Raw genomic sequence first — 144,179 nt, forward strand, 5'->3', positions numbered from 1 at the left:
TCAACAAAAGAAAATGTAAAATGAACCACGGGAGATTTAAAAGAGGGACAAATATATAAAGATATATTTCCATCTCTCTTCACCTTACACTTAATTTTTTTCAAATATAAAAAACAAATTGCATTACAGTTAAACCCGGAATTTTGATAACTATTTTGATACAAAAACATATTTTATAAAGAATTCTTGGTTAAAACGAATTAGTATTTAATCCCATGAATAATATGTTATACATTTATCCTTTTTTATATCGAACTTAAAAAAATATGCGTTGAAATCAAATAAACGGGTTTTACTGTACATGCAAGTCAAAAAATTTGTTTGTGGTGTTGATAGTGTATTGGAAAGTGTTTTATAATGAAAGAACATTAAGGAATAATTAAAAAACAAATCCAGTACACTTTTAATTAGAATCTAAGCAAATATTTAATAAAATAATTGTTTTCTTTTTAATCTTATTTTTTTGCAATTCTTCTTCACATACAATTTCTTCGATGTTTACATTTTTTGCTATTTTTTTTCAAACGAGCGATGAAAACAATCATACAGCTCATCTCACACACTCATCGATTTTTTAATACATTTTATTTTTTCTTTTGCTCTAAAATTTTACCTAATGGCGGAACTCAAAAATGGTAAAAAAAAATGTAAACAAAACCATACGGTTCGAATTTACTTTTTGACAGCTGTCAATGGTTTCTTATCTGGTTATCTGTGGTCTATTGGTAAAGATATTAAATGCAGGAAGTGTAATACAAACGAATCTGTGATAAAATTGGAAATGTGTGCAATATTATTATTATTGATATTTAAGAAACTATACATTATTTAAAATAAGTAATTGTGACAGTCGTCCTAATATTGTGTTTAGTGCGTTTTTTTTTGCGTTTTTATAGTATTTTTATACCCTCGACAAAAATATGTTTTGTGTACATTCAAATCATTCCACCAAATTTTTTACTGATCGGACCATTATTGATCATAGCTCCCATATAAGGCCCACTTCCGAAAATCATTTAAAAGCTCATATTTTATTGTCAAATAAAGCTATCTTGATATAATTCGACACAAATATGTTTAGTCTAACTATGAATCACTCTACGAAATTTTTTCCCGATAGGCCTATAATTGGTCATAGCTCCCATATAAAGTCCACTTCCGAAAATCACTTAAACGAATATATTTCATTGAATTATAAAGCTGTCGGGATAAAATTCGACACAAGTATGTTTTGTATACATACAAATCGTTCTACAAATTTTTTTACGGATCGGTCCATTATTGGTCTTAGCTCCCATATAAGTCCCACTTCCGAAAATCACTTAAAAACACATATTTCATTGTCAAATAAAGCTATAGTGATAAAATTCGACATAAATATATTTTTTCTAAATATGAATTACTCTACTAAATTTTTTCCGGATAGGCCCATAATTGGTCATAAGGTCCACTTCCGAAAATCACTTAAACGCATATATTTCTTTGAATTCTAAAGCTATTGGGATAAAATTCGACAAAATATGTTTCGTATACCTTTGAATGTACACATTCCACCAAATTTTTTACGGATCGGTCCATTATTGGTCATAGCTCCCATATAAGGCCCACTTCCGAAAATCACTTAATAGCACATATTTTATTGTCAAATAAAGCTATCTTGACAAAATTCGACACAAATATGTTTTGTCTTTATATGAGTCACTCTACGAAATTTTTTCCGCTAATATTTCAATAAATTCTAAAACTATAAGGATAAAATTCGACTTGAATATATCTTAAAAATAATGGACCGATCCGGTCCATTATATATAAGTCCCACTTCCGAAAATCACTTAAACATATTTAATTGTCAAATAAAGTTATCTTGATAAAATTCGAAACAAATATGTTTTGTCTTTATATGAATCACTCTACGAAGTTTTTTCGGTATAGGATCCCATAGAGGGTCCACTTACGAAAATCAGTTAAACGCATATATTTCTTTGAATAATAAAGCTATCGGGATAAATTACGATTTGAATATGTTTTGTGAGCATATAAATCATTCTACCAATTTTTTTCCGGATTGGTCCATATATGGTAATAGATCCTATATAAGGTTCACTTCAAAAAAATCACTTAAACGCACATATTTTATTATCAAATAAAGATAACTTGATAAAATTCGACACAAATATGTCTTGTGTAAGGTCATAGCTCCTATACATATAAAGTCTACTTCCGAAAATCACCTAAACGCACATATTTCATTAATTAATAAATCTATTGTAGTAAAATTCGACTTAATTTTTTTTGGCATATAAATCATTGAACGAAATGTTTTCCTTATCGATCGATAATTGGTCACGACTCCCATATAAGGACTATTTCCGAAAATTACTCAAATGCACATTGACAATCAAAGTTATCGGGATAAAATTCAACATAAATGTGTATTTCGTATATATAAATCATTTCCGGATCGGTCCATAGGTTGTCTTAGCTACCATCTAAGGTATACTTCTGAAAATCACTTAATACCACCTAATTCGTAATTAAATGATTATGTATATCCGGATAATGTTCAAAATGAGTATGTTCTGGGTACAGATAAATCATTATATTAAAATGTTTTCAAACTGGCCTATTAATATACATTTTTCTCGACCTAAAATTCGTTTGACATATGCATAAATGTTATTACCGTCAATACGGAAATTATTTGCCAAGTCATCTAAAAATTAGATTATTAAATTAAATGGGTTTTAATAAAAAGTAGCTTGCTGGTGGAGGGTATTTAAGTTCGGCATAGCCGAATATAGCAATCTAACTTGTTTTAGTTTTAAGTTTAATTTTAAATTTAAATCTTTCTAAAATTTAGCAAATTAATAAAAGTTATTTAATTGAAATTGAAATGGTTTTCTTTTTTATGATGACGATAGCCACGGGCTTCACCTTCTTCAACCGCCAAGAAAAATCAAAGGACCAACATTTTCTTTTTTAGGGACCGAGAAACCTCGGTAAGCAATATGGTTCCCTTTAATTTAATATAGTTTTAGCCATTGCCCTTCCATTGTTTCTTTTTTATATATACGGCAGAATCTACTCAAAATCTAGTAAAAATAGAAATGCAACTCTGTTTTTTGCCAATAGTACTAAAAAATACGGAACAAAACAAATAAAAGATGGATATAAACTAATTTTCAAGAAAATTTTCTACTAAACGGAAAACATGAATGAAAATTGTTTTGAAGGTTAAATTTAACTTAATATTTAAATGTCGAATTCTGTACAATAAGTAGAATACTAATAAATATTTTATATTTTTCACTATTTTTTTGCTGTTGTACAAAATTTGTGAAAATATTTTTTTGTTTTTAATTTCATTCTGCTGTATTTGTTTTAAAAATGAAATCTAGCCAATGTCAAAAAAGTGAAGTGTAAACGATCTAGATTTTGAGCAAGATTTTAAATATAATCTACTGCGAAACATCAACTATACGTTGTCATCACCACCAGCCCCCTCTCCTGACCCCTTCCTGGAAGCAATGAGCATCTCAATAAACAATGGAGATATTGAGTTAGAAATCATCAATGTATATATTCCGCCTGTTAACAGCATTAGTTAGTTATAATTACAGCATTTCCAATCTTCTGCAAGGAGATAACAGAATAATACTTGGTGATTTTAATGCTCATCACGAGAGTTGGTATTCACAGCTACCAAACGATCCACGCGGTAATTCTATTTTTGACCAGATAACAAGGAGAATTCCTTGTTATCACCTGTAGCAAAAATTTTAGAATCACTACTTTTACCAACCCTTAAAGAGCATATCTCTATCGCCAATTACCACTCGATGTTGATAAACGACATCAGTAATTAAATACTCCCCAAACGCTGGATAGCTAACTATCTCTGTGGATGACATGAGTTTGTTGAGTTTAGAGGTCAAAAATCAAAATCCCGCAAAAAAGGATTACTGTCACATTTACTCTTCAATATTTATCTTACCAGGCTTCTTGAACCCCCCACTGCTGTCTCTTTGGTGTCGTATGCTGATGATTGCACCGTTATTACATACTTTTTTCAGGAACTTAGGTTGTCTGTTTCTAAATCGTCGGCATCACCTCATCCTCGACCAAAGAAGTAAGGACGGCGCTAAACATCTCCGTCGAAGGACGTATTATTATCGTATTATTATCGTATAAAAAGTCTAAAATCAGCTTTTGTTTGATTTTGAAATTGTTTGGTGAGAAGAGGTATATAAAATACAGCTAAAAAATATCATTGAAATCGTTTTGTGCGAAAAAGAGGGAAATATTTTTTGCTCGTGACGGGTATACCCTGTGACTCTTTGACAGCAAATATTTTGGATTCATCGGGCAACAATCCCTTTGAGGTACATCTGTGACCTAAACACGTTACATCTGGTCTAAAGAAATTGCATTTGTATGGATTGATTTTCAAATTTAATTTCAGTTGATGTTTGTTACATCCATCGGAGCGAGACGGCTACCAACGCTCTGATGGCTAAAATTAACACAGGTAAGTAACATATAGCTTTAATCCAGGAACTTTGGTTTCTGGATTAAATCACGTAAATTTTCAACTTTTCTACGCTGATAGAGGGTATCGACCGAGAACATGTATCTTATGTCACAAGAACTTATGTTTTCTCCTCTCAACAGGATTATCCACATCGGATGCAACGGTGCTGAAGCAAGGTCGTGGCAACATATACCTTGCATCTGTTTACCTGCCTTTCGATTCTCCGACACTACCACCAACGTCGGAGCTGATGAAACTGGTTGAAGAGGCACAAAGGCAAAATAAGAAAGTTGTAATAGGTTGTGATGCAAACTCCCACCATGTAGCTTGGGGTAGTACAAACACCAATCGCAGGGGACAAGTCCTTATGGATTTCCTTAATACTAAAGACTTGATCACATCGAACTTAGGTAATAAAGCTACCTTTGTCAATAGAATCAGAGAAGAAGTACTAGACATAACTATATGTTCAGAAGAGCTCATAACCGAAATTCAGGATTGGAGAGTTTCGGACGAGCACTCCTTTTCTGACCATAGGTACATAAGATTCAAAATACTAAGACCACCACCAAAGCCGATAAAGTTTCGGAATAAGTCTAAAACTAATTGGACAATGTTCGGTTCCTTACTAAAGAACCGTTTATGTCAGAACACTTTTCAATGTCGAAATAAAGAGGACATAGACGCCAAAGTAGAAATACTCGCAAGTGCCTTGGTTGAATCGTTTGAGGACAGCTGCCCTCTGCGAGAGCGGAATCTGCACAGGAGAAACCCTGGGTAACCGGGGAGATCCGGAACTTTGGTAAGACTCTTCGCAAACTATTTAACCGGGCACGGCGTAAAAAGACCGCAGTATACTGGGATGGGTATCGTAGTAAACTTGGTGAATATAATAAAATTGTTCGTAAAGCCAAACGAGACTCCTGGAAACTGTGAAGAGGTAGACAGCGTAAATGACGTATCGAAGATAAAAAATTCCTATCCAAAACTCATGTCCAACCGGCACTCTTACAGATGGAGGCGGGACTGGTTTCCGTACATCTGTCTCAGATATTCACTGCATGCTTGAAACTCACATATACCCCCATTAAATGGCAGGATGCAAGGGTAATATTTATACCTAAACCATGGAAACCTAGCTATTCGACACCTAAGTCTTATCAACCAATAAGTCTTACGCCCTTCCTACTTAAAACCTTGGAACGGATAGTTGATAGTATGGTTAAAAGCAGTATACCCGACAAAGACCTAAAATTTAATCAGCATGCTTATGTAAGGGGACGATCGGTGGAAACCGCTTTAAATGAAGTTGTCCACTACATAGGTGCATCCTTTGATAGCAAACTGTATACACTGGCGGTATGCATTGACATCGAAGGCGCCTTCAATAACGTGCACACCGATACTCTTATCTAATCCCTAGACCAGTTTTATGTTGACGAGGTGCTCCATAACTGTATCAACCACATGCTAAGGAACAGACGGATAAGCTGCGAGATGTACGATATAACTATCAGGAAAAAGGTATTTCGCGGTATACCACCCTAACCGAGAAAGGACTTAGACCTGTCTGCTATATAGACGATGTCGTAATACTTTTAAAGGGAAAGGATCCAAATTACTTGTGTAGAAGAGCTGAGGAGGCTCTGAATACGGCCTTGAGCTAGGCTCAACCGAGAGGCCTAAATGTGAACCCGGCAAAAACGGAAATCTGTATTTTCTTTGAAACGCTGATCGGTGATAGAATGTCTTGATCAAGCGGAACATTAGAGCAAATACCATTAGGAATCCGTTGTTACACGGATAGCTCTAAATTGGGGGACAAAGTGGGGTTGGGTTTCTATATTGAAGACCCAGAAACAGAAATATACCACCGTTTACCAAATCATAACACAAGCTTCCAGGCAGAAGTACGAGCAATAACGGAATACGTAAATTGGATTAGAATAAATATGGCGCCCACAGCGCTTAATATATTTACCGACAGGCAGAAGGCAATTAGGGCGATATCAGGCGATAGAACTAAATCTAAGACCGTATTGGATTGTAAGAAAGCTTTAACTGAATACTCTCCCAGAGGTATCTTCGGATTTGATGTAGTATACATCCTCCTAGGTAGATAGGTAGGTAGGTTGATAGGAGGATGTATACTACATCAAATCCGAAGAAATACATCTAGGCCACTATCGGACCTGTTGTGCGCTCCTTATCATAAAAAAACTGAAAGAATTATTTTTCAGTGTTCAGAAACTCAGTTTCCTGTCGTTTTAGATCTTGTATAACCTATGCACACATTTAATTTTCGCTCTACGGCAATTTCATGTGTCTTATCTTTGGTTATGCCCTCTATAACTAACGAACATTTAATAGCATCGGCTAACTCTTCCACGTTTTTTACAAAACGTCTAGGAATGAATTTAGTGTCAAGGGGTTTCCAGAATAATTCTCACGTATAATGGTGGAACACTTTGTTATAAATTTAGTTTTTTTTTTCAATCGAAGCCATATCGAATTTTCCCGTATCTTTAGTAGCTTTATCTTGTATGTATGACAATTATAATTTGTGGTTCAATATTAGTTTCAGAGTCGGAATTGCTTTCGCTTATTTCATTATCGGTTATGGATTCTGTCAAAATATCTCTCTTCACTATTTCAAATAAATCTACACCAAATAGTATGAAATGAAAAAGGCGTACTTAGTTTTTTGTCCCTCCTGTAAAATTTTTTAAAATTGCTGTTACGCCCTTTTGCATTTCTGGTGACGATTTGTATTTTGCAATTTAATTTACAAAAACATTGAAATAATAATATTCTGCAGCGTAATATTTTATCATATAAATGTTTTTGTAAAGTATCTTGTACTTGATAAATGTTTGGTTTCGTGTATGTTCAAATATTATTATAGGATGTAATTAAAAGGTTTATATATTCTTCAATTTGCGTTAATAGAAATCGGTCGTTTTTGCAAAACAATAAAATTTTTTTACTAATTCATTAAAGAAAGTAATTTGAAATTCACTTGAAGACATTTACCCACTATAAATACTTTCGTATACTATGATTCCAATTAAATTAATAAAAATATATTTCTTATTTTCGTTTTAATGTAAAATTAAACTAATGTAAGCATTTTTTTACTTTCATTTTATGAAAAAGTGTATACGTGTGAATGTAAATAATGTATACTGTGTGTAATTTTGTGTAGGTGATTATATATAATTGATATTACAGTAAATACGTAAATACGCTAGTTGAGTTGATGGTTGATTATCGACTAACTTTATTGATCTTATTATTCTTTATCATAAGTTCTTTTAATCATTGATGCATTCATAATTAAAGTGAGTTATATAGTTCTAGTTTTCAAATAAAAGTAAATAAGACTAAGTAGGTAAGGAATGTATATAATACTAATAAGTAAGTACGTATGTAAGTGTAAGTAGTTTAGTTATAAAATACTAAATAATAATAAATAGATTTATAAGCAGTGATACACGGTTGTCAGATCTTACAACGTTGTCAGTAAAATGTGCAGAGAATGTCTAACAATCGTGTGAACTTACAATTTTTTCTTTTGCAACGTTGTTAGAAAAAGCATTCTGAAAATGTTGCAAGACAAAATTTGTAAGTTGACACTGTTGTTAGATATTTTCTAGAAAAAACAAACATGGAAAATAAAAAGAAAAAAATTACGGTACAGGGCTTAAATAACCCAGTACCGGCGGCAAGCGCTGATCTACTCGCGAGTCACGTGTCGTCGTCATCAATCGTGAGCAAAAGACTACTACGGAGGTGGGTACCTTGGCCTCCGTGGCGGACAATGCGTCAAGTGTACAGCATGCCATTGGCAAAAACATAGGGGGAAGAGAAGGATGTTCTCGGAGAGAGCACTAAGCTACCTCAGCCTTTAAATATAGGTGAGGACTCCGACTCTAAATCCTCAGATGATAACAACAACACCATTATAGCAAATCCCAAAAAGGATAAAGTAGAGCAAATGGTGAAACAGGTGAGGGATAGTATAGCTAAACTACCTATTACTAAGAAAAGACTTTCTGGAGCACAGAGGAGGAAGTTGAAAAAGATGCTTCAGGAAATCATAGTTAGTCAATCCCACGACACTCCAAAGGAAACATCGGACTCACTCACAAGATCTGAGGGCAAAGAGGATCAGGTCTCCATAGGAGTTGACAACTGAGAATAAACCTTAGAAGGAAAAGAGCTCCCCGTCTTCTAATACACAGTCGAAGACAAACCGTACTTCACTCAAAGGACCCTAAAGTCAGAATCCTGCGAGTGAAGGGATCTGATCTCCCGAGGAGTTAACAAGTGAGAATAAACCTAAGAAGAAAAAGAGCTCCCCGTCTTCTTCACAATTGAAGCCAAACCATACTTCACTCAAGTCAGAATCCTGCTAGTAAGGGTGACAACGCCAAGCCAGATATTCCGAGGGTATCTCAAAAGAAGCCCTGAAAAAAGAGGAAGGATATAGTGGCCACCATCTTACAACAAAGTTGCCAGAATAAGACACCGGGACGATCTCTGCTATGCAGTTAACGATGCCAGTAACCCGACAGGAAAAATTCCAATAGACCAATAGAGTAAGATAAAAGACCTACGGTTGTATTCATAAAAAGTTAATTTAGGTTTATTAAACATTATTAAGCAAAATCCACGAAAATTTTATTCATAAACGTCAAATAGCTTAAAATACCTTCAATAAACCAATGACAAATAGAAAAAATGTATTGTACGCTCGACCCTACTTTAAGCCAACAATAAGTTGAATTCTTACAAATTTTGTCTCTGATTAAGCTTTTTTCATTAATTTTAGGTTGAAGACGAAAACTAATCATGTTTTATTCTGAAATGAAATCTAAAAATTGTAATTTTAACTTTTACAAGTTTGTAAATAAAATTCCAGATAAATTTTAAAAATTTCTATTTTGATGAAAAAACTAAAATCTAGGCATTATTGGATTAATAGATGAATATTTGACAGTATTCCAGTTGGTCAATACTATTTTTGGCAATTTGGAAATGCCCGCCTGTCAATCAAATCATGGCCACAATCATTTTATTTGTCTTTTTCATAGTTTATTCGCTAAATATAAAGCCATGAAGTAATTAAGAGTGTAAATTATATTGATTAGTGTTCTATCAATGTAAAATATCTTCTCCGGCAATAAAATGTAGTCTTTTATCAAAGAAATTTATCAGTATTTGCAAAAATTTATTAAAAATTGCTATAAAAATAAGTAAAAATAACAAAATGTGCATAGTGATGTTTATTTTGTCACAAAATATTCGTTATTCGAATACTTTTATATTATAATTAAAAATATATATGTTATATTCATTCATCTGAACTAAATATATATTTATTGTAGCCATGTATATATTTATTTTTCTTCAAAGTTCGTTCTTATTTTCAAAAATGTGTTATAACCAAAAATATAAAATTAAGAAAACCGACACAACGAATATTTTATCCTAATTGTTCGCAACACTAACACAGAAAATGACAGCCAAATTGTACAGTGCTGCCAAGTTAAACAATAAACAGCACAATAGTTAATGTAGATTTATTATTTGTTTATGATTACCACAATTTTATTAATGGCTTTTAAGTCTAAAGTGTACTTTAACTATTGTGTGATTTAAATCTAAAATAAGCATTTTTTATGAATCAGTTGTAATTCAGGTCTGAGTTGGGGAACAACTCTCGCGTCATCGTTTTTATTTCTTAAGGACGGTCAGGCTTGTGCTTGTTGCTGGGCTTTCGACAGAATTACTTCTCACCCCGCACTAATTTAATGCACTACTTCGTATAACTGTTCTAAGTTATGCGTTGTCTTCATTAAACGCGTGCTTTCGTTTTACCTCAGAGTGAGGTTATGTATTTAACTGGTGGAGACCATAAAATACTCACGATATAACCTGGTGGAGACCATTTAAACTCAAATATTTACTGGTGGAGACCATTAAAACTCTAAAACTTTTTTCTGGTGGAGACCATTAATACTTTTGATGAAATTAAGTCCGGATGCTCCAACTTCCTATATGAAGGTATAGGTCGGTTGGTGGGGTTTTCTCTGGACAAACGTGTGATAACCTGGCAATATGAGTGCTTAATGTACCGCCATCCTAATTAAAACCCGAAAAAAAAAAAAAAAATTTTTTATGAATACAACTGCTAGTCAACAATAAGATAGTAGCGTGATGTTGATGAGGTTTTGGTGCCCTTAAAGTAGTCCACTGTCTACATAAAAGGATGGGAGAGTAAATTGGCTAATGAACGAATACTGGAAATTCTTGGTGGTCAAAATGCCGTGGAAAAATAGGATGTGTTTTACAGAAATGAAGAACCTGAGGGAACTTTATTTGTAATAGGTATCGAACAGAACTCTATGGATAGTCTTGCCAAGAATTAAGTTTGGGCTTACTTCGCCTCTAAAGCTGTCATATTCAAAATGGAAAGGTGCCGATTGGAAGGGCTGTTACAACAAGCCTCGAAAAGGACACTTAAAAACCTAAAATCACAGCATCAGTAGCCACTACTGATAACGTTGAGGAGTAAAGTCCTAAAAGCGAGGAAGTTACCACTAACTCGCCAAAAGAATGTGCAGCAGCCCTTTCCAAATTTGGGAAGGCGCCGATTGAAAGGGCTGTCTAAACCGGCCTCGACAAGGACACTAAACACCTAAGACTGTACCCAATGCATCATTAGCAAGTACTGGCAACTTTGAGGAGTCACATCCTAAAAGCGAGGAGGAAATCACTGCTATTCCTGTGCCTGATAAGGAGACCACAGTGAGATCAATAGAACCCTCTGCATTAATAGCCACTTCAGGCTACCCAGAGAGTCAAATCCAATGAGCGAGGAGGTGATCACTGGGGATGCCAATCGGGACTATCTTTTACAAATTCCGGAATTCGGGATTTTAAAAATTGCAATCCCGGGATATTTCGGGATCCCGGGATTTCGGGATTACAGAAATTTAGTTATTTTATACATGAAAACCTTAAATCTTCATGTTTGTGAAGAAAATTAAATCTTGTGGAAATTAATTGACAGAAGATAAATTTAAATTAAAGCAATCCAATTAATTCCAATTCTTTTAGAATATCATAATTTCAGAAATTTGGTAACTACATACATACTTCCTAAATAAAACTAATTATCACGTTCAATCCTTCGAATATCAATTTAGATCATAAGTGAACCTTTTCTTTGGAAAATGTTATCTACATTCAGAACAATTTAATTTACCTTTACCGTTATTACTCAGATTTGTAGAAAGCTTGAAATGCAAAACCTTCTAGATATCATTTAAAAAATAAATTTTATATTTGACTGTGCCGAAATAAAATAAATATTCCAGTATGTGATGGAATTCGAACGATTTGAAATCAATCGATTTGAAAAGATATGATGAATTTTCTTGCAAAATACTACGCAGACAACAAAATACTTTCCATTTAAGAGAATCAATTTAAAAAAATTTGATAATTTGTGTAGAAAGCCGCAGAAATTAAATATATATCACAATTTTTGTATTATTTTTGTAGATTCAAATCGATTCGATTTTAAAAATGAATTTCATCAAATAGCTGATAGAAATGTATTGATATTTTCAGATGATTTTCAGATAAGGTCCTTTTAGGATTTCTTGTATTAATTTTGATCCAAATTTGCGGCGTAAATAAAATGAGTCTACTATAGACAAAGAATGTGTATACTTTTTAGGTCTACGACGAATAAATTTGTTTGTACTATATATGGAATCATACCACTTTAAAAAAATAAAAGGTTCAAAATGTACAAAATCAGCTGAATTTTGTTCTGCATAAGTCAAAAATAATCTAAGATCGTAATTTTCAAGCGAATTGAATGGAATTATGGCTCAAAAAAGAATTTAAAAAAATGTTTGTAACAAATCCCGGGATTCATTTTGAATAATCTCGGGATTCAGGATATCCTAATCCCGAAAAAATCCCGGAATTTAAATTGCAAATCTCGGGATTCGGAATTTTCCAATCCCGAAAAATCCCGCGATTTTCGGGATCGGCATTGGCATTCCAAGCGATCACTAAATCTCTTGAAGACGGTTTAATGTATGACCATGATTGAGGTTATCCAAATTAACCTCCATCGGAGCAAGACGGCTACCAATGCTCTGATGGCTAAAATTAACACAGATAAGATAAATATAGCTTTAATCCCGGAACATTTGATGATTCGCAACAAGGTTTGAGGATTAAGTCATGTAAATTACCAACTTTTCTACGCTGATACGGGGTCTCGACCGAGAACATGTATCTTATGTCACAACAACTTATGTTTTCTCATGTTTTCTCGTCTAAAACTAATTGGAGGATATAGACTAAAAAAAGGATATATACGACAAAGTAGAAACGTTCACAAGTGCCCTGGTTGAATCGTTCGAGGACAGCTGCCCTCTGCGAGAACGGAGATCTGCTCACGAGAATCCTTGGGTAACAGGGGAGATACGGAACCTTGGGAATACTCTTCGCAAACTATTTAACCGGGCACGGCGAAAAAAATCGCAGCATACTGGGATGAGTATCGTAGTAAACTTGGTGAATATAAGAAAATTGTTCGAAAATAAAAACGACACTCCTGGAAACTTTTCTGTGAACAGGTAGACAACGTCATTTACTCTCGAAGATAAAAGAATTCCTATACAAAACTCATGTCCAACCGAAACCTATGATCGATGACACTTGCAGGAAGCTGGAGGATATGGAGGAGACAATGAAACTCCTAATGGACTCCCACCCGGTATATCGAATAACATAGAAGAACCGATATTGGAGGAAGGGGAGGCTAACACGGAAATTGTAATTACATCTGATATAGTTAAAGGGGCAATCAAGAGCTTTGCTGCTTATAAAGCTGCAAATGGAAGCGAGACTGGTTTCCGTACATCTGTCTTAGATATTCACTGCATGCTTGAAATTGGCATATATCCCCATTAAATGGCAGAATGCAAGGGTAATATTTATACCCAAACCAAGGAAACCTAGCTATGCGACACCTAAATCCTATCGACCGATAAGTCTTACGTCCTTCCTACTTAAAACCTTGAAACGGATAGTCGATAAAGCAGTATACCAGACAAAGACCTTAAATTTAAGCAGCATGCTTATGTATATATGAAAACCGTTTCGAGAGCAACCGCTTCGATAGCAAACTGTATACACTGGCGGTATGCATTGACATCGAAAGCGCCTTCAATAAAGTGTATACTGATACTCTTATCCAATCCCTAGATCAGTTTTATGTTGACCGGGTGCTCCGTAACTAGATCAACTACATGCTAAGGAACAGATGGATATGATGCGATATAACTATCATTTATGCTCCCTCAGACGGACCTTCCACGCAGTGAAGGCGTACGTGGACTGGGCAACTATCTTACAACAGCGATTTAGCCTAACGCTGAGGGGAGCTATTAACAGCTAATTTATTTATTCACTTAGTAGCCATTCAGGCCCTCGGCACTGCTTTCAACCACCTTGACTTTAAAAGTGCGTTACCCCAATAGTAAAGCTCCTATCAACTAAGATTGAACCTGCAATGGGTAATAACGTAACATATTTTTCATGACAGTAGACTGACAATCTATTAATACTTACTTTGTATGTGTGGCACTTTGCCTACTTGAAATATAAAAACAAAAAATAGCTCATGTTATTTCAATTAGATCTCTCTTAAATCTCTTGAGTTATGAATTTATTTTTCGGAATTAAAAAAAAAAATAATATGGACAATTTATATTAAATTTATTTCGTTTCTTATTAATAGGTTAATATAAAAAATGTATCCGTTTGCTTAATTGTTATGTCTTATTACAATAATAATTTGTTTGATATAGACTGACATAGAAAAGCCTTTTGTCTACCCCTCAAAATAGAATGTTTTCTGTTATCATATATATTCACCGAACTATGTAGTATGTTTGGCCTAGTAAGGATTTAAAATATTATTTTATATAAAATCATTTATTACAAAATAACACGAATTTTAGTATAAAATCGAATACATTAATCTACGTACATCTGTATATGGAGTTTATTGATGATTGTTTTTGGTATATTTATGTTCTTGGTGGTTTAATTAGTTTACTAATGGGTGGTGTCAACTTACAAAACCCCGCCGCGTCAAAAACAGGGAGTAGTTCACGTACACGACCAGGAATACTTCCATCTAACATTCTAAAATAAATATATTATTAATTTTATACATATATTTAATTTTTAAAACAAAATAAAATATATGTACATACCTTCTCTTATATTCTATTTTAGCCCCTTTCAATGAAATATTTGTCTCCGTTGGGAAAAAAGTAGCATCGTAAAAATTAAGGCCATTTTGTAATAGTATATTATACTCATCAAGTGAAGCAAGTGTTACGCGTATAACAGCAGGAGGCAATTCTTTCTTTTCGACGCGATCAGTTTTATCAGTTCCATCTGACTTTGGAGCGGGTGATGCTTGAAAAAAAATTTTACAATTGCAAACAGAATATACATATAAATATATGTACATATGATTTGTTGTTTTTAGTATATCTATACATAAAATTCTAACGTTACTGTCTGACCGACTCACTGATTGATTCATCATCCCACAGCCTAAATGCCTGAAGCTTAAAACTTGAAATTCGGACAGGAGGTTGTAATCCTGACAAATTGATCTACTAAGACGGGATTTTTGGAAATTCGAATTATTAACGTCTGTCCAGTTAGCAACGAAAGATAGCAACGGTAGAGAAAATTTTGGGAATTAAGTGGCAACACCACAGGGGAAAAATAAATTGCTTAGCTAATAAAAAATACCATGGAAAACTCAATGGAAAGAGATGGGAAACACAAAATGGAATCGAGACTATATATAGTCTTGGAACTATAGTTCCTTGTAAAATTAGATTCCTCTAAAAATCGTTGCTGGTGAACTGTAATCGTTGCTGGTGAACTGTATAGGATCTAGCGAGTGTCGCGCCAAAAACCCCTTGGAATATCGTAGGAGACATGGTAAGGATTGAAAAAATCCTTCCGTGCAAAAAATCGGTAGAGCAGATCCTTGGAAAATTGGCTTCCTCCAAAATGGTCAGTAAAATCGTTGCTGGTGAACTGTATAGGATCTAGCCAGTGTCGCGCCAAAAACTCTTTGGAATATGGTAGGAGACATGGTAAGGATTGAAAAAATCCTTCCGTGCAAAAAATCGGTAGAGCAGATCCTTGGAAAATTGGCTTCCTCCAAAATGGTCAGTAAAATCGTTGCTGGTAAACTATATAGGATCTAGCGAGTGTCGCGCCAAAAACTCCTTGGATTATGGTAGGAGACATGGTAAGAATTGAAAAAATCCTTCCGTGCAAAAAATCGGTAGAGCAGACCCTTGGAAAATTGGCTTCTTCCAAAATGGTCAGTAAAATCGTTGCTGGTGAACTGTATAGGATCTAGCGAGTGTCGCGCCAAAAACTCCTTGTATTATGGTAGGAGACATGGTAAGGATTGAAAAAATCCTTCCGTGCAAAAAATCGGAAGAGCAGATCCTTGGAAAATTGGCTTCCTCCAAAATGGTCAGTAAAATCGTTGCTGGTAAACTATATAGGATCTAGCGAGTGTCGCGCCAAAAAACTCCTTGGATTATGGTAGGAGACATGGTAAGGATTGAAAAAATCCTTCCGTGCAAAAAATCGGTAGAGCAGATCCTTGGAAAATTGGCTTCCTCCAAAATGGTCAGTAAAATCGTTGCTGGTAAACTATATAGGATCTAGCGAGTGTCGCGCCAAAAACTCCTTGGATTATGGTAGGAGATATGGTAAGGATTGAAAAAATCCTTCCGTGCAAAAAATCGGTAGAGCAGATCCTTGGAAAATTGGCTTCCTCCAAAATGGTCAGTAAAATCGTTGCTGGTAAACTGTATAGGATCTAGCGAGTGTCGCGCCAAAAACTCTTTGGAATATGGTAGGAGACATGGTAAGGATTGAAAAAATCCTTCCGTGCAAAAAATCGGTAGAGCAGATCCTTGGAAAATTGGCTTCCTCCAAAATGGTCAGTAAAATCGTTGCTGGTGAACTGTATAGGATCTAGCGAGTGTCGCGCCAAAAACTCTTTGGAATATGGTAGGAGACATGGTAAGGATTGAAAAAATCCTTCCGTGCAAAAAATCGGTAGAGCAGATCCTTGGAAAATTGGCTTCCTCCAAAATGGTCAGTAAAATCGTTGCTGGTAAACTATATAGGATCTAGCGAGTGTCGCGCAAAAACTCCTTGGATTATGGTAGGAGACATGGTAAGGATTGAAAAAATCCTTCCGTGCAAAAAATCGGTAGAGCAGATCCTTGGAAAATTGGCTTCTTCCAAAATGGTCAGTAAAATCGTTGCTGGTGAACTGTATAGGATCTAGCGAGTGTCGCGCCAAAAACTCCTTGGATTATGGTAGGAGACATGGTAAGGATTGAAAAAATCCTTCCGTGCAAAAAATCGGTAGAGCAGATCCTTGGAAAATTGGCTTCCTCCAAAATGGTCAGTAAAATCGTTGCTGGTAAACTATATAGGATCTAGCGAGTGTCGCGCCAAAAACTCCTTGGATTATGGTAGGAGACATGGTAAGGATTGAAAAAATCCTTCCGTGCAAAAAATCGGTAGAGCAGATCCTTGGAAAATTGGCTTCTTCCAAAATGGTCAGTAAAATCGTTGCTGGTAAACTATATAGGATCTAGCGAGTGTCGCGCCAAAAACTCCTTGGATTATGGTAGGAGACATGGTAAGGATTGAAAAAATCCTTCCGTGCAAAAAATCGGTAGAGCAGATCCTTGGGAAATTGGCTTCTTCCAAAATGGTCAGTAAAATCGTTGCTGGTGAACTGTATAGGATCTAGCGAGTATCGCGCCAAAAACTCTTTGGAATATGGTAGGAGACATGGTAAGGATTGAAAAAATCCTTCCGTGCAAAAAATCGGTAGAGCAGATCCTTGGAAAATTGGCTTCCTCCAAAATGGTCAGTAAAATCGTTGCTGGTAAACTATATAGGATCTAGCGAGTGTCGCGCCAAAAACTCCTTGGATTATGGTAGGAGACATGGTAAGGATTGAAAAAATCCTTCCGTGCAAAAAATCGGTAGAGCAGACCCTTGGAAAATTGGCTTCTTCCAAAATGGTCAGTAAAATCGTTGCTGGTGAACTGTATAGGATCTAGCGAGTGTCGCGCCAAAAACTCCTTGGATTATGGTAGGAGACATGGTAAGGATTGAAAAAATCCTTCCGTGCAAAAAATCGGAAGAGCAGATCCTTGGAAAATTGGCTTCCTCCAAAATGGTCAGTAAAATCGTTGCTGGTAAACTATATAGGATCTAGCGAGTGTCGCGCCAAAAAACTCCTTGGATTATGGTAGGAGACATGGTAAGGATTGAAAAAATCCTTCCGTGCAAAAAATCGGTAGAGCAGATCCTTGGAAAATTGGCTTCCTCCAAAATGGTCAGTAAAATCGTTGCTGGTAAACTATATAGGATCTAGCGAGTGTCGCGCCAAAAACTCCTTGGATTATGGTAGGAGACATGGTAAGGATTGAAAAAATCCTTCCGTGCAAAAAATCGGTAGAGCAGATCCTTGGAAAATTGGCTTCCTCCAAAATGGTCAGTAAAATCGTTGCTGGTGAACTGTATAGGATCTAGCGAGTGTCGCGCCAAAAACTCTTTGGAATATGGTAGGAGACATGGTAAGGATTGAAAAAATCCTTCCGTGCAAAAAATCGGTAGAGCAGATCCTTGGAAAATTGGCTTCCTCCAAAATGGTCAGTAAAATCGTTGCTGGTAAACTATATAGGATCTAGCGAGTGTCGCGCAAAAACTCCTTGGATTATGGTAGGAGACATGGTAAGGATTGAAAAAATCCTTCCGTGCAAAAAATCGGTAGAGCAGATCCTTGGAAAATTGGCTTCCTCCAAAATGGTCAGTAAAATCGTTGCTGGTAAACTATATAGGATCTAGCGAGTGTCGCGCCAAAAACTCCTTGGATTATGGTAGGAGACATGGTAAGGATTGAAAAAATCCTTCCGTGCAAAAAATCGGTAGAGCAGATCCTTGGAAAATTGGCTTCCTCCAAAATGGTCAGTAAAATCGTTGCTGGTAAACTGTATAGGATCTAGCGAGTGTCGCGCCAAAAACTCTTTGGAATATGGTAGGAGACACGGTAAGGATTGAAAAAATCCTTCCGTGCAAAAAATCGGTAGAGCAGATCCTTGTAAAATTGGCTTCCTCCAAAATGGTCAGTAAAATCGTTGCTGGTAAACTATATAGGATCTAGCGAGTGTCGCACCAAAAACTCCTTGGATTATGGTAGGAGACATGGTAAGGATTGAAAAAATCCTTCCGTGCAAAAAATCGGTAGAGTAGATCCTTGGAAAATTGGCTTCCTCCAAAATGGTCAGTAAAATCGTTGCTGGTAAACTATATAGGATCTAGCGAGTGTCGCGCCAAAAACTCCTTGGATTATGGTAGGAGACATGGTAAGGATTGAAAAAATCCTTCCGTGCAAAAAATCGGTAGAGCAGATCCTTGGAAAATTGGCTTCCTCCAAAATGGTCAGTAAAATCGTTGCTGGTAAACTATATAGGATCTAGCGAGTGTCGCGCCAAAAACTCCTTGGATTATGGTAGGAGACATGGTAAGAATTGAAAAAATCCTTCCGTGCAAAAAATCGGTAGAGCAGACCCTTGGAAAATTGGCTTCTTCCAAAATGGTCAGTAAAATCGTTGCTGGTGAACTGTATAGGATCTAGCGAGTGTCGCGCCAAAAACTCCTTGGATTATGGTAGGAGACATGGTAAGGATTGAAAAAATCCTTCCGTGCAAAAAATCGGAAGAGCAGATCCTTGGAAAATTGGCTTCCTCCAAAATGGTCAGTAAAATCGTTGCTGGTAAACTATATAGGATCTAGCGAGTGTCGCGCCAAAAACTCCTTTGAATATGGTAGGAGACATGGTAAGGAATGAAAAAATCCTTCCGTGCAAAAAATCGGTAGAGCAGATATTTGGAAAATTGGCTTCCTCCAAAATGGTCAGTAAAATCGTTGCTGGTAAATTATATAGGATCTAGCGAGTGTCGCGCCAAAAACTCCTTGGAATATGGTAGGAGACATGGTAAGGATTGAAAAAATCCTTCCGTGCAAAAAATCGGTAGAGCAGATCCTTGGAAAATTGGCTTCCTCCAAAATGGTCAGTAAAATCGTTGCTGGTAAACTATATAGGATCTAGCGAGTGTCGCGCCAAAAACTCCTTGGATTATGGTAGGAGACATGGTAAGAATTGAAAAAATCCTTCCGTGCAAAAAATCGGTAGAGCAGACCCTTGGAAAATTGGCTTCTTCCAAAATGGTCAGTAAAATCGTTGCTGGTGAACTGTATAGGATCTAGCGAGTGTCGCGCCAAAAACTCCTTGGATTATGGTAGGAGACATGGTAAGGATTGAAAAAATCCTTCCGTGCAAAAAATCGGAAGAGCAGATCCTTGGAAAATTGGCTTCCTCCAAAATGGTCAGTAAAATCGTTGCTGGTAAACTATATAGGATCTAGCGAGTGTCGCGCCAAAAAACTCCTTGGATTATGGTAGGAGACATGGTAAGGATTGAAAAAATCCTTCCGTGCAAAAAATCGGTAGAGCAGTTCCTTGGAAAATTGGCTTCCTCCAAAATGGTCAGTAAAATCGTTGCTGGTAAACTATATAGGATCTAGCGAGTGTCGCGCCAAAAACTCCTTGGATTATGGTAGGAGACATGGTAAGGATTGAAAAAATCCTTCCGTGCAAAAAATCGGTAGAGCAGATCCTTGGAAAATTGGCTTCCTCCAAAATGGTCAGTAAAATCGTTGCTGGTAAACTGTATAGGATCTAGCGAGTGTCGCGCCAAAAACTCTTTGGAATATGGTAGGAGACATGGTAAGGATTGAAAAAATCCTTCCGTGCAAAAAATCGGTAGAGCAGATCCTTGGAAAATTGGCTTCCTCCAAAATGGTCAGTAAAATCGTTGCTGGTGAACTGTATAGGATCTAGCGAGTGTCGCGCCAAAAACTCTTTGGAATATGGTAGGAGACATGGTAAGGATTGAAAAAATCCTTCCGTGCAAAAAATCGGTAGAGCAGATCCTTGGAAAATTGGCTTCCTCCAAAATGGTCAGTAAAATCGTTGCTGGTAAACTATATAGGATCTAGCGAGTGTCGCGCAAAAACTCCTTGGATTATGGTAGGAGACATGGTAAGGATTGAAAAAATCCTTCCGTGCAAAAAATCGGTAGAGCAGATCCTTGGAAAATTGGCTTCTTCCAAAATGGTCAGTAAAATCGTTGCTGGTGAACTGTATAGGATCTAGCGAGTGTCGCGCCAAAAACTCCTTGGATTATGGTAGGAGACATGGTAAGGATTGAAAAAATCCTTCCGTGCAAAAAATCGGTAGAGCAGATCCTTGGAAAATTGGCTTCCTCCAAAATGGTCAGTAAAATCGTTGCTGGTAAACTATATAGGATCTAGCGAGTGTCGCGCCAAAAACTCCTTGGATTATGGTAGGAGACATGGTAAGGATTGAAAAAATCCTTCCGTGCAAAAAATCGGTAGAGCAGATCCTTGGAAAATTGGCTTCTTCCAAAATGGTCAGTAAAATCGTTGCTGGTAAACTATATAGGATCTAGCGAGTGTCGCGCCAAAAACTCCTTGGATTATGGTAGGAGACATGGTAAGGATTGAAAAAATCCTTCCGTGCAAAAAATCGGTAGAGCAGATCCTTGGGAAATTGGCTTCTTCCAAAATGGTCAGTAAAATCGTTGCTGGTGAACTGTATAGGATCTAGCGAGTATCGCGCCAAAAACTCTTTGGAATATGGTAGGAGACATGGTAAGGATTGAAAAAATCCTTCCGTGCAAAAAATCGGTAGAGCAGATCCTTGGAAAATTGGCTTCCTCCAAAATGGTCAGTAAAATCGTTGCTGGTAAACTATATAGGATCTAGCGAGTGTCGCGCCAAAAACTCCTTGGATTATGGTAGGAGACATGGTAAGGATTGAAAAAATCCTTCCGTGCAAAAAATCGGTAGAGCAGATCCTTGGAAAATTGGCTTCCTCCAAAATGGTCAGTAAAATCGTTGCTGGTAAACTGTATAGGATCTAGCGAGTGTCGCGCCAAAAACTCTTTGGAATATGGTAGGAGACACGGTAAGGATTGAAAAAATCCTTCCGTGCAAAAAATCGGTAGAGCAGATCCTTGTAAAATTGGCTTCCTCCAAAATGGTCAGTAAAATCGTTGCTGGTAAACTATATAGGATCTAGCGAGTGTCGCGCCAAAAACTCCTTGGATTATGGTAGGAGACATGGTAAGGATTGAAAAAATCCTTCCGTGCAAAAAATCGGTAGAGTAGATCCTTGGAAAATTGGCTTCCTCCAAAATGGTCAGTAAAATCGTTGCTGGTAAACTATATAGGATCTAGCGAGTGTCGCGCCAAAAACTCCTTGGATTATGGTAGGAGACATGGTAAGGATTGAAAAAATCCTTCCGTGCAAAAAATCGGTAGAGCAGATCCTTGGAAAATTGGCTTCCTCCAAAATGGTCAGTAAAATCGTTGCTGGTAAACTATATAGGATCTAGCGAGTGTCGCGCCAAAAACTCCTTGGATTATGGTAGGAGACATGGTAAGGATTGAAAAAAATCCTTCCGTGCAAAAAATCGGTAGAGCAGATCCTTGGAAAATTGGCTTCTTCCAAAATGGTCAGTAAAATCGTTGCTGGTGAACTGTATAGGATCTAGCGAGTGTCGCGCCAAAAACTCTTTGGAATATGGTAGGAGACATGGTAAGGATTGAAAAAATCCTTCCGTGCAAAAAATCGGTAGAGCAGATCCTTGGAAAATTGGCTTCTTCCAAAATGGTCAGTAAAATCGTTGCTGGTAAACTATATAGGATCTAGCGAGTGTCGCGCCAAAAACTCCTTGGAATATGGTAGGAGACATGGTAAGGATTGAAAAAATCCTTCCGTGCAAAAAATCGGTAGAGCAGATCCTTGGAAAATTGGCTTCTTCCAAAATGGTCAGTAAAATCGTTGCTGGTGAACTGTATAGGATCTAGCGAGTGTCACTCCAAAAACTCCTTGGAATATGGTAGGAGACATGGTAAGGATTGAAAAAATCCTTCCGTGCAAAAATCGGTAGAGCAGATCCTTGGAAAATTGGCTTCCTCCAAAATGGTCAGTAAAATCGTTGCTGGTAAACTGTATAGGATCTAGCGAGTGTCGCGCCAAAAACTCCTTGGAATATGGTAGGAGACATGGTAAGGAATGAAAAAATCCTTCCGTGCAAAAAATCGGTAGAGCAGATATTTGGAAAATTGGCTTCCTCCAAAATGGTCAGTAAAATCGTTGCTGGTAAATTATATAGGGTCTAGCGAGTGTCGCGCCAAAAACTCCTTGGAATATGGTAGGAGACATGGTAAGGATTGAAAAAATCCTTCCGTGCAAAAAATCGGTAGAGCAGATCCTTGGAAAATTGGCTTCCTCCAAAATGGTCAGTAAAATCGTTGCTGGTAAACTGTATAGGATCTAGCGAGTGTCGCGCCAAAAACTCCTTGGAATATGGTAGGAGACATGGTAAGGATTAAAAAAATCCTTCCGTGCAAAAAATCGGTAGAGCAGATCCTTGGAAAATTGGCTTCCTCCAAAATGGTCAGTAAAATCGTTGCTAGTAAACTATATAGGATCTAGCGAGTGTCGCGCCAAAAACTCCTTGGAATATGGTAGGAGACATGGTAAGGATTGAAAAAATCCTTCCGTGCAAAAAATCGGTAGAGCAGATCCTTGGAAAATTAGCTTCCTCCAAAATGGTCAGTAAAATCGTTGCTGGTAAACTATATAGGATCTAGCGAGTGTCGCGCCAAAAACTCCTTGGAATATGATAGGAGACATTGTTAGGTAAATCCTTCCTAGAAAAAAATCGGTAGAGCAGATCCTTGGAAAATTGGCTTCCTCCAAAATGGTCAGTAAAATTGTTGCTGGTAAATTATACAGGTTCTAAGAAGTGTCGCGCAAAATACTCCTTGGAATATGGATTAAAAGTATTAAGGATTAAAAAATCCTTCCGTGCAATATATCTACCGACTAGATACTTGGGAAGGTGGAAAGTCGATAAGTTAAAATTGTAAAAGTCAAAGAGTCGACTTTTCATGCACATACTGCAAAACGTCGAAAGTCGATGTTTTATTTTATTTATGGAAGCTGCAGCGTCGTATTTTTTAGTATAAGTAAAGAAAAAAACAGAGTTGCATTACTAAAAGTAATTAGATTTTGAGTAGATTTTGCCGAAATCTACTTACGAAGTATATTTTGTTTGCTAAGGGAAATCTAGTTAAAATCAAATAGATTTGGTTCGAAATCTCATAAATGCTAGATTTCATAGTGGTGTAATTGGGCTATTACACTTATATTTTTTGACATTAAAGAAGGTTTAATCTTCACCTTCGTGAGAAGAATATATATAAGTTTGTCATTCCGTTTGTAAATTCCGAAATATAACTCTCCGACCCTATAAAGTATATATATTCTGAATCCTTATAGATAGCGGAGTCGATTAAGCCATGTCCGTCTGTCTGTCTGTCTGTTGAAATCAGTTTTCTGAAGACCCCACATATCTTCTGGATACAAATCTTCAATAATTCTATCAGACATGCAACAACGGAGATATAAGTAAAAACCCGAGACAACCTCTGAAAATTTCTAAAAAAGAAAATTTGTTCATGCTTTGATAAATAAGCAACAACACTGCTTATTCATTGCGTTGTGTATTTTGTTTTTTTGATTATTTCGTTTCGTATGTTTGAATGGCTGTGTGTTTCATTGCCATGTGTATGTTGTGTTTGTTTCTTGGTATATTCAGTTTCGTATGTTTGGATGGCTGTGTGTTTCATTGCCTTGTGTAAATTGTTTTTGTTTCTTGGTGTATTCGTATGTTTGGATGGCTGTTGGTTTCATTGCGTTGTGTATTTTGTGTTGTTTTTCTGTGTACTTCGTTTCGTATGTTTGGATGTCTGTTGGTTTTACTGCCTTGTGTGTTTATTTCGTTTTGCGTTGTTGATATTGTCGGGAAAATTAAATAAATTTAAATTTTATAAAATTGATATTTTTTAAATACACTATGGTGAAGGGTATACAAAATTCGGCACAGCCGAATATAGCACTCTTACTTGTTTTTTCATGCTTTGATAAATAAGCAACAACAACAACACTGCTTATTCATTGCGTTGTGTATTTTGTTTTTTTTTTTTTTTTTTTGAGTATTTCGTTCCGTCTGTTTGGATGTCTGTGTGTTTCATTGCCTTGTGTATATTGTTTTTGTTTTCTTGGTGTATTCAGTTTCGTATGTTTGGATGTCTGTTTGTTTCATTGCCTTGTATATATTGTTTTTGTTTTCTTGGTGTATTCAGTTTCGTATGTTTGGATGTCTGTTTGTTTTACTGCCTTGTGTATGTTGTTTTTTTGTGTTTATTTCGTTTAGCGTTGTTGTTGTTCATTTTGTTTTGCTATTGCTATAATAATGATATAGTCGGAAAAATAAAATTAAATAAAATGTTATAAAATTTATATTTTTTAAATACACTATGGTGAAGGGTATATAAGATTCAGCACAGCCGAATATAACACTCTTACTTGTTTTTTCTAATATTTTGTTTGACAAATTAGAAAAAAATATGAGGTACATTTCATTTATATTAAATAATTGCATTAACATTTTTTTAAGTCAACTTTTCATTAATGTTTTCCTATTATTAAATTTTGTCGATATTTGATATTTGTCTTTTTTCTTGTAAAGCGTCGTATTTTTTAAGAATTATTTAGAATAAACAGAGCTCTACTAAAAACCACTAGATTTGCTCAAAACACATAGATTTGTCGAATATTGACATGGGGGGTAATGTGGATTTAGGCAAAACTAGTTGAAATCATGTAGATTTGCCATACGTTTCTGACATATCCAAATCTACTTAATACTCTATTTATAGCGAAATCTAGTACTTATGAGATTTCGAGCAAACCTAGTTGATTTTAACTAGATTTCCCATTCAAAACAAAATCTTCTTCATTAGTAGATTTTGGCAAATCTAGTAAAAATAAAAATGCAACTCTGTTTTTTCCTAAATAATACTAAAAAAATACACAAGAAAAAAGAGAAAAACAAAACAAACAAGAAAAATCAAAATGTCGACAAAATTTTAATAAATTGGAAAACATGAATGAAAAGATAATTTAAAATAGAAGGTAATGTCTATTTAAATATCTATTTTTTATTCTAAATGAAATTCAAGTAAATTTTCCATATTTCCTTCTAATTTTTCATATTAAACACAATTTGGAGAAATATTAGAAAAAATTAAATCTTCCTAAATGTCAAAAATACGAAGTGTAAACAGTAAAGATTTGAAGAAAGATTTCGATGTAGTGTAAATGGGGTATGATCTACTAGATTTCATTTATATGCAACTCTGTGTTGTGTCTCGGATAAAGAAATACAATTATAGGCTATCCATTTAAATTGAATGTTTTTGTCGAAAAATTACATTTATTTTCGAAATAAAAAAATAAAAAATTATAAATTTTAAATTGGTGTCATTTAAGAAATAATTCTATATACTATTCAGTGGAAACACCTTGAAGGCAAATCTAGTAGATTTCTATCCAGTGGAAACATAGCATTAGACTTCAATCCAAATCTAGATTTTTCCATAAAAAAATTTAGTTCGAAATTTTATCTGGTAGTTTTTAGTAGGCAAAAATCAAAATATCGACAAAATTTAATAATAGGAAAACATTAATGAAAAGTTGATTTAAAAACAAGTAAGAGTGCTATATTCGGCTGTGCCGAATCTTATATACCCTTCACCACAGTGTATTTAAAAAATATCAATTCTATAAAATTTTAATTTATTTCATTTTCCCGTTAATATCATTATTATAGCAATAGCAAAACGAACAACAATGCTAAACGAAATAAACACACAAAAAAACAAATACACATGGCAGTAAAACCAACAGACATCCAAACATACGAAACGAAATACACAAAAAACAAAACAAAATACACAAGGCAATTAAACCAACAGACATCCAAATATACGAAACTGAATACACCAAAAAAAAACAAAACCAATATACACAAGGCAATGAAACATACGAAACGAAATACTCAAAAAAAAGCAAAAACAAAATACATGAAACCAACTGACATCCAAACATACGAAACTGAATGCACCAAGAAACAAAAACAATATACACAAGGCAATGAAACACACAGCCATCCAAACATATGAAACGAAATACTCAATGAATAAGCAGTGTTGTTGTTCCTTATATTAATACATGAAAAAAATTGTCTTTTTTATGAAATTTTCAGAGGTTGTCTCGGATTTTTGCTCATATCTCCGGTATTTATGGACCGACTTTGCTGATTTTAAATAGCGATCTTCCCGAAAGCATGTCTAACAGAATTATTGAAGATTCGGATCTCGCCGATATCTGGGGTCCTCTAAAAACTGATTTCAACAAACATACAGACAGAGAGACGGACAGACAGACAGACAGAGATGGCTTAAGCGACTTCGCTATCTATAAGGATCCAGAATATATACTTTATAGGGTCGGAAAATTATATTATAGAAATTACAAACGGAATGACAAACTTATATATACCCTTCTCACGAAGGTGAAGGGTATAAAAAAGTTAATGCAATTATTTAATATAAGTGAAAATATATCTCATTTTTTTTTTTCAAATTTTTTATGTCAAACAAAATATGGAGAAATATTAGGAAAAATTTAACTTTTTTTAAAGTCAAAAAATATTAAGTGTAATAGCCCATTTACACCACTATGAAATCTAGTACTTATGAGATTTCGAGACAAATCTGTTTGATTTTAACTAGATTTCCCATACCAAACAAAATATACTTCGTAAGTAGATTTCGTTGGTTGCAACTCTGTTTTTTCGTAATACTAAAAAATACGACGCTGCAACTTCCATAATTAAAATAAAACATCGACTTTCGTCGTTTTGCAATATGTGCATGAAAAGTCGACTCTTCGACTTTTACAATTTTCACTTATCGACTTTCCACCTTCCCAAGTATCTAGTCGGTAGATATATTGCACGGAAGGATTTTTTAATCCTTAATACTTTTAATCCATATTCCAAGGAGTATTTTGCGCGACACATCTTAGAACCTGTATAATTTACCAGCAACAATTTTACTGACCTTTTTGGAGGAATCTAATTTTCCAAGGATCTGCTCTACCGATTTTCTGCACAGAAGGATTTTTTCAATCCTTACCATGTCTCCTACCATAATCCAAGGAGTTTTTGGCGCGACACTCGCTAGATCCTATATAGTTTACCAGCAACGATTTTACTGACCATTTTGGAGGAAGCCAATTTTTCAAGGATCTGCTCTACCGATTTTTTGCACGAAAGGATTTTTTCAATCCTTACCATGTCTCCTACCATAATCCAAGGAGTTTTTGGCGCGACACTCGCTAGATCCTATACAGTTCACCAGCAACGATTTTACTGACCATTTTGAAAGAAGCCAATTTTCCAAGGATCTGCTCTACCGATTTTTTGCACGGAAGGATTTTTTCAATCCTTACCATGTCTCCTACCATAATCCAAGGAGTTTTTGGCGCGACACTCGCTAGATCCTATATAGTTTACCAGCAACGATTTTACTGACCATTTTGGAGGAAGCCAATTTTCCAAGGATCTGCTCTACCGATTTTTTGCACGGAAGGATTTTTTCAATCCTTACCATGTCTCCTACCATAATCCAAGGAGTTTTTGGCGCGACACTCGCTAGATCCTATACAGTTCACCAGCAACGATTTTACTGACCATTTTGGAGGAAGCCAATTTTCCAAGGATCTGCTCTACCGATCCTTACCATGTCTCCTACCATATTCCAAAGAGTTTTTGGCGCGACACTCGCTAGATCCTATACAGTTCACCAGCAACGATTTTACTGACCATTTTGGAAGAAGCCAATTTTCCAAGGATCTGCTCTACCGATTTTTTGCACGGAAGGATTTTTTCAATCCTTACCATGTCTCCTACCATAATCCAAGGAGTTTTTGGCGCGACACTCGCTAGATCCTATATAGTTTACCAGCAACGATTTTACTGACCATTTTGGAGGAAGCCAATTTTCCAAGGATCTGCTCTACCGATTTTTTGCACGGAAGGATTTTTTCAATCCTTACCATGTCTCCTACCATAATCCAAGGAGTTTTTGGCGCGACACTCGCTAGATCCTATACAGTTCACCAGCAACGATTTTACTGACCATTTTGGAGGAAGCCAATTTTCCAAGGATCTGCTCTACCGATTTTTTGCACGGAAGGATTTTTTCAATCCTTACCATGTCTCCTACCATATTCCAAGGAGTTTTTGGCGCGACACTCGCTAGATCCTATACAGTTCACCAGCAACGATTTTTAGAGGAATCTAATTTTACAAGGAACTATAGTTCCAAGACTATATATAGCCTCGATTCCATTTTGTGTTTCCCATCTCTTTCCATTGAGTTTTCCATGGTATTTTTTATTAGCTAAGCAATTTATTTTTCCCCTGTGGTGTTGCCACTTAATTCCCAAAATTTTCTCTGCCGTTGCTATGTTTCGTTGCTAACTGGACGGACGTGAATTATTAGGGGGTAAAAAAAAGGGTAAAATCGATGAAGCTTCAAAAAAGTCTCTCATAGCTGTTTTACATGGAGACTTTTTTAATTGTGTGCACGGAAGCGTGACGAGTTCCACTTCTTTTAGATGAAAACTTTTTTGTCTTCTACTTACAAACTCGCCACGCTTGCGTGTCCACCCCTCAAAAAATCTTATGTAAAACCCCTATTATAAGTGTAGAAACACAACAAAGTCGGCACCAGCGTTCCAATACCCATTAGTTGCCGTTGAATGACACGCTGTTGAGATAAAATTAATTTTATTTTCTCGGCTTTCATTGTTCTCTCACAACTCAACACTTTTGTAAAAATAAATATCTTTTGTAAATATTATCGAACATATCAATTCAAAATATGTATTAACTAGGGATGCCAATCGATACTGCTTTTTAGAAATCCCGGGATTCGGGATTTTTAAATAAATCCCGGAATCCCGATATCGGGATCTCGGGATTTTCGGGATTTCTAAATCCCGAAAAATATAAAAAAATCAAAAAATCTTAATAATTTACCGACAAAAATAAAATTTTCTATTTCATATTAATTCAAAGTACATACTTAGAATAAAAATCTTTCCATCCCAGAATAAAAACCTACTTCTGAGAAAAAGCTTCTTATATCTTATAAATATAAAATAATACCCATGATATCCAAATTTACAATGGTTTCCAAATTTACAATTTGATGAAACCTAATATTTAAATAGTATGTGTAATGGGGATCCATACGAGGTTATATAAAGGACCTGTACTGCACCTATATCTCCTCCACCTTATATCCCGTGTTCACTAACCCAAATAAGGGAATTATCTTCTCTTGACAGGTTGACTTCTATCAAAGTATATTAATAAAGTAGCGACATCTCTTGTTGTACAACAACATCTACAACAACCACATGTATTTTGTTTTTGGAATAATTTAAGATTGTGTCAAAACAAAATTTCCTTGAACAACAATGTGAACAATACATAAATAAAAAATATTACTTTTAAGTTAAAAATATTAACGATTTAATTATATTATTATATATTATACAATTTATTACACTTTTAAACTACTTTAAAACCACTTTTAATTAACTTTTTCAACTTTTCACAAATTTTAACAAATAGCAAAACACTATTTAAAAATGGCGACGTAAACAATGTTAACAATTTTCAAAACAAACTTTGACAATTTGCTTCATTTATCTAGTTTAAAAAAAATAGTCAGCTGTTCAAGTGATGCTACTTTATTAATTTACTTTGACTTCTATTATAGATTATAATACACCCATTAGATATCCGATAGTATCAATGCCTATTTATTGCCCTTTTTATACCCTTAGTGGGGGTGGTATATTGGGTTTCTCCGGAGTACTGCTTTTGTTTTATACTGTCCTTAAATACCCAGATGAAATTTGAAATGATCGGGCTTTTGATCCGAGCCCTTATACAAAGCACAGCTTTAAAAAAGAATTTATTGTCCACAATTCGCTTACAAAGAGAAGTTCCGCAATGAAATTCAGCATAAATACATTTTATTTAACCGTAAATTCGTCCTCCAAATTTTATGAGGATCGACTCATATGAAGATTTCCCCCAAGCATATTTCAGAAAAAATAGTTTTTTAACAATAAACTGCTAAAATATATCGGAGGCGAGGTATAAATTTATTATGAAAACTAAATTACATTTTACTCTCATAACTAGTGTATGGGGTTACATGGTCGGCCTTGTCCGCCTATAATTTCGTACTTGTTATTTTTATATATCCGATAGCATCTATGCCTATTTAGTATAGAAATGAAATTTGATATAAGTAAATCCCTGACGAGCCAAAACCTTTCTACCAAATTTTATGTGGATCGGTTCATAATTGACCCTACCCCATATAAGGTCCCGTTCAAAAAATTACTTTAACGCTCATTACTGGCTTAAAAATACGAGTATAGCGATGAAATTATCATAAGTAAGTCCCTGACTAGCCGAAACCTCTCTACCAAATTTTATGTGGATCGGTCCATAATTGACAATACCCCCCATATAAGATCCCCTTGAGAAAATGACTTTAACGCTAATTACTGTCTTAAAAATACGAGTATAGCAATGAAATTCGACACACACAAGTTCCATGCGAGCCAAAATCTCTCTATCAAATTTTATGTGGATCGGGCCATAATTGACCCCACCCCCCATATAACGTCCCTTTCAAAAAACGTCCTTAACTCTCATTACTTTCTTATTATTATTAATACTTGAATACGAGTAAAGCAATGAAATTTGACATAAGTAAGTCTCTTACAAGCAAAATCATCTCTAGCAAATTGTATGTGGATCGATCCATAATTGACCCTACCCCCACATAAGGTCCCCTCCAGATAAATACTTTAACGCTCATTACTGGCATACAAGTACGAGTGTAGAGATGAAATTTACCATAAGTAAGTTTCTTACTCGCCAAAAGCTAAGAAACTTTTATAGGAACGTATAAATCTTCCTACCGGAAAGTGTCGGGAACTGATATTCGATGTAAACATGTTTTATATGAACCAAAATTGGTTTAAAAAATTATGAAAAATTTTATAAAAACGGTCAATAATTCACCCTACCTCTCATATAAGGTCCTATCAGTAAATTTGATGATGTTTATAAGAAAGCATTTCTTTTACGGCATACGGTTTGATGGTGGGTATATTAGATTCGGCATAGCCGAATATAGCACTCTTACTTGTTTCTTTTTTTTTTTTTGATATTTCAGCTTGTAAGTTAGTAGAGTCATCTTAAGTCCAAAAACTGTTAAAATTCTCTTATTTAGTACTTTATAATTTATAAAATAGCGGAAAAATACTTAAAAATTCGGGATTTTAAAATCCCGAAATTTTCCGGGATTTCATTTTTTAAAATCCCGGTTTTCTGTACTTTCAAATCCCAAAAATCCCGGGATTTTCGGGAATTCCCGTTTGGCATCCCTAGTATTAACAAGTGTCAGAAGAAGCAAAAAATTATAAAAATGTATAAAAAATAATAAACAATAACAATGCCGTCGTCTTGCAGTCGTTATTATATTTGTATTTTCATAAATAACGGCGCCTTGGCGACACATCAAATTGGCTCTTTCAAGCGGTAAATTTTTTGATTGTGTTACACTAAACAATATTTAATACATAGAATGTGCGCCTCATACAAGATAAATTTTCAATAGCGGGTCTTGATACATAAAGAATACGTGTAAATCATAACAACCCAATTTGCACGATGTTTTTTTCATGTTTTCTCAGACGTCTGTTTTCGTGTTTGTCGATGATTGGAGGTAAGCGGGGTAGAGAAGAATGGTGGATAAGAAAACAGAAATGATTTGGATTTTTTTCATGTGTTCAAAATTAGGATATAATACCCCGTTTACACGAATCAATAATTCGTCATTCAACCCCCAATTACGAACTGAATTACATGATTCGCTGCGAATTACACAAGCTGTTCGTAATTAAGACTTAATAACAAGATTTTTAATTATATTTTTCTACAAAATTCATCTAAAATTAAATTAATTAACAAAAATAATGTATTTAAAAAAATCGGTGCAAGGACACATCTACCCCCGATAGTACCTTATGCGTAAATATAAAATAGCAAAAGTAAATAAAATTTTACAGTTTGAAAATAAACAAATAAGAAGTCTATAATCGACTTTGCCGAATCTTATATACCCTTCATCATAGTGTGTTAAGAAAAATATTAATTTTATAAAATTTTAATTTATTAAATTTTTCCCGACTCTACCAATACTTTAGCAATAACAAAACAAAAATACAACAACGCCAAACGAACAAAATACGCAAAAGAATAAAACCAACACATATCCAAACATACGTTTTTTTCCAATAAGCAATGTTGTTATAATTGTCCGATGCTAGAAAATACGATCACATCAACGAACGCTTTTAGGCTTGCCAGACGTACTGTTTTCAGCAGTACGCGTACTTATTTTTAGTAATTGTACTTTTAACTGCATAACGCCTAAAGAAGTACGCAAATGTACTTCTTTTTAGTATTTGTACTTTTTTTGTACTTCTTTTTTGAATTTTACCATCATTTTATAGATGTAATCATGACCATATACAAATATTCTATAGAATCGCTATTTAAGGACTTCAGAGATACATATTGAAAGTGGATTTACTAAGCTCAGAAAGGCAAATTCAACTATAAGAGGTTTCGATGCATTTGTCATGCATAAAATAGTGCGTTTATTCAAAATGTTTTAAAGTTGTTAAATTTTTTAAATTTGTTAAATTTTTTCTCCATAAAAAGATATCAAACATATGTTCACAACAAATGGTTGATATTTGAAAATGTAAACAAACCAAACGAAACTAAAATTTAGGGAATTTTACACTTTTTAAAGAAAATATATAAATTAATAGCACACTAATATTAAAAAAAATGATTTGTAATTGGATTAATTTTATTGTCATAAATTAGTTTTATATAAGTTTTTTTGTGAAAAATCATAGCAACCAATGTCAATATAGCGTTTTTAGAACAATTTAATTTAATTTTTTTGAAAATAAACAATTGTACTTTTTTATTCAAGTGTACTGCTTTTTTAACTACGATGTACGTTTTTTGTTGATTTCAAATCTGGCAAGCCTAAATGTTTTAAACATTAAAGTTAAATAAACAAAATTTATATAACAAACTTTCACGACAAAACCATGAATTACGTTCAATATAATATTATCAGATATACAAATTACATTTAGGGCGGGTTTTACAGCTCTCGCAATGAAAAAAGTACACTTAAGTTTTAAAATTTATATGAAATTTTTAAAACTTAAGTAAACTTTAGAACCCGACTCTTACCCACGGAGATTAAGATAATGGGACTGTTTCGAACCATAAATGTGAGAAATATCTCTCTATACCATCTTTGTGATACAAAAATATATCAGATCGAAATTGCTTCTAGTCCATAGTTATTTCCTATAGTTTTTAATTTATTTCTTTGAAATCCCGATAAATTTTAATATAAAATTGTTATTGTATTATTTAAAATTTGTAGTGAAAGAATTGTTTTAAACGTTAAAAGTAATATGAACGCTTTTGATTGAAATACAATTGTCTTTAAAAATAAGATTCAATCAAAAATTGTATTAGTTCCACAACTAGTTCTAGAACGCATGAGTATAGCCTGTAATCGTTCTACTTTGGCGTTAAGACCAATGATTTTTGTTCGAAATTGTCACCTATGGAAATGCTTTTGAGGAAGCGTTATGGAGTCGTTACTCATTCTTTAGAACTGTTCTGGAACTAGTTCTTTAATCAATGATTTCTGTTTGAATTTTTCAACCTCGGAACTAGTTCTAAGGAAGCTTAGGAGAACGTATACTCTAAGTTAATCTAAAAACAGTTATTTTTCAGCGAATTAGCAGCAATTTTGAGAATATGTATAACTAGTGTCAGAGAACTAATTCCTTAAAATTCTTTAGAAGTATTTTAGAACCAAAACAATCTTCCGAAGAACGGGTTCCAGAAGTAATGTCGACATCATTAGTTCCAAGGTTGTTGTTTAAGAATGTGAAGTGGTTCTATTTGCACTCGTTCTAGAACTAGTGGTTTTTAGAACAAGTTGTAAAATTTTTCCTGGGATATTTCTTTTTTGAACATATTCATAGAATGTATAAAATAAATTAAATTGTATTCTTTAAAAATTAAATATAATTTTGACCATGTTCTAATGATACAGAAATGGTCGAAACTTATATATACTTATGATATACTCAGATCCATAAGTTTGAAATTCTGGAATAAAATGTCAATAATTTTTTTGAAATTTATTTCTTAAAAAACGTTTTATAAATAATCCTAAAAGTTTGGTAAAAACAAAAGGAACGGGTAAAAAGTGGGTTAAGAAAGTCGTACATTTTGTATGATTATTATTGTTTGTAGAGTTCATTGTTATGCACCTCAAAATCAATACTCATTTTCAATATTTTGCAAGGATAGTGATTAATTAAAACCTCTTTATTTTACCACCACAACCACCAGAAATATATATTTCAATCCATGAGCAAACAAAAAATTTTAAATTTTTTAACTAGTGTTATTCAAATGTATTAACATGGTAAACCGCAAAAAGTTTTGAATAATAATAATATAGGAAAATTGTTGTTTCGAACAAAATGTCCGTTCGAAATTTGGAAGACTATGTATGTCATGAAGAAGAAGCGAAATATGTACATAGCTCTAACCAAAGAATATAAAGAAGTTGGACTGCGACATTGTTTTACAACAATAACACTTCCCTCTCTTTACAGACGAGTTCTGTGTAAATTCAACACACTTGTGAGAACTCAATTCTCTCACAATGCTTCAAAACTTTGTTGCGAAAATACCGGGATAATAGGACTTGAAAGACATTTTTTCACAAACACATAACGTTTTTCTATTTTTTTTCACAATTTTATCGCATTTAAAAACCCGAAATGTTTTTATTTTTCACAAACTAAAAAAAAAATTAATTTTTTTGACAATTAATTTTTGTGTGTTGAAATTAAAATTGATGAAACAAAGTTGTAAATTTTTGTATTGGAAATGAAAAAATTATTTAAAATAAAATTATTTTTTTCCAAAAAAGAGATTTAAAGTCCGTAAAATATATTTGCTAACTATTTACTGATCAGATGTAAGCAAAATAAATTGAAAATCTGCTAAAGTAGAAAATTAAATGTAATATATATTTCCTAAAATTTTTAAGTACGATTTTACGCAACTATGTATGTTTGGAATCAGTGGTGAAAGTGGTTGGAGCTCCAATACTTATACAAAAATTCTACTAATACATTCTTAGAGTTAGGTACCGAATGACAACTCCTTTAAGTACCAACTGACAAGCCCCAATTTCTTTATATTCTTTGGCTCTAACATTATTCCGGTATAATTTCATTGGATGTGATGAAATCTAATTAATTGTCAAAATGTATTAAAACATTTTCAATCATCTACATATTATGAAATCTTTTTTTTTATTTTATTTTCGTTTTCAAAAGGCATATGAAGAAAAATAAAAGAAAACAAGTAAGAGTTAATTCGGCTGTGGCGATTCTTATATACCCTTCACCATGATGTGTTAAAAAAGTAGTTAGTAACTACAATTATTACAAAAAATCAGAAAGTCCCCTTCTATAGGTTCTCACCTAATCCGGGCCCATGTTTCTACGTTCAATATTATAGAAAATTCAAAAAGTACCTTTTGTAGAATTAAATAGTATCAAAAACTCCCCTTTTATGTTTCCTCACTTAATCTGCGTTCTACATGCTAAAATTTCATGTTTCTAGGTACAATATTTTAGAAGATTCAAAAAGTACCTTTTATAGAACGAAAAAATACCAAAAAGTCCTCTTTAATGTGTTCTCACTTAATCCGGGCTCTACATACTTAATTTCATGTGTCTAGGTTCAATATTAAAGAAAAATCAAAAAATTCCTTTTGTAGAACGAAAAAGTACCAAAAAGTCCCCAAAAGAACCTATATCTTACCTAATCAAGGCCCTACATGCTAAATGTCATGTTTCTAGGTCAATATTATAGAAAATTCAAAAAGTACCTTTTGTAGAACGATAAAGTACTAAAAAGTCCCCTTTATAGGTTCTCATTTAATCCGGGCTCTACAAACTTAATTTCATGTTTATAGCCAATAACAACACACTGCTTCATTCATAATGGTTGTTCTTGCTTTGCTTTTTATAAACAAGTAATACAATAACAAAATTTACCATATGGTTATGTGTTTTGTTTTTGTTTATTTATTATTTTTGTCTGTGCATGAACGAAAAATCTAAATTTTTGATGAAATTTTCAGAGGTAGTCTCAGATTTAACCTTATCATCCTTATTTATGGACCGAATTATCTGATTTCAAATAGCGTTCTATTCGACCGTATGTCCGATAGAATTATTGAAGATTCGGATCTCGCAGATATCTGGGGTCTTCTGGAAACTGATTTCAACATACATACGGACATCGACTCCGCTATTTATAAGGATCCATAATGTATATACTTTATAGGGTCGGAAAATTATATTATAGAAATTTCAATACAATCCAATACGGTCTTAGATTTAAATTTATCGCCTGATATCGTCCTAATTGCCTTCTGGCTGTCGGTAAATGTGATAACCTCTGTTGGCGCCATATTTATTCGAATCCAATTTACGCATTCCGTAATTTCTTCTTCTGCCTGGAAGCTAGTATTGTGTCTGGTATGCGATCGGGCTCGTCCGATGATTGTGTATAGCTTTCTAATGTGTCCAGTATACATTGATGACGTGTCTTGTAACAGCTTTTGGTCAGTTCGCCCAAAGTAATGAGCTGTTCGGCTGTAAGTGACACCTCATATCTTCAATATGTTTCAATGGGTGGAATATCTAGCATCTTTTCCAGAGCCATCACTTATACATAAGCAGCATGTATGCTGAACTGTCTGTAGTAGTTTGATGTTACACTTTTTTCCAAAGAAGTCCAACAGATAGTTGAAGAATAAGCTAGAATTTGTCTAATAACATTTTTGGCAGTAATTGACTACCGAGCAATGGGAGAATTTAAACCAGTGATAGTTTCAAATAAACGGCAGCAAAAATAACATCACCTAATTGATAATCGATATTGGACGACGCACGGTCTTCAATAATAACTTGTTAATTTTACATGATGTTTGTAATTGCAAAAAATGATGAAACAAATAATAAAGTCGCTCTAATGTGATGACCAGGGAAACCGAAAACATGCTCTAAAAAAGTGTTTTAAGCGCTTTAAATATGCCGTAAAAACTCAAAATATACTCTTAAAATTTAAAAAATATGCTCTAAAAATAAAATGTTTCATTACTTTTTAACATTGAAAAGCTCAAAAAGACAGAAATTGCAATGAAATAATAAATGTTTAGTGTCATATTTCATCCTACAAGATTTTTTATAATTGATTCATCTCATAGTTTAAAGAACAAGTTTAATAGAATTCCGTTTTACGTTCAGATAACCAATAAATAACATGAAACCATTTGGACCCCAAAAAACATATTTCAAACGACAAAGTTTGACACATTTCTTCCAATTGTATTCATAGCTTCTAAACTGACATTTTAATCGGTGTTGTCATAAATTCCAATAATTAGTTTTTTAAACTATAAAAATGGATTGGTCTCATGAAATCAAAAGTAATCGGTTTTATGTCTGATTTAAAATGTAATGCTTTATTGAACAAAAAACTATAACATTGGTTTTCATGAGAGTAATGTATTTTTTGCAGTTTTTAAGTTCTACAAACGAAATTTTTTTTTTCAAAATTCTAAAATAGGCTAAAAAAATTAAAAATAAAAAAAAAATTATTTTTTTAAAATAAAGTTTTGAAAATGTACAAAAACGAAAAAAAGCGAAAACATCAAAATATGCACTAAAAGAGTAAAATATGCTCTAAAAACTCGAAAATATGCCTTAAATATGCTAAAAAAGTCAAATCATGCAAAATTATGCTCTTATGGGTAAAATATGCAAAAATATGCTCTAACAAATCGATGCCAAAATTCTTAAATTGGTCTGAAACGTGTAAATATCTTATCCATGAGTCCATACGACGCACCACAAAAAACATGCATTTGCAAATTTTGGTTTCCCTGGTGATGACCTTAAAGACATATTTGTTCAATTCACAATCAAGTTGTATATTGTACCTACTAAAGTGTAGTAACAGTGATTGTGAACAGATCTTTGCAGCAAGTTTATGTTCTCAATGAAAAAAAAAAAAAAAAACAATCAAAACAAATAACATAACAATGTCAAAAGATAAAAAATCAAAAATTATTAAATTAATTAAACATGCGAAATAAACCAAATTAATTTCTTTGAATTTTCAATTCTTTTATTTTCTTTATTCCACATTTTAAACCAAAGAATATAAAGAAGTTGGACTGCGACATTGTTTTACAACAATAACATTTCCCTCTCTTCATAGACGAGTTCTGTGTAAATTCAACACACTTGTGAGAACTCAATTCTCTCACAATGCTTCAAAACTTTGTCGCGAAAATACCGGGATAATAGGACTTGAAAGACATTTTTTCACAAACACATAACGTTTTTCTATTTTTTTACACAATTTTATCGCATTTAAAAACCCGAAATGTTTTTATTTTTCACAAACTAAAAAAAAATTTTAATTTTTTTGACAATTAATTTTTGTGTGTTGAAATTAAAATTGATGAAACAAAGTTGTAAATTTTTGTATTGGAAATGAAAAAATTATTTAAAATAAACTTATTTTTTTCCAAAAAAGAGATTTAAAGTCCGTAAAATATATTTGCTAACTATTTACTGATCAGATGTAAGCAAAATAAATTGAAAATCTGCTAAAGTAGAAAATTAAATGTAATATATATTTCCTAAAATTTTTAAGTACGATTTTACGCAACTATGTATGTTTGGAATCAGTGGTGAAAGTGGTTGGAGCTCCAATACTTATACAAAAATTCTACTAATACATTCTTAGAGTTAGGTACCGAATGACAACTCCTTTAAGTACCAACTGACAAGCCCCAATTTCTTTATATTCTTTGTTTTAAACTAACAAATGAACTGTTTTTGATAAAATTTTAGTTCTTTTGTTTTGGTAAACAGCTGTCTGTTTGTAATTTCTGTGTTACCACTTTATCGTTTTTTATACTAAAATCGATTGAATTTTTTGTTTATATGTTGAAATAAACAATTGGCAACACTAAACTTTCTTAGAACATTCGAAAAGCATATGAAAAATTGTCGTAGGAGTTGTATAGAGCTTTTTCATTGAAAATACCAACAACATTGTTATGACTATTGTAGCAGCTGCTGACATACAACGCATACAACGCAACAAGATCGATTGTTAATTGAACTATTATGTTTGTTTAAATAAATATTAAAGGAAATCAAAATGTCAATGTTTTATGAGTCACGTCATTTTATCAAATATTTTATAGGTGTGAACGTACCTTTAGAAACATTTAACATGTTTTCAACAATATAATCTATCTATCTATCTATATATATATATATAAAAATGAATGTGTGTTTGTTTGTATGTTTATATGTTTGAACGTTATAGAATACAAAACGGCTGAACCGATTTTATTAAAATTTTCACAGCGTATTCCTGTATGTCTGGAATAGGTAATAGGCTAATTTTTATTTTGAAATTCCAAGTGCGCGAGGAGCCACGCCCATATTAAGAAAATATTAAATCCGTATATTTGAGATCATATAACAGTTAGAGTCCTCAAATTTTGTCGGAGCAACTTTAGTGTCAATATGATTATTTAAGGCAAAAAGGAAGCGGAATAGCATTAGGGGGCGTGGCACCTACCATATAAATTAAATACAAAAATTCGTTTATCTTGGAAACTATTACAGTTATTATCTTAAAATTTTGCACGAATAACTTTAACATACATTTAAACATTTTGGGAAATAAATTGGCGGACTACCCATGAGGGGAGCGGCACCTCCCATATTAATTAAATACAAAAATTCGTTTATCTAGGAAACTAATGAAACTAAACTCTTCAAATTTTGCACGAAGAACTTAAATATTCATCTGAACATTTTAGAGGAAAAAATGCGGACTTTCATCTGGGGGGGCTTAAAGCCCCCATATGAATTAAATAGAAAAATTCGTATATCTGAGAAATTATTAGAGCTAGAATCTTCAAATTTTACTTGAAGAATCTTGACATTCATCTGAACATTTAGAGTATAACGGGCGGACTTTCAATGGGGAACTTAGCTCCTCCATATCAATCAAATAGAAAAATTCTTATATCGTATATCTTCAAATTTTACATGAAGAACTTTGACATTCATGTAAACATTTAGAGGATAACGGGCGGACTTTCAATGGGTGGCTTGCCACAACATATATGAATTAAATACAAAATTTCGTGTATCTTGGAAACATTACATCATTCAAATTTTTCATAGATAGATAGAAATTGGTGATAGATAGAAACTGGCGAACTTGCAATAATTTGCTAGACATTTCTCATATGTAACATATTTGTTCAATTCACAATCAAGTTGTATATTGTACCTACTAAAGTGTAGTAACAGTGATTGTGAACAGATCTTTGCAGAAAGTCATAAGTTTATGTTCTCAATGAAAAAAAAAATAATCAAAACAAATATACATAACAATGTGAAAGTATAAAAAAATCAAAAAACATTAAATTAATTAAACTTGCGAAATAAACCAAATTAATTTCTTTGAATTTTCAATTCTTTTATTTTTTTTATTCCACATTTTAAACTAATAAATAAACTATTTTTAATAAAATTTTAGTTTTTTTTTTTGTTTTGGTAAACAGCTGTTTGTTTTTAATTTCAGTGTTACCACTTTATCGTTTTTTATGCTAAAATCGTTTGAATTTTTTGTTTATATGTTGAAATAAACAATTGGCAACAATAAACTTTCTTACAACATTCGAAAAACATATGAAAAATTGTCGTAGGAGTTGTATAGAGCTTTTTCATTGAAAATACCAACAACATTGTTATGACTATTGTAGCAGCTGCTGACATACAACGCAACAAGATCGATTGTGAATTGAACAATTATAAATCTGGGAAACTATTGTAGTTAGAATCTTCAAAATCGTTAAGTGGGTTTTTATACCCTTCACCTTCGTGAGAAGGGTATATATAAGTTTGTCATTCCGTTTGTAATTTCTATAATATAATTTTCCGACCCCATAAAGTATATATATTCTGGATCCTTATAGGTAGCGGAGTTGATTAAGCTATGTCCGTCTGTCTGTCTGTCCGTCTGTGTGTTTGTTGAAATCAGTTTTTAGAGGACCCCAGATATCGGCGAGATCCAAATCTTCAATAATTCTGTTAGACATGCTTTCGAGAAGATCGCTATTTAAAATCAGCAAAATCGGTCCATAAATATCGGAGATCAGGGCTGCCAGATAAATTTGTAGAAATATCGGCAATTTTTTCCCAAAAAATCGGCATTTATCGGCACTTACGTTTTAAAAATCGGCAATAAATCGACAATTGAAAGAAACACTATTTTGTACCAAAGAAACATAACACAAATAACAAAGAATAAATAAGAAATGAAACTGTTGTCAAAAGTACCTAAGTCTACTGTCATCGGGTACCTAACTCTAAGAATGTATTAGTAGAATTCTCAAGTCAACATAGTTGCAAAAAATCGTATTGAAAAATATTGAAAAAAAAAAAAAAATATTACATTTCAATTTATACTTGGAAAGGTTTCTTAAGATATTTTCCACATATTTTATCTACAAACATTTTATAAACAACGTCTATTTGTTTTTTAATCTATAATATTGAAAAAATAAATTATTTATTTGAAATATCTTTTTCGTTTACCATACGAAAATTTACAACATTGTTTTTTTTAGTTTTAATTTCAACCAACAAAAATTCAATGTCATAAAATAAAAAATATTTTTTTTTTCGTTTGTAAAAAATATATTATTTTCGGGCTATTAAATGTGTTTAAATTGTGCAAAAAAATTATACAATATAATGTTAAGTGATAAAAAATATTTCAAAGTGCTATTATCATCAAATTTTCGCGAAAAAGTTTTGAAGTTTGGAGAGAGAATAAAATTTTTACATATGTGTTGGATTTACACAGCACTCGTCTGTGAGAAGAGCGTAATGTTATTGTTGTAAAAAAATGACAGCGTTTCACTTCTTGTTTATTCTTTGACAAATAAATTCAAAAATCACAATATTGTTTTTACATACATGCATAACTCAGGGAATTTTTATTCAGAATAGGTCTAATAAAAGAACTCTTTGTAAGGGTACACCGAAACTTTGGTTTACTGGAATAAAATCTATTAGAATTTGTGTCACTTTTGCAAAATAATGTAAATGCATAATTATTTGTGGATTACTATACATTTACCCTGTAAAAAATTTTCAAATTTTGGTTACGAGTGATGTAGTTATTTCATTCATTACTTGACAGTGAGTGATCAACAATATTAATTTTTACAATAGGACTTGTAACCAATTGTCTAGAGCGCACAGTGGGGCAGAATCGAAATTTTTTGGAAATAAATCTGGCATTTCTAAACGGCTGATCCGATCGGGATAAAATTTGGCGTAGCCAAGGAGTATTTGAGTTTAAGTTTTGAAGATGAACCCTGCAGATGCCCCAGGGACGGCGCTGTGGCGGCTCAAAGTAGGGTACCTACGACATGTAAAATTTTTAAACTCGTGCCATTTTTTTTGTTTTTCACCCAAATACAAAGATTTTTATATTTTCTGAAAGCGCATACTACTTATCTCTTATAATATCCGAGTTATAGGCATTTAAAAATTTAGTGATACAAAATTTACCATACCTTGGTCCGCCTTTTTTTGAATACATAACAATGTGAAAGTATAAAAAAATCAAAAAACATTAAATTAATTAAACTTGCGAAATAAACCAAATTAATTTCTTTGAATTTTCAATTCTTTTATTTTTTTTATTCCACATTTTAAACTAATAAATAAACTATTTTTAATAAAATTTTAGTTTTTTTTTTTGTTTTGGTAAACAGCTGTTTGTTTTTAATTTCAGTGTTACCACTTTATCGTTTTTTATGCTAAAATCGTTTGAATTTTTTGTTTATATGTTGAAATAAACAATTGGCAACAATAAACTTTCTTACAACATTCGAAAAACATATGAAAAATTGTCGTAGGAGTTGTATAGAGCTTTTTCATTGAAAATACCAACAACATTGTTATGACTATTGTAGCAGCTGCTGACATACAACGCAACAAGATCGATTGTGAATTGAACAATTATAAATCTGGGAAACTATTGTAGTTAGAATCTTCAAAATCGTTAAGTGGGTTTTTATACCCTTCACCTTCGTGAGAAGGGTATATATAAGTTTGTCATTCCGTTTGTAATTTCTATAATATAATTTTCCGACCCCATAAAGTATATATATTCTGGATCCTTATAGGTAGCGGAGTTGATTAAGCTATGTCCGTCTGTCTGTCTGTCCGTCTGTGTGTTTGTTGAAATCAGTTTTTAGAGGACCCCAGATATCGGCGAGATCCAAATCTTCAATAATTCTGTTAGACATGCTTTCGAGAAGATCGCTATTTAAAATCAGCAAAATCGGTCCATAAATATCGGAGATCAGGGCTGCCAGATAAATTTGTAGAAATATCGGCAATTTTTTTCCCAAAAAATCGGCATTTATCGGCACTTACGTTTTAAAAATCGGCAATAAATCGACAATTGAAAGAAACACTATTTTGTACCAAAGAAACATAACACAAATAACAAAGAATAAATAAGAAATGAAACTGTTGTCAAAAGTACCTAAGTCTACTGTCATCGGGTACCTAACTCTAAGAATGTATTAGTAGAATTCTCAAGTCAACATAGTTGCAAAAAATCGTATTGAAAAATATTGAAAAAAAAAAAAAAATATTACATTTCAATTTATACTTGGAAAGGTTTCTTAAGATATTTTCCACATATTTTATCTACAAACATTTTATAAACAACGTCTATTTGTTTTTTAATCTATAATATTGAAAAAATAAATTATTTATTTGAAATATCTTTTTCGTTTACCATACGAAAATTTACAACATTGTTTTTTTTAGTTTTAATTTCAACCAACAAAAATTCAATGTCATAAAATAAAAAATATTTTTTTTTTCGTTTGTAAAAAATATATTATTTTCGGGCTATTAAATGTGTTTAAATTGTGCAAAAAAATTATACAATATAATGTTAAGTGATAAAAAATATTTCAAAGTGCTATTATCATCAAATTTTCGCGAAAAAGTTTTGAAGTTTGGAGAGAGAATAAAATTTTTACATATGTGTTGGATTTACACAGCACTCGTCTGTGAGAAGAGCGTAATGTTATTGTTGTAAAAAAATGACAGCGTTTCACTTCTTGTTTATTCTTTGACAAATAAATTCAAAAATCACAATATTGTTTTTACATACATGCATAACTCAGGGAATTTTTATTCAGAATAGGTCTAATAAAAGAACTCTTTGTAAGGGTACACCGAAACTTTGGTTTACTGGAATAAAATCTATTAGAATTTGTGTCACTTTTGCAAAATAATGTAAATGCATAATTATTTGTGGATTACTATACATTTACCCTGTAAAAAATTTTCAAATTTTGGTTACGAGTGATGTAGTTATTTCATTCATTACTTGACAGTGAGTGATCAACAATATTAATTTTTACAATAGGACTTGTAACCAATTGTCTAGAGCGCACAGTGGGGCAGAATCGAAATTTTTTGGAAATAAATCTGGCATTTCTAAACGGCTGATCCGATCGGGATAAAATTTGGCGTAGCCAAGGAGTATTTGAGTTTAAGTTTTGAAGATGAACCCTGCAGATGCCCCAGGGACGGCGCTGTGGCGGCTCAAAGTAGGGTACCTACGACATGTAAAATTTTTAAACTCGTGCCATTTTTTTTGTTTTTCACCCAAATACAAAGATTTTTATATTTTCTGAAAGCGCATACTACTTATCTCTTATAATATCCGAGTTATAGGCATTTAAAAATTTAGTGATACAAAATTTACCATACCTTGGTCCGCCTTTTTTTGAATACCGGGCGTAATTTTGGACCAAATGGACTCAATTTTCTTGTTAGTTAGACAACAAAATTTCCAATAATATACAAAAAATTTCAAATCAATATCATTTACAGATCCAAAAATATACGTTTTTTAATTTAAAAATTCAAAAAATTTTAGATTTTTGCCGTTTTTTTGCCAAAAACTCTTTTATTAATAAAATAAAATTTTCTTTAAGAACATATAACAATTTTATAGTTTTCTAAAAGGTATCTTTACGCAGAACGCTTTGGCGTAAAAAACTTGCCCTATTTTTTGAAAATGTTGCCACTGCGTCCTTCCGAATATGACCTATTTTTTATCAAAACTTCAACTTTGGGCGACATTTTCTATAATCCCAAAGCTGGGATCAGAAAACTTAAAGCAGTTTTGGAAACCTCAATATGTTTTCTATTTACTCCAAAAGTATTTTCCCAGCCCTGAAAGAAATGTGGACCCTATGGTCAAAAAAGTAAAAAATCCCATTTTTGGGATTTTCATTCCTATTTTCGGGAATTGCGGGATGCCCTTTGACCTTTTCAATTTTTTTTTGCATTTTCTTATTTGAAATGACAAATTTAACAAGCGTTGAAAATTTCATTGAGTTTTGTTCATAAATAAAGATTTTGTCATATATTACATATTTGTTTAATTTCTAAAACTATGATTTATATCAAAATTTTAATAGGGTCGCAGATAGCTACAACAATTTAGTCCATAGTCCCTTAATATCTTTTTTTAGTTAGATATGGAAATTCTCGATTCTTTACAAAAATGTTCAAGCCAATATCTCAATTACATTCAAAAATATGTTCATTTAACCCTGTATCCTTTAATTTCATATTTTTCATATTTTAGTATTAAGTATGACAAAAAAAACTATACAAATTTTATTTTATTAATAAAAGAGTTAAGACACATTTTTGGTAAAAAAACGACAAAAATCTAAAATTTTTTGAATTTTTAAATTAAAAAACGTATATTTTTGGATCTGTAAATGATATTGATCTGAAATTTTATGTATATTACGAGTTTAAAAATTTTACATGTCGTAGGTACCCTACTTTGAGCCGCCACAGCGCCGTCCCTGGCTACGTTCACTCCAAATTTTAGACTGATCGGATCAGCCGTTTAGAAATGCCAGATTTATTTCCAAAAAATTTCGATTCTGCCCCACTGTGGAGCGTGTGTCTAATGTGGAATTAGTTAATGGTTCTAATCCTAGTCAATATTAGAAGTTTTTGAAAAATATTGTTTTTTAAATTTTTGTTAAAACCATTCCAAATTGCACGATCAAATAGAATAGACTAATAAACACAGAAAATTAGTGCAAAGCCGATTTTAAATCCAAGAAAGTGGGGTTATCACATTTGTTATTGGTTATCGTCGAACAAAAACCGGATAGGTAAAGATTTTGCTGAGTACATTTTTATAATGGGAAATTTTCTCAAGATTTTTTAACTTTTCCACAAAAATGTGTAAATTTATTTTCGAACCATAAAAAATTTTAAAATTTTAGCACCCTTAGATCAGACTTTTAGAACCTATTCAGGATTTTCATACATAAATTGTGTTTCCTTTTCATAATCGATCCAATTGACATTGGTGATGGAGCAAATTGTGTTCTACCGTACTGTAAATTTTCCTTTCCCAATTGTTTTAAAAGCTCCATGTAATTTTTGCTTATGTAAAGTTATAATAAATTCGTTAATTTGTTCGATTGGGTAAAAAATCGGCATTTTTGAAGCAAAAATCGGGAAATCGGCACTTTCCAATTTGGAAGGTAAAACATCGGCAAAATGCCGATAAATCGGCAAATCTGGCAGGCCTGCCGGAGATATGAGCAAAAATCCGAGACAACCTCTGAAAATTTCATAAAAAAGACAATTTTTTTCATGCTGTGATATACGCAACAACAACAACACTGCTTATTCATTTAGTACTAGCTGGCCCGACAGACGTTGTCCTGTCCAAATTAGAAAAAATGTTTATGTTCGATTTGTGATTTTAGATAAATCGAAAAAAGTGAGCGTAAAAGTGGGCGTGGTCAATTATTCTTTCAGTAAAACTTTAAATTTGATTACTACGAACATGTTTTTCTTTCAGTAAAAACTTAAATTTGATTACTACGAACATGTTTTAAAAAATTTAGCCAAATCGGTGCAGCCGTTTTCCGATTTTAGATAAATCGAAAAAAGTGGGCGTGGTAAATTTTTCTTTCAGTAAAAACTTAAATTAGATTACTACGACCATTTAAATAAAAAATTTAGCCAAATCGGTGCAGCCGTTTTCCGATTTTAGATAAATCGAAAAAGTGTGCGTAAAAGTGGGCGTTGTCAATTTTTCTTTCCGTAAAAACCTAAGTTGGACTATGACGAACATTTCAGTAAAAAAATTGTCCAAATCGGTCTAGTCGTTCTCAACTGATGCAATTACCAACGAACGACAATTGGTTTTTATTTATATAATAGATAGATAATAGATTTCGTTTCATGTGTTTGGATGGCTGTGTGTTTCATTGCCTTGTGTATATTGTTTTTGTTTCTTGGTGCATTCAGTTTCGTATGTTTGGATGTCTGTTTGTTTCATTGCGTTGTGTATTTTGTTTTTGCATTTTTTTGGAGTATTTCGTTTCCTATGTTTCATTGCCTTGTGTATATTGTTTTTGTTTTTTGGTGTATTCGGTTTCGTATGTTTGGATGTCTGTTGGTTTCATTGCGTTGTCTATTTTGTTTTTGTTGTTTGTGTATTTCGTTTCGTATGTTTGGATGTCTGTTGGTTTTACTGCCTTGTGTATTTTGTTTTTTTGTGTGTTTATTTCGTTTAGCGTTGTTGTTGTTCGTTTTGCTATTGCTATAATAATGATATAAACGGGAAAATTAAATAAATTAAAATTTTATAGAATTGATATTTTTAAATACACTGTGGTGAAGGGTATATAAGATTCGTCACAGCCGAATGTTGCACTCTTACTTGTTTATTTATACATATTGCTTTTAGGGTAGCAAAGCACACTGGGTATAGCTAGTACATACAATTATAAACATACAATTTTCGTTAAAATTTTGTGTATGAAAATTTCATGTTAATGTTAATTTAGACAGTTTTGTTTCTTCTTTTTAAGCTACAACATTGACGTTGCTCCGACCAAAAAAAATTTTTTATTTTGTAAAATCTCGAATTACATTGAAGTTAAAAGTTTTGTATGAAACTAAACCCTATAACCTCATTGTATATGTATGTATAATGTCTCAAATAAAAAAAATATTAACAACATATTCATACCATCTACATTTTTTTCCGGGAAATGTATGGGAGTTGGATGCTGGTATTTGTGTAGTCGAACTACCTCCACAACAGAATCAAATTTATACAATGCATGTCGTATATCTTCTACCGGCAAATCTTCGGGAACATCTAAGACGTAAAGTGTAAAAGTTTTCCTTGGACGGCAAGGTATAGCAATCTAAAGAATTTCAAAAAGAAAATTGACGTATTAAATATTAATATTCAAAATATGCATTAAAATAGATTAAAACTACGTTCATAATGATAGAGTCCTACATCAAATATTTTTCTGCAGGTGTTTGGAATTTTTATACCCTTCACCTTCGTGAGAAGCGTATCCGTTTGAAATTTCTATAACATAATTTTCTGACTCTAAAGAGTGTGCGAGTCATAGAACAAAACAAGTAAAAGTTCTATATTCGGCCGTGCCGAATCTTATATGTATACCCTTCACCATAGTGTATTAAACAAAAACAGCCAGTACATATTTTATTACAAAAATCCAAAAATTTTGATTTTATATGTTTCTATAAATATACTATGAAAAGTACATTTTGAAGAACGAAAAAGTACCAAAAAAACCCTTTTATATTTTATCATTTACTCATGGCCCTTATAGAAAATTCAAAAAGTACCTTTTGAAGAACGAAAAAGTACCAAAACATCCCCTTTTATATTTTATCATTTACTCTGGCCCTACATGCTTAATTTAATACTTTTGGTTCAATATTATAAAAAATTCAAAAAGCACATTTTAAAGAACGAAAAAGTACCAAAAAGTCCACTTCTATATGTTCTCACTTACTCCGAGCCCTACATGTTGAAATTATTTAGTCTGTAGGTTCAATATACAAAATTCAAAAAGTCACATTTTATATGTTCTTACATAGTCCGGGCTCTACATACTTAATTTCATGATTCTACGTTCAATATTATAGAAAATTCAAAAAGTACATTTTAATGCACGAAAAAGTACCAAAAAGTCAGATTTTATATGTTCTTACATAGTCCGGGCTCTACATACTCAAATTCATGATTCTAGGTTCAATAATATAGAAAATTCAAAAGTACCTTTTGTACAACGAAAAAGTACCAAAAACTCCCCCTTTATGTGTTCTCACTTAATTCGGGCTCTACTAGGGTGATCGACTCGGATTTTCAACCGGTTTTAAAACCGGTTTTTTCTGTTATACCAGTGTCGGTTTTTTCTAAATGTTGATTTTTCGAATATCGAACAACCCGGTTTTTCTACTTTTTAAAAACCGGTTTCGAATACTTTTAATTTGCTTTGTATTCAAAGATTACTTAAGTTAAATTTTGAAGTAAATAAAAATACAGCCCGTCTATATATTAAAAATATTGGAGTCCAGGAACTAGAGTATATTTTTCTAATGCACCTTTGGTTAAACTTTTTTGATTTTCCTAATTAATTAACAATTTTTATTTGTAAAGTTTATTGGAATAACAGTTTGATAAAATTTTATCAATCTTAAGATTATATTTCAATTACAATAATAAATTTGCGGCTAAAATATTATGGAAGTGTTGGAATGACTATGATAATTGTCTAAATAGGGATTTTAGAATAAGCTAGAATTACATAGTTCCTTATGTTCAACAGAAGTGTTCCACTTTTTTCCATTTTTTACATTAAAGAAATAAAATAAATCAGACAACTAGATCTAAAGTTATAATCTTTTAAACTGTTAAAAAACAGTTAAGTCCTGTTTTATTAATTAAATTTAAACATAAACGTCTATTTTTTTCAAATTAAAATAGATTTTGTTATTTATAATGAAAAACCGGTTAACCGGTTTTTTCTGGATTTGAAAAATGTCAACCGGTTTTTTTCAAATGTCAACTATTCGAAAACCGGTTTTTGGAAAATGTCGAATAATCGATCACCCTAGGCTCTACATACTTAATTTCATGTTTCTAGTCCAGCGTTGCGCGTTCATATTGTTCAAATTACGAAGATTTTCGGCAATTCAGACGTACACTACCCGATCGTAAACAAAACTCATAGCAAGAGCGTAAAAATACAAAAAATTATCTTCAGTTGCTTAACAGCATTCAACAATGTAGGTTGATTTCGCTTTGTTTCAAAAATTGCAAAAACAATTTGTAAAAACAACACTCCAAAAAAATTTTACTAATGAGAATGAAAACACATAAAAGTAGTATTTCTAATACTTTTTTTACACATTTTAAATAATAAAACTTTATCTTTGTGAAGAAATATATATTTTTCTTTTCTTTGAATATGTTTTATCTGTAAAATTTACTATTTTACTTGTTATGAAATTTAATCATAACAAGCGTAATTAGGCAATATTTTTTCTAAGTGTTTTTTAGTATTTTCTCACCACTACAATAACAGTTTCTTAGCGTCTCTCTTTCTGCGCTTGGCTGTTCTAGTCAATAACAACAGACTGCTCTTCATTCGTAATTGTTGTTCTTTCTTTGCATTGTTTTTATAAACAAGTAATTCCAATAATAAAATTTACCGTATAATTAGGTGTGTTGTTGTTTGTTTATAATCTCTGCCGCAGCATGCACGAAAATTCACAATTTTTGATGAAATTTTTAGAGGCTGTCTCGGATTTTTGCTTACATCGCCGTTATTTATGAAAAGATTTTACTGATTTTTATAAGAAACTTCTCGAAAGCGTGTCTGACAGAATTGTTGAAGATTTGGATCCCGAAGATATCTGGGGTCTTCAGAAAATTGATTTCAACAAACATAAAAACGGACAGACAGACAAACAGATATTTGAAAACAAACTTAACTAAAAAAGACAGACGGACATCGCTAAACCGACTTCGATAACTAATCGGAGTTACAAATTGTATTTGTTCCTTATGAGGTCACAAAATTAATATTTTTAAATTATGAACAGAAAAACAAACTTATATATAGGTACCCTTCTCACGAAGGTGAATTGTATAAAGATACGAAAAATCTTTTCCATCAGATTAATGTTTAAGTTTATGTTTCCTCGTTCAATATTATAAAAAAATTCAAAAAGTACTCCTTCAAAAAGTATTACATGTTCTCACTTACTCCTGGCCCTACATGCTAAATTTTATGTTTCTAGGCTCAATATTATACAAAATTCAAAAAGTACCGTTTGAAGGCCGAAGTACCAAAAGTACCAAAAAGTCCCCTTTTATGTGTTCTCACTTAATCCGGGTACTACATACTTAATTTCATGTTTCTAGGTTCAATATTATAGAAGGAAAAAGTACCAAAAAGTCCCCTTTTATGTGTCTTCACTTAATCCGGGCTCTATATACTTAATTTCATATTTATAGTGTTTCTTTCGGGTTAAAGGGATATGGATAGATTAGTTTTAAGTAGCGGGTAAGTAAATAAAAACTCTTGTTCTTTCTTTTATCATAAAACGTTACAAATTCATATGTTTATTGAACTTTATAGCGGGTAAGTATTTATTATATAGGATTAAGGGTATTAATATAGGTATGGGGGTTTCACTATATTTTAATGATTTTAACAATTTTACGACAGAAAAACAATGAAATATGTATTGGGAATATTAACACACATTGCTTGCAATTCCCATAATCAATTTCTCAATAATGATGAGTTAAATAGATGATATTTACATATGACATTCATCATCACTAAAGATTGTTGATGACGCCCTGTAGCGGGGGCAGAAAATGCATTACAATTTGCTAAGTGTTGAAATGTTTAATATGTGATTCTCAATAGAATTACTAAAAGGAAAGTGTTTTGGATATTAATATCTTATTATATATCCTTTCGGGTTAAATAAATGCAGCGGTTGTGATTTTTTATAATTGTAAAATAAATTAGTATTTAATTTATTGACATGAAAAAAAGAACTCAAGAAAAATTGAGAAAATTATTTTTCTATAAAACACAAAATTCAAATATAAAATGATTAAATAAATATTTGTTTTACAAAGTGTAATTTAACAAAGTATGTATAAGTAATATTTTGTTCAACACCCCTTCTCAATTTGTAAAACATTCATATAAGGCCAATCATTTCTCGGAATTTTACTACTTTGATATTATGTAATGGTTAAACCATTATAGTTTTGTTAAGAGATCTGCAAGCATATCCTCAGTAGGGCAGTATTCAAATTTAATTTCATTTGCTTGCTTGACTTCACGAACAAAATAATATTTTATATCGATATGTTTTGTACGCGAATTTGTTTTCTCGAGATCTAGCAACTTCAAACAGCTTTGATTATCTTCTTTTATTCTAAATTCAGAAATATTTAGGCTAAAATCTTTGAATAACATTTTCAGCCATAAAAGTTCTTGTGTAGCTTCAGCTAATGAAACGAATTCAGCCTCTGTTGAAGACAATGTAACTTGCTTTTGTTTTCTGCTTGCGTACGAAATTGTGGTTCCTCCTAATTGGAATACGTATCCACTTGTGGACTTTCTTTCTTTTATATCACCAGCAAAATCTGCATCAGCATATCCAATAATATTTAGGTTTTGTGCCTCAATGCATAGCTTTAAGTTACACGTTCCATTTAAATACTTAAATATTCTTTTAACTTCATTCCAGTCTCTTTTTGTAGGACAGGAAACTTTTCTGCTCAGAATTGAAACTGCAACTGTAATGTCAGGCCTTGTGCTGTTAGATAAATACAGTAATGATCCAATTGCTTGTCTATATAAATTGTTTGATTCTAATTGATCACTTGATGTGTAATTTTCTTTTATATATCCAACCATATAGTAGGTATATAGGCGAAACTGAAGGGGTCGTCAAACAAAATTTGTTATTCTCTTCACAGAGACGAGCTCTGAGAGAATAAGACACACTTGAGAGAACTAAACGCACTCACAAAACTTCAAATTTTCTTCGCGAAATTTTGAGGATATTAGAATTTAATAGTTTTTCTTATCACTTAAACTTAATATTTATTATTTTTTCCACACTTTTAATGTATTTAAAACCCCGAAAATAATTTATATTTTACATTTTTATTCTTTGACATTTCATTTTAATTAAAACTGAAAAAAGAAAAGTTGTAAATTTTCGTATTGGAAATTAAAAAAGTGTTTCACATACTTTTTTTCTTTTGCCATTAGTGCAGAAAAAAATAACAAAAAGACGTGTTTATAATATATTTTAAGATGAAATATCTTTTGAAAAAAATTAATTTACTAATATTTTCATTCACTAGTATATGAAATCCCAGTAATAACACACAAAAAATAAAGTATCAAAAATACATTTATTATTTAGTACCTTTTGAACAACTGTGTTTATTTTTGTGCTTCTACTAATACATTCTCACCAGTTAGGTTTTTGACAGGGGACTTAGGTCTTTGACAATCCCTTTCGCTTATATGCTACTACTATATGTATCCAACATCTAATGGTATTTTTGATGGTTTTGAATTAGATACTCCATAATGTTCTAAAATCTTCTTAATATATTTCTGCTGATGTAATAAAAATTTTCCATTAACTTTTTCAACTTCAATTCGCAAAAATAATTTTAATTCTCCAAGATCTGCTATTTTAAATAATTTTGAAATGTCTTCAATTAATTCCTCTAAAAGTATCTTATTTTTCGTTATAATAAGTATGTCATCTACATAAACTAGTAAATACATTATATTTTCTCCATTTCCTTTTGTATACAAACAACAGTCAGTAGTTCCCCTTCTGAATCCTAAACTTATTAATGTTTCATTAAGTTTTTGATTCCAACATCTCGCTGACTGTTTGATACCGTAAATGCTTTTATTTAATTTGCATACAAAATTTGATTTGTTTGAAATTTCAAATCCTTTTGGTTGTTTTAAATAAATTTCATTTTCCAAATCACCATTTAGAAATGCTGTTTTAAAATGAATGTGATGTACTATCATATTTTTGTATGATGCAACTGCTAGAAGAGTTCTAAATGTGGACTGTTTAATTACTGGAGCAAATACTTCATCATAGCCTTGCCCATACTTTTGAGAAAAGCCTTTTGCTACAAGACGCGCCTTATATTTTGTCGTACCATCTGCTAACGCCTTGATTTTATATAGCCATTTGCATCCAACAGCTTTCCTTCCCTTTGGTAGTTCAACCAAATCCCAAGTATTGCTTGAGTACATCGCTTGTATTTCTTCTTCCATTGCTGTAATCCATTTCTCATTATCTTTACTTTCTACTGCTTCTTTATACGTTGTTGTTTCAAATACAGCAGCTTTACAGTCATATCTTTCTGGTGGAATTCCCTTGTTTGCTCTAGAAGATCTTCTTATGTTTGATGGTTCTTTATTAGTTTCATTTTGTCTCAAAACATCATTATTTTCATTATTTGGTAAAATTTCCACAGAATCTTCTGCATCACTATCAGCTGTATCAAAGCTTTCTTCATGTTCTTCTTGAATTTCGTTAGGCTGGGAGTTATCTACTATTTCATTTTCACTGTAATTTAAAAGATTTATAGAAACTAAACTGTGGTCAACATTTTTAACAATATTATTGTTATTCCAATTTTCTATAAATTTAACATCTCTTGAAATAGTTATTTTATTATTCTCTTTATTAAGAATTTTATAAGCTTTCGATTCATCGCAGAATCCAACTAGATATCCCTTATTAGCCACATTATCAAGTTTCTTACGAAATTGTTTATTAACATGATAATATACTTCACACCCAAACATTCTAATATGTTTCATAGTGGGTTGTTTGGAGAACCAAAATTCATAAGGTGTTTTATTTGTAGATCTAGAGGGTAATCTATTTTGTAAATAATTTGCAGTATTCACTGCCTCAGCCGAATATTTCAATTCTAAACCAGATTGTATTAGTAAACAACGAGTCATTTCGATGAGGCTTCTATTTTTACGTTCAGCTACACCATTTTGTTCTGGCGTATAAGGAGCTGTAAATTGCTGACTGATACCTTTACTTTTCATAAAATCATTTAAGGGTTTGTTTTTAAATTCACCTTCTCTATCTGTTCTCAGAACTTTCAATCTCTTCTTAAACAAATTTTCAACATAAGCTACATATTCTTTTATTTTCTCAAACGCTTCACTTTTATTTGTTAAAAAATAAACAACACAGTACCTGCTATGATCATCAATCATTGTTAGGAAATATTTGTTACCACTGGGTGTTACAGCTTGCATAGGTCCACATAAGTCAGCATGTACTAATTCCTTTAAAACAGACTTCACAAACTTCAGAACACTTACAAGATTTTATTTGTACATTTGATATTAAATTATTTTCAATAGCTGATTTTATAATTTTATTATCACGATGACCAAATCTTTTATGAAATGTATGGATACATTCGCTTTCACTTGCTTTAACAATATTTGCATGTTGCGTTTGCTCAATAATATATAGATTATTCCCCAGATTTGCCGTTACTAATATATTTTCATCTTTTGATATTTCACATTGTTTATTCTTGAATAAAACTTGTAAAACATTTTGAACCATTTTAGCAACTGATAATAAATTTCATCTACCTCTGGCACATATAGGACGTTCTTTATCTTGATTTGTTTACTGCCACAATGAATGAAACCATCACCAGAACCTTGAGCTGTTATTTTCTTGCCATTGGCCAAATAAATGTTACCACTAACTTCAGCATTAAACGTTGTAAAAAATTTTCTATTACTGCTCATGTGGCAACTTGCACAAGAATCTACGTACCATTCGTTTTGGTTAAGTTTGTCACCAGAATTCAAACAAAATACTTCAATTTCACCAGAATTTGGCTTTTCACTAATTTTATTAGCTTTCAATTTTGAATTCTTACTTTCAAAATTCTTTTTGACACGACAATCACGCTTAATATGTCCAACCTTACCACATCCATAGCATTTCTTTGTATATTTCATATTTTGCATTTTCAACGCTAAATTCGTTGTACTTGACTGCTCTTGTTCACTTGATTGTTTTCGTTTATATTCTTGAATTAAGTTTTCTTTAACAAGGTCCAATGTTAATTCATCTTCAGATCTCACTTCCAAAGCAGTAATTATTGCATTGTATTCATCTGGCAAACTTCCCAATAAAAACGCTACTTGCAGGTGATTGGCTCACCCAAACCGCTTAATCGGTTAATCGTTTCTAGAATTTCAGATATATGAGCTTCCATATCTTGATTTGGTTTCAATTGCATTCTACATAATTTCTTTAAAAGCATCTTTCTTAATTCTTCCCAATAATCATGTGCTGTCTGTTGATTTCTTAAATGTACCAACTGCGAATCTTCGACTAAAAGTCCAATGGTAGCACGTGCTTTACCGTTTTTTTGCGACCAAAATGCATTTGGAGATGCAGGCTTTTCATTGGAAACTATTTCCCACAAGTCCTCTTTAATTAGTAAGAGTTCCAACTTGCATTTCCATATTTGGTAGTTTTCACCATTCAATTTCTTTACGCATGACTTGATATTTTCCATTTTTCAAAAAATATTTCACACAATTATGTATCACACACGAATTAAAGGCCCATAACCTATTGGATATTAATATCTTATTATATATCCTTTCGGGTTAAATAAATGCAGCGGTTGTGATTTTTTATAATTGTAAAATAAATTAGTATTTAATTTATTGACATGAAAAAAAGAACTCAAGAAAAATTGAGAAAATTATTTTTCTATAAAAAACAAAATTCAAATATAAAATGATTAAATAAATATTTGTTTTACAAAGTGTAATTTAACAAAGTATGTATAAGTAATATTTTGTTCAACAAAGTGTCGAACTCAAACCCGAATAAGTATAATGATTATACATATATAGTTTTATCAATATATAATTTTAACAATAGGTTAAAGTTTTAGAAATAAGTTTTAACTATTTTTTTATCTGTGATATACTTTAGGACACACATCTGCAGAGCGTAAAATTCACTTCCAACACAAACACTATTGCAGTTTGAGTTTGCTTATGTTGGAAACCACGCCCACGTTCTCCAAGCACAGAAAGGACGATTTTTAATAATTTTGTGTGTTTTTAAAACACTAGCACACTGCTTTACAGTGTACTATATATTTTTTTTAAATAAATTAATGTATGTAGTAAATGATAGATGAATTGAACGATGAATGAATGAATAAATCAATGAATGAATGAATGTATGTATGAATATGTGTATGAATGATTGTACCCAATAAGCACTCAAAAAATTAAAATCAAGCGCTTGTGTTTTAATTGGAATTCAACTTAAATTCCAGCTTATTTTTGTAGTAAAAAAATGTTTGAACTTTTTTAAACTTTTATTCAAACTTAATTTTTATTGTCAAAAAAAAAAAAAATAGGAATTTTATGATTTCCCAAGATTTAAACCGTGAAAGCAAAAAATAATTAATAAAATAAAGTAGAAGAAGATGATGTTACTAAACAGTTTTGTTGGCAAGGTTCCGAAGATAAAATCGAGATAAAAAATTTTTCAACTATGTTAGCAGTTAAAGGTACCTATTTATTTAAATTTGATATTTTAGATGTGGGATTTTTCGACTAAATTTACAAATATTTCTGTTGCGTATCAGCGAATCAGAATTTGAACAAGTTAGAGTGCTATATTCGGCTGACCCGAATCTTAAATACCCTCCACCAGCTACTTTTATATTAATACTTTTCTAATTTATCAAATATTTGTAGAAATAATTTTTCTCATGTCTTAAATAGAAAAAATCCCAAGATTTAAACAGCTTAAATCTATTACAATTCCATGATTTATTGAACATTACAAACGCCATTTTCTTTATATTTTTATAGCGCTTAGCGATAATTAGTAAATTGCAAGTATGCATGTGTGTGAAAGATTTAAGGATTTTCAAAATACATATATGTATATATAATTTTGTTCTACACTAATTGATAATGCAACTAGTTAAATATGGTTAAAGCGCTTATAGGGGCAGGACCTAGTATTGGAGATATGACCAATTATAGACCGATCGTAAAAAATTCTTTAAGCAAAATTTCTGTTCATAAAAGCTATATTTCAGTCAAATATTGTATCTATATCGTAATTTAGTAATAAGTAATGTGTGTTTAAGTGATTTTCTGAAGGGAACCTTGTATGGGACCGACCGCACCCATGTATGTTATGAACCGATCGTGAAAAAATCTTGAAACTGAATTTTTGTATACAAAACTAATATTTGTGTATGTGTATTTTGTATGAATAGCTTTATTTGGTAATGAGTAATGTACGTTTAAGAGATTTTCGTAAAAGGACTTTGTATGTTAGCTATGACTAATTATGTATATAAAGACAAAATTTCGAAATTTTGTATTGGTAATGAATATTGTGCATTTAAGTGATTTTCTAGAGGGGACCTAGTATGAGAGCTATGACCAAATATGAACCGATCGTAAAACAATTTTATAGTTTAATTTATGTATATAAGAGCAATATTTTTGCTAAATGTATGGATATCAATATTTAGTAATGAGTTATGTGCGTTTAAGTGATTTTCGGGAGGGAACCTTGTATGGGAGCTATAACCCAAGTGTACAAAAATAGTATTTATGCCAAATTTTTTTTGGGTATCGCTATTTGTTAATGAGTTATGTGCCTTTAAGGCACATAGGAAAAAAATTTCACAGCAATATTTTCGTGCATATGAGCAACACTTGTACCAAATTTTATATGGATATCTTAATTTAGTAATGAGTTATGTGCGTTTAAGTGATTTTCGGGAGGGGACCTTGTATGGGAGCTATGACCAATTATGAACCGATGGAAAAAAAATTTCACAGTAATATTTCTGCATGTGAGAGCAATACTTGTACCAAATTTTATACGGATATCTTAATTTAGTAATGAATTATTTGCGTTTAAGTTATTTTCGGGAGGGGACCTTGTATGGGAGTTACGTCCAATTATGGACCGATCCAGAAAATTTTTTCTCTGAATGAATGCTATTGACATAAGATTTTAATTTGTAAAATTTTGTAAAGATTTCGATATTGTGACGGAAGATATTAACAAAAAACCCATTTTCCGGGAATATGTACTTTTGTATGGGAGGTATATGAAATTGTGGACCGATTCTGGCAATTTTCAGCAGGAGTCAAGCTCTTGTATAGAAACGAATGTGTGGTAATTTTCATGGAATTATCTTGCACAGTTTTTGAGAAAATTACATCAGAATGTGTAAAAAATGCTTATTTTTTTCGAGGTTGTTTCAAATTTTGATTCATAACTTTTCCCGGTGTTAACCGATTTTCTCATTTTCAATACGAAACTGCCTAGGACAATAATAAATACTTTGGGTGAATTTCGTTAATTTTTGTTGCTTCGTGTTAACGTGAGAATGTTTTATACAGACAGACAGACGGACGGACAGACATAGCTAAATCGACTCAGAATTTCATAAGGTCCAAGAATATATATACTTTGTTGGGTCTCAGATGAATATTTCTTGGTGTTACACACGGAATGACAAAGTTATATATACCCTCTATCACCACTGATGGTGGTGGAGGGTATAAAAAGTAGTTACAACATTTTTCCAGTAAGCAAAAAATTGACACGGCAAAAAACTAAATGTTTCTAAACTTTACTTTACATTTTTTCAATTATTAAAAAATATAAAATATAGAAATTGATGAAATAACACAAAGAATTATTAAAAAAAACGCACTGAGTTGTCTTTCAAAATCTTTAACTGCCAAAGGAGAGCGACGTGTATCCAAGCAAAAACCATTGAAGTCCTCATTTTTCTTCTCCAAAGTCCATATACGAACTTAAAAGAACACTATGTTTAAATTTGGACCTCTAAACAGACCTTAGGTTGCTTGGAAACAATATAAAGTGAACTATCGTGTGGTACGGGAAAAATACTTAATTTAGATATTTACAAATAGAGGCGGTTCTCATCACCTAAGATCCACAAAAGCAATATTTTTCAGCTAATACATACACTTATATATAGTTAGAACCCAAATCAAGAATAACTATCCAAATCCAACTACGCCTACTGTATTTTATTCATGAAATAATGCATTCAAAATATGATGTAGAATATCAAGATTCTAGCATGTAATAGTTCTATAGTGGTATACGGTGATATCCCCATACTTAGAGTGGCTAGGATGGTACTTAGTGTTAGCTTTATTGAATAAGAATCAATATTATACAATTCTAAATAAAATTCACACAGTACTCCCCAAATAGATGGGGTCTCCGTAATGTAGTTTTTGTTTATCAATACAAAATGACCAAAAACCCAGATTATTTTTGTTATAATCTATAGATTTATACCCCACTAAAATTTTTTCTAGGTCCAAATCCATTGATTTCCTAATATATCATGTATCCAATACAAAATTACTTATTATTTTCGAAATTAAATCAAAGAAACGATAGATTTGATGTTAAGTCTAATATTGAAAAATTCTTATAGGTATATAGGATAATAAATCGGTTAAGAAATGTCCAAACTTAGACGTTCCACTACTAAAATATCTAAAAAATGTTATTCTAATACATAGGAGTAATAAAAATATTAAATTTTATAAAATAATGCAGCAATATTAAAAAAATGAACAAAAAACCTAAAAAAGCAAAATACTTTATTGACCTTAAAAATTAACAATACGTTCACATTTTATCAAAAATCTCGTTAATTAATATCACGATTTTACTTTTTATGGTAGAAAATTAAAATATAAGATATTCTTTAAAAAGTACAACAAACAAATTGCTTTATTTTGCTAAAAATAATTGTTCAGATAAAGTTTTTTCTTAAAATTTATAAAATTTTACATAGGCAAATTACTTAATTGATTCACTGTATATAATAGGGTGATCGACTCGGATTTTCAACCGGTTTTAAAACCGGTTTTTTCTGTTATACCAGTGTCGGTTTTTTCTAAATGTTGATTTTTCGAATATCGAACAACCCGGTTTTTCTACTTTTTAAAAACCGGTTTCGAATACTTTTAATTTGCTTTGTATTCAAAGATTATGTTAGGTCACCGTATAATAATTACTAACATTATTATTTTGTTTTGTTTAAATTTTCCATTTTTTATTGTATTTAAATTTATTCATATTTTTGGCTCACTGTTGCCACTGTAATTTGTCATTATTTTTTGTTCATACTAACCACTGTACATATTTTTGGTAATGACCCGTTAGTTTTTATTATTTGTTTCTCACTCCAATTCTTATTATAAGCATATTGTTGTTGCTCTTAAAATGCAATTTCTTATTTTGGAGACTTATTGCATGTATTTTGTTTTTGCATATTTTGAATATAAATAAACAAGTTGAGTTGGTACATTGGAAGTGAGAAACAAATAATATTACAATAACAACAGTGTAGCCCTTATTTACATGATCAATTGTTAGGCTTAAGAAAAGAATTTTTAAATAAATAAATCATTGTCATAGTTGAATTCAATCGAACAACATCATCTTTTATTCTTGTCTCGGTTCTTTTGTGTTTGTTAATTAATCACTGTCCATCGAACATTTCAGCAACCTATAGACAACAATTCAAAGTAGACCGAATTGCTCTATATCGTTGCCGGTGAAGAAAAAGCTCTTCATCGTACATTTTTGGCGCCCAACGTGGGGCAAGTGATTAATCTAAATCTTCCTAAATTTGTCGTTCTCGGTCCGTGGTATATTCTAAAAACTTTTCGTTGTAGTACAACTTAAAGAAAAAGTGTACGGTCATATTGTGAAGTGGAAACAGTGGTTCTATTACAAGGGCAATATCTAGTGCTACAAAAAGAAAAATAAAAAACTTTGTGGTTCAATAAAAAAAAAAACCTGTGCAACAAAAAAAATTTATAAATCATTTAAAAAAACTAGACAGTGCAACATATAACAAAAAAAAAAACTGTTAAACAAATTTGTAGTGACGTACCTACTACAAATCTATTTTTTTTAAATACCTATTACAAACATTATACAAATTTTGTCGGCTCGCTAAATAGAATCAGTTTTTGTCGAAAAATAAAATAAATAAAAGTGACTCTAAAATTTTACCGCAAATTTTTATGTACAAAAATAAATAAACTTTGTTCGCTCGTAATTCGGGTTAAATAAATTTACCGCTAATCTTTATATACAAGAAAATACATAAATTTGTTCGCTTTTGGTTCCAGTACATAATATAGAATTTTGTGTATACTAAATTTGTCGCTCGGAATATTGCGGTACATATTTATATAGAGAGTGAATAAATACATAAAGTTTGTATATAAACATTTTTGGCGTAAAACTTTTGGCGTCGGTGCTCTACAATACATAGTATCATCCATTTTGAAATTTGTTTTTGGAAATTTTTGGCTCACTTAACCAAACTTTTGGAAATTTATGATGACTTTGGAAGAGGTTAAGCAGCAACGGGCTAATACGAAGAAGAGTATTACCCGCATCAAGAACCAAATCGAAGCCAATGGAAGGGGTGAAGGTAAGACACTTTCGTCTGCTGAGTTGAAGTGCCGTTTGGGGATACTGGAGTCATGCTAGGCCCGAAATTGAAGATTTGTACATCTCAGCCAAAATGAATATCCAGTCGCAGCTTGGTGAAGATGTTCATAACACAACGTTGTCCGAGTCCACCATTTGTTTCCCAGCTCCCAGCCATAAATTGCCCCAACTCAAATTGCCCACATTTAGTGGTAAGTACAGTGAATACAAGAATTTTATAACGTCGTTCAATCAAGTTATCGATCGTGAGTTTGGCCTATCAAATATTGAAAAGTTTAATCATTTGCTCAACTGCCTCCAAGGCCAAGCTCTAGAAACGGTCAAGGCTTTCCAGATTACGAACGAAAATTACCCGAAGGCTCTGGAAAGGCTCAAAACGCGTTATGATAATAGCTCGCTTATTTTTATGGAAAATATTACCGCCCTTTTTGAACTTCCTGCCATGTCCAAATACAATTGTGCCCAATTACGAAGTCTCGTCGATAATGTTTCTGCCCTTTATAGTTCCTTACTGTCTCTTGGCTCACATAGTGATATTGCTAATTTCATGCTGATTTACATAGTGATGGAAAAAGTGGATGAAGATACCAGAAGAAAGTGGAAAGATTCCTTGGACTTTACCAGATTGCCAACATGGGATGATTGCTCCAAGGTCCTTGAAAGGCGTTGTCAATTTTTGGAATCGGTTGATACCAACCATACTTTTGTGGCCCCTCGTAAGCCTGATCATCAATCTGGTAAGTCCAAATCTAAAAATTCAAAACCTGGCTATACTTTTTCGGTATCAAAACGCTCTTGTGTGCTTTGCTCCAAATCTGACCACTCAATTAGTCGTTGTTCTCGGTTCAAAGATATGGATGTTAGTCAAAGGTATGAAAATGCAAAACGTCTAAGCCTTTGTCTAAATTGTTTGTCCAAAGGGCATCAAGTAAGTAGTTGTTCCTCCACATTCAAGTGCAAATTTTGTTCTCGCTCGCATCATAGTTTGCTTCATCGGTCTCAGCCAGCTTCTCGGCCCTCGTCCCCTGCTGCTGAACCTACTACTTCTCATGTTGCCTTGAATGAATCTTCTGCCTCGGTCCATACCCATATGGAAAAATCCTCGCCGGAACAGGTGCTGCTTGCTACTGCCATGGTTCTAGTTCGTGACTCCACTGGTCGCTATCAATTGGGACGCGCTTTGTTAGATTCTTGCTCTCAATTGAATTTCATAACCGATGAATTTTCCCAAAAATTACATTTGTCTCGTACAAAACAAACTACTGAAGTCTCTAGCATTGGTAACACTCTTAGCAAATCTAAATATAGGTCGTCCACAAATGTAAAATCTCGAGTCACAAATTTTGAAGTTTCGCTCTCATTTTGTGTCACACCTCATATTTCATATCAACCTGATAATGAATTAGATGTCTCATCCTGGAATTTGCCCCCAAATACTGAACTTGCGGATGAAAACTTCTTCAAATCAAAACGAATTGATTTACTTATTGGTACGGAAACGTTTTTCGACATTTTAGCAGTTGGTCAAATAAAACTTGGCCCTAATTTGCCTAAATTACACAAAACACTTTTCGGATGGATTGTAGCAGGTCGTTATGTATCAAAACAACCCAATATTTGTGGCTCTTCTTGTATGCTCTCGATAGAAGAAGATATTGATCTTAAATTACAGCGCTTGTGGGAAATCGATGAAGTTCAATCTGGCTCAAATGATTTGACACCAGAACAATCTGAATGTGAAACATTTTTCAATGATACTGTTCATCGTGAATCTTCTGGTAGGATTGTTGTTAAATTGCCCTTCAAGGAATCTCCTGACGCTTTAGGTCTTTCTCGAAATATGGCTCTTAAAAGATTTGTATCTCAAGAGAGACGATTTGCTCGTGACAGCAATCTTAAATCACAATATGTTGCTTTTATGAAGGAGTATGAAGATTTTGGACATATGAGTCTAGTTCGTAGCCCTCGTCTACACGAGCCTCATTATTTCATCCCTCACCATTGCGTTTTCAAACCAAGTAGCACTTCCACAAAGTTAAGAGTTGTTTTCGATGCCTCGTGTCCATCATCGTCCCAGAAGTCTCTCAATGATCTTCTTATGGTTGGCCCAACAATTCAAGATGAGCTGTATAAAATTTTACTTCGGTTCCGTCTTCATCGCTTCGCTCTTACTGCCGATATAGTAAAAATGTATCGACAAGTCCTTATTGACTCCCAAGATAGAAAATTCCAATATATTTTGTGGAGAAATTCAGAAGAGGAAGAAATTCGAACATATCACCTAAATACAGTCACCTATGGAATGTCAGCTGCGCCCTACCTTGCCATCAAAAGCCTTCACTATCTCGCAGACCAATACATGGACCAATTCGAACTTGGTGCAAAAACCATTAAGTCATCATTTTACGTTGATGATTTTCTTTGTGGCTCAGATACGCTTGAAGAATTGTCTCGTATGAAGCAGGAGGTTAATGAAATTCTAATTCGTGGTTCGTTTCAATTAGATAAGTGGCACTCTAATCATAGAGATTTTCAGGACGACAAAACTGTCAAAGACCTTAATATTGAAGATTCTGCAGTAACTAGCGCTCTTGGTATCTCTTGGGACCAACAAAAGGATGTTTTCTTATTTTTGTTTTCGCCTAAAGTCCAAATTGATGAAAAAATAACCAAACGTACAATTTTGTCGCTCTCGTCAGCGCTTTTCGATCCCCTAGGACTTTTATCCCCTCTCATAATAAAAGCTAAAATCATTATGCAAGAGTTGTGGATTCTAAAAATTGGCTGGGATGAGTCTGTACCTCAAGAAATACACTCGGCTTGGAAATCTTTCGTCTCTGATCTCAAACTATTACCTTCACTTAAAATTCCTCGTTTTTGTCTCGCTCCTGATTCTAAATCAGTTCAACTTCATGGCTTTTGTGACTCATCAATTCGTGCTTATGGTTGTTGTTTTTACTTTCGTGTTAAAACTTCTTCAGGAAATGTTGTTGTTCGGCTCTTTACTGCCAAATCTAGAGTTGCTCCTACAAAGCGAAAATCGTTACCCAAACTTGAGTTATGTGGCGCACAACTTCTAGCAAAATTGTATTCCAAAATCAAAAATCTTTTCGCAATACCAAATCTGGAAGTCGTTCTATGGACAGATTCGCAACTAGTTCTTCACTGGCTAAAGCAACATTCATCTACTTTGTCAGTTTTTGTTGGCAATAGGGTATCAGAAATTCAAGATCTAACTAATGGCTGCGTTTGGCGACATGTCCCAACCCAGTTCAACCCTGCTGACATCGTTTCTCGTGGTTCAACTGTGCAGGAACTCGCCTCATCCATCTGGTTCAACGGACCAGCATTTCTCGCTCTCGATCCTGTTCAGTGGCCCCCTACTAAAACTGATAAACTCTCCGAAGAAAATCAGCAAGTATTCGACAAAGAAAAACGGAAAACCGTACTTCATCTTGAAACAAAATCTAACTACATCCTCGATTCTGTTGGAAAATATAGCTCGTACTTAAAAATCATTCGAATTATTGCCTGGATGTTTCGTTTTGCTCAAAAAACAAAAACTAATATTTCCAATTCTGACTCTTTGCAGCCCCAAGAAATAGAAAATGCTAAACTTTGTATCGTTTTCAACATCCAGAAACTACATTTTCAAGATGACATAACTCGAGCTCTAAAGAAGAAAGATCCCCAAGGTGCTCTAAAGTGTCTGAACCCCTTCCTAGATTCGTCAAATGGTTTCAACTTGCTCAAGGTCGGCGGACGCTTGGAGTACGCGGCAATTTCTGAAGGCCAAAAACACCCCATAATCTTGCCCAGCAAATGCCATTTCGTCTACTGTTACGTACGTCATCTGCACATCAGTAACTACCACGCTGGACCCAAGGCTCTAATGTCATTGATTCGCCAACAATTTTGGATCATCAACTCCAGGAATTTGTGTCGCAGCATTGTAAATTCGTGCCCTCAATGCATTCGCTATCGCCCAAAGTTGTTGCAACAAATGATGGGAAATTTGCCTGTGGAACGACTCAACCCGTCAAGGCCCTTCGCAAGGTGTGCTGTCGATTTTTGTGGTCCAGTCAACACCTACCTAAGAATTAGAGGAAAGGTCCCCTACAAGACATACATCGCTATATTTGTTTGTCTCGCTACCAAAGCTGTCCATATTGAAGTGGTATCCGACCTGTCAACAGATGCCTTCATTGCTGCCCTAAAACGGATGATTGGTCGTAGAGGTCTGCCCACAGATATATTCTGTGATAATGCAACAAATTTCGTTGGTGCAAACTCTAAGTTGGCTCAATTAAAGTCGTTCCTTTTTGAGCCAAAAAATTCAAATTTTATTACAAATTATTGCTCGAATCAATTTATTAATTTTCGATTTATTCCCCCTAGGGCACCACATTTTGGCGGATTGTGGGAGGCGGCCGTCAAATCGGCCAAAGGTCACTTAACCAGAACCCTGGACAACACAAGGCTCACCTACGAAGAACACGCAACGGCTATGATTGAGATAGAGGCAGTTTTAAACTCGAGGCCCATTTCGCCTCTATCCTCAGATCTCAGTGATTTTGAAGCTCTTACACCAGGACACTTCTTGATAGGCGCTCCCCTCCGTAGTTTGCCAGAACGTGATGTCCCTACAAATGAGATTAACAAACTTGAATATTGGGCCCGAATAAGCGCCATCAAGCAACAATTCTGGAAAAAGTGGTCCCATGATTATATAAATGAGCTCCAGACTCGCAACAAATGGACTAGCACCAACTCTAATATTACCCCTGGTTCCCTAGTCATCATCAAAGAAGATAATTTACCCCCGCAGCGTTGGCTCATGGGTAAAATCATCAACATTGTTCGTGGAAGAGATGATCGTGTTCGAGTTGTCGACATCAAAACTACAAAAGGAGTTATACGTCGCCCTATCCACAGACTGGCTCTTCTATCTTCTTGAAAGTGTCCTTTCAATGGGGCCGGAATGTTAGGTCACCGTATAATAATTACTAACATTATTATTTTGTTTTGTTTAAATTTTCCATTTTTTATTGTATTTAAATTTATTCATATTTTTGGCTCACTGTTGCCACTGTAATTTGTCATTATTTTTTGTTCATACTAACCACTGTACATATTTTTGGTAACGACCCGTTAGTTTTTATTATTTGTTTCTCACTCCAATTCTTATTATAAGCATATTGTTGTTGCTCTTAAAAATGCAATTTCTTATTTTGGAGACTTATTGCATGTATTTTGTTTTTGCATATTTTGAATATAAATAAACAAGTTGAGTTGGTACATTGGAAGTGAGAAACAAATAATATTACAATAACAACAGTGTAGCCCTTATTTACATGATCAATTGTTAGGCTTAAGAAAAGAATTTTTAAATAAATAAATCATTGTCATAGTTGAATTCAATCGAACAACATCATCTTTTATTCTTGTCTCGGTACCACGGTAGTTCTTTTGTGTTTGTTAATTAATCACTGTCCATCGAACATTTCAGCAACCTATAGACAACAATTCAAAGTAGACCGAATTGCTCTATATCGTTGCCGGTGAAGAAAAAGCTCTTCATCGTACAGATTACTTAAGTTAAATTTTGAAGTAAATAAAAATACAGCCCGTCTATATATTAAAAATATTGGAGTCCAGGAACTATAGTATATTTTTCTAATGCACCTTTGGTTAAACTTTTTTGATTTTCCTAATTAATTAACAATTTTTATTTGTAAAGTTTATTGGAATAACAGTTTGATAAAATTGTATCAATCTTAAGATTATATTTCAATTACAATAATAAATTTGCGGCTAAAATATTATGGAAGTGTTGGAATGACTATGAAAATTGTCTAAATAGGGATTTTAGAATAAGCTAGAATTACATAGTTCCTTATGTTCAACAGAAGTGTTCCATTTTTTGTCCATTTTTTACATTAAAGAAATAAAATAAATCAGACAACTAGATCTAAAGTTATAATCTTTTAAACTGTTAAAAAACAGTTAAGTCCTGTTTTATTAATTAAATTTAAACATAAACGTCTATTTTTTTCAAATTAAAATAGATTTTGTTATTTATAATGAAAAACCGGTTAACCGGTTTTTTCTGGATTTGAAAAATGTCAACCGTTTTTTTCAAATGTCAACTATTCGAACTATTCGAAAACCAGTTTTTGGAAAATGTCGAATAATCGATCACCCTAGTATATAACAATTAATGTGTGTTTGTTTGTATGTATGTTTGAACGTTATAGACTATAGTCTATAGACTTAGCGTATTCCTGTGTATCTGTAATAGGTAATAGGCTATTTTTTAGTTTTAAATTTCATGTGGGCGAGGAGCCACGCTCATACATATTAAGAAAATATTATATCCGTATATTTGAGATAATATAACAGTTAGAGTCTTCAAATTTTGTCGGAGCCACTTTAATGACAATATGATTATTTAGGACAAAAATTAAATACAAAAATTTGTTTATCTTGGACATTGTTATGTTATGTATCCGCTAATGATATGAATGGAATGGTAGGAAAAAATTTAGGTTTCGTATTTTTTACACTAAGCCATAGTAAATTCGAGGAATTACTTGAAGAAAGAAATACAGAAAGATATGCAGTATTCGAAAACATTTATTACATTTTTTCGAACAAAATTCAAGTCCGGAAACGGAAGTATTACTTGTCAATTTGAAGAATCCTAACTTTATATTCAATTTAGCTTTTTTAACTGAAATAGTAGAGTTTATGGTTTACGTGGTAGTTCACTACACGCGAACTGTCAAGTAGAATCGAAGAGACTCCTTTTTGACCAATAGAATTTATAATCAAGCTTAATCTCCAATTACGGGGAGAAAATTAATCAAAATTAAATACTCGTATTGTCATTTAAGCAATTTCTTAGAAATAATAGAAATTTTATTGTTTAAAAGGATAGAAACTTAATTAGTTTGAAAAGTTACCGAATCTCCATGATTTTCATTTTCCAGTATCAACTCAATGTCTACTTCGTAAGGACAGCATTTTATTCGCAAAAGATGCTGAACTCCTTTGAGAATTAACTTCAGACTGGAAAATGAAGATTCACATATGTATGTTGTTCTAAACATCGAATATAATTTGTAGATTTCATTTTTTGTATTTAGATAGATATGTTGATCTAAGTTTACCCAAAACTCCTTTCCACTAGAAAGGGGTAAACTTAGATATAATCTCATCCTCATTATCTCTTCCTGAATTATAGGGCTTTGCTTTTGCAGATCACACAATAATGGATTATTGTGCAAATCGTGAGGAAATCAATTTTATTAAAATCTGAAAAGCGATCCCTATAATTACTTAAAAGAGTTTCAATGACATCTACAAATTCATGGAACATTTCGATATTTGGATAAACATTCGAAATTTCGAATGTTCTCTTCAAACTAATTAAGTTTCTATCCTTTATAATTACAAATTATTTGACTGACAACACGAGTTCAAAAATTGTTTTATTATTAATGCTTGCTGATGAATGATACAATGAAAAGCAAATATGTATATCGAAATTATTTTTTAATTAAATTTTCTACGAAACCTTCATGTTTTCTACCATTACACGTGCACCATACGTACACACCGAGCATAACTTCTCTTTATCCGCAAGAGAAATTACTTCTGCATTAACTACTTCGATTAAAAGCTTTCCTTTGACATTTCCATGTAAATAAATCAGTCCTACCATTTCTTCATGGGTGTCAAAGTTTCTATTATTCTATTCAATATTATAAAAAATTCAAAAAGTACCTTTTGTAGTACGAAAAAGTACCAAAAAGTCCCCTTTTAGAGGTTCTCACCTAATCCGGGATCTATATAATTAATTTCATGTTCCTAAGTTCAATATTCTACAAAATTCCAAAAGTACCTTTTGTAGAACGAAAAAGTACCAACAAGTCCCCTTTTATAGGTTCTCACCTAATCCGAGTTCTACATACTTAAGTACCAAAAAGTCCCTTTTATGTGTTCTCACTTAATCCGGGCTCTACATGCTTAATTTCATGTTTCTAGGTTCAATATTATAGAAAATTCAAAAAGTAGCTTTGTAGATCTAAAAACTACTTTTTACGTGTTCTCACTTACCTCACCTTTCACGTGTTCTCAGTTAATCCGGGCTCTACATACTTAATTTCATGTTTCTAGGTTTTATATTATAGAAAATCTAAAAAAGTACCTTTTGTAGAACGAAAAAGTACCAAAAAGTTCCCTTTAATAGGTTCTCAAATAATCCGGGCCCTACATGCTACATTTCATGTCTTTAGGTTCAATATTATAGAAAATTCAAAAAGTATCTCTTGAAGAACGGAAAAGTACCAAAAAGTCCTTTTATGTGTTCTCACTAAATCCTCTACATGCCTAATTTCATGTTTCTAGGTTCAATATTCAAAAAGTACCTTTTGAAGAAAGAAAAAGTAATCCGGGCCCTACATGCTAAATTTCATGATTCTAGTTTTAATATTATAGAAAATTCAAAAAGTACCTTTTGTAGAACGAAAAAGTACCAAGATGTCCCCTTTTAGGTTCATACTACAGAAAATTCAAAAAGTACTTTTTTGTAGAACGAAAAAGTACCAATAGGTTCTCACTTAATCCGGGGTCTACATACTCAATTTTATATTTCAACATTCGTAATTGTTGTTCTTGCTTTACTTTTTTATAAACAAGTAATACAATATCAAAATTTGCTGTATGATTATGTGTGTTGTTGTAGTTTGTTTATTATTCTGTCTCCGCATGCACGAGAAATCTAAATTTTTAATGAAACTTTCAGAGGTTGTCTCGGATTTTTGCTTTATCTCCGTTACTTATGAACCGATTTTGTTGATTTTAAATAGCAATGGTTGTATTTTTTCGAACGGCTTATAGATTTTGCTATAGACCTCATTAATAGCAATCTAAAATAATATAATTTTATTAATTTTAATTAGCGAAGGAGGAAGGATGTGCTTCACTAGTTTTTCTTAAAAGCTTGTTTATAATTATTTTCTGCTTCCATTTCTGAATTTAAATGAGTATATGATATAAAAACCGTTAAAATGTAAATCTATATAAAGTTCGGAAATAAATTTCATAAACATGACCGAACTTTTTTCAATGCATTTAATGCAAAATCGTACTTTTTCTAACGGCTTATCGATTTTGGTATAAGCATCATTGTCAGCTACCGATTAATGTGAAGTGTTACCAATTTTAACAAGTAAGAAATTATAGTCGGGCGAGGCCGACCATATAATACCCTACACCTTTGACAAAAATATAATGTGATTTAGTCGCCATAATAAAGCATTTAAGTTGAATTGTACCTTGCCTTAGATATACATACTTAAGCCGTTTATTGTTGAATAAAATTGTGGACATTTAAGTGAAATTTTGATGGGGGCTTTTCATAGGGGCTAGAGTCATATGAGAACCTATTATTATGGAATTCGTGGGGGTCATCAAGTCTTGTATACAACTTGGTTATTGCAGCTTTTTGTCGTGCCATTTGTGCCAAATTTCATTGAATTATCTCCAAAATTGCGACCTGTAGTTTGATTACAAGTTTTAAAAGCCCTATTCGGGGGTTCAGTTGTATGGGGGCTAGGTGAAATAATGGACCGATGGTAACCATTTTCAATAGGCTTCGTCTACGGTACCATAAAAGATCATGTGCCAAATTTCATTGAATTATCTCCAAAATTGCGACCTGTAGTTTGATTACAAAGTTTAAAAGCCCTATTCCGGGGGTTCAGTCGTATGGAGGCTAGGTGAAATAATGGACCGATGTTAACCATTTTCAATAGACTTTGTCTACGGTACCATAAACGAGCATGTGTCAAATTTCATTGAATTATCTCCAAAATTGCGACCTGTAGTGTGATTACAAAATTTAAAAGCCCTATTCGAGGGGTTCAGTTGTATAGGGGCTAGGTGAAATAATGGACCGATGTAAACCATTTTCAACAGGCTTCATCTACGGTACCATAAAAGATCATATGCCAAATTTCATTGAATTATCTCCAAAATTGCGACCTGTAGTTTGATTACAAGTTTTAATGGACCGATGTTAACCATTTTCAATAGGCTTCGTCCCTGGGACAATAAAATATCATGTACCAAATTTCGTTGAATTATCTTCAAAATTGCGACCTGTAGTTTGATTACAAGGATTATAAGCCCTATTGGGGGGTTCAGTTGTATGGGGGCTAGGTGAAATAATGGACCGATCTTAACCATTTTCAATAGGCTTCGTCACTGGGATAATAGAAGATCATGTACCAAATTTCATTGAATTATCTTCAAAATTGCGACCTGTAGTTTGATTACAAAGTTTACATGGACGGACGGACGGACGGACGGACAGACGGACAGACGGACGGACATAGCTAAATCGACTCAGAAAATGATTCTGAGCCGATTGGTATACTTTAAGGTGGGTATAGGACCAATATTATTGTGCGTTACAAACATCAGCACAAACCCAATATACCCTCCCCACTAAAGTGGTGTAGGGTATAATTAGCGGTTTAGGTGTGCTTCGTCGAGTTGTCTTGTAACACAAGAAACACCGCGTTTTCGGCGAAAGAGAAATTATGATGAAATTTCCTTTGCAGTTAACATATCCCAGCTTATCTACAATTAACTGCTTTTATCATTTTTAAATTTAAATGAATTATTAACGCAAAAAACCTTTAAAATGAAAATCTATTCGGTTGATTTAAATTTTGTAAAGAATTTATATATTTACATGAATGAACTTTTTTACACTTTTTTAATGCAAAAAACAGTTTTTTTCGAACGGCTTATCGATTTTCGTATTAGCATCATTGTCAGCTACCGTTTGATTAGGGTTTCCAAATTCGCGACGTTTTTTGATTCCCGGGAATCGGGAAAAGAATATTCACATTAATTAAAAAAGCGTTTACGCAATGTTTGGCGCTGCGAATTATGGCCCCAGGTAAAATGGCCCCAAAATATAAAACGAAAAATTGCCCCAATGTTGGGGTCAAAATTCATTATGAAGTATAACCCTAACATTTTTTAAGAAAAATCACCCCAAAATTAATGAAAAATCTCCCCAAGGTTGAAATGAAAAGTGGCCCCAAATATTGGGTTAATTTTTCGTAATGAACAATTACCCCAAAAACGTAAATGAAATTTCACCCCATTTAATTTTAATTCAAATATAGGTGACGTGTCATAAAGTCCAGTGTCATATTTTCCATGGGCGTTATGACTCACTAAATTGAGTCTAGTGTCCATGGACGTTATAACAATTTCAAAAGTGTCACAATGCATATGAGCAATGTAACATAAAGTCTATGGATTTCAAAGAGTCCATTTATCAAAAGAAGGCTTAATTTAGCGAAGCCGGTATTCGAAATACCCCAGAGTTTAAAACCCCTGCGCCCGGCCGAAGGCCGGCTATACAGAAAACTTTTTAAGTGGAAACCAAAATGCAACATACACCAAATTAAGGATAAATTCCTTTGGGGGTAAGAATGTCCCTTTCATAAATTCTTTACAAATTTTCAAATACAGTTCTGTTTTAAAAGTGATACAATGTCAATGGACATTATAACACTTTTAAAAATTGTCATAACGTCCATGGACACTATAAAACTTTTTGGTGTGTCATAACGTCAATGGACATTATGACATCCCACCTCAAATATAAGCTAACATATTTATAAAATTTCATATTTAATAATTTTTGTTGTATTTTCATTAAATGTTTGTTAATTTTGAACATTCTTGAAATATTTTTTGTAAAAATATGTTCAAAATTAACAAACATTTTATGAAAATACAACAAATATTATTACATAAAATATTTTTTAATAAAAAATATCGCGCGATAATGTTCTGATTTTTTATAAAATATTAATAAATAGTAATAATGAAAGATCACCCCTAATTATTATATGGTTTTTTAGGTCCCTTTTTAATATTTTAATATTCACGTATTTTACAAAATTTAAGAATGAAAATTAGCCCCAAAGGAAAAAAGTTTTGTTTTGGGGTATTTCTTCATTTCACAACATTGGGGTAATTTTTATTTTTTTGCGAAATGCAGTATTACCCCAAATGTAAAAATGTTGAAATACCCCAAAAAATATATGAAAAAAAAAACAAAAGTTTCGTGTTTTTGTTTCCTGTATCTTTGTTGGGGCCATATTTCGTTTTACGTTTTGGGGCCATTTTACCTGGGGCCATAATTCGCAGCGCCCAATGTTTTATTGATTTTTTTTTAACATATCATGTGAAAAGATAAGGGTAACGATATTTGGATTATTTCGGTAACGTTGTTTTAGCGGTAATGATAGTGAGATAAGAAGGTATTTTAAAGGTGTAATATAGGAAAAATTATTTAAAAATAATATAACATAACGGTAGTTCGGTAACGATATTTTAGAGATAACGGTAGTAGAGCTGAGGAAACGATAGCCAATCTTTATCTAAATAAAGTAAATAAAATACTTTATTATTTTCTTTATAAATACATTCCATTACATATGTATAAAATGTGTTACAATAAGCATGGTTGCATTTTTACAAGTTTTTAATTCCCGGGACTCCCGACTAAAATTCCCTGGAATCGGGAAGCTAAACATCACTACATTTCCCGGGATTTTTTTCCCGACGCTTCACGGGAACGAAACCCTACGTTTGATGTATAATGTCCCCAATTTAAATTAGCGGCTTAGGTGTGCTTCATCGATTTATGTTGTGAAAGAAACCCCTCGTATTCAGTCCACGAAGGGTCTTGATTAAATTTTTTTGATGCAAACCAATTCTTTCTGTATAAAGATTGATTACTGATAAAATTCAGAATTTAAAATTTGTTTATAATGCGAAAATTCGCAAAAGTAAAAAAATTCGCAATTTTTTCGTATTCTCTCTAACATCTTTGCATGCTAATATTTTATCGCGGCTTTATGATTTCAACATGTAAAATTTAAAAGTATATTTAAAAGTATCACGCTATATTTTGGGTATATTGAAGTTACGCTGTTAGTGTGCTTCGCGAAAAAGCCCTTTTTTCGAAACTTTCACGTTTGTTTTTCCAATATTTAAGCTTCTCCCGCAGAGATACCTTATACCATTTTGGAGATATACATCAAACCACGCGTAATTGCAATGTCTACTTTTTCCCATTTGTACATTTTGCATAACCTAAGAGCCGCAAATATTCTATCCAAAAAACTGCAAATTTTGTAAAATTGTATAAATTTGGTTTCAAAACATTGCGACCACGTAATTCTTTACTTATAAATCGCACAACAATTAAATATGGACAATAGTCATTCAATAAGTGTATACAGCTTACATTAGCAAAAATTTCTAAGTTGTAAGCCGCCCTCATAATATCAAAAAGTTGTAAAAAAAACTACTTGATTTCAATCACATTTTTGAGAAATTTTAACTTTGAGTGTTTATTTCTGTAACATGGAACTACTCTCGACCACAAAATTTTATGGACGTTCCACAGTGGTATAGGAAAAAAAAAAGAGGGAAATAATTCGGTAACTTCTAAACGGTTAATCCGATTTTAATGAAATTTGGTATGCACAAAGAGGAGGTGTTGTCGAGTTTAGGTTTTGAATTTGGACCTTATAGGCCAACCAGGGGCCCGGCGGGGGGTCCTCAAATTAGGACACCTCGGCTATGTTAAATTTTTAAAACGATCCTATTTCTTCATTTGAGTTCCGATTTAAAAAAAATTTCGTATATAGAATCTCCTCATCGAGCACTATAAAAAATGTCGTCGTAGCAGTAAATTATCTCTTATAGTTTAGGAGATATTCGCATTTGAATATTAAAATTTTAAAATTTTTACCGTCCTTACTTTAGTTTTTTTGATAATAGCAGGTCCAAATATTTCCGATTTTCGCCATTTTTTTTATTTGCTTAACAACAAGTTTATATACCAAGCAGTGAAAGAATTATGTAAAAATCATGACTGAGTCCAAAGTTATAGGCATTTAAATTTAAAAAATTAAAAAAAGGCGATTTTTTGTCATTTTTTTGGGAAAAAAGTATCTTTTTCTTTTTAAGTTATCTAAAAAGTTTCTAAGAAGATGTATATAGAATTTATACTTTTTGGAAAGCTGACTTTACATAAAATACGATAAATGAAACAAAACCTAAAAATTTTTGATACCGAGGGGACCAGGTCCATCCAAAAAAACCCTATTTTTTATGGAAAATTAAATTTTGAGCAAAAATTCTCAAATCGCATAGTCGATATCAAATTATAGTGACCTGTTTTATATGACCCAATAAGTTCTTAATCATTTTGTAACGGGTTTCGATAACCCCGCCCCTGGTATGGATATAATAGGCAAAAAACCAAAAAATCCCATTTTTGGGATTTTTTAAAACTTTTTTGGGAATTCCGGGATTTCTAATAAGAAAATTCGAAATTTTTATTTAATTTTGGATTTTGAGTAAAAATATCTACCTAACTGTAAAATTTCATCAAAAAATATTCATAAATAAAATTTTTATTGCAATTTGAAAAATTTGTATCTTCGCAAAAACTGACTAAAAAACATTTTTTAATTTTTTTTAAAAAAAGTATTCCGCGAATTTTTTAATTTTCAAAAATTATATACAGTTTTGAAAAATAGACAAAATTACCTTTCCATTGATATATAACATGCCTACCTAATGTTTTTTAAGTGACAAATTAATTAGGGAAAACTCAACATCTTTTAGAAAATTTGCCTAGCACTATTATTTTCATCCATAAGGTTAACTCTTAAATTTGTTACATATATGGATGAAAATAATAGTGCTAGGTAAATTTTCTAAAAGATGTTGAGTTTTCCCTAATTAATTTGTCACTTAAAAAACATTAGGTAGGCATGTTATATATCAATTTATATATATATTTTTATAGTGCTCGATGAGGAGATTCTATATACGAAATTTTTTTTAAATCGGAACTCAAATGAAGAAATAGGATCGTTTTAAAAATTTAACATAGCCGAGGTGTCCTAATTTGAGGACCCCCCGCCGGGCCCCTGGTTGGCCTATAAGGTCCAAATTCAAAACCTAAACTCGACAACACCTCCTCTTTGTGCACACCAAATTTCATTAAAATCGGATTAACCGTTTAGAAGTTACCGAATTATTTCCCTCTTTTTTTTTCCTATACCACTGTGCGTTCTCCTTCAAGTCTTGTGAATAAAAATTCGTCACCACTTAATTTTCAAAGTATTAAAGGAAAGAAATATTTAATGCATAAAGTTGATTTCTTAAAATTTAAAACAAAAAAAGAATTTCCCATATAAAGTGATATGTACATTAAGGTGGTCTCGTTTGTATGGAGGAAAAATAAGGGTCAATGTTCTCAACTAAAATTAAAGTTTAATTGATTTTAAGATACCATTTCTCAAAATTTTTGTCCTGGCGTCAATATTTGGAGAGCTGGATCAAAGGATAAAAAAGTCCTTTTTCATACCCTTCGCCTTCGTGAGAAGGGTATATATAAGTTTGTCATTCCGTTTGTAATTTCTATAATATAATTTTCCTACCCTATAAAGTATATGTATTCTGGATCCTTATAGATAGCGGAGTCAATTTAGCCATGTCCGTCTGTCTCTGTCTGTCTGTGTATATGTTGAAATCAGTTTTCAGAAGACCCCAGATATCTGCGAGATCCGAATTTTCAATAATTCTATCGGAAATACGATCGAATAGAACGCTATTTAAAATCAGCCCAATCGGTCTATAAATAACGAAGATATGAGTAAAAATTTCATGAAAAATTTACATTTTTCGTGCATGCTTATACAAAGCAATAAACTAACAAAACACAGTATCAAGCGGTACATTTTTTGTTATTGTGATTTCTTGTTTATAAACACAAAGCAAAGAATGAACATCACGTTATGTTACGTTGTTGGAACAAATTAAGTGTTCTAATCCAGCTGATTTTTAGAGTTTTTTTTTTTTATTGCCTTGTAGCATTTTACTTTCTGAGTGCAGTAATGGAAGTTATCCGGTCTATTAGGGTCCGGGAGTTATGGGCCTCCAAAGGTCTGATATATAATTGGATATATCTCGATCACTGATAAACGGATATGGTCGATATGGGTATCATTGGAAAGGTCTTTCACAGAGCTTTCCACTGATGTGTTAGATATTAACCCATTGAGAACCAGGGTGAATTTTTTTGTTTTTTCATTTGTCTTTTTTTAAAAAAGTACCGTTATCTCTAAAACATATCGATATAACGGTACCTCATCTTACGTGAATGTTTGTAGACAACATTTGGGGCTTTCCTTTGATATATGTTTGAAAGCTATAACCCATGAAATGCAGGTGTTATTTAAGTTTAAAATTTTATATTTTCGTAAATTTTGATTTTATCATATGTTATTCTAAATCTCAAGTGCTTATTGTTTGATATGGGTATCAGTGGATAGGTCTCTGAAATACCTTTCAATTGATATATATTGTAACTTATATCATTAACCCATTGAGAGCCAGCGACAATTTGTATATAAATTTCTTATATTGTTTTTACAAAAGTACCGTTATCTCAAAAATAAATCGATGTAAGGGTAGCTAATTTAACATGAAATTGTAAAATATTTGGGGCTTTTTTATAATATACGTTTGAAATTTGTAACTCATGAAGTTTAGAAGTTTTTTAAGTTAATTTAGAAAGAAAGCATATCTAGGTGAAATAAATTATTAAACAAAGAAGTGGGTAAGTTGTTTCACTTTTTGATGAAATAATTGAATAAAAATATTTCACTTTTTGATTAAATGATTTGAAAGTGGTAAAAAGTTTTTTTATTTTTTGGTGAAATGATTGAATTGTGGGAAAAAGTAATATAGCGCCGCAGGCGAAATGATTGAATTGTGAAAAAAAGCAGCCTAGCGCCGCAGGCGAAAAATTATTAAAAAAAATCGCGCGATTTTTTTGAAATAATTTTTCACTTTTTGGTAAAATGATTGAATTGTGGGAAAAAGTAACATAGCGCTGCAGGTGAAATAATTGAATTGTGGAAAGAAACAGTCTAGCACCGTAGGCGAAAAATTATTTGAAAAAAATCGCTCGATTTTTTTGAATTCAAAATATATTTGAATTACGTGTGTTCACCCTGTTTTAAACAAGACGATTATAAATTTTTCGATTTTTTTTGTCGATTCGAAAGTTACAAAACACAGGCACTGGCTGTTAATAGGTTGATATAAATGATATGGACCATATTGTATATCAATCAAAAGATATTTCAAATACCATTGCATTGATATCCATATCGAATAATAAATAGTCAATCTATACAAATGCATTCTATAAAAACCAAATTTTTTTTAAAATATTAATTTTTAAAGTTATCTAACTTCTGCATTTCATGAGTTAGGTCTTTCAAACATACAACATATGAAAGCTTATAATGTTGTCTATAAGATTTCATGTGACATAAAGTACCTTTATATCGATTTATTTTTGAAATAACGGTACTTTTGTAAAAAAAAAATAAATAAAAATATATACAAATTGCCCCTGGCTCTCAATGGATTAATGATATAAGTTACAATATACATCAATTGAAAGGTATTTCAGAGACCTATCCACTGATACCCATATCAAACAATAAGCACTTGAGATTTATACTAACATATGATAAAAATCAAAATTTACGAAAATATAAAATTTTAAACTTAAATAACACCTGCATTCCATGGGTTATAGCTTTCAAACATATATCAAAGGAAAGCCCCAAATGTTGTCCACAAACATTCACATAAGATGAGGTACCGTTATATCGATATGTTTTAGAGATAACGGTACTTTTTTAAAAAAAGACAAATGAAAAAACAAAAAAATTCACCCTGGTTCTCAATGGGTTAATGATATAAGTTACAATATACATCAATTGAAAGTTATTTCAGAGACCTATCCACTGATACCCATATTGACCATATCAAATAATATGCACTTTAGATTTATAATTACATATGATAAAAATCAAAATTTATGAAAATATAAAATTTTAAACTTAAATAACTCCCGCATTTCATGGGTTATAGCTTTCAAACCTATATCAAAGGAAAGCCCCAAATGTTGTCTACAAACATTCACGTAAGATGAGGTACCGTTATATCGATATGTTTTAGAGATAACGGTACTTTTTAAAAAAAAGTCAAAGGAAAAAACAATAAAATTCACCCTGGTTCTCAATGGGTTAATAATATTTGTCATCTAACACATCAGTACAAAGCTCTGTGAAAGACCTTTCCAATGATACCCATATCGACAATATCCGTTTATCAGTGATCGAGATATATCCCATTATATATCAGACCTTTGGATGCCCATAACTCTCGAACCTTAATAGATAATTTTTTTCCTTTGTTGAAGTCACAAGAACAAGTACTATCATGTGGTATAAACAAAAGTTTTAAAATCAGCTGGATCAGAACGCTTCATTTATACCGCAAAAATAACTGTTAACATTTTGGGAAATAAATTGGCGGACTACCCATGAGGGGAGCGGCACCTCCCATATTAATTAAATGCGAAAATTCGTTTATCTGGGAAACTAATAGAAGTAAATTCTTCAACTTTTGCGCTAAGAACTTAAATATTCGTCTGAACATTTTGGATGAAAAAGATCGGACTTCCAACTGGGGGGGCTTAGAGCCCACATATGAAAAAAATTCGTATATCTGAGAAACTATTAGAGCTAGAATCTTCAAATTTTACTTGAAGAACTTTGACATTCATCTGAACAATTAGAGTATAACGGGCGGACTTTCAATGGGGGACTTGGTACCTCCCATATTAATTAAATACAAAATTTCGTTTATCTGGGAAACTAATAGAACTAGATTCTTCAAATTTTGCACAAATTACTTTAATCTTCATCTAAACATTTTGGAGAAAAAATGGTGGGCTTTTATCTTGGGGGCTTGAATTTAATAGAAAAATTCTTATATCTGAGAAACTATTAGATGTAGAATCTTTAAATATTACATGAAGTACTTTGACATTAATGTGAACATTTAGGGAATAATTGGCGGACTTTAAATGGGGGACTTGACACTTCCCATATTAATTAAATACTTTTGTATTCATTTATCTGGGAAACTAATAGAACTAGATTCTTCAAATTTTGCATAAATTACTTTAATATTCAACTGAACATTTTGGGGGAAAACGAGAAAACGAAAATTAATTAGAAAAAATCGTATATCTTAGAAACTATTAGAGTTAGAATATTCAAATTTTACTTGAAAAACTTTGACATTCATCTGAACAATTAGAGTATAACGGAAACTATTATATATATCTTGGAAACTATTATATTATTCACATTTTTCATAGATAGATAAAAATTGGCGAACTTTCAGTAATTTGCTTGGCATCTCTAATATGTAACATATTGTAAATCTAGAGAACTGTTGCAGTTAGAATCTTCAAAATCGTTAAGTGGGTTTTTTATTTATACTGCTTTTAGGGTAGCAAAGCACACTGGGTAAAGCTAGTATTTAAATAAAATACAAAACATACCAAATTTCGAAAAACAGAAAAAACCATTTCGGTGAAATTATATGTAATTATAATTATAATAAATAATTCTATGTAAAAATATGAAAAACATAAAATTTTTCCGAAAAAAAATTTGTAAAACGAAATTGTGTTATGTCATTGAAATTACCTCCCAAAGACCTTTCATATGATACTAAATTTGCATATGGTTTATTTGCAAGAAATATGATAAAAATCATAAAAACCTTAAAAAATAACCTTTTTATTCTTTGATCCAGGTCACCAAATATTGACGTCAGGACAAAAATTTTGAGAAATGATATCTTAGAATGAACTAAATTTACATTTGCGGTGGGAACACAAGCAACTTCCTTTTGGAGCCACCCTAATGTACATAAGTAACAGCGAATGGACGCTAATTAAATATTAAGCTATATATTTTGGCGGTATGAAATAACTCCCCACGAAATAACTCCCCAAAACAAAAATGAAATAAGTCCTCAAATTTGGGGATATATTTCATTAAGAAATAATTCCCCAATTTAAAAATGAAAAAACGCCCCAACGAAATGAAATAACTTCCTAAATTAAAATGAAATAAACTCCCATTTTTGGGGATTTATTTCATATGAAACAAATCCCCAATTTTTAAAATGAAATAAGTTCCCATTTAAAAACAACAAATTATGGAACAAATCGGTTTTAGTGATATTTCTAAAAAAAAGTGGGTCGCTCATACTTTCGAGTGGGGCTTCAAAGTTTATTACATTTCAGTTTAATCGCTTAATAAAGATTCCCTTAATAGCCGGCCTGCGGCCGGGCGCAAGGATTTTCTACTCTATGGTATGTCCAACGACGGCTTCGCTTAATAAATATTTCCTAAATAGCCGGCCTACGGCCGGACGCAAGGATTTACCACTCTATAATATGACAAACACCGGCTTCGCTTAGTAAAGATTTCCTAAAAGCCGAACACTCTTGATACAGGGAGAGTGTATTCTTAGCGAAGCCGGTGTCTAATGTACCCCAGAGGATAAAACCCTTGCGCCCGGCCAAAGGTCGGCTATCAGACATCTATTTTTTATTTCATGTGACAAAAGTAATGTAATGAAATTACTCCCCAAAAATATTTTTAGGGATTTATTTCATTTTTGAATTTTGAGGAATTATTTCATAATGAAATAACTCCCCATTTAAAAAGTGAAATAATGCCCAAAAAGCGAATTAAATCCCCAAATATCGTTGTTTTTGCTTTCTGAACAAATTTTTAGGGAGTTATTTCATTTTCGTGGGGAGTTATTTCATGACGCCATATATTTTATACACTACACCACTATAGTGGGGTGCTGCTGTTTGTAACACCCAAAAATATTGGTCCTACATCCACCATTATCTTCAGATGTCGAATTTTTAAATGAGAACTTATTTCATTTAAAAAAAAGGGATTTGTTTCATATGAAACAAATCCCCAAAATGGTATTATTTCATTTTAATTTAAAGAGTTATTTCATTTTGTTGGGACTTTTTTCATTTTTAAATTAGGGAATTATTTCATAATTAAATAAGTCCCCAAATTTGAGGAGTTATTTCATTTTTGTTTGGGGAGTTATTTCATGACGCCGGTAGAGGATATACATATGTATGTACATTAGAGTTCTCCAAAAAAAAAAACGAAGTTGCGAATTTTGCCCGTCCACCCTCTAGAATTGTTCTATGGATTGTAAAACTACATCATACAAAAAATAAGGCTGATAGGATAACGTTAACAGGTGCCGCAACGGCTCTGAAGTTTTCAAGTGCATTTACAAGGGGAAAAAATCTTTTTTTTTTCAGTCTGCACAATTAATAATAAACTTTACGCTTTAGTGTGAAAGAATCGTAATGTATATCCGAAGTTATATTCAAATCGGACTTTCTTAACCCATAAACTGTGGAGTTCAAAGGTCAAATTTTGCAATATTTGTGAATTCTCAGTGTACCATATCGAAATATTATTTATTTGTCGGCCAAATTTAATGAAGATGACTGGAATTTTTAGTATAAAGTAAAAATAAAAAATAAAATATGTAAATAACTTTGTTGTTTGTTCTTTGATATAAATTTTCTCTAGAAGATAAGATTTGGTCGAAATGTTAAGAAGGTATAATCGATAATTTTTGTACACCTCTAATATACAATGTACATACATACATATACATGCAAATAAAGTCAAGTATTTGTTATACTTGTGGTTTTAAATATCTTACTTTTCGATAAAATCTGGCTCCTGTAACTTTGTGAAATCCCTTTTTGTAAACTGCTTGATAGTCGTCTGGATGTGAGAACTTGAAAAGAATTCCACTTGCTGTTTTCGTTAAACTAAAGCATCCTTTAAAACTCATCTTTTCACATATTAATGCAGCACGTTCCATTGACAATTCATAAGATGGCGTTAGGAGAAATGCACCTTAAAGTATATAAATGTATAGTATTCTATAATTTTGTAATCGTACAGTGATAAAAGGCTTGAATACATATCGCTCATATACTACTACAAGACTGGTATAATCCACTCTGTGATATTAAAGTCTTTCATATAGTTTTGTCTATTTTTAAAAATGGCTATTATTTCCGGTGTGCTAGTGATTTTTTGTTGTAAAACGTCACGTATATTTGATAAGTAAAAATTTAGTTGAAGTTTAGATAAGAAACATACTAACATGTACTTTATATATCAAGTTTAATTTGTAAAATCCGGCGATTTATTTGAAAATTATTTAAAAAATGGCAAAATGTCAAACATTTAATGCTGTTACTCAAAACGGTTTTTTTTATTTATAACCTTCTTGTAATAAATGAGCGATATGTACGTAAGGTAATGACTTTGACACAATTTTCGAAAATTTCAAATGACTTCGGAAAAGTATATCACTTCCTAGGAACATTGAGTCTCTTATTAAAGAAAAGAGAACACTCAGACGTCAATGGCAACAATCACGATCTCCAAACATAAAGGTTAAACTTAATCAGTGCCAAAGAAGACTTCACATCGCTTTAAAGGATAATAAGGAATCTAATCTGAGAAATTATCTCAAAAACTTAGACCCTACTAAGAAAACAGAATATAGTCTCTGGAAAGCTGTTAAAAATATGCAGTGCCCTATTGCATATGAGTCACCTATACGCCTTCAGAATGGTCAATGGGCAAGAAATACGTCAGAAAAAATTGAAGCATTCGCCAATCACTTGGAGAATGTGTTTACTCAAAATGATACAGATTCTTCTATTAGTGCTAACATTATAAATAATGTGGTTCCACACCCAATAAAATTCCGGTTCTCTACCGTGAAGATGAAAATCAAAGGTCTAAAGGCAGGAAAATCACCTGGTATAGATAAAATTACTACCACGATGATAAGTAACCTGCCCAATTCAGCACTGAGAATTATTTTGTTCATCTTTAACTCGATGCTACGTATTGGATACTTCCCTAACTCATGGAAAGTATCCGAGATTGTTATCATACCAAAACCGGGGAAAGATGTCACTCAAGTGACATCATACCGTCCCATTAGCCTGTTGTCTTTATTCTCAAAACTTTTTGAAAAGTTATTGCTTGAAAGCCTTTTAGTACACTTTAACGATAATTGCATTATTCCTGGCCATCAGTTTGGTTTCAGAAGAAAGCACAGCACTATCGAACAGGTACATCGAATAACAACTCTTATTCGGAAGGCCTTCGAGAGCAAGCAATATTGCTCTGCATTATTCATAGATATTTCTCAAGCTTTTGATAAAGTCTGGCACGATGGACTAATACACAAAATTATCACATTACTACCTGCGAATGTTCACAAACTGCTTAAAAATTACATATATGAAAGATCTTTTCAAATCAGATCTAAAGATGTGATCTCTTCACGTCGAAAAATATCTGCTGGAGTACCCCAGGGGAGTATTCTAGGTCCGCTCCTATATATTTTATATACTGCAGATATGCCAACGAGCGCACTGACTCACACATCTACATTTGCGGATGATACCGCTTTTGTAAGCATGCATGCAAACCCTTCAATAGCTTCTGAACAACTCCAGTTTCACATCGGCGAATTGGAAAAATGGCTGGACAAATGGAAAATAAAAGTCAATGCTACAAAATGTACTCACGTTACATTTACTTTAAGAAGGGAAAATTGTCCTCCCCTGCAGATAAACAATATAAAAATTCCTGAACAAAGCCATGTGAGATATCTTGGTATCCACCTTGATCGCCGCTTAACATGGACTCACCACATTGAAGCCAAGGTTACACAAATAAAATTAAAGTCAGCTCAATTGTACTGGCTAATTGGACCACGGTCTGCTCTAGACTTGGAGTACAAAGTGCTTTTGTACAAAACAGTTATAAAACCGATATGGCTATACGGCATTCAACTGTGGGGAACAGCCTCCTCATCTAATGTTGAAAAATTACAAAGAAAGCAGTCAGCACTGTTAAGGTCAATAACAGGTGCCCCGTGGTACATTCGCAATAGTAATATTCATAGGGATCTCAATGTCCCCATAATACGCGAGGAGATCAAACTCTCTTGTTTAACCTACCTGTCGAAACTAATGGATCACCCAAATCCCCTTGCCAGGGAGTTGCTGTCATTTGAGGGTCATAGACGACTGAGAAGAACGGAAACATTGGATTTTGCCAGATAATCAAATTATCGAGAACTTTTGTTGAAATTGCAGTGGCAATAACGACGTTAGTTATAGTTTAGGTTAAGATTTCAATACTTATTGTAAATTTCTATGTAAGAAAGATTCAATAAATAATAACTAAAATGAAAAAAAAAAAAAAAAACTTTTTCCGAACGTTAAAAAAGTTTCCGCTACAATAGCTTTAAAGTTTTTGATATACATATGTATCTAAACAAAATTTTAAATTTTTTATTACAAAATCGAACATTTTTTAATATAAAAGGGGTAATTATTTAATCCACTTTGAACGTATAAAAAGCAAGGATAGGGGCTACGGTTTATCCATCTGTCTGTTTGTCTGTATTTACGTTGGGTCCGAACTAGTGTTTTTCATGGGAATTACAGGGACGGGAAATCGCGGGAATTGCGCAGAATTTTCAATCCCGAATTCCTACTGGAATTATTTTCCTTAGTTTTATGTGATATTTTTACAAAAAATTTTGTTTACAATAAATATGTAACATTGTACAATGTACATTAGGGAGTCCCGTGGACCTCTTTTTAGGATGAATACCTCTAAAACGATGCGTTTCAATGTACTAAATACGAGAAAAATAAAAAAATATTTTTTGAAATGGTCCTTAGTTCCCCACCTGCGATTGAATATCTTGATCTCAGTTCAATATGTTCTAGAAAAAAATTTTGCGATCTTTTTGAATTGGGTGTCAAAAATTACCGAGCTTGTCGCTGTAAAAATAATTAAAATTTTTGTTATTGTATTTCTGGTCCGCAAAACGACTTTTATTGTTATAAGGGGCATATAAATTTCAAAAATTCTAAACCAAATGCCAAACTATTTTTAAATATTTTTCTGTATGAGCTAAAATTACAACAATTTTAACACCCATTTCGATTAAAAGCGAAATCAATATGCCTCTTCAACACACTAAAAATCATTTTATGGACCAAAAAAATTCTACAAAAATTTTAAAATTATTTTTCCCGTAATCAGCTCAAAATTACGGAATTTTTGAGACCAATTTCGAAAAAATCGAATGTAATTTATTTTTCATAATTTTCACTGAAGTCAGGATTTTCAATCGCTGCACAGTGGCGGCCAAAAATCAATATCTCTAAAACCAAAAAAGCTAGGGTCTTCAAAATTGGTCAGATCATAGCATGTCCTAAGAGCTTAAAGGACAAATTTTGGGGAAAAATATTAGCAACTGTAGCCAAAGTAGCCATTTGATCTTTAAAGGGTTAATTGGATAATAGATTTATTTTAAGAATATTTGAAAAAAGTATGAAAATTCGTTTCAGGATGCACTAAGTAAGGTGAAATCGTTAAGGCAGCTGATTTTTACTTGTTTATTAAAAAAGTGCTTGGGTTGTGTCAAAATAAATTAATTTATTTTTATTCTAAAAAATTGTATTTGTTTTTTCAAAGCAAAAAAATTTAAAATTTAAATTTATGAATTAAAATGTTCATAAAAAGTTTTCAAATAAGAAAACTCTGATGAAGAAGCATTAAAACATTGTCCTGCTGCAGATGCAAGCTAAATGTAACGACGGTTTTATAGGTAATATTGTGAAATACACAAAAAATATTTCTTTCCAATGTTTGTTATTTTTCAATTTTAGAAATTTCATTTTGACAAAACCCAACTCTAGACAACAAAAAAATATTGTGTTTGTTGTGTTTGTTGCCGAAACGCTCTCACCTTACTTATTACATCATGATTCGTTTGTTTCAAAAAATGTTGGAAAATTTTTATTCCATTTTAATTAATTTGAAATATACACTGAAAAAAATTCAAATAAAAAAGTTATACATAGTTATATAATGCAATTAGAAGTATTATTTAATAATATAAGATAATAAAGTGAAATAAGATATTAATATACACATATCAAATATTACTCCTTGATTTAAACCGTTAAATTACTTCTTTTCTTTGTTGGAAAGTTTCGGAGTCAGGAAAAAACATGGATCTGAACTTAAAAAGAGCCTATTTAAAAGGTCTGTATTTGTACCAGTACGCGAAATTTTTCTGTATGTTGCATTCTAATCCTCCATGCTTGTATGTTTGATCATCTCAGCTCCATGGATTACTGGAGGAGGGAGGTAATGCAAGAGATACTCCTCAACAAGTTTTCTGGCTGTCTCTACAGTACCTCGTTTCTGTATTTTTCTCGAATAGAGAAAAAATTAAAATATAATAGTCTCCAGGGTGACTCTGATTATTTTTAAACTGTATTCATTTAAATTTAATAAGAAATGTTTGATCATGATCATGAATTTTTCGACAGATTTTCTCGATGCGAGAATTACATGAACGGGATACAGCAAATTCCCCAAACTTTTCGGCATCAATTTCAAATTTAATTTTAGATAGTTTACGCCTCTTTGTTCTTGCTGAAGACCTGTGTTTTGAAAAGGTCAAAAAAAGCATTCTTCAGGGATTTTTTAATGGGTTTTAATTTTTCCAGTTTTTGTCATTTAATCTGATAGAAAATAAGTTAAAATTTTTGGAGACTTTGCCACAATAACAAAAACATTTTTTTAATTATACCCTCCACCACCATCAGTGGTGATAGAGGGTATATATAAGTCTGTCGTTCCGTGTGTAACACCAAGAAATATTCATTTAAGAGCCATCAAAGTATATATATTCTGGGTCCTTATGAAATTCTGAGTCGATTTAGCTATGTCCGTCTGTCCGTATGTCTGTCTGTCTGCCACGTTAAATCTAAGCAAAGGAAATTAACCAAAATATTTATTATTTTCCTAAGCAGTTTGGTATTGAAAATCAGCAAAATCGATTCACAACGTAAAAAGTTATGAGTAAAAATTTTAGACTACCTCGAAAAACATTACTTTTTTTTCCTAATTCTTTTGAAGTTTTCTCAGAAACTACCAAAGATATTGCGATGAATTTTGTCACACATTATTTTTCAAAGCAGTTCAAAATCTTTACAATCGATCCAATATTTCCCATAGCCCCCATACAAAGGTATATATTCCCGGAAATTAGTTTATGGTTAATAACTCCCTCAAATATATCGGTACCAACACAAAATTTTGTACATGCAAATATAATATGAACAGAAATCATAATATCAATGTAGATCTCAGTCGGTCCACAATTGGTCATAGCTCCCATATAAAGTCCACTTCCGAAAATCAGCTAAACGCACATATTTCATTGATAAATAAACCTATTGTGATAAAATTCGACACAGATATGTTTTGCGTACATACAAATCATTCTACTAAATTTTTTATGGATCGGACCATTATTGGTCATAGCTCCCATATAAGGCCCACTTCCGAAAATCACTTAAAAGCACATATTTCATTGTCAAGTAAAGCAATCTTGATAAAATTGGTCATAGCCACTTCCGAAACTTAAGCGCATATATTTTATAAAATTCTAAAGCTATAAGGATAAAATTCGACTTGAATATGTTTTGTGTACATATAAATCATTCTACCGCTTTTTTCCCGGATCGGTAAATTATTGGTCATAGATCCCATATAAGGTCCATTTCCGAAAATCACCTAAATGCACATATTTTATTGTTAAATAAAGTTATCATGATAAAATTCGACACAAATATATTTTGTCTTTATATGAATCACTCTACGAAATTTTTTCCGGATAGGCTCCCATATAAGGTCCACTTACGAAAATCACTTAAACGCATATATTTCTTTGAATAATAAAGCTATTGGGATAAATTACGACTTGAATATGTTTTGAGAGCATATAAATCATTCTACGGAATTTTTTCCCAGTCCATAAGTTGTCTTAGCTCCCATACAAGGCTTACTTCTGAAAATCACTTAATACCACTTAATTCGTTATTAAATGATTATATCCGGATAAAATTCGACATGAATATGTTCTGTGTATAGATATATCATTATATTAAAATGTTTTCGAACTGGCCTATTAATATAAATTTTTCTGGACTTTTATTAGATTGACATATGCATACGGAAACAACAATTTTGCCAAGTTATCTAAAAATTAGATAGTTAAATGGGATTTAATGAAAAATAACTTGCTGGTAGAGGGTATTTAAGATTCTTCACAGCCGAATATAACAAAAGGTTTAACTAACTTGTTAATCTTAAGTTTTCTTATGTGACATTACAACCACAATATATGCAATATGAACATACCTCCACTTTAAATGGACGCAAATATAAAATCTCGCAAAAAAAATCAACAAAATTTGTTAGATTCATTTAGAGTGTTATCAATAAATTTAGTGCAATAAAGCTTAGAAAAAAAACTAACTTTTTTTGATTTTTGGCCTATGAGGGAAACCAGTGCACAGTGGTATAGGAAAAAAAAAGAGGGAAATAATTCGGTAACTTCTAAACGGTTAATCCGAAATTGGTATGCACAAAGAAGAGGTGTTGTCGAGTTTAGGTTTTGAATTTGGACCTTATAGGCCTACCAGGGGCCCGGCGGGGGGTCCTCAAATTAGGACACCTCGGCTATGTTAAATTTTTAAAACGATCCTATTTCTTCATTTGAGTTCCGATTTAAAAAAAATTTCGTGTATAGAATTTCACTATAAAAAATGTCGTCGTAGCAGTAACTTATCTCTTATAGTTTAGGAGATATTCGCATTTGAAAATTAAAATTTTAAAATTTTTACCGTGCTTACTTTAGTTTTTTGATAATAGCGGGTCCACATATTCCCGATTTTCGCCATTTTTTTTATTCGCTTAACAACAAGTTTATATATCAAGCAGTGAAAGAATTATGTAAAAATCATGACTGAGTCCAAAGTTATAGGCATTTTAATTTAAAAAATTAAAAAAAGGCGATTTTTTGTCATTTTTTTGGGAAAAAAGTATCTTTTTCTTTTTAAGTTATCTAAAAAGTTTCTAAGAAGATGTATATAGAATTTATACTTTTTGAAAAGATAACTTTACATAAAATACGATAAATGAAACGAAACCTAAAAATTAATTTTGGATTTTGAGTAAAAAAATCTACCTAACTGTAAAATTTCATCAAAAAATATTCATAAATAAAATTTTTATTGCAATTTGAAAAATTTGTATCTTCGCAAAAACTGAATAAAAAACATTTTTTATTTTTTTTTTTTAAGTATTCCGCGAATTTTTTAATTTTCAAAAATTATATACAGTTTTGAAAAATAGACAAAATTACCTTTCCATTGATATATAACATGCCTACCTAAAACATGCCTATCTACCGTAGAAGATCATTAAACATATAAAATTATTATAATTAAAGCATAATATAATTTCAATTTCCTTGACAGAAAATCGACTTTATAAATATCAAACAAATTTAAATACTTATACATTTAATTTTATTAACAAAATGAGAATTATACCAACTTATTTCTATTCAGTTTCATTTTCTAATCAGTTTCGACTCATTTTTGAGTCGTTTTTGAGTCATTTTTAAGTGTAAGTGTTGCTATTCCATTGCAAACAAAGACAATTACATAAGAAACAATTTTTGATCTTCCAACTGCTTTATGATTGCTATACATTTTGTCATTGTTTTCCAAATAATCAGTTTTCGATCATATATCGGGATCATTTTCGAATCATTTTTTAAGCGCTCAACTTATTAATCACGTTTAGGTCATCAAAAGGAGTCAAAAATGAGTCAGTTTACTGATTAATCATCCAACAATCTTCCAAATGCTAGCTGGGATATTATTTATTGGCGAAAGAAAATAAGAAAGCCAAATCTAGCCATTAGGCTAGAGAACTATAAGAAAAAAATAAGATTAATAAATTAGGAATAAATTAGTTTTAACTAATTTTAAGTTGTGTTATTGTGAACACAATAAAATTAGTTACCTTAAGTGCTCAAATTAGGCGCGATCTGCGCACTACGAAAAGGATTGTGTTTAAACGTCATTAGGGAGCTCCTTCAGGATTAGGAAATTAGAAATTTAAGATATGCATTATAGAAAACGAAACGAAACTAAATTTTGAAAACAAAAACGGCAAAATAAAAGAAATATAGAATTAGGAATATAATAGAAATTAATGAATGGTATTAAATATGAATGTTTAGTAAAACTAAGTAACAAGTTATGTATAAATAATATTTAACAAATATCAATAAAATATATATGTTATGTTATATGTTCTAAGAAAATTAAGAAATTTGAATAATTAATATTTAGGGGGGATTGTCTACACCTACCTCCCTATTGAGTAGTTTTACAAGAACGATGTAAGTGTTTGTGAAATTTTAGATTTCAGAGTTTTTTTTTTCTTGTTGCGATCCAGGCAGAGGGTTGAGAACTCCTCCTATGAGATGACGCCTCAGACTTGGCAGGATAAATTCTGGCATCCCGAGAAAACAGGTTCGTAACAAAAATAATTTTTTTGATAGATATCCCACTCGCATCCCATTATAGTACTTTAAAGCCATTAAAGTAAATTGTCTAAGCTTTTGTTTGAGCAAACAAAAAGAAAAAAATGGGAGTTTTTTGAAAAAAAAAAAAATCGAAAAAAACTATAATTTTTTGGTATAAAAGCAATTAATTGTAGATAAGGAGGGATATGTTAACTGCAAAAGAAATTTCACCAAAATTTCTCTTTCGTTGAAAACTCGGTGTTTCTTGATAATTCGACGAAGCACACCTAAACCGCCAATTGAAATTGTAAACATTAATCGGTAGCTGACAATGAAGCATATTATATAAAAAGTACGATTATTTATTCATTTAAATTCAGAAATGGAAGCAACATATAATTATAAACAAGTAGTTATTGGCTAACTACAACAGAAATTGCATCAAAAATTCTCGTGCGCAGAAAACGCATTTTTTTTCTCTCAAGAAAAACCCGCTAATTAAAATTAATAAAATTAAATAGTAATTATAGGTTGTTATATGTATATGATGTCTATAGCAAAATCTATAAGCCGGTCTAAAAAATATAACTATTTCGGATTTAATGTACATAATTTAAAAAATGCATTCGAATATATGCGTTAATGAATTTAAATACTCTGAATTTTTAATATATCACACATAAGTGCATAATTTTTTAGTTAATGATTTTAAATTAATGTACTAATTCGCCATTTTAAATAACCTATAAAAAATGTGTACTTAGTTTTATAAAAAAATATTTTTTGAAGAGGCTGAAAAAAACTCTTAAAAAGCGAATTTATCCACTAATATTTAAAACATTAAGATTAATTTCATTTGTGTTTTTGGTCCTTCGTTGTGAATTATATCCACGCTTATATTTTAGAGTTTTGGGTTAAAATGCCATTTTGAGAATTATTTTAAAGCCTTGACTTTTAACCGCTTTGAAAATTATTCTCGAGAAGATAATTGTACTTCTAAGATGTCAGACAATGTTCACACAAAGTATCGTTGATGTGCTATTAAAACCATTTCATAACTTTTTTGAACCCTTAAATCTAACATAAATTTCGCATATGTACATTAGAGTGTCGCGAGGAACAGCCTTTTTAAGAATTTCTGCACACTGCACAGTGGTATAGGAAAAAAAGAGGGAAATAATTCGGTAACTCTTTTAGAAAATTTACCTAGCACTACTATTTTCATCCATATATGTAACAAATTTAAGAGTTAACCTTAAGGATGAAAATAATAGTGCTAGGTAAATTTTCTAAAAGATGTTGAGTTTTCCCTAATTAATTTGTCACTTAAAAAACATTAGGTAGGCATGTTATATACTGTATATAATTTTTGAAAATTAAAAAATTCGCGGAATACTTTTTAAAAAATGTTTTTTATTCAGTTTTTGCGAAGATACAAATTTTTCAAATTGCAATAACAATTTTATTCATGAATATTTTTTTTATTTATGACAAATTAATTAGGGAAAACTCAACATCTTTTAGAAAATTTACCTAGCACTATTATTTTCATCCATAAGGTTAAATTTGTTACATATATGGATGAAAATAGTAGTGCTAGGTAAATTTTCTAAAAGATGTTGAGTTTTCCCTAATTAATTTGTCACTTAAAAAACATTAGGTAGGCATGTTATATATCAATGGAAAGGTATTTTTGTATATTTTTCAAAACTGTATATAATTTTGCGAAGATACAAATTTTTCAAATTGCAATAAAAATTTTATTTATGAATATTTTTTGATGAAATTTTACAGTTAGGTAGATTTTTTTACTCAAAATCCAAAATTAAATAAAAATTTCGAATTTTCTTATTAGAAATCCCGGAATTCCCAAAAAAGTTTTAAAAAATCCCAAAAATGGGATGTTTTGGTTTTTTGAATATTATATCCATACCAGGGGCGGGGTTATCGAAACCCGTTACAAAATGATTAAGAACATATTGGGTCATATAAAACAGGTCACTATAATTTGATATCGACTATGCGATTTGAGAATTTTTGCTCAATATTGAATTTTCCATAAAAATAGGGTTTTTTTAGATGGACCTGGTCCCCTCGGTATCAAAAATTTTTAGGTTTCGTTTCATTTATCGTATTTTATATAAAGTCAGCTTTCCAAAAAGTATAAATTCTATATACATCTTCTTAGAAACTTTTTAGATAACTTAAAAAGAAAAAGATACTTTTTTCCCAAAAAAATGACAAAAAATCGCCTTTTTTTAATTTGTTAAATTAAAATGCCTATAACTTTGGACTCAGTCATGATTTTTACATAATTCTTTCACTGCTTGATATATAAAGTTGTTGTTAAGCGAATAAAAAAATGGAGAATATGTGGACCCGCTATTATCAAAAAACTAAAGTAAGGACGGTAAAAATTTTAAAATTTTAATTTTCAAATGCGAATATCTCCTAAACTATAAGAGATAATTTACTGCTACGACGACATTTTTTATAGTGCTCAATGAGGAGATTCTACATACGAAATTTTTTTAAATCGGAACTCAAATGAAGAAATAGGATCGTTTTAAAAATTTAACATAGCCGAGGTGTCCTAATTTGAGAACCCCCCGCCGGGCCCCTGGTTAGCCTATAAGGTCCAAATTCAAAACCTAAACTCGACAACACCTCCTCTTTGTGCATACCAAATTTCATTAAAATCGGATTAACCGTTTAGAAGTTACCGAATTATTTCCCTCTTTTTTTCCTATACCACTGTGCAGTGTGCGCTGGTAGGGAACTGAGGACTTTTCCAAAAAAAAATATTTTTTATTTTTCTCGTGTTCAGTGCATTAATACGCATCGATTGAGTGGTATTCCTACATGAAATTCTTAAAAAGGCTGTTCCTCGGGACACTCTAATGTACATATGCGAAATTTATGTTAGATTTTTTTTCAAAAAACTCCCATTTTTTTCTTTTTGTTTGCTCAAACAAAAGCTTAGACAATTTACTTTAATGGCTTTAAAGTACTATAATGGGATGCGAGTGGGATATCTATCAAAAAAATTATTTTTGTTACGAACCTGTTTTCTCGGGATGCCAGAATTTATCCTGCCAAGTCTGAGGCGTCATCTCATAGGAGGAGTTCTCAACCCTCTGCCTGGATCGCAACAAGAAAAAAAACTCTGAAATCTAAAATTTCACAAACACTTACATCGTTCTGGTAAAACTACTCAATAGGGAGGTAGGTGTAGACAATCCCCCCTAAATATTAATTATTCAAATTTCTTAATTTTCTTAGAACATATAACATAACATATATATTTTATTGATATTTGTTAAATCTTATTTATACATAATTTGTTACTTAATTTTACTAAACATTCATATTTAATACCATTCATTAATTTCTATTATATTCCTAATTCTATATTTCTTTTATTTTGCCGTTTTTGTTTTCAAAATTTAGTTTCGTTTCGTTTTCTATAATGCATATCTTAAATTTCTAATTTCCTAATCCTGAAGGAGCTCCCTAATGACGTTTAAACACAATCCTTTTCGTAGTGCGCAGATCGCGCCTAATTTGAGCACTTAAGGTAACTAATTTTATTGTGTTCACAATAACACAACTTAAAATTAGTTAAAACTAATTTATTCCTAATTTATTAATCTTATTTTTTCTTATAGTTCTCTAGCCTAATGGCTAGATTTGGCTTTCTTATTTTCTTTCGCCAATAAATAATATCCCAGCTAGCATTTGGAAGATTGTTGGATGATTAATCAGTAAACTGACTCATTTTTGACTCCCTTTGATGACCTAAACGTGATTAATAAGTTGAGCGCTTAAAAAATGATTCGAAAATGATCCCGATATATGATCTAAAACTGATTATTTGAAAAACAATGACAAAATGTATAGCAATCATTAAAATCGGATTAACCGTTTAGAAGTTACCGAATTATTTCCCTCTTTTTTTCCTATACCACTGTGCAGTGTGCGCTGGTAGGGAACTGAGGACTTTTCCAAAAAAAATATTTTTTATTTTTCTCGTGTTCAGTGCATTAATACTAGGGTGATCGACTCGATTTTTCAACCGGTTTTAAAACCGGTATTTTCTGCTTTACCAGTGTCGGTTTTTTCTTAATGTTGATTTTTCGAATATCGAACAACCCGGTTTTTTCACTTTTTAAAAACCGGTTTCAAATACTTTTATTTGCTCTGTATTCAAAGATTATTTAAATGAAATTTTTAAGAAAATAATAATACAGCCCGTCTAAATTTTAAAAATATTCGAGTCGAGGAACTATCGCATATTTTTCTACAGCTCCTTTAGTTAAAACTTTTTGATTTTCCTAACTAATTAAAAAAAAATTATTTGTTAAATTGATAACTGTTTGATAAAATTTTATCAATCTTAAGATTATATTCCAATTACAATAATTAATTTACGGCTGAAATTTTATGGAAGTGTTGGAATGCCTATGCAAATTTCCTAAACCGGGCTTTTAAAATAAGCTAGGATTACATAGTACCTTATGTTTAACAGAAGTGTCCCACTTTTTTCCTAATTTTTTTATATTAAAGAAATAATGTAAATCAGACGACTAGATCTAAAGTTATAATCTTTTAAACTGTTAAAAATCATTTCGGGCCATGTTTTAAACATAAACATTAAGTTTTTCAAATTAAAATATATTTTTTTTATTTATAATGAAAAACCGGTTAACCGGTTTTTTCTGAATTTGAAAAATATCAACCGGTTTTTTTAAAATGTCAACTATTCGAACTATTCGAAAACCGGTTTTTGGAAAATGTCGAATAATCGATCACCCTAATTAATACGCATCGATTGAGTGGTATTCCTACATGAAATTCTTAAAAAGGCTGTTCCTCGGGACACTCTAATGTACATATGCGAAATTTATGTTAGATTTAAGGGTTCAAAAAAGTTATGAAATGGTTTTAATAGCACATCAACGATACTTTGTGTGAACATTGTCTGACATCTTAGAAGTACAATTATCTTCTCGAGAATAATTTTCAAAGCGGTTAAAAGTCAAGACTTTAAAATAATTCTCAAAATGGCATTTTAACCCAATACTCTAAAATATAAGCGTGGATATAATTCACAACGAAGGACCAAAAATACAAATGAAATTAATCTTAATGTTTTAAATATTAGTGGATAAATTCGCTTTTTAAGAGTTTTTTTCAGCCTCTTCAAAAAATATTTTTTTATAAAACTAAGTACACATTTTTTATAGGTTATTTAAAATGGCGAATTAGTACATTAATTTAAAATCATTAACTAAAAAATTATGCACTTATGTGTGATATATTAAAAATTCTGAGTATTTAAATTCATTAACGCATATATTCGAATGCATTTTTTAAATTATGTACATTAAATCCGAAATAGTTATATTTTTTAGACCGGCTTATAGATTTTGCTATAGACATCATATACATATAACAACCTATAATTACTATTTAATTTTATTAATTTTAATTAGCGGGTTTTTCTTGAGAGAAAAAAAATGCGTTTTCTGCGCACGAGAATTTTTGATGCAATTTCTGTTGTAGTTAGCCAATAACTACTTGTTTATAATTATATGTTGCTTCCATTTCTGAATTTAAATGAATAAATAATCGTACTTTTTATATAATATGCTTCATTGTCAGCTACCGATTAATGTTTACAATTTCAATTGGCGGTTTAGGTGTGCTTCGTCGAATTATCAAGAAACACCGAGTTTTCAACGAAAGAGAAATTTTGGTGAAATTTCTTTTGCAGTTAACATATCCCTCCTTATCTACAATTAATTGCTTTTATACCAAAAAATTATAGTTTTTTTCGATTTTTTTTTTTTCAAAAAACTCCCATTTTTTTCTTTTTGTTTGCTCAAACAAAAGCTTAGACAATTTACTTTAATGGCTTTAAAGTACTATAATGGGATGCGAGTGGGATATCTATCAAAAAAATTATTTTTGTTACGAACCTGTTTTCTCGGGATGCCAGAATTTATCCTGCCAAGTCTGAGGCGTCATCTCATAGGAGGAGTTCTCAACCCTCTGCCTGGATCGCAACAAGAAAAAAAAAACTCTGAAATCTAAAATTTCACAAACACTTACATCGTTCTTGTAAAACTACTCAATAGGGAGGTAGGTGTAGACAATCCCCCCTAAATATTAATTATTCAAATTTCTTAATTTTCTTAGAACATATAACATAACATATATATTTTATTGATATTTGTTAAATCTTATTTATACATAACTTGTTACTTAGTTTTACTAAACATTCATATTTAATACCATTCATTAATTTCTATTATATTCCTAATTCTATATTTCTTTTATTTTGCCGTTTTTGTTTTCAAAATTTAGTTTCGTTTCGTTTTCTATAATGCATATCTTAAATTTCTAATTTCCTAATCCTGAAGGAGCTCCCTAATGACGTTTAAACACAATCCTTTTCGTAGTGCGCAGATCGCGCCTAATTTGAGCACTTAAGGTAACTAATTTTATTGTGTTCACAATAACACAACTTAAAATTAGTTAAAACTAATTTATTCCTAATTTATTAATCTTATTTTTTTCTTATAGTTCTCTAGCCTAATGGCTAGATTTGGCTTTCTTATTTTCTTTCGCCAATAAATAATATCCCAGCTAGCATTTGGAAGATTGTTGGATGATTAATCAGTAAACTGACTCATTTTTGACTCCCTTTGATGACCTAAACGTGATTAATAAGTTGAGCGCTTAAAAAATGATTCGAAAATGATTCCGATATATGATCTAAAATTGATTATTTGAAAAACAATGACAAAATGTATAGCAATCATAAAGCAGTTGGAAGATCAAAAATTGTTTCTTATGTAATTGTTTTTGTTTGCAATGGAATAGCAACACTTACACTTAAAAATGACTCAAAAACGACTCAAAAATGAGTCGAAACTGATTAGAAAATGAAACTGAATAGAAATAAGTTGGTATAATTCTCATTTTGTTAATAAAATTAAATGTATAAGTATTTAAATTTGTTTGATATTTATAAAGTCGATTTTCTGTCAAGGAAATTGAAATTATATTATGCTTTAATTATAATAATTTTATATGTTTAATGATCTTCTACGGTAGATACTTGGGTGACTAATCACTAAACTAAGTCTAAAGAATTCCAATTAATGTTTAAAATCTGATTTATTTGAAAAACAATAACAAAATGTACAGCAATCACAAATTGGTCTTCCTGGTGTTCGAAATATGATTGTTTATAAATTAATTTTGTAGTTACATTTCGAGCAGTCGGAAGATCAAAAAGTGTTTTCTGTTGTATTGTATTTGTCTGTAACAAACATAAAATAAAATGACTCGAATGTGATCAAAAATTTCAAAAAATGCTAGCAGGGATTCTTATATATTTTCTTTTATATTGCCTAAAGCCAAATAAATATGGCTTTATTTCAAATTATTATCTTTATCTTTACTTGCAGTTTTGTCTCGGAGTTAAATCTTCTCTAGCCTCTTCTTATTAGACGTAGTTTAAGATATGTGCAAGGATTACATATAAAATATATATATCTAGGCAGGACTTACCTGGCTATTTCTCCTGTGATATATTGCACTTCCATCACCAGTTCTGAGAATAGCCAGGTTTTATTTTATCTCTTATTGTTAATACACCAACTTTAGTTATTTATGCACCAGAATAACTCACTCGCACTTTTGGCTTTGATGGTTTTCTTTTCTGTTTATTTAATTGTCTTTTTCTAATATTTAATATATTCAAATGGTCTATAAAATTTTCCAATTGTCTATAATTATTTAAACTTTTCTTTTTGCAAAATTAAAAATTTTCTTTAAATTAACCTTGCTTTCACTTGCACTTTTCTACACCTTCTAATCTTGTCTACCTAACCATTACTGCTTTTATACCACTGACAGCTTAGTTACTGACAATATTTTGCCGTCATTATTTTCCGCCGATACTTTTTTATTTTCTATATATATTTTACCATATTTGGAAATTTTCTTATTTCTTTATTTGTAAAAGGGCTTCTGAGCTCATAATTATGTTAAATATACAGACATATCGATAAAATACGCCACAACTAAGTTTTATAGAAGTCTTGATGACCCTGCCAAATTTCATAAAGATCGGGCCACTAGCTCCCATACAAAGTCCCCTTCAGAAAATTACTTGAATGTCCCAAATTAGCTTATAAACACAAATATCGCGATGAAATTCAGCACAATAAAATATTATGTAAATATAAATATATTCACAAAATGTTATTGGGCTTGGTCCATATTTGCCCCTAGCCCCCATATAAAGCCTCTTTCAGAAAATTAGTTTTTCATCCATAAATTGCTTAAATGTATCGGAACAAGGGAATATTGAAGATAAATGCTTTATTATGAAAAATAAATCAAATTTAATATTCATAACTGGTGTAGGGTACCATATGGTCGGCCATACTTGTTTTTGTCATGCGGATGGAATTTCATATTATTTTTTCATTAGACTTGTAAAGTGGTGTCGTCTGAAGGCCCCTTAAGCATAGTAGTGGCAATGTATTCAAGTAGAAAATATATGCATTCTACCTCCCATACGAAAGTACATATTCCCGGAAAATGAGTTTATTGTTAATAGCTTCCCTCAGAATGTTGATATCTTAACAAAATTTTACAAATTAAAATTCTATATCAATAGAATTCATCTAGAGAAAAAATTTTCTAGATCGGTCCATAATTCGACATAGCTCCCATACAAGGTCCTCTCCCGAAAATCACTTAAACGTACATAACTGATTATACCCTACACCACTATAGTGGGGAGGGTATTATACGTTTGTGCTGATGTTTGTAACACACAAAAATATTGGTTCTACACCCACCTTAAAGTATACCGATCGATTCAGAATCACTTTTTGAGTCGATGGTTGAAATCGGTCCATTATTTCACCTAGCCCCCATACAACCGTACCTCTCGATTTGGGCTTTTTATGCCATAATTACGTCAAATATACTACTATTTCTATGAAAATTGGCACAAATAAGTTTTATATAAGTGTAAATGACACTGCAGATTTTCATAATGATCGGCCCTTATTAGACCCTAGCCCCCATACAAATCCCCATTCAAAAATTTTCTTAAACGTCTAAAATTGACTCGTAACCATTTGTATCGCAATGAAACTCAACATAACTCTAACTATTATTTAAAAATATATCCTTTTCCCAAATTTAATGAGAATCGGGTCATGTTTGACCTATATAAAGCATCATTTAGAAAATTTGTTTTTTATCAATAAATTGCTTAAATACTTTGGAATTAAGGTAAAATTCAACATAAAAGTTTCTTTATGAAAAATAAAATTTTTTTAAATATACTCATGGTGTAGGATATTACATGGTCGGCCATGCTCGACTATACTTTCCTACTTGTTACTTAATTAAGATATCCATATAAAATTTGGTACAAGTATAGCTTTTATATACAGAAAAGTTACTGTTAATTTTTTTCCCGATCGGTCCATAATTAGTCATAGCTCCCATACAAGGTCCTCTCCCGAAAATCACTTAAACATACATAACTCATTATTTAAATAAGATATCCATATAAAATTTGGTACTTGTATTGCTCTTATATACAAACATGTTACTATGATTTTTTTCCGATTGGTCCATAATTGGTCATAGCTCCCATACAAGGTCCCCTTCAGAAAAACACAAATCACACAACTCATTACCAAATAGTGATATACATTAAAAAAATTTTTCATAAATACTATCTTTGTACACAGAAATATTATTTGAAAATATTTTCACAATCGGTTCATATTTGATCATAACTGCCATACAAGGTTCCCTCCCGAAAATCAGTTAAACGCATATAACTCATTATCAAATATTGATATCCATACATTTAGCACAAATATTGCTCTTATATACATAAATGACACTATAAAATTTTTTCACGATGGGTCCATATTTGGTCATAACTCCCATACAAGGTCCCCTCCAGAAAATCACTTAAATGCACAATATTCGTTAACAAATAATGATATAGATACAGAATTTAGCCAAAATTGTGTCTTTATATACATTAATGTTACTGTAGAATTTTTTTACATCGGACCATAATTGGTCATAGCTCCCATACAAGGTCCTCTTACAAAAATCTCTTAAACGCACATTACTCATTACCAAATAAAGCTATTGATACAAAATTTGGCACAAATATTATATTTCAAGATTTTTCATTATCTGTTCAAATTATGGGTGTGATCGGTCCCATACACGGTTCCCTTCCGAAAATCACTTAAGCCACATTACTTATTACTAAATTACGATATAGATACAAAAATTGACTGAAATATAGCTTTTATGTACAAAAATGTTACTTAAAGAATTTTTTACTATTGGTCTATAATTGGTCATATCTCCCATACTAGGTCCTGCCCCGAAAATCACTTTAACCGTAGTTAACTAGTTGCATTATAAATGTGTGTAGAACAATATTAGATATATTTTGAATTTCCTTAAATCTTTTACACACATTCATACATGCAAATTATTAAATATCGCTAAAGCATATCTTAGGGCGCTATAAAAATATAAAAGAAAATGGCGTTTGTAATGTTCAATAAATCTTGCAATTGTAATAGATTTGATCTGTTTAAATCTTGGGGTTTTTCTATTTAAGACATGAGAAAACTTACATATTTCTACAAATATTTGATCAATTAAAAAAATATTAATATAAAAGTAGCTGCTGGAGGGTATTTAAGATTCGGCTTAGCCGAATATACATGTTACATTTAATATTGTACTAATTATTATATTCACTTTTTGTTAATAATATGCCTATAGCTTTGAGCGCAGTTTTTTGTGCCTGTTTTGTAGTTTATTCTATTTTCTTTCTTTATATTTATAATATGTAACATCTCCAGTATGTAACGGCTGTTGTTCTTGTTCTCTCTTTGTAATATTTCAACATTATCCAAATTTGGTAAGTGTCCATTCTCTGCACAGTGGGTCATAAGTGCAGTTTTTTTGTTACAAAGGTTATTTTTATTTCTTAGATCTGATTTGAGTCCAGCTATTCTGGACTTTAACTTATTTTTCTTTGTTCCAATATATACTTGATCACATGTTTCGGATTCGTCGCCATTGCACTTTATTTTATAAATTAATTTTGCGTTATCCATTTTGTCCATTTTACTTTTTGTATTAAAAAATAATTGCTTTAAAGTGTTATTAGAAGTCAAGGCAATTTTAATTCTCTCCCTATTGTATATTTTGGAGTTTTCATTCCTTTCAGATATGCCAGGTACATATGTGATTGATTTGTATATAATAGGTTCTCGTTCGGATCTAGTAGGTGTATTCTTATTGTTCTTAAGTAAGGTTCTTATTATGTCAACTGGGAAGGCATTCATTCTCAAAATATCTATTATTCTAAGTTTGTTGGCTTCATAAAACGTCTCGTCACTGATTGTCAACACTCTGTGTTCATTTTAACGTGTGTCGACTGGCATGATTATAATACGTCCTGATGAGGGAGGCTTTTGGTATCAATCAATTCTTATATTCTCACCATCTCTTATTATCATCGTGTCCAGGTATAGTAGTTACCCCTTTTTCTCTTCTTCTATAGTAAACTGAATCTGTCTGTGAAAGTTATTGAATACCCTCAGGGTGTCTTAATGATCCCAAAAAGGTCGTCTACATATTTTGTTAAAAATCTTGGCTTTTCATCCTTCTTCTTAGTTCTTCCATAACTATGTCAGCCACAATCGATGAGGCCGGCGAACCCATTGGTAGTCCTTTACATTGTGTATAAACCTTGTCCTTATATTTTAAATATCTGTTCTCCGTGATGCAAAACTTCAAAATTCTCGTAAATAACTCCTTGGTCATTGTGGTATGTTTTTCCAATTCGTTCCACTTATCCTCTTTAACTCTAATTGCATAGTCCACCGGTATACTGGGGAATAATGAGATTACATCAAATTGTATCATCCTTTCATCAGGTTCTATTTTAGCATTATCCATCTTATTCCTAAATTGCACTGCATACCGTATGTTGTATTCCGAATTTTCTGTAAGTTTTTTCAAAATACCGGTTATAAATTTGCATAATCCGCTGGACGGGGAATTTACTGATGAACAGATTGGTCTTAATGGTAGGTTGTCTTTGTGTATTTTTGGAAGTCCGTAAATTCTAGCTGCTGTTGCCGCGTCATTTTTCTGTTTTATTTTTTTTCCAAATTAGATAAAATATTGCACTTGAAAAGTTCCTCGACCAGTTCACCATTCTTCTTCTGTAACGATGACGTTGGATCCTATATGTCATCATATCATTAAGTATTTCACTTATCTTTGTTTCGCAGTCATCTTTTTTCATCGCAACTGTCTCATTTAGGGATGCAACATCGATGTTTCCATGATAAACATCGATGTTAAAAACATCAGTATTGTGAACGATACATTGATGTTTTTCCGATGTTTTGATTACACATCATTAAATTTTCCAAAAAGACATACATTTTTTATTTAATAAATAATTTATAAAACAAAATTTCTATACAAAATTTGATTATAAACCGTTTATAAAACAAAAATTTGTTTCTGAATGAGGCCTTTACTATTTCGCAATTATTTATCAAAGTTTTATTTGTTTCAATTACACTAAGTATTATAATTATGCAATAGAGTTAAGGAAAAATAGCTGCGATAATCAGGTTTCTAGAAGCCTTTTGATGTCATGAGTACAATCGTCTTGGCATCGAGGGGGGATATAGCATTGTAATAGTTAAAAGTTTTGGAAACAGAAATTTCAAGTCTCGATATTGGTGTAAAAGGAGATAACTGGCACATCTGTATTTCCGTTTCACTGGTAGTGTCTGTTACAGCTGGGTACATTTTATTTTTGTTAAATTCTAAAATGTTCAGTTTAAAACATATTTGAATCACACTAGTAAAAAGTGTAAGACTGTTATATTTAAATGTTTTTTGTCGAATCCAAAAAAGAAAATCTCAGGCACATATTGAAAGAACGATATCGATGTTTTTTAGTTTTAACGTCGATGTATCGTCTATCAAAACATCGATATTTATACCAATACATCGATGTATCGTTTGCCTCCCTAGTCACATTGCCTTTGTCAGCATTTAAAATTAAGATATTCTTAATCTTATATAAAAATTGTCTGGTTTTGTCTACTGTGCTAAGTACAAATCGCTCTCTTCCATTTAAATTATATTTGTGGATGTGATTTTCCAACATTGAAACGAATTTGGTTCTCGCAGTTTTTTGTTCTTTACATTCCAATGTTTGTATGCAATCCTCATCATCAGCAATAAGTTTAAAATTTAAATAGAGGGAAATTTTTCTTGTCCGTCGGATTGTGTTTGTCCTAAAGACAACAGCCATTGTATGTCATCCGAAATATATGTGTCTGTTTTATTGACGAACCATTTCCCATTATGTACTATTCCTAATTTCATCCTCTGATCATCACTCAATTTTCGAACACCCTGAGGGTATTCAATAACTTTCACAGCTAAATTCAGTTTACTATAGAAGAAGAAAACAAGGGGAAACTCCATACCTGGACACGATGATAATAAGAGATGGTGAGAATATAAGAATTGACTGGTGCCAAAAGCCTACCTCATCAGGACGTATTATGAATTATAATTCATACCAGCCGAGACACGTTATAATGAACACAGCCTGCAATTTTATAAAAAGAGTGTTGACAATCAGTGACGAGATGTTTCATGAAGCCAACAAACTTAGAATAATAGATATTTTGAGAATGAATGCCTTCCCAATTGATATAATAAAAACCTTACTTAAGAACAATAAGAATACACATACTAGACCCGAACGAGAACCTATTATATACAAATCAATCACATATGTACCTGGTATATGTGAAAGGATTGAAAACTCCAAAATATATAATAGGAAGAGAATTAAAATTGCCTTGACTTCTAATAACACTTTAAAGCAATTATTTTCTAATACAAAAAGTAAAATGGGCAAAATGGATAACGCAAACTTAATTTATAAAATAAAGTGCAATGGTGACGAATCCGAAACATGTGATCAATAATATATTGGAACAACGAAAAATAAGTTAAAGACTAGAATATCTGGACACAGATCAGATCTAAGAAATAAAAATAAACTTTGTAACCAAAAAAACTGCACTTATGACCCTCTGTGCAGAGAGTGGACACTTAATTAATTAATACAAAGAGAGAACAAGAACAACAAACGTTACATGCTGGAGATGTTATTATAAATATAAAGAAAAAAAAATAGAATGACTACAAAACGGACACAGAAAACTGCGCTCAAAGCTATAGGCATATTATTAACAAAAAGAGAATATAACAAGTAAGAGTTCTATATTCGGCTGTGCCGAATCTTTATACCCTTAACCATGATGTGTTAAAAAACAGTCAGTACGAATTTTATTATAAAAAATCAAAAAATACCAATTGCAAAACGGTAAGGTACCAAGAAGTCACCTTTTATGGGTTCTCACTTAATCCGGGCTCTTCATGCATAATTTAATATTTCTAGGTTCAATATTATAGAAATTTCAAAAAGTACCTTTGGAAGAACGAAAAAGTACCAAAAAGTCCCCTTTTATAGATTTTTACCTAATCAAGGCCCTACATGCTAAATTTCATGTTTCTAGGTTCAATATTATAGAAAATTCAAAAAGTACCTTTTGTAGAACGAAAAAGTACCAAAAAGTCCCCTTTTATGTGTTCTGACCTAATCCATGCTCTACATACTTAATTTCATGTTTCTAGGTTCAATATTATAGAAAATTCAAAAAGTACCTTTTTTCATGAAATTTTCAGAGGTGGACTCGGTTTTTTACTCATATCTTCGTTATTTATGGCCAATTCGATCGTATATTCGATAGAATTATTGAAAATTCGGGTCTCGCAAACTGAAAACTGATTTCAACATACACACAGACAGAAAGATAGACAGACGGACATGGCTAAATCGGCTCCGCTATCTATAAGGATCCAGAATATATATACTTAATAGGGTCGGAAAATTATATTATAGAAATTACAAACGGAATGACAAACTTATATATTTATACCCACGATGGTTTATAAGTCACTATGTTTTATAAGTGACGTGTTTTTATTGTTTGTCTATTGTTACTCGTTGTAAGTGAAACTTTTTTGTTTTTGTATTGTAGTTAAGTTACAGTGTATGATGAACATTTTGTTTGTTATTTAAAATTATAGATTCCTGAAGATGCTATCTAGGGGATAGCGAAATATCAAATAAAGAATTATATGAAAACCAACAATTACCTCGAACTTTTTTTTTTAATTTTTTATACCCACCATCAAAAAAGATAGGGGGTTTATCGTTTTTATCATTCCGTTTGTAACACATAGAAATATTCATCTAAGACCCATAAAAGTATATGTATATACTGGGTCCTTATGGAATTCTAAGATGATCTAGCTATGTCCGTCTGTCTGTTGAAAACACGATAGAGTCCAAAATATTTTATATTGATGCAGTTTGTTTGGTATTGAAAATGGGCAAAATCGGTCCCCGATTTCGCCTAACCCCCTTATAAGTCCCCCTTCAGAAAATGACTTTAACGCTCATAACTGCCTAAAAAAACCATCAATAGCGATGAAATTCGACATGTACATATTTTATAGGAACCTAAATCGTTTTGTAAAATTTTATAAGGATCGATACATAATTGACCCTATCCCCCATATAAGGTGCCCTTTAGAAAATAACTTTTTACGCTCATAACTGTCTAAAAGAAGCATCTATAGCGATGAAATTCGATATAAACATATTTTATAGGAACCTTAATATCTTTGTAAAATGCTAAGAGGACCTTATGACTTTATCGCTCATAACTGTCTTAAAGAAGCATATATATCTAAAGAAATTCGACATGAACATATTTTATAGGAACCTAAATCGTTTTGTAAAATTTTATAAGGATCGATCCACAATTGACCCTATCCCCCATATAAGATGCCCTTTAGAAAATAACTTTAACGCTCATAACTGTCTACAAATAATATTTTATAGGAACCTTAAGATCTTTGTAAAATGCGGTCCATAATTGACTCTATTCCCCATATAAGAGGACCTTATGACTTTAACGCTCATAACTGTCTTAAAGAAGCATATATATCTATAGAAATTCGACATGAACATATTTTATAAAAACCTTAATATCTTTGTAAAATTTTATATGGATCGGTCCATAATTGACCCTATCCTCCATATAAGGTCCCCTTCAGAAAATGACTTTAACGCTCATTACTAGCCAAAAAATGCGAGCGATGAAATTCAACATAAACAAGATTTGTATAAATTAAAATCGGACGAGGATCGGTCCATAATTGAAAATGACCCTTTCAGAAAATGACTTCAACGTTCATTACTACCTTAAAAATACATGTACATTGACGAAATTCGACATAAACAAGTTTTGTTCAAGCCAAAATTTCAGTCCATAATTGATCATACACAAACCAAAAGCATCGATTCTTAAATATCAAAGTTTATTTATAAGCAAGCATTCCTTTTCGGGAATGATTTGATGGTGGGTATACAAGATTCTGCACAGCCGAATATAACACTCTTACTTGTTGAAATTGTTTTTAAATTGCGCCTAACTTAAAATTACCCGCGTATGTTTGAAATTAGACGAAACAAGCTTTATAAAAAACAAAATATCTCTACACCAAATTTTATGACGATCGGTCAATAATTGACCCTACTATCCATTAAGGTCCTCTTTAGAAAATGAGTTTAATGTCCATTACTATCTTTATAATACAATTATAGGGACGAAACTCTACATAAACAAGTTTTATAGGAACAAAAATTTCTCCATCAAATGAGAATCGGTTCATAATTGATCCAACCACCAAAACATGGTCCATTTCTGAAAATTACCTTAGAAATGCAATTCGACAGAAAGCAGTTTTAAATAAACCAAAACAAACACAATTAACTCTATATAACAATTCTTGCAAATAACTTGATTATTTAAACCGTAAAAATTATGAAATTTAAATGAAATTCAACAAACATTTTTTATCATATTTTCTTTAATTTTCGACACTGCGATTCCAAATCAAATTCTTTATTTTCTGAATTTGGAAAAAAAAAATGTTTTTTCGGTAGCTAACAAATTGATCTCTTCCAATGCAAAATGGGGTTTCAAATGGACGTTTCGTATTTATGACAGAAGAGCGAGAAGTTCAACAAATGTTGGATCATATTTTCGTTTAAAAATATTTAATACTAGCTATACCCAGTGTGCTTTGCTACCCTAAAAGCAATATGTATGAATAAAAAACGATTTTGAACATTCTATCTACAATAGTTTTCCAGATTTATAATATGTTACATATGAGAGATGTCAAGCAAATTATTGCAAGTTTCTATTTTTCACCAAGTTCTATTTATCTATGAAAAATTTTAATAATATGAGAGTTTCCAATATACGAGATTGAAAGTCCGCCCGTTATGCTCTAAATGTTCACATGAATGTCAAAGTTTTTCATGTAAAATTTGAAGATATACGATATAAGAATTTTTCTATTTGATTCATGTAGGGGCTTCAAGCTCCCCAGATGAAAGTCCGCACTTTTTCCTCCAAAATGTTCAGATGCATATTAAAGTAATTTGTGCAAAATTTTAAGAATCGTGTTCTATTAGTTTCCCAGATAGACGAAATTTTATATTTAATTCATAAGTGAGGTGCCAAGTTCCCCATTGAAAGTCCGCCCGTTATACTCTAAATGTTCAGATGAATGTCAAGATTCTTCAAGTGAAATATGAAGATTCTAGCTCTAATAATTTCACAGATATACGAATTTTTCTATTTAATTCATATGGGGGCTTTGAGTCCCCCCAGATGAAAGTCCGCTTTTTTTCTTCCAAAATATGAATATTTAAGTTCATCGTGCAAAATTTGAAGAATTTAGTTTCATTAGTTTCCCAGATAAACGAATTTTTGTATTTAATTAATATGGGAGGTGCCAAGTCCCCCATTGAAAGTCCGTCAATTTATTACCCAAAATGTTTAAATGGATGTTAAAGTTATTCGTGCAAAATTTGAAGATTCTAACTGTAATAGTTTCCAAGATAAACGAATTTTTGTATTTAAATTATATGGGAGGTGCCACGCCCCCTAATGCTATTCCGCCTACTTTTTGTCCTAAATAATCTTATTGACACTAAAGTTACTCCAACAAAATTTTAGGGCTCTAACTGTTATATGCTCTCAAATATATGGATTTAATATTTTCTTAATATGGGCGTGGCTCTTCGCCCACATGGAATTTCAAAATAAAAAGTAGCCTATTACCTTCGCATTCTACGCGGCTGTCAAAAAAGTAGAATAAATGTTGTTGCGTGCTACAAGTTACAAGCACAAAAGCATTGGATGCATTGACGCTTAAAATGATAGGAAATGGTAGATGTAGATCTATTTTCTACTTTTGTAAGCGTCATAAGCGGCGCACGAATATGTCAACTGATTTTGACAATTTTATATTCTATTTTTCATGTGTATGATTTAATCTTATATACCCAACATCAAACCCCCATAAATATCATTGTTATCCCATATTTTAATTTCTAAACGTATTTTTTAAATTTCAATGTTATTAATAAATATTCTCTAAGGGTTTTCATTTAAACGCTTAAGTTTCCCATTTGTGCAAGTGGGCAAGTTTATTCGATTTGTTTCATGAAACCCCTGTTCAAATTCTGTTCAACTACAATATTTATAAACATTTTAAAACAATGTCAAACGACATCAAAAAATAAAAAATAAATTATTTTAACAAAAAATTGTACAAAATATGTTTAAAATGTGAATAATCAAGTCCATAAACTCAAAAGTAAACAATTGTGAACGGATTTATGAAATGCACAATGAGTTTGCTCAAGTTTGCCAGTCTAAATAGTCGCTCAAACTTATAAGGGTTGTGCAAATCAATTTTCATACAATTCAGTTGCGAGAAGGGAAACATGCACAGGTTGCACAGTTTACGAGGGTTTTGAACGTTTAAATCCTTTCTATATTTTTGATCATAAAATTAAACACACAGCGTCCTGATTAAATGATAATCTATAAAGCTGGAGGTCCACACTACACGTTTTCGCGTTAAAGTATTGTGTACTTTTCATACCTTCTTCGCTTTCTACGTTTCAAGTTACATAGGACGATTTTGAAGCGTGAATATTTATTTTGCAAGAAATTGGCGTTTTTCTGCAACTTTTATTTAATTTTTCACAGTTCACAGTGATACTAGTGTTTATAAGTGAATTTTGACCTTTAAATCATTTTCAGAAAAGGACTTTAAGTGGGGGCTGGGATAAAAAAAAGCCCATTCACTTCGAAAATTGTCAGTATCTTATATAAAACTAAGTTTTGTAGATATACTAGAACATTTTGCATAATTATGACCTCAAAAGCCCTACGGTTGTATGGATACTAAGCGAAATAATGGACCAAATTCAACCATTTTTAAAATTTTATTAATTATCTTGAAAATTGCGATCTGTAACGTGCGCACAAGGTTTATATAGATACATAGACTGACATAGCTTAATTGACTTAGATAATGATTCTGAGCCGATAATAAAAACACTCATAATTTATTAACAAATAACCGTATTGGGACAAAACTAAACAGGAATGTGTTTTGCATACTAATGCAAATTATTAAGATAAATTTCCGGATCTGCCTATAATTGGTCATAGCTCCAATACAAGGTCCACTTCCGAAAATTACTTAAGCGTATATAACTCATTACTTAATAACGACATAAGAATAAAATTCGACACAAATATATTATGCATATATACAAATCATTATGAGATTTTTTTTGGATCAGGCTATAATTGATCGTTGCTCCCATATAAGGTCCACCTCCGAATAATAACTTTATTACGTGGGCCATATTTTATCTTTAACAAGTTAGAGGGCTATATTCGGCTGAGCCGAATCTTAAATACCCTCCACCAGCTACTTTTATATTAATACTTTTTTAATTGATAAAATATTTGTAGAAATAAGTTTTCTCATGTCTTAAATAGAAAACCCCCAAGATTTAAACAGCTTAAATCTGTTACAATTCCAAAATTTATTGAACATTACATTTTCTTTTATATTTTTATAGCGCATATTTTAGCTTTAAGGATATTTAACCCTTTCAGGGTCAAAAATAATTTATGTCTAGAAAAAAACTTGAAAACTTATATTTAATATAATTTGAGTATGCTGAATCCGGGAAAAATAATATTTTTTGAATTTGAGTTTTCCCTAGTGAGTTAGAAGGTCAAAGTTAAATGTCAAATATATTCGACATTCGAAAAACAGCCTCCAAAAAGTACCACCAATATTTTTTAATTTTTTTTTTTGTAAAATGTCTTCTTAAACTTCTTTCAATACAATACAATTTTAATCTGCATAGTCCGATCTCCTAAAATACAAATTTTTTGGCCATTAAATGAAGCTGTTTTTTAAACGTTGTAAAAAAGCACTTTTTAAAAAGTAGTCATAAGTGACAATTTCTTAAAATCTGATTTTTAAATACTTTTAAAATACGGAAGATCTTTCAAAATCTCAATTATAAATATAATAAAGTCTTCATTTTCATATAAAAGAAAAAAATTAAAACTAAAGTTAAATATTATACCCAAAAAATGCTTAAAAACAGAGTTTATTGTAATGTCGAATATATTCGACAAAACCACGGAAAGGGTTAATAATGTGCATGTATGCATGTGTGTGAAAGATTTAAAGATTTTCAAAATACATATATATAATTTTGTTCTACGCAAATTGATAATGCAACTAGTTAAATACGGTTAAAGTGCTTTTAGGGGCAGGACCTAGTATGGGAGATATGACCAATTAAAGACCGATCATAAAAAATTCTTTAAGCAAAATTTCTGTACATAAAAGCTATATATCAGTAAAATTTTGTATCTATATCGTAATTTAGTAATAATTAATGTATGTTCAAGTGATTTTCTGAAGGGAACCTTGCCTTGGGCCGATCGTGAAAAAATCTTGAAATATAATTTTTGTATACCAAACTAATATTTGTGCCAAATTTTGTATCAATAGCTTTATTTGGTGATGAGTAATGGGCGTCTAAGAGATTTTCGTAAAAGGACCTTGTATGGGAACTATGACCAATTATGTATGTATATAAAGACAAAATTTCAAAATTCTGTATCTATATCATTATTTAGTAATGAATATTGTGCATTTAAGTGATTTTCTGGATGGGACCTAGTATGAGAGTTATGACCAAATATGGACCGATCGTAAATACTTTGTAATGAATTATGTGTGTTTAAGTGGTTTTCGGGAGGGAACCATGCATGGGAGCTATGACCAAGGATGGACCGATCGGAAAAAAATTTCACAGTAAAATTTCTGTGCATATGAGCAATACTTGTACCAAATTTTATATGGATATCTTAATTTAGTAATGAGTTATGCGCGTTTAAGTGATTTTCGGGAAGGGAATAAAATTTCATTGTAATATTTCTGTATGTGATCGCAATACTTGTACCAAATTTTATATGGATGTCTTAACTTAGTAATGAGTTATGTGCGTTTAAGTGATTTTCGGGAGGGGACCTTGTATGGGAGCTATGTCCAATTATGGACCCATCCAGAAATTTTTTTCTCTCAATGAATTCTATTCACATAAGATTTTAAGTTGTAAAATTTTGTGAAGATATCAGCATTCTGACGGAAGTTATTAACAAAAAACTCATTTTCCGGGAATATGTACTTTTGTATGGGAGGTATATAAAATTATGGACCGATCCTGGCAATTTTCAGTAGGAATCAAGATCTTGTGTAGAAACGAATGTAAGATGACTTTCATGAAATTATCTTACATATTTTTCGAGAAAATTACATCAGAATGAATAAAAAATGCTTATTTTTTCGGAGTTGTTTTAAATTTTGATTCATAACTTTTCCCGATGTGAACCGATTTTGCTCATTTTCAATAACAAACTGTACCGGATAATAATGAATATTTTTGCTGAATTTCGTTAATTTCCATTGATTCGATTTAACGTGAGCGTGTTTTACACAGACAGACAGACGGACGGACAGACGGACATAGCTAAATCGACTCAGAATTTCATAATGACCCAGAATATATAAACTTTGTTGGGTCTCAGATGAATATTTCTTGGTGTTACACACGGAATGACAAACTTATATATACCCTCTATCACCACTGATGGTGGTGGAGGGTATAAAAATATATAAAATGTAAATTTCTGTAAATATTCGACATCTTTATAAAATTTACTTGTAGGTGAAAGCTATTTGAGATTCGTCATAGCCGAGTATGCACTCTGACTTGTTATGTTTTTATTCCATTTTAGCCTATTTTCAAATTTTTTGCAGGTTTTATCTAGAATTTTTCACTGAAATTTGACACAGCGATAGTATTCAATAGCTATGTCTTACCATATAAGTTCGTATGTGACAATAGAAGAAAAATGTTTATAATCCTAGATTTTATGATGTCATGTTTTTTCCTATTATTCACTTTAGTTGCAAAATAACGGTATCGGAAGTTTAGGAGTAAGAGTATTTTAGATAATTTCGTGTACGGTATTTCAGCGGTTGCGTCAATTTCGGATATCGGATATCATATACAATATGTATGTATGTACGTAAAATGTACATCGTACATTCAAATCTTTTTTATACTTTTGTATTTTATAAATACGGTTATGCAACATACACACATATAAAATAAATTACCTTTAGTTAAAAAGTTTTCATTTGTAGATACTGAGTCGGAATCATCTTCGTGTTTATTTGACCATTTTGGTTCACTAGATATTTTATGCGCTTGTAGTTTTGAAACAATGTTTGTTTTACGATTTCTACCGAAATCCATCTTTTCGCTCTCTAAATCCGAAGTGTTGCCTAAATAAGACATGTTTACCAGCGTTTTATATTCTATGACGAGCAGATGTTTACTAAACTGAATCAAATAAATTAAAGACCTTTTATATAACGTTGTTATATTGTGTTTTTACAGTTTATAAACACATACATGCGAACATAAATAATTACGTGGGTGTTTTATATTGAATTCAATGTTCATTGAACATCCACATCACACACCCTGATAATGAATGACGTAACATTACAAGGTCAAAAGTTTCAATAATACTATTTTCATTTAAGAATGTTAATACGTTCTAAAATTTTCAAAGTTAAGAAAAATCACTTTCTTAATGTAATTTATACGGATTATATTAAATTCGAAGAAAATTTGTGCGATTCAAAATTAAAAAAAAAAAAATACTCTGACCATGAGTTGGATTATACATTTGTATATTTTCCTCTTACCGAAACCACTTTTTCGATATTTTTATAATAACTAATTTAAAAATAATTATAACATTATGAATATTTTAAGGGTAATTTTGGCGTTTTTCCGCATATACGCAATTTTTGGAAACGCGCTTTTTGACGAATTATGGACCGATTTTGAACATGACCCTCTCAAATTTCGATGAAATTCGGACCTTCTATGAGTCATTCCCCCATAGAAGGTTCCCTTCAGAAAATTACTCTAACGTTCATTACTAGCTTATAAATACGACTACAGCGACGATATTCCACATACTTAAGTTTTACAGGAACCTAAATTTCTGCTTAGAATCATTTTCTGATTTGATTATGCTATGTCCGTCCGCCCATGTAAACCTTGTAAACTACAGGTCGCATTTTTGAAGTTAATTCAATGAAATTTGGTACATGATCTTCAATCATCTCAGTGGCGAAGCCTATTGAAAATGGTTATGGTCGGTCCATTATTTCCCATACAACTGAACCCCCCAAAAGGGCTTGCAAACCTTGTAATCAAAGTACAGGTCGCAATTTAGAAGATAATTCAATGAAATCTTCTATTGTACCAGAGACGAATCCTATTGAAAATGGATAACATTGGTCCAATATTTGACCTAGTTCCCATACAACTGAACCCCCCGAGTAGAGCTTTTAAGTTCATAATTATGTTCAATATACTCGTATCTAGACAAAAAGCTGCAAAACCAAGTTCTATACTAGCATTCATGACCCTAAAGAATTTTTTGACCTTATTTGTACCCAATTTTATTCAACAACAAGTAAGAGTGTTTATATTCGGCCATGCCGAATCTTATATACCCACCATCAAATCATCCTTATAAATAAACTTTGATATTATCGATCTATGTTGAATCATATGTCGATATTATTATGAACATCAGGGAAATATTTGGAAGAGGGAATTTAATAAAGGCTTAAGCATGGACCGTGCTCTTCCGAATTAAAAATATTAATTTTGTTTGATCCAATATTTATAACCATAAACTCATACAAAACTTGTTTATGTGAAATTTCATCGCTGTAGTCGCATTTGAGCGTTACAGCCAGTAACGAGCGTTACAGTCACTATCTGAGGGGGACCTTATATGGAGGGTGGGGTCAGTTATAGACCGATCCCCATAAAATGTGATAAATAGTTTTTGGCTAGTACAAAACTTGTTTACGTAGAATTTCACTGCTGTAATAGCATTTTTGAGTCAGTAGTGAGCGTTAAAGTAATTTTCCGAAGGGGACCTTATAGGGGGGTATGGTCAATTACAGACTGATCCTCATAAAATTTAGTGAGAGATTGTAGCTAATACGAAAATTGTTCATGTCGTACTCAGTACTCGCAGTTTTAAGCTAGTAATGAGCTTTAAAGTTATTTTCTGAAGGGGACCTTACAAGGGGGCTAATTAAGGACCGATCCTTATAAAATTTGATAAAGAACTTTTGGCTCACACAAAACTAGTTTGTACCTTAAAGTTATTTTCTGAAGGAGACCTTAATACGAAAATTGTTCATGTCGTACTCAGTACTCGCAGTTTTAAGCTAGTAATGAGCTTTAAAGTTATTTTCTCATAAAATTTAAGAACATGATTTTAGTTCCTATAAAAATTTTTTATGTCGAATTTTATTGCTATATATATGCACATATGTTTCTTAAAGTCAGATATGAGCATTAAAGTCATTTTCTGAAGGGGCCCTTGTATTGGGGGTAGGGTCAATTATGAACCGATCCTTATAAAATTTTACGAAGAGATTTAAATTCTTATAAAACATGTTTGTGCCGAATTTCACAGCTATTGATGCTTCTCTTAGCCAGTTATGGGCGATAAAGTCATTTTCTGAAGGGGACTTTATATGGGGGTAGGGTCAATTATGGGCCTATCCTTATAAAATTTTACAAAGAGATTTATGTTCCCATAGAACATATTTGTGTTGAATTTCACCGCTATTGATGCTACTCTTATCCATTTATCTTATGGGCGATAAAGTCATTTCTGAAGGGGACTTTATATGGGGGGTAGGGTCAATTATGGGCCTATCCTTATAAAATTCCACGGAAAGATTTATGTTCCTATAGAACATGTTTGTGCCGAATTTCACCACTATTGATGCTTCTCTTAGCCAGTTATGGGCGATAAAGTCATTTTCTGAAGGGGACTTTATATGGGGGGTAGGGTCAATTATGAGCCTATCCTTATAAAATTTTAAAAAGAGATTTATGTTCCCATGAAACATTTTGTGCCGAATTTCACCGCTATTGGTTCTTCCCTTAGCAAGTTATGAGCGATAAAGTCATTTTTGAAGGGGACTTTATATGGGGGGTAGGGTCAATTATGGACCGATACTTATAAAATTTTACAGAGAGATTTAGGTTCCCATAAAACATGTTTGTGCCGAATTTTACCGCTATTGATGCTTCTCTTAGCCAGTTATGGGCGATAAAGTCATTTTCTGAAGGGGACTTTATATGGGGGGTAGGGTCAATTATGAGCCTATCCTTATAAAATTTTAAAAAAAGATTTAGGTTCCCATAAAACATGTTTGTGCCGAATTTCACCGCTATTGGTTCTTCCCTTAGCAAGTTGTGAGCGATAAAGTAATTTTCTGAAGGGGACTTTGTATGGGGGGTAGGGTCAATTATAGACCGATCCTTATAAAATTTTACAGAGAGATTTAGGTTTCCATAAAACATGTTTGTGCCGAATTTCACCGCTATTGATGCTTTTCTTAGGCAGTTATGGGCGATAAAGTCATTTTCTGAAGGGGACTTTATATGGGGGGTAGGGTCAATTATGGACCGATCCTTATAAAATTCTACGAAGAGATTAAGGTTCCCATAAAACATATTTGTGCCAAATTTCACCGCTATTGGTTCTTCCCTTAGCAAGTTATGAGCGATAAAGTCATTTTCTGATGGGGGCCTTATATGGGGGCTAGGCGAAATTGTGGACCGATATTGCCCATTTTCAATACCAAACAAACTGCATCAACTAGAAGTATCTGTGCAAAATTTCAGCTCGCTAGCTGCTTTCATTTGGACTCTATCGTGTTTTCAACAGACAGACAGACAGACGGACAGACGGACAGACGGACATGGCTAGATCGTCTTAGAATCTTATAAGGACTCAGAATATATATACTTTTATGGGTCTTAGATGAATATTTCAATGTGTTACAAACGGAATGACAAAAACAATATACCCCCCATCTTTTTTGATGGTGGGTATAAAAAATGGCTAAAGTATATCTGAGACAAGGTACAATTCAACTTAAATGCTTTATTATGAACACTAAATGACATTTTTTTATAACTGGTGTAGGGTATTATATGTCGGCCTCGTCCGACTATAACTTCTTAATTGTTTAGTTTTATTTTTATTCCAAATAAAGTGCACAAATTACAAACATGCACTACATTTTCTCGCCAGTGTAGGATCACCTTCCGAAATTAACTTTATTTACAACACATGCTTTGATGGTGGGTACTTGTTTTGTATCTTATTATGTCCTGAAGTAGGAATTACAAACATTTAAAAATTTTAAACAAACCCATAAAATATTTGTGAAATGTTCTATTAATACTAGATTCGAGTTATTTCACTTCAAATTTTGAATTAAAGTTTATTAACAAGTCTTAACTGGTTGGATACCATTTATTTTTATACCCACCTTTAAAAAAGATGGTGGGTACGAATATAGTGTATGAATTTCGATATAAATAAATTTCATATAAGCCAAAATCTCTCTATAAAATTTTATGAGGATCAGTCCATAATCGACCCTACTCCCGATATAAGGTCTCCTTCAGCAAATTATTTGAACGCTAATTACTGGCTTAAAAATACGAATACAGCGATGAAATTCATCATTTTCAAGATAAATATAAACCAAAATTAAAATTTTGTCAGAGCCACTTTAGTGTCAATATAAGTATTTAGAACAAAAAGTAGGCGGACTAGCATTAAGAGGCGTGGCACCTCCACTTTAGTGTCAATATGAGTATTTAGAACAAAAAGTAGGTGGACTAGCATTAGGGAGCGTGGCACCTCCCATATAAATTAAATGAAAAAAAATTCGTTTATCTTGGAAATTATTACAGTTAGAATTTTAAAATTTTGCACGTATAAATTTAACATCCATTTAAACATTTTGGGTAATAAATTGGCGGACTAGCCATAATATTAAATACAAAATACATATTAATTAAATACAAAATTTCTTTGGGAAATTAACTAGAACGAAGAACTTAAATATTCATCTGAACATTTTGGGGGAAAAAGAGCGGACGGAAGAACTTTGACATTCATGTGAACATTTAGAGAAAAATAGGTGGACTTTCAATGGGGGATTGGTACCTCCCATATGAATTAAATACAAAATTTCGTATATCTGGGAAACTAATAGAACTATATTCTTAAAATTTTGCACGAAAAACTTTAATATTCATCTGAACATTTTTGAGGAAAAAGAGCGGACTTTTATCTGGGGAGCTTGAAGCCCCCACATGAATCAAATAGAAAAATTCGTATATCTGAGAAACTATTAGAGCTAGAATATTCAAATTTTACATGGAGAACTTTGACATTCATGTGAACATTTAGAGAATAACGGGCGGAATTTCAATGGGTGGCTTGGCAAAATATATATGAAATAAATACAAAATTTCTTGGCAACTCTTATATTATTCCAATTTTTTATAGATACATAGATTGAAATTCGCAATAGATAGAAACTGGCGAACTTGCAATAATTTGGTTGACATCTTTCATATATAACCTATTATAAATCTGGAAAACTATTGTAGTTAGAAACTTCAAAATCGTTAAATAGGGTTTTTATTTATACATATTGCTTTTAGGGTAGCAAAGCACACTGGGTATATCTAGTGTATAAATAAAAAACCCACTTAACGATTTTGAAGATTTTAAGTACAATAGTTTTCCAGATTTACAATATGTTACATTAGTTTCCCAGATAAATGAATTTTTGTATTTAATTAATATGGGAGGTGCCGCTCCGCTCATGGGTAGTCCACCAATTTATTACCCAAAATGTTTAAATGAATCTTAAAGTTATTCGTGCAAAATTTAACTGTAATAGTTTCCAAGATAAACGAATTTGTGTATTTAATTTATATGGGAGGTGCCAAGCCCCGTAGTGCTAGTCTGCCTACTTTTTGTCCTAAATAATCATATTGACACCAAAGTGTCTCCGAAAAAATCTGTGGATTTAATATTTTCTTTATATGGGCGTGGCTCCTCGCCCACTTGGAATTTCAAAATAAAATGTAGCCTATTACATATTCCAGACACACAGAAATACGCTGTGAAAAGTTGAAGAAAATCCGTTCAGCATATTAGTAGTCTATAACGTTCAAACATACAAACGAACACACATTATCTCAAATATATGGATTTAATATTTTCTTTATATGGGCGTGGCTCCTCGCCCACTTGGAATTTCAAAATAAAATGTAGCCTATTACATATTCCAGACACACAGAAATACGCTGTGAAAAGTTGAAGAAAATCCGTTCAGCATATTAGTAGTCTATAACGTTCAAACATACAAACGAACACACATTCAGCTCGATGATTTTTCTGCGACAATGGCGAATGGATGCCGCCATCGAAGTATGTGTCCTGCCACCGGGGATGCCCTCAAGAGAGGAGCAATTAGAAGAGTGATGCCTTCGTGGATTCCCTAATCAGAAATCCAGTAGCGTCTGTTCCATATTGGGCGGCCCACTGGTCTGCGTCTGACCCCAGGAGGGGCGGCAGTAAAAAATTAACGACACGTCTTTACGGCATTAAGATCGAGACCAGTAAGATCTTAATTATGGTATATCTGGAAAATGATTGGAAATAATAACCCTGGGCTGACGGTTTATGATATTCTAGAACCTGAGTACGTGGAGGTGAAACTTTTCAGAAATGGCTTCTAGGCTAATATCAAAACCGCCTTCTCCTTTTAAAACCTGGCAAGTCTCAAGGAACGCTTAAAATTCGTCACCGTTTAGTTGGTGGTGTAGGCTCGGATGACATTTCCCGACTAACGCGGATGACATTTCCCGACTTGCTGTGGACCCCATAAGGGCCCCTAGTCAACCCACTGCATGGCCTCACAGCACGCATAGATAACCATGGGATCCTAACGCGACTACACATCGAATGGTGATAGCGGCCTTGAGTTTGGACCGAAAGCACGGATGAAACTAGTAGCGCCGAATTGCCACCAAAAGCAGTAAATAAAGAAACGAAGATGGGCGGAAAAAATGCAAAGAACTTGGATGGAAAGATTAAATCTGGAACTGAAACCACGACAAACGGAAAAGAACCACGCAGTCGTAAAAAGACAGATGGTCTCGATAGGCTCGGCGAGAAAATAACAGAATTGGTAATATTTTTAAGGCCATGTAAAAATATCCATAAGGAAATACATATTTTAACTCATGAAGTGCAAGCTCTCTTCCTACAAGTGTCAAACGGATCAAGTGGTCCTAGTAGACCAAGTAGTTTACCAAAAATAACGGAGAGTAAGGAATCGCAGAACCACAAGCTCCGATGACATCAGCAAACAACCCAGATGTTAATTGTCAAAGAAGACTATTGACCCCACAAGTGTCGGACTCACCGGCTCATGAGAACACACACCAATTTAGAGAAGCTATTGCAACAGCTATTGGTCCTGCAGCTGAAGTACGTGCTCTCACGCAGGAAGTATTATTGGAGATAAAAGACATAGATGAAGTCACAACAAAAGAAGAGGTTATAAAAGCACTCATTAGTGAATCAAAAGAGCTAGCTACGTTACAAACGTCTGCTATTAAGTCTATGAGGAATGCATATGGAGGAACCCAAACGGCCACTATTGCTTTGAATGTTGAAGTGGCCAACGGGCTGCTTAAAACTGCGAAAATACGGGATCTGCTGTATGTCCTCAATACAGGAAAGCGATATTACGACTTAAAACTCAATGACCAGATTATTGCAACTAAATCTTAATCATTGCGAAGCTGCTCAGGAGCTATTGCGACAAAGTGTACGCGAATTAGATGTGGATATAGCTATTCTCAGTGAGCCCTACAGGAAAATTAATTCACCAAGCTGGGCATATGACGCTACTGCAACGTCTGCAATTTGGTCCATAAACAGACAAATGTTGCAAAAACACAATGACGAGCGAATGGTGCTTTGTCCTAGCTACAATCTCTGGCATAATCATATATAGTTGTTATATCCCGCCGAGGTACGACATTAACGAATATAAGAGAATCATTGATCTCTTAACAACTGATGCTGCAGGAAAAAACATGGTCCTCATTGCCGGTGACTTTAATGCATGGGCCATAGAATGGGGTTGTCCAAGAACCAATGAAAGGGGAAGAATACTTCTTGAAGCTCTCGCTGTGCTTGATGTAGTGTTAATGAACACAGGTAATGAGCACACGTTCAACCGAAACGGAGGAGGCTCAATAATCGATATCGCTTTTGCTAGTTCTAGTATCTGCAATAGAATTAGCTGGCAAATCTCAGATATCTACACTCATAGTGACCATAGCGCAATAATTCTGAATATAAATGATCATACAACAACAGCTACTGTAAGATCTAGACAAAAACTAAATGGTTGGAAAAGCAGCACGTTTGATAAGGAAATGTTTCGTTTGTGTATTGAAAACATGGAATTGAACGGCCCATCAGAGAATATGGCGGAACAACTTATTGACTACATAACTTAGTCATGCAACGCCGCTATGAAGAAGAAGAAACGCGGAACCAATAAAGTTCCCGTTTATTGGTGGAATAATGAAGTAGCTAAACTACGTAAAGAATGTATTCGTGCAAGAAGAGACTATACAAGGACTCGCAGCAGACCGGACAATGATACATACCACCAGATCTTTAAAACAAAGAAAAAGGCGCTCAAAACTGAAATTCGGAGAAGTAAAAGAGCAAGCTTTATAACAATTTGTGACGACGTAGATAACAGCCCCTTCGGACTAGCATACAAGCTCGTAACGAAGAAACTTAAATGTATGTGTTCACCAACACCAACAGAAGAAAAAGTTCTTAGTAAAATAGTAACCCACCTTTTCCCACAAAAGGATGCAACGACGTGGGCTACGTGTAATTATAGAGATAGTCAATTCAATTTCCCGCTAGTTACCTTGCAAGAGGTACAGCTAGCGATCTCAAAATTCGTGGACAAAAAAGCACCAGGACTTGACGGGATTCCCAACATAGTCCTTAAAGAGGTTGTAAAGTGTAGTGCAGATAATGTGTTACACCTAATCAACACCTGCCTGAGACAAGGATCATTCCCATCAATTTGGAAGAGACAAAAGCTAGTTCTCTTACCCAAGGATGGGAAACCATTAGATGAGCCATCGTCATATCGACCGCTGTGTATGATAGACACGTGCGGAAAGTTGCTGGAGAGCATTGTCTGCCATAGATTGCAGGAGCATATTGACTCTGTAGCAGGATTATCAGACACCCAATTTAGTTTCCAAAAACGTAGATCAACTATAGATGCAAAAGAAGCAATCAAAGGCAAATGCTGGAGAAATGGCAGCAAAAATACTGCATCGTCGTAACTCTGGACGTCAAAAATGCCTTTAATACAGCCAACTGGGAGAATATTATAAATTCGTCTAGTAGAAATTATTAAGGATTACTTTAGAAACAGAGTTCTAGTTTATAATACCGACAATGGAACGAAGGAATACGGCATAACGGGTGGAGTTCCTCAAGGATCCGTGTTGGGACCCCTTTTATGGAACGTAATGTACGATGGTGTTCTAAGGCTAAACCTACCAGAAAGAGTAAAGATCATAGGCTTTGCCGATGATATTGCGCTAACGATCGTGGGAAAGACTATTGAAGAAACGAGATTAGTTGCTGAAAGTAGTATTGTTCTGGTCAAATCGTGGCTGAATTCAGTGGGACTTTTATTAGCTGAGCACAAAACTGAGGCCATATTAATAACAAGTCGCAGGGTCGTAGAGTATACCAAACTTAAAATTGGAGATTGCGAAATCAAAACCAAAGACTGCCTTAAGTATTTGGGCGTCACACAGTGGTATAGGAAATAAAAAAGAAGGAAATAATTCGGTAACTTCTAAACGATTAATCCGATTTTGATGAAATTTGGTATGCAAAGAGGAGGTGTTGTCGAGTTTAGGTTTTGAATTTGGACCTTATAGGCCAACCAGGGGCCCGGCGGGGGGTCCTCAAATTAGGACACCTCGGCTATGTTAAATTTTTAAAACGATCCTATTTCTTCATTTGAGTTCCGATTTAAAAAAAATAGAATCTCCTCATCGAGCACTATAAAAAATGTCGTCGTAGCAGTAAATTATCTCTTATAGTTTAGGAGATATTCGCATTTAAAAATTAAAATTTTTAAATTTTTACCGTCCTTTCTTTAGTTTTTTTGATAATAGCGGGTCCAAATATTCCCAATTTTCGGGAATATTTGGACCCGGATTAACCGTTTAGAAGTTACCGAATTATTTCCCTCTTTTTTTTTTCCTATACCACTGTGCGTCATGATAGACAACCGCCTGTCATTCAGACATCATCTTAGTTACATAAGAACTGAAGCTGCTAACACATGTGCTGCATTACATCGTATAATGCCTAACACAAGGGGTCCTAAGTACTTAAAAAGGAAAATCCTCGCAGGAGTTGTGAAGAGCACCATACTATATGGAGCTCCGATATGGGCTGAGTCCACCAGGCTCAAAACTTATGCTGGAAAGATTAACTCTGTATATAGGCTTACAGCGCTACGAGTATGCTGTGCGTATAGGACAGTATCGGATGAAGCAGCTTTTGTTATCGCGGCCATGATACCAATTGATATACTGGCAATGGAGACGAAATGTACATATGAACTGAAAAGTTCACCGGAGCCTGAAAATGCTATCAGAAATGTCCAAAGGGACAGCATTGCGACATGGCAGTCCCGGTGGTCGACATCAACAAAGGGAAGGTGGACGTATAAATTGATTCCCAATGTAAATGTCTGGTACAATAGGAAGCATGGGTATATTAATTTCTACCTTACACAGTTTCTTAGTGGTCATGGCAGTTTCAGATCATACTAATATCGATTTGGAATAGCAACTTCACCGTTTTGTCCGAACTGTGTTGAAACAGAGGAGGATCCTGAACATGTGTTCTTTAATTGACCCCGATTCAATTACGACAGAGCAAATCTTCACCGATTACTGGGAAATAGAGTGTATCCAGGAAACATTATTTTGCTTATGCTGTAATCACAAGAAAAGTGGGACTACGTGTGTGAGTTCATAAAGATGGTTATTGTGGAATTAGGCAGGCAAGAGCAGATTAGAAGGATAGTATGAAAGAAAATAAAATAGTTTTATGTCTTGACAAACCCCTCCCTGCGAAGTAATACTTTTGCGGTGGTTCCGCAGGGAATATGGACTAGTGATAGATAGATAGATAGATAGATAGATAGATAGATAGATAGATTAGATAGATAGATAGATAGATAGATAGATAGATAGATAGAGATAGATAGATAGATAGATAGATAGAGTAGATAGATAGATAGATAGATAGATAGATAGATAGATAGATAGATAGATATAGATAGATAGATAGATAGATAGATAGATAGATAGATAGATAGATAGATAGATAGATAGATAGATAGATAGATAGATAGATAGATAGATAGATAGATAGATAGATAGATAGATAGATAGATAGATAGATAGATAGATAGATAGATAGAGAGATAGATAGATAGATAGATAGATAGATAGATAGATAGATAGAGATAGATAGATAGATAGATAGATAGATAGATAGATAGATAGATAGATAGATAGATAGATAGATAGATAGATAGATAGATAAGATAGATAGATAGATAGATAGATAGATAGATAGATAGATAGATAGATAGCTAGATAGATAGATAGATAGATAGATAGATAGATAGATAGATAGATAGATAGATAGATAGATAGATAGATAGATAGATAGATAGATAGATAGATAGATAGATAGATAGATAGATAGATAGATAGATAGATAGATAGATAGATGATAGATAGATAGATAGATAGATAGATAGATAGATAGATAGATAGATAGATAGATAGATAGATAGATAGATAGATAGCTAGATAGATAGATAGATAGATAGATAGATAGATAGATAGATAGATAGATAGATAGATAGATAGATAGATAGATAGATAGATAGATAGATAGATAGATAGATAGATAGATAGATAGATAGATAGATAGATAGATAGATAGATAGATGATAGATAGATAGATAGATAGATAGATAGATAGATAGATAGATAGTCTCGCTAGCTGAGATAATAGTGCTCTGTAGATGATAGCTTCGCTCGATAGCTAGCTCGATATGTAGTCGATCGATGTCGATGATAGATAGCTCGCAGATCGCTCGATCGCTCGAGTGCTCTCGTCTACTCTCGCTCGGCTAGATCGCTGCTAGCTCGCTAGATGCTAATTATCGATAGATAGATCTAGCTAGATCCTAGATTAGATCGCTATAGCATCGATCGATATATTAGATCGTCGATAGCTAGATAGATGCTAGCTAATCAGACTCTAGCTCGCTGCTAGCTCTCTTCGATCTAATCGATTCTCGATCCGCTCTCAGATACGTCATACTAGCACTCGATACTCTAGCTGATGCCTGATCTCCATAAAAAATAATAAGAAACACAATACTCCCGCACCAACAAATTCCAATTTTCGATCGTATTTGTTTTTATCATATGTTGTGAATACTTGTAGATAAAGTTTACGGGTTTTGCTCAGGAAATTTCTAGAGTACATCAAATAAAAAAATCTAAGATTTGGATTACAAAAATGATATGAGCCTTCAAAAAAACTGTTTTAATACCACAGACGGACAGACAGTTTGTGTGTGAACTTTTTTAACAATCGCGTGGTTTTTTTTAACATACCGTGGTTTTTCATGCCAACTTGCATATTTGCAAAATATGTCAATAGTTATTTCCCTAATGTTTATGTTTTAAAAATTAGACAAAAATATTTTGTCTTTAAAAATAAATATTTTGTTAATTTGAAAGATCTCGGTCCATAAATGACGTTCACAGAGGATGAAGTTGAAGAAGATGCTTCAGAAAATCATAGTGAGTCAATACCACGACATTCCAAAGAAAAAATTTGATTCTTATTCAATATCTGAGGCAAAAAGGATCAGGTCTCTCGAGAAGTTGACAACTTAGAATAATCCTTAAAAAAGGGCTCCAAGTTTTCTAATATACAGTCGAAGGCAAGCCATGCCTCGCTCAATGGAATCTCAAGCGAGAATCCTTTGAGTAAAGGTGACAATACCAATCCAAGCTAGGTGGAAAAGGATAAGAACAGCCATCTTAGAAACCGGGACGATCTCTGCTATGCAGTATACGATTCCGGTAATCCAACTGGGATGTCTTTTACAAGAATGAAGAAGAATGAAGTGGGAAGTTTACTTGTAATAGGTATCGATCAGAACTCCATGTCTATCTTGGGATAGGGTAGGGATTATTTCGCCACTAAAGCTGTCCCATTCAAAATTGGAAAGATGCGTTGAGGAGTCCTAAATCGCCACAAAAAAGTGCAGCCGTTCCTTCCAAAATTGGGAAGGCCGATTGGAAGGGCTGTCACAAGAAGCCTCGACAAGGAAACTAAAATTGGGAAGGTGCCAATTAAAAAGACTACAATTCCTAGCCTCATAAAGACGCCGCAGTGCCATGAAAAGTATCAATAGCCATTTCAGGCTACCCGGGGAGTCAAATCCAAAGAGCGAGGAGGTGAACACCAACTCACTAGAAGACATTTTATTAGATGACCATGATTGAGGTTATCCAAATAAACCTTCATCGCTGGTTTTTGGATTAAATAACGTAAATTTCCAATTTTTCAACACTGATACAGGGTCTTGCCCGAGAACTTGTATCTTATGTCACAAGAACTTACGTTTTCTCCTCTCAACAGGATTGTCAACATCGGAAGAAACGGTGCTGAAGCAAGGTCGTGGTTGCTTCTGTTTGCCTGGCGTGAGATGCCAACCACCACCATGTAACTTGTGATACCACAAACAGCAATCGAAGGGGATTTCTGTAATACTAAAAACTTGATCACATTAAACATAGGTAATAAACATCGGAAGAAACGGTGCTGAAGTAAGGTCGTGGTTGCATCTGTTTGCTTACCCTTCCATTCGCCGACACTACCTCCAACGTCTGATCTGATGAAACTGGTTGAATAGATACAAAGAAAAAATAAGAAAATTGTAATAGGTTGCGATTGGTCATCTTCTAACGGACACATTATTGAAAGTCCTACTAATATAATGATCAGCTTAGTGTTACCAAATGCAATTTTAACAGGAATAACTTTGTGAAATATAGGATGTTTCTAAATAAATGTTTATAATCATAAGAAATCTTAAAAAGTGACAATAGAAACCATCTTTCTCATTTGATAAAATCGTAAAATTATTTGCTCCGGCATATGAATGTATATAATATTAACTTAAATTAATTTTCTATTCATGGGAAAAATTATTTAAGATACCGTTAGCTATTGAATCGTTAGTTTTATTATAGTTTTCCATCTTAGATGTAAACTAACGGTAGTGTATTACAAGGCAGTATACTTAAAAAAAATGTCCGCTCCTCAAAAATTCGTACTTAAACATTGCCGGCCACCTTGCAACGCTTAGGGCCATTAAGGGCCTAATAATAACAATAATATAAATAATTAAACTGATTCATTAATGATTCCAATTTTATTATAAGGATCCTTGAGTCATAAATGGCTCGGGTTGAGCCATAAAGGACTCAATGATGTTTTAAGTTAACTTTTAAAATTTAATAGGGCGATTATACCGATATAATTCACCCGAAAATGACTGGTATTTTAGTCAAGTGGAAGCCCACGGCTCTACAAAATCCTGCGTTTCAACATCATCGGAGCAACTTCTGGCCCCAAAACCAACGCTACCAGACCATAATAATGAAACATTGGATCGGCTAATTGAAGCCCTTTGAAGGGTTCTAAAACTAAATCTGACATCGAGATCGCCGTCCATGATAACAATGCGTTGATAATTTTCAAACCGTGACTAGATATCCAACCTACCATATTCGTTGTTTTCGATCTTCACAACAGGAAGCTTTACTTTAGTGGCCAAATCTGCACAAATGTAGTTATTTGGTTACACAGGTCCGAATTTGACACAGGAAAAACTTACATTGAAAAGTAATGAGATAAAAAGCTAATAAAAGCTCTTTTCACTACTTCTTCATTAGCATTTTAAGTCATTATTTTAAACGGTGATGTCATTGGCCGCAAGTACTTTTGCGCTAGCTTACAAATAGAAGAAGTACTTGCCATTTCTCTTCTTTAGTATGTTGTTTTATTTTTATACCCTCCACCACCATCAGTGGTGATAGTGTCATTCCGTGTGTAACACCAAGAAATATTCATCTGAGGCCAAACATAGTATATATATTCTGGATCCTTATGAAATTCTGAGTCGATTTAGCTGTGTCCGTCTGTCTGCCTCAAACACTCTCACGTTAAAGCGAAGCAAAATAAATCAGCTAAATTCACTGAAAATATTCACTATCGGTCCACAACGTAAAAAGTTATGAGTAAAAATTTCAGACTACCTCGAAAAAAAATCAGTTTTTTCCTAATTCTTGAGTAGTTTTCTCAGAAACTATTAAAGATAATAGAATGAATTTTGTCACACCTTATTTTCTTTACCCAGGGATCAAAAATATTCAAACTCAAAATAATCGATTCAAAATTTCTCATAGCCCCCATACAAAGGTACATATTCTCGGAAATAGATTTATCGTTAATAACTTCGGCAAAAATAAAATATGTGTTTATTTAAACTTTCACATTTTATTAAATACGTATCTAGTAATGCTATACGCACAATTGGGACGAACGACGAATTTTTCGGAACGAATTTTCGTCCTCAGATATAGAACACACTAAAGTATATGAAAATACGTACAATCAGTGCGTATGACGAAATTCGTCATACGTAACGAACGGTGCGATAGGTTTATTTCTATTTCTATAAAAAGTAGCTTACAGGTGGAGGGTATTTAAGATTCGGCATAGCCGAATATAGCACTCTGACCTGTTTAATAATAAAAAGATCCAGCTAGAGTACGAACCAGTGACTTCGGTTTGTTAGTCAAATGTTCTACTCACTGCACCACTGCATAGCTATTTTATTGCGCGTCAAATAATGGTTTTCACATACAAACCTACTTTTGTTTTATTTTTTGTAAAATACAATTCTTAGCACGCAATTAAATAAAATGTGCAAACGAAATGACAAAGCCGAAAATAAAGTACGTCTATATCAGATTATAAGAAAGTCATTACTAGAGTACTTCTAAGTACTACGGTAAGTAGTAGTCATTGAAAAGAAGTGTTTATGGAAGTACAACCCATTGCCGAGTTTTTGCTGGGGAGGTATAATTTCACGATCGGGGAAAATGCTACGGTTTGTCGCATAGTTGATGTTATCTAAGCTTCGTAGCCTTGGTAGTGGGCGATGGGACTATGTATGGCATAGTAGCTTCTTCAGCCGGATTATGATTAGCCGACGAACTCAAATTAAACAGTTTCCTTTAGAGCATAGATATTTAAAAACGATGAGTTGTCGACATCTTCATTAAGAAGTTCATCTTCTTTAATTTGTCTAGCAGTGTCCATTATTATAGGAAAAAGGAAAAGGAAAAAGAAAAATTAGAAAGAAATTTGCATAAAATGATAGTTAATTAATTTACAAGTTATACAAGGTTATTGGTCTATTAAGAATTCCATTCTACGTTTACTCTACTCTATTTTTCGAGAAGTAGCAGGTAATTGCTCATTTTATCTCTCTGAGGATTTTGCCACTTACATCTTTCATGTAAGGTCACAAATTATTCTTCTTTCCATCTTTAGTAAAATTGATAAATAAGAACCATCAATTTCTGATAACGATTTACAATACATATCGAACTTTCATAAATAGTCGGTTCTGATGTTCCGAATATTGCGGAACGTTTTGAAAATGGGCAGGAGGCTCACTTGGATTGCTCTAGGCATTTACACAAACACACACATAAAAATTATACCAGCTAGAAAAGATTAAAAAACAAGTAAGAGTGCTATATTCGGCTGTGACGAATCTTATATAAACACCATCAAATCATAATGTTTTTGCTACTATAACAACCGATGTTTTTGCTACTACAATTTAATAATTTATTGGATTTTTTCTAAACTGATTTATCATATATAAATAGTAATATAGTTAGGGATTTTATCATATTTAATTTCATTCTATGACATTAACTGTCAAAAAATTAGACAGTTAGTATTTAGTTCCTGTAAAACATATTTATGTCGAATTTCATTGCTGTTCTTTAATATCGAAGCAAGTTATTGTTATGATCGTTAAACCCATTTTTTGAGGGGGACCTTATAAGGGGGGTAGAATCAATTATGGACCTATTCTCTTAATATTTGGAAGAGGGATTTTAGTTTCTATAAAACATGTTTATGTCAATTTCGTTGATATACTGGCATTTTGAATCAAATTATGAACTTTAAAGTAATTTTCTGAGAGGAACCTTATATGGGGGGTAGGGTCAATTATGAGCCGATATCCATAGCATTTGGCAGAGAAATATTAGTTCTCCTAAAATTTGTTTACGTCGAATTTCGTTGCTTTACTATAATTTTGTAGCAAATTATGAACGTTATAGTCAATTTATGAGGGCACCTTATATCGGGGATAGGGTCACTTATGATCCTCATACAATTTGGCCGAGAGATTTTTGTTCCTCTAAAACTTGTTTATGTTGACTTTCGTGATTTACTGGTATTTTTAACAAAGTTGTCCTATGGGAGATAGGGTCAATTATGGGCCGATCTCCATAAAATTTGGCAGAGAGATTTCAGTTCCCCTAAAACTTGTTTCTGTCGAATTTCGTTGCATTGCTATCATTTTAAAGCAAGTTATGAGCGTTATAGTCGTTTTCTGAGAAGGACCTTATATGGGGGGTAAGGACCGATTCTCATAAAATTTGGTAGGGAGATTTTGGTTTATATAAAACTTATTTATGTGGAATTTCATTGACATATTGCTGTTTTTAAACAAGTTATGACTGTTTACACTGTTTTTCGGGGGCCACTTGTATGGGTGCTATGCCAAAACATGGACAGGTATTACCTATTTTCAATACCAAACAAACCTTACTTATAGATAATATATGTGGAAAATTTCAACCATCTATCGTGTTTTCAACAGACAGACGGACGGACATGGCTAGATCGTCTTAGAATTTAATATGGACCCAGAATATATATACTTTTGTGGGTCTATGACCAATATTTCGATGTGTTACAAACGGAATGACAAAAACAATATACCCCCATCTTTTTTGATGGTGGGTATAAAAATAAAAAGATGAAAGAGGCATCGAGTAGGTTTTTGTCTGTCTCCCTGCTGAAACGTCCCTACGAACAAACTATCTGGCAGATGTTGAGCCAGACCATGCCCTCCCACTCGGGATTGCATAATCCCGCCATGGCATCCTGATATTAGAGCTGTCTCAAAGTTTACCCTGCAAATTTTTCTTTCCCTTCTTACCGCCGCTTATATATTCAACCAATCATTTGAAATGACAAAACCTTTTAACAATTTGTTTTAAACATAATAATCAAGATTTATGTTTATTAAAACAAAAAAAATTAAGTATAGTAGTATATATAACAATATTAGATTTAAAATTTAACCCTTAAATGCATAGCGTACCATATATGGTACATGACTTTAAATAAGCGTAATTCTAACAAATTTTGCTTAAATGTGAAAAAATATATTTCAAATTAATTTAGACAATATAACGGTTCATATAAATAGCATTATGGTCCTTTTCCGATTTGAATCAATCATCAATAACGCGTCAAAGTTATCGTTTGTGTTTTTTGTACAAAATTGTATACTTAAATTTCAGTAGAGCAAATAATTATTAAAATATTGATATTTCTTTTAGTGGCCATTACTGTTGAATCACTTGTGCCTAGTTTTAGCAATACTAATAAATTTTTACCAAATTTGCTATTTTGGGATATTTATTTTAAATTTTTTCTATGGTACGTCATGCATTAGCATATTATATTTTTTGTATTAAACGTATATCAACTATATCACAAAATTAATGAAAATGGAAATGTTGTTGGACTAATTTTAAGAAAGTTCAATAAAACCTATAAAGAGCTTATCTCTTGTTACTCTTTTGCTAATATAAGGACTAAAAAGCTCCATAAAGTAAAAATTTATCACAAATGATGTATATTCGACATGGACGCTGTAGTATATTCGACAGTGCAAAATCTCATGTAAAATAAGTACAGCGAAGTACTTGAACAACGATTTTTAGACATTTCGAGTCAAAACTTTGTACCATAAGCCTATTTTGAACACATAAGTTAAGCAGCAAATATATTTGTATTTTTTCGCTTCTTTGTCCCGTCGTTCAGGACATGTAACAAATTAAAATTATTTTCGATGATATTGGGACGGACATTTCATACCTAGCACCTTGTTTTTAATAACTTAGTTTAAAAGTCGAAAGACGGACATAATGTTATGTTTCTATATTTTTTCTGTTGGTCCGATATTGCCGATTTTCAAAACCAAACAAACTAGTTGATAGGGAATATTTGTGAAAAATGATATCACTCTATCTTCTCCCATTTAGGACTTATCGATTTTATATACAGCATACCTTTTTAAACTTTCCGAATTGATTTTAAAAAGCTTTAATTAAAATATAATAAAAATTTGAATAATTTCACAAAATTATATTTTATTCTAAAGTCTAAAGTCTGAATGCATGACGTACCCTATATGGTACACATAAGAAATCAAAGTTTTTTAGATTTTTAGAGAAAATGGTCCATTTTTTGGGAAAAATAATATCGGATTCGAGTTTTTCAGCGGTTTTTACATAAGAGTAACTTGGTCTCCATTCTTATAGCTGACCTCATGCATTTATGGGTTAATTTAGATTTTAGGTTTTGATTTAGTTTTAATTTTTAGATTTATGTTTTAATTTTTTACATTAGAAATCTTTAATATTTACCATTTTAGATTTACGCTTGTATTTATAAAAAAATCTTATTTTGCTTTTAATACACTCAATAGTTAAAGCACACTTTAGCCTTAAAAACCATTAATAAAATTGTGATATTCATAAACAAATAATAAACGTATATTAACTATTGTGCTGATTTATGTTTAAGTTGGCAGCACTGTACAATATGGCTGTCATTTTATGTGTTAGTGTTGCGTACAATTAGGACAAAATATTCGTTGATTCGGTTTTCTTAATTTCATATTTTTGTTTATAATAGATTTTTGACAATAAAAACAAACTTTTGAGAAAAATAAATATATATATGGCTTTAATAAATGTCTATTTAGTTCAGATGTATAAATATAACATATAATTTCTAATTATTATTAAAAGTATCCGAATAACGGATATTTTGCGACAAAATATACATCACTATGACACATTTTCTTATTTTTACTTATTTTCCTTGTAATTTTTCATAAATTTTTGCAAATATTGATAAATTTCTTTGATATTTGACTAATTTTAATGCCGGCGAATATATTTTGCATTAGTATAACACTAATCAATATAATTTACATGGTTAATTACTTTATGGCATTATATTTAACCAACAAACTTTGATAAAGCCAAATCAAATGATTTTGTCCATCATTTGGTTGACAGACGGGCATTTCCAAATTGCCTAAAAATAGTGCTGGACAATTGGAATATTGTCAAATATTCATGCATTAATCCAATAATGCCTAGATTTGAGTTTTTTCCTCAAAATATAATCGTTTAAAAATTTTCTGGGATTTTATTTACAAATTTGTAAACGTTAAAATTAGAATTTTTAGATTTTATTTTAAAAGAAACCATAATTACTTTTCGCAATCAACCTAAAATTACCGGAAAAATCTTTATCTGAGAAAAAAATTGCTAAAAATCAAGTTATTGTTGCTTAAAGAAGGGTCGAGCCTACAATAAAATTCTTCTAATTGTTAATGGTTTATTGAAGGTGTTTTAAGCTATTTCACGTTTATAAATACGATTTTCCTGAATTTTGCCTAAAATTGTTTAATAAACCTAAAATAAGTTTTTATAAATACAGCCGTTAATCTTTAAAGTTCAAGTTTAATTTTTCGTAATTAATTTTTAGATTTAAGTTTTAACTTTTATATTCACGATTTAGTTTCTTTTTATATTTTAGGTTTTAGATTTTAGATATAGCTTTAATTATAGGTTAACAATTTAGGTTTAGGATTTAACTTTAGTTTTCAGATTTAGCTTTCGACTTATATTCAATTTAATTGATTGATTTAATTTTATGCTTCGAATTAATAAATTTACATTTTTCTATTGTGCTTCTGGATATAACGGATTTTATTTCTTTATTTTCTTTATTTTTTCTAGGGAAACTACATTTATAATATTGAAGAAAACCTTGGTTCAAATACCGCGAATAAACTATGGTTATAGGCCAGAGCTGTACCGCGCACGCGTGGATGTAATGGGAATTTCACGCGGGATGGCGACGGTAAAACAATACGAGGTAAGCATTTCCTCTTAAATAAAGATAACTCGGCCTAACTAATAAATTTATTTTTTTTATAAAGAAAAGGAATTGTTGTAAGTTCGTCTAGTCGTCCGTTGTAAAAAAATATCTAAAGGTCGAAAAACCAAAAAAATAAAAAACGAATACCAAAGCACCACAGGCGTTGCGGTGCAGAAACAGTACCCCGTTTCTGTAATTCTCTCATCGAGAAAATCTGTCGAAAAATTCCTGATCATCTTGTGTAAAACAGGGTGAATACAAGGATTTCAAACATTTCTTATTAAATTTTAATGAATACAGTTTAAAAACAAGTTAGAGTGCTATATTCGGCTATGCCGAATCTTAAATACCCTCCACCAGCAAGCTACTTTTTATTGAAACCCATCTAACTATCTAATTTTTAGATAACTTGCCAAAATTTTTGTCGAACTAATTTTGATTAGGTCCAGAAAGCTTTATATTAATACGCCAGTTCGAAACATTTTAATAGAATGATTTATCTATACACAGAACATACTAGGGTGATCGATTATTCGACATTTTCCAAAAACCGGTTTTCGAATAGTTCGAATAGTTGACATTTAAAAAAAACCGGTTGATATTTTTCAAATTCAGAAAAAACCGGTTAACCGGTTTTTCATTACAATTAAAAAAATATATTTTAATTTGAAAAACTTAATGTTTATGTTTAAATTTGATTAATAAAACATGGCCCGAAATGATTTTTAACAGTTTAAAAGATTATAACTTTAGATCTAGTCGTCTGATTTACATTATTTCTTTAATATAAAAAATTAGGAAAAAAGTGGGACACTTCTGTTAAACATAAGGTACTATGTAATCCTAGCTTATTTTAAAAGCCCTGTTTAGGAAATTTGCATAGGCATTCCAACACTTCCATAAAATTTCAGCCGTAAATTAATTATTGTAATTGCAATATAATCTTAAGATTGCTAAATTTTATCAAACAGTTATCCATTTTACAAATAATTTTTTTTTAATTAATTAGGAAAATCAAAAAAGTTTAACCAAAAGAGCTGTAGAAAAATATAGTCTAGTTCCTCGACTCGAATATTTAAAAATTTCATTTAAATAATCTTTGAATACAAAGCAAATAAAAGTATTCGAAACCGGTTTTAAAAAGAGAAAAAACCGGGTTATTCGATATTCGAAAAATCAACATTAAGAAAAAACCGACACTGGTAAAGCAGAAAAAACCGGTTTTAAAACCGGTTGAAAAATCGAGTCGATCACCCTAGAACATACTCATGTCGAATTTTATCCGGATATAATAATTTAATAACGAATTAAGTGTTACTGAGTGATTTTCAGAAGTTAACCTTATATGGGAGCTAAGACAACTTATGAACCGGTCCGCAAAAAAATCCATATAATGATTCATATACATATATAGAAAATACACATTTATGTCAAATTTTATATCTATGTATAAAATGTGCGTTTAAGTGATCCATATGTGCACAAATCATATTTTATCAAGATATCTTTATTTAATAATGAAATATGTGCGTTTAAGGGATTTTTTGAAGTGGTTCTATTACCAAATATGGACCGATCCAGAACAAATTTGGTAGAATGTTTTATATGCCAATCCAGAAAAATTTTCGTATAGTGATTTATGTAAAGACAAAACAAATTTTCTCAAGATAACTTTATTTGACAATGAAATATGTATGTTTAAGTGACTCTCAGAAGTGGACCTTATATGGGGGCTATGACCAATAATGGACCGATCCGAGAAAAAAGTGGTAGAGTGATTCATATGTACACGAAACTTATTCAAGTCGTATTTTACCCCTATAGCTTTAGAATTCAATGAAATATATGCGTTTAAGTGATTTTCGAAAGTGGACCTTATATGGGAGCTATGACCAATTATGGGCCTATCCGGAAAAAATTTCGTAGAGTGATTCATGTTTAGGCAAAACATATTTGTGTCGAATTTTGTCAAGATAGCTTTACTTGACATTGAAATATGTGCTTTATTTTCGGAAGTTGGCCTTATATGGGAGCTATGACCAATAATGGACCGATCCGTAAAAAAATAGTGCAATGATTTGAATGCACACAAAACATATTTCTGTCGAATTTTATCCCGATAGCTTTATAATTCAATGAAATATACGCGTTTAAGTGATTGTGACTAAACATATTTGTGTCAAATTTCAGCAGAATAGCTTTAGTTGACAATGAAATATGAGCTTTTAAATGATTTTCGGAATTGGGCCTTATATGGGAGCTATGACCAATAATGGACCGATCCGTAAAAAATTTTGTAGAATGAATTTTATCACAATAGCTTTATTCATCAATGAAATATGTGCGTTTAAGTGATTTTCGGAAGTGGACCTTATATGGGAGCTATGACCAATTGTGGACCGACTGAGGTCTACGTTGACAGTATGATTTCTGTTTATATTATATTTACAAGTACAAAATTTTGTGTTGATACCAATATATTTGAGGGAGTTATTAACGATAAACTAATTTCCGGGAATATATACCTTTGTATGGGGGCTATGGGAAATATGGGATCGATTGTAAAGATTTTGAACATAATTAATCACTGCCATAAAAAAATAATGTGTGACAAAATTCATCGAAATATCTTTGGTAGTTTCTGAGAAAACTTTAAAAGAATTATGAAAAAAACGTATTTTTTTCGAGGTAGTCTGAAATTTTTACTCATTACTTTTTATGTTGTGAACCGATTTTGCTGATTTTCAATACCAAACTGCTTAGGATAATAATAAATATTTTGGGTGAATTTGGTTGATTTCCTTTGCTTAGTTTTAACGTGAGCGTGTTTTACACAGACAGACAGACAGACGGACATAGCTAAATCGACTCAGAATTTGATAAGAACCCAGAATATATATACTTTCTTGGGTCTTAGATGAATATTTCTTGGTGTTACACACAGAACGACAAACTTATATATACCCTCTATCACCACTGATGGTGGTGGAGGGTATAATAATCAGTGTCGCCCTGTTGAAAACTGGAAGACTATTATATTTTAATTTTTTTCTCGATTCGAGATAAATACAGAAACGAGGTACAGATTTATATTCACAAAAATGTTCAGATATTTTAAGTTTAAGTAGATTTAAGTTTCAGCTTTAAAATTTCAAATTCTCCTTCCCCCTTTCTCTATTTCGAGCAAAAATCAAAAGGAGCGACATATTCCTTTTTTCAGCAATTTGTTTTCCTACATAAAATTTTTTTATAGCTGTTTTGTTTTTGTAAATTTTCCCTACCTATTTGAGTTTTCTAAGCATTTAGGACACTTTGGTATAATAACTCCTGACTGATTTTCATGTATTTCTTCCACTTGTCTCGGTCGTGTAAATCTAGTGGTTGGCACAACTTTGTCTTCTCAAATAATTTCGTTCCACCGCATATATTTTCATTGGGTACACTATCTGTGACAGAGAAGTACATAGATTTCTTTTTATTATACGAACGCCTTCATGTTCTGTCAGCGGTCTTCTCAATCAGGCTCTTAACTTCCGCATGGCTAAGAAATATTCGTCAATTGACTCTCCCAGTCTTTGATGACGTTCTTCAAAGTATTGTTGTAACAAAATCTATTTAAGATCTGACACTTCCTAATCTATTCATACTCACCATCAAAAAAGGGAAGGGGGGATATTGCTTTTGTCATTCCGATTTTAACACATCGAAATATTGGTCATTGACCCACAAAAGTATATATATTCTGGTTCCTTATTATATTCTAAGACGATCCAGCGATGTCCGTCCATCTGTTCGTCTGTCTGTTGAAATCACGATAGGTACCACACGGGAGGAGCTAGACAGTTGAATTTTACATAAATATTCTCTATTGATTAGGTTTGTTTAGAATTGAAAATAGGTAATATCGGTCCACGTTTTCGGACAGCTCCATACAAGTATACCCCAAAAAAAATAACTTTAACGAGCATAACTGTTTTAAAAATTCGAGTATACAGATGGAATTTGACATGCGAGCCAACATCTCTAAATTTTTTTGAGAATCGGTCCATAATTGACCCTATCCCCCTTATACGATCCCCTTCAGAAAATCACTTTAACGCTAATTACAAGCATAAAAATGTGAGCACAGAGATGATATTCAGTGTAAACAAGTTGTATATGAACCGAAATCGGTCTACAAAATGTTATGAGGATAGGTCAACCTACCCCTCATATAAGGTCCTCTTCAGAAAATTTGATGAGGAGGATTCAAAAAAATATGATACCATATCCTTATAATTGTAATAATTTGAACCTGAATGTGGTGGACATGTTATGGCGACGTGTTTGCCATCGATCGCCCCTGCACAATTTGACAAATTCCACATATTTTGCAAATCCTCCGCTATTCGCTAGTCTATAGTCTAGTCTGTGGTCTAATCTATAGTCCAGTCTATAGTCTAGTATACTTCATAGCCTAGTATATAGTCTAGTTTATAGTCTAGTATACTTTATAGCCTAGTCTATAATCTAGTCTATAGTCTAGTCTACTTTATAGTCTAGTCTATAGTCTAGTTTATAGTCTTGTCTATAGAATTGCTTATAAACTGGACATGTTATGGCGACATGTTTGCCATCGATCGCCCCCACACAATTCGGCAAATTCCACATATTTTGCAAATCCTCGGCTATTCGCTCCCATTCATGCGTATTTGGTAAGGTGTATGCCACTTAATTCATTCCATATAACCTCACACGTTTCCAAAACAATTCGTCTTACTACGGTCACAGACATTTTAAACGTCAATGAGAGGTATTGCCTACCAGTGCCATGCGCTAAATAACTGAATGGTAAACAATTATTTAATAATGTACATAATTTTAAACTTACATTAAAGTTAGGAAGAGTCGACAGTCCGCTGGTATAGCTCTGGCTGAGTTCTTCTCAAGTTTATCCTTCAGAATTGCGAACAGGCAGTCAAATATGTCAGGAGACATTCTTATTGTTATCCGGAACTGTTCTTGGTCGCTGTTTTTTAACTTTAGGAAAGTTACGGCAAAAAAACCAGACACATCTCGTTCCAAGTACAAATGACGAACCCAAAATCGTCGTTTGTCGTTTTGGAACTTATTGTACACACTTGTGGCACAAAATATTATATTCACAAACTCAATTAATTCTATAAATTCTTTAAAATTTTCAATTTCATTTGCATTTTTGAACGAAATGTTTTATTCAAGTATTTTCAATCAAATGTTTTCATTTTGTTAACAGCTGATCAAAAGAAATATTGTCGCGAAAAATGCGTTGCATGTAACTTGAAGCGTAGAATGCGAAGAATGTATGAAATGCACGCAACGTTTTGACGCGAAAAGCTTAAGCCAGTAATGTGCGTTAAAGACATTTTCTGAAGCGGGTCTTATATGGGGGGGGTAGGGTCAATTATGGACCGATTCTCATACATTTCAGTAGAGAGGTTTGGGCTCATAAGAAACTGACTTATGTCTATTTTCAGCGCTATACTCGTATTTTTAAGGCAGTAGTGAGCGTTAAAGCCATTTTCTGAGAGGGATCTCTTATGGGGAGTACAGTCAAATGTGGACCGATCCTAATAAAATTTGGTAGAGAGATTTTAACTCATAAGTAACTTACTTATGTCGAATTCCATCGCTATACTCTTATTATTAAGGCAGTAATGAGCGTTAAAGTAATTTTCTGAAGGGGACCTTATATGGGGGGGTAGGGTAAA

The 144,179-nt window shown here is 32.2% G+C and overlaps 1 protein-coding gene across 1 annotated transcript; it reads right to left on the bottom strand.

Annotated features, from left to right (window-relative positions):
• Positions 1-14,244: 14,244 nt before the first annotated feature.
• LOC119599704 lies at positions 14,245-117,335 on the bottom strand. The gene is made up of 6 exons (XM_037949599.1): positions 117,113-117,335; positions 85,472-85,671; positions 49,236-49,416; positions 14,845-15,052; positions 14,616-14,773; positions 14,245-14,522 (listed from the first exon to the last, which is right to left on the bottom strand). The coding sequence occupies exons 1-5, from the start codon at positions 117,291-117,293 to the stop codon at positions 14,656-14,658; spliced, it is 888 nt and encodes a 295-aa protein (XP_037805527.1). The 5' UTR covers positions 117,294-117,335; the 3' UTR covers positions 14,245-14,522; positions 14,616-14,655.
• Between the last annotated feature and the right edge of the window lie 26,844 nt (positions 117,336-144,179).

The sequence above is a fragment of the Lucilia sericata genome, unplaced genomic scaffold (genome assembly GCF_015586225.1).
Source record: "Lucilia sericata isolate MDLA Ls3-8-SP2 unplaced genomic scaffold, ASM1558622v1 Contig000085F_arrow, whole genome shotgun sequence".
NCBI classification, from domain to species: Eukaryota; Metazoa; Arthropoda; class Insecta; order Diptera; family Calliphoridae; genus Lucilia; species Lucilia sericata.

What these genes read in the sequence shown, in the direction of transcription:
- LOC119599704 (XM_037949599.1), bottom strand. Translation starts at nt 117,293, where the DNA reads ATGTCTTATTTAGGCAACACTTCGGATTTAGAGAGCGAAAAGATGGAT. An exon ending in GAGCCAGATTTTATCGAAAA is followed by an intron (nt 49,417 to 85,471) that starts GTAAGATATTTA and finishes GAAATTCTTTAG; the next exon opens with ATTGCTATACCTTGCCGTCC. An exon ending in AAAATAGAATATAAGAGAAG is followed by an intron (nt 14,774 to 14,844) that starts GTATGTACATAT and finishes TATTTATTTTAG; the next exon opens with AATGTTAGATGGAAGTATTC.